Raw genomic sequence first — 121,896 nt, forward strand, 5'->3', positions numbered from 1 at the left:
TAGTCCCAAACGTCTGTTTGTAAATTACTAGGTAGGACTTAGCCCTAACTATATGGGAAACTGAGAAGTGCTGTCGTTTAGCTCTGTCCAATGTCACCCCCAGTGAAATCAGGGCTCTTTCCTACTAGGAAAGAAGGGAGAATAGGTAACAGATAGACCACTAGTAATTTCTGGTACAGGTGAGAAAATGAGGTAAAGCCTGGAGTTCATGGGGTCCACAAAACTACCTGCCACAAAGACCTTTCCAGGTGCCTGGCTACCAAATTGTCTCTGGGCATCCTAATGCCAATAGAAGAAAGGAATCCATGACTGAATACAAAGTATATTATCTTATTATCCTAGCAAAGAAGGCAAACCCACTCCTCAGGAAAAAAACAAACAAACAAACTCCTGATACAAGGGTGAAAAAGAAAGTCTATGCACCAGTCTTCGTGAGGTGGACAATATCCTTAACAATATTCCTGCACTAATGGAAAGGCTCCATTCTGGGATTTGTTTCAAAACTTGGGGGCGAGGGGGTGGGTGGGAGTATAGCTAAAACCAGATGGGCCATGAGTTGATAATTGCTGGACTAGGTGATACAGACATGAAAGTTTTCATATGTTTCCCTTTACTTTGCTGTATGTTCAAAATTTTTCCATACTAAAAAAAGAATTCAAAATCTGCAGTAAATCCTTTCCTACAATTGCTTTTTTAAATGTTCCCTTAATAAATGTGCTTTTTAAGGTTCATTGACAGACAGCTTCTATCAAAACTACATTCTCCATTTTTTGGCCTTTTTATCTCCTTTCCATATTTATGAACTGATTCTTGAACGGCTCTACCGAGATGTAATTCGCACACCATACAGTTGACCCCCCCTTAAAGTGTACAATTCACTGGTTTCTCACGGAGTTATACTACCATCACCACAATCTATTTTAGAATACCTTCATCGCCCCCAGAAGAAACACGGTAAGTATTTCTTACCGTGGTCACACCCCATTCCCATTCCCCTGTCTCCACCCCTAGCCCTAAACAGCCACTCACCTACTTTCTGACTCTATTCTGTGTATCTCATAAGTGGACTCAAACAGTATGTTTTGGATGTGTGACTAGCTTCTTACTTGTGGCACCGCATATATCTTACGGCCAAAGAATATTCCCTTTCATTGATACACCACATTTTGCTTACGCAATCATCAGTCGATGGGCATTTTGGTTGTTTCCAATTTTTGGCTATTGTGATAAGGCTGGTAAGAACCTTCACGTACAAGTTCTTGCGTGAATGCCTATTTTCGCTTCTCTTGGGTATGTCCCTAGAGCTGGAATGGCTGGGTTGAATGCTAACCCCACGTTTAACATTTTGAGGAATTGATGAACTGTTTTCCAAAGCGGCCGCATCATTTTTGCTTTCGCACCAGCAATGTACAAGGGTTCCAACCGTGCTGTGGCTTCAACACTTGTGATGGTCTATCTTTTTTGTTTTAGCCACAGCCATGAGTATGAAGTGGGATCTTGTGTCTTTGATTTGTACCTCCCTGATGGTTAATGATGTCGGCCATCCTTTAACGTGCTTATCTGTCATTTGTATATCTTCTGCGGAGAATGTCTATTCAAATCCTCTGCCCACTTGTCAACTGGCTTATTGTCTTTTTATTGTTGGAATGCAGGTGTTTTTTATACATTCTTGGATGAAAGTCCCTTATCACATGTATGATTTGCAAGTATTCTCTATCATTGTGTCTTTTCACTCTCTTGATGGTACCCTCTGAAGCACAAATGTTTTTAATTTTGATGAAGTCCAATTTATCTATTTTTTTCTTGTCATTTGTGCTTTCTTGGCATCATATCTAAGAAGACTTTGCTCAACCTAAGGTCACAACGATTTGTTCCAATGTTTTCTTCTTAGAATTTATTATTTTAGTCCTAGCCTTTACGTTTGTGGTCCATTTTGAGTTATTCTTTATGTATAGAGTGAGGAAGGGGACCAAATTCATTCTTTTGCATGTGAATATCCAGCGGTCACAGCATCTCTTATTGAAAAGATTACATTTCTCCATTGAATTGTCTTGGCATCCTTGTCAAAAAGCAACTGACTAATAACTGTAAGCATTTACTTATACTCTTTCTAATCTATTCCGTTGATCTACGCGTCTATCATACGCCAATACCACACTGTCTTGATTACCATGGCCTTGTAGTAAGTTTTGAACTCAGAAATTGTGAGTCCTCCAATTTTGTTCTTTTTTGAGGTTGTTCATTTATTCTGGATCACTTGCATTTCCACATCAATTTAGGGTCAGCCAGCTAAGTGAGAGGAAGCCAGCTGGGATTTTTATAGGAAGTGCTTTGAACCTGTAGATCAATTCAGAGAGTATTGCCACTGTAACAATATTAGGTGTTCTAATCCATGAAAATGGGATGCCTTTCCATTTGTTTAGGTCTTCCCTGGTTTCCTTCAATGTTTTACAGCTTTCAGAGTGCAAGTTTTATACTTCTTCTGTTAATTTATTACCAAGTATTTTATTCTTTTTATTGCTCATGTAAGTGGAATTTTTACTTAATTTCATTTTCAAAATTTTTTATATTTTATAGATATTTAATTATTTTTACATCAATCATATCCTGTAAACTTGCAGAACTGATTTATCAGTCCTAATTGTTTTTAAATAAATTCCTTACCATTTATATCATACAAGGTGATGTTATTTGCACGTAGCATAGTCTTGTTTCTTCCTTTCCAATCTGGATGTCTTTTATTTCATTTTATCTGATTGACCCAACTGGAATGTCCAGTACAATATTTACTAGATGTGTTGAGAGCAGACAATCTTGTCTTGTTTCTGATCCCAGGTAGAAAGCCTCCATTTCTTCATCATTAAGGAGGATGTTAGCTGTGGGATTTTTGCAGACCTCTTTTATCCCAGGTAGAAAGCCTCCATTTATTCATCATTAAGGAGGATGTTAGCTGTGGGATTTTTGCAGACCTCTTTTATTGGGTTGAGGAAGTCCCTCTGTCCATAGTTCATGTAGTGCTTTTTTTTTTTTTTTTTTTTATCATAAAAGGCTGTTGGATTTTGTCAAATGCTTTTTCTGTACCTGTGGGATGATCATGTGGTTTTTATCCTTTAGTCTGTTACTATTGTTCATTATATTAATTGATTTTTGAATATTAAGTCACGTTTGCATTCCTGGGATACATTTTTGGTGTGTAATCCTTTTCATACGTTCCTGGAATCAGTTTACCAGTCTTTTGTGGGGGATATTTACATCCGTACTCATAAGGCTATTAGCCTGGAGTTTCCTATCCTTGTGATGTCTCTGTCCATAACCTGGACCACTCAGCAGCATGTGACACAGTTGCTTACTCCCTACTTTTCCATTGTTAATTATGGCAAATTGTACATACCATAAAATGTACCACTTGCGCCATTTCTTCAACGTTTATTTATTTATTTTTTTTTATTTTTGGGACAGAGAGAGACAGAGCATGAACGGGGGAGGGGCAGAGAGAGAGGGAGACACAGAATCGGAAGCAGGCTCCAGGCTCTGAGCCATCAGCCCAGAGCCCGACTCGGGGCTCGAACTCACGGACCGCGAGATCGTGACCTGGCTGAAGTCGGACGCTTAACCGACTGCGCCACCCAGGCGCCCCACCACTTGCGCCATTTCTAAGGGTACAGCTCGGTGGCCTTCGGGACGTCTGCCGTGTCGTGTAACCATCACCACCATCCAGCTGCAGAGCTGTTTCATCTTTGCAGACGGAAACCCTACCCCCGTGAAACCCTAACCCCCCTCCCAGCCCCTCATACCCGGGAACCTACTTTCTGTCTCTGAGTCTGACCACCCCCGAGACCTCATCGAAGTGGAATCACACAGTACTTGTCCTCTTCTGAGTTGTTTCACTCAACAGGATGTCTTTCAGAGTTCATCCATGTCATAGCCTGGGTCAGAATTTCCTTCCTTTTTAAGGCTGAATAATGTTCTACTGTGTACACCTATCTATCTATCTATCCACTACATTGTGTTTATCCATTCATCTGTCATTAGACAATCAGGTTGCGTTCACCTTGTGGCCATTGTGCATCATGCTGATTTGGACATGGGTGTTCAAATGTCTGTCCGAGTCCCTGCTTCTGGTTCTTTTGGGTATATATCCAGAAGAGGAACTGCTGGGTCATATGGTAATTCTATTTTTTGAGGAACCTCCCGTATTCCTCAGCAGCTGCACTATTTTACATTCCCACCAGCAGTGCACAAGGGTTTCAATTTCTCCACATCCTCACCAGCCCTTGTCATTTCCTTCTTCTTTTTATTTTTTATTTTATTTTATATTTTTATTAATTTTTTAAGTTCACTTCTTTGAGAGAGAGAGAGAGTGAGTGAGCAGGGGAGGGGCAGAGAGAGAGAGGAAAAGAGAGAATCCTAAGCGGGCTCCGTGCTGTCAGCACAAAGCCCGACGTGGGGCTCCAGCTCACAAACTGGGAGATCATGACCTGAGCAGAAACTAAGAGCCAGACACTTCACTGACTGAGCTACCCAGGCACCCCAGAAGGAAATGTCCTTCTTTTTCTAAAACAGCTTTATCAAAATGGTGTTTACATACCATGAAATCCCCTACTTTAACTGTATGAGTCACGAAGGTTTGTGAAATTTATAGAGCGCGGCCATTAGCACAATTCGAGAACATGTCCATTACCCTAAAAAGGTCCCTCAAGCCCATTTGCCATCACTCCCGATCCCCCCACCCCAGCTGCAGGAGACTTTAATCTCCTCTCTCTGTCTCCACATTTGCCTTTCCTGGATATGGATATGAATGGAATTGTAGTCTCTAATTGGATCAGTATCTTGTTCCTTTTAGCTGCTGACGCTACTTTAGTGTATGGATATAGCACATTTTTTTAGCTATTCACTAGCCGGTGGACATTTGGATTATTTCCACATATTTTTCACTGTTCTATGGTGGTAAAATATATTTACCATAAAATTTGTCATTTTTAAGTGCACATCAGTGGCCTCAATCACAGTCATAAAGTTGTACAACCGTCAACACCATTTCCAAAGTTTTTGTCACTCCAAACAGAAACTCTGTACCCATTCAACAATCACCCCCCATTGCCTTCTACTCCCCAGCCCCCGGTGATCTCTAACCTGCTTTCTGTCTCTGCGAATTTGCATATTCTAGATATTTCATAGAAGTCGAATTGTACAACCTTTATCCTTTGGGATTTATCTTCTTTCATTGAGTGTGATGTTTTCAAGGTTTATCCACATTGTAGCAAGTATCAGTACTTCCGTCCTTTTTATGGCCAAATAATATTCCATTGTATGGCTAGGCCACATCTTGCCTATACATTCATCGGTCGATGGATGTTCGGGTTGTTTCCACTGTTTGGCTGTCACGAATCGTGCTGCTATGAGCATTCCTGTACCAGGTTCTGTGGACCTTGTTTTTAATTCTCTTAGGTATACACTTCAGAATGGAATGGCGGTGCCAAATGACAACTGGCTGTTTTCTGCTTTGGGGACTGCACTGGCTGTGGTAGGACAAGTGTTCTCAGCTTTCCAGACTTCTCAAGGCCAGTAAAAATTCCCAACAACAAAACAGATGATTGGGCCATCTATCTAAGACGATCTGTTTGTTATGCCACCAAGTAAAGACTTTAAGATCAAAGAAATAAATTCCTCATTGCTTCACAGAGAAAGAACATGTTAACTCCCACCACCAATATCCCCAACAAGGGAAAGAGATTAAAATACTAGAATAGGGGTGCCTGGGTGGCTCAGTCGGTTGAACGTCCGACTTCGGCTCAGGTCATGATCTCACGGTCTGTGGGTTCGAGCCCCGCATCAGGCTCTGTGCTGACAGCTCAGAGCCTGGAGCCTGCTTCGGATTCTGTGTCTCCCTCTCTCTCTACCCCTCCCCCAAGTCTCACTTTGTCTCACTCTGTCTCTCAAAAATAAATAAATATTAAAAAAATAAAATAAAATAAAATACTAGAATAAACAGCAGCGATTCAAATTTATGCAAACTTCACTACATTGTTGTTTTCCACAAAGTACTGTGAACGGGTTAAAAAAGAAAATAACAACACACCTCCTCAGAGTCTAGCCAGGCTGTGTGTGTGTGTGTGTGTGAGCTTGAGAGAGAGAGAGAGAGAGAGAGCGCGCGTGCCGCACGGGGATGTCAGGTACCCCAGCTCTAGGGAGTTCTGAGATGTGCAAACAGCGGTTCTTACCCCAAGGAGCTTCAGGCTCTGAGAAGAACAAAAACCGGGACAATTGCTTTAACTGAGGCACACGCATCCAGAGAACTCAGAGACAGAAATTCGTTCTGACCGTGGGAAGAGCAGGTGAGGGGTGGAGACTCGAGCAAGCCAAGGTGAATTCCACACGCCCACAAGTCCGGGAGGTCACTTTTGCCAGACCAGAGAGAGTCTGCAACTCCTGGAAGTGTCAGTACCTTTAGGAACAGAGGTTCTACGGCCAAGCAATCTCTTCCAGTTGGGACATTCACAACAGGAGTGGGTAAATTCAGTCCCCTGTCCTCCTGGGCCCCAGAGGCTCTGAGACCCATCACCTCTGATGGAAGCCAGCTGGGAAATGAACCCTCAAGTGCCTGCCACCTGTTTGGGAGGGAAGCAGCCGCCCTCAGGAGGTCAGGAGATTTATGGGGTCCTAGCACCATCATGAAGGAACGAAAGGAAGCTGTACCTGGGGCAGCAGGTACCGGAGGGCTGTGAGGCTCTGAGAACACACTTCCCTCAAGCTCCTGAATCCCCTTGGAGACTTTTGGGAGCAGCTGTAGATGAACTCATTATAAGAAACAGCTGTCAGGGCGCCTGGGTGGCTCAGTCGGTCAAGCGTCCGACTTCGGCTCAGGTCATGATCTCACGCTTTGTGAGTTCGAGCCCCGCGTCAGGCTCTGTGCAAGCCGTGCGGGGCCCGCTTGGGATTCTCACTCTCTCCTCTCCCTCTGCCCCTCCCCCACTCATGCTTTCTCTCGCTTTCGAAATCAGTAAGTAAACTGAAAAAGAAACAACTGTCCTCTTGTAAGCTCCCACTGCTGGAAGAAACGAGGAAAGGGGACGATAAAGGTCATAGATGGGGGAAGGTCATAGGGCAGAAGTATCAGTGTATTAGAATCAAACTTGGCTGACCTTCCCCTAATGAAAATACGAGGAAAAGTCCCCGTGCTTTGTGAGGTGGGCTCATGGAAAACTGTGCTGAGGGAGACTTTTCCTGATTAGCACTGAGGGATCAAATAAGCCAGTGCCAGACCCTCCCACGGGACATAGCTATCAGACTTTCTTCTGGTTTCAGGGCAGCTCATGAGAATGAGTCTAAGGCAAAATGATGAGGCCCAAACCTTTTCCCCACCTTTTCTTCGGAGAGGAGTGACGCAGGACCGGGCCGATCTGAACTTCCTGAACATTGTCGCTCTCTGGTGGCTGAGACACAAATTGCATCGAGGTTGAGCGTGGACGTAGGGTGGAGGGTCTGTCCTTTCCCTTCTGTGATGAGAAATGGTTATACCAAGAGGTTTCAGAGAGGCTGGCTTTGCTTATGAGGAATATCTACCGGAAGGTGAGGTCTTGGAGTTGGAGTTTATGACATCCTCTTTCTGAAACCAGCTTTTCCTGTGCACCGTTGGCTTGGTAAATGGCCTCACCACCTGTCTGCTTCCCCAGATAAGAAACTTGGGGGCCCTCCTGCCTAGACACCCTACTCTCCCTCATTCTCACATGCAGGCAGTCCCTGAGGCCTGTTCATTCAGCTTTCTAAATTTGTCTTGAATCTGCCTGTTTTGACCACCTTTGCTGCTATATCAGCCAGAAAACGGCAGAAGCTTCTCTGTTTCGAGTAGCTTCTCTCTTCGAGCCATTCCAGCAGGGTGATCTTTCCTTCTGTCATTCAATAACTGTTCTGGTTACCATTACCTTAGAATAAGTCGCCCCAAAACTTGGTGGCTTAAAACAACCAATAATCAGTACCTGTCTCCATTTCGTGGGTCAGGAATTCGGGAAGAGCGTGGTCTGGTAGCTCTGGCTGGAGATTTCTTTTCTTTTTTTTTTTTTCTAATGTTTTATTGATTTTCGAGAGAGTGCACGTGACCAGGGGAGGGGCGGAGAAAGAGAGAGACAGAGGATCCGAAGTGGGCTCTGTGCTGACAGCAGAGATCCCAACAGAGATCTCACGAACCGTGAGATCATGACACGAGCCGAAGCCGGACGCTCAACCAACTGAGGCACCCAGGCCGCCCCTGGCTGGAAATTTCTGATGTGATTGCAGCCCGATGCCTGCTGAAGCTGGCACAGGGGGAGCCGGAGCAGCTGGGGTGGCCTGGCATCTCCCTGTCTCCACGGGGGCCCCTCTGGGTTTCCTCAGAGTGGGGGACTCAGGACAGTGCATCTGGGTTATGTGGCAACTCGGGACTCAGGCGCTCTGTGCACCATACTTCTTTGGAGGCCACATGGGTGGGATTTCTTCACGACGATGAGTCCCAGGAGACCTGCAGGTGTTTGGGGAAGAACAGTGTGGCAGCTCTTCTCAAGGACGAGCACCACCAGCCAGCCTCTTAGTATTTACGCACCCACATAGCTCCTTAAACATCTATTCTGGCCTGATCTCCTGCCTTGATTGAACCAATAGAATGCAGTGGAAGGGGCGCTGCGCCTTTCCAAGGCTCAGCCTTAAGAAGGTCTGGTAGCTTCAGGTTCTGCACCTTGGGGAGCCCTGTGCCACCGCATAAGGGGTCTGGCTACCCTGCCAGCAGGGACCGTGTGGTGAGGTTACATAGGGATAGACTCTGAGTCTATGAAAGAGGCCAGGTGTCCCAGCTGTCCTAGCACCTCAGCTGTCCTCCCCCAAGGTGCCAGATGTGCGAGCAAACCATTCTGGGTGTCCCGGCACTGTGTGAGCCCCTGATAACTATAGCCAACACCGCACACGACAGGAGAACCACCCAGCTGATCCCAGGCGAGCACAGAATCGTGAGAAATAACAAATCGTTGTTTTAGGCCGCTAAGTTTTGGGGTAGATTGTCACACAGCAGTGGATGGCCAAAACAAGAAGTAAGACCAGTTATGTGGGTACAAGGCCCACGGAGGGTCTGTACCCCAGGGTGGCAGCAGCGGGGTCTTTCTGAGGCGGTGACACATGGACATTGCATCTGGCTACCGATCCTCAAACATGAGTCTCCGGGCCTCCCAGAGTTTCTGTGAGCTTCTTGGTATATTTCAATAAAACCCTTGGCTGCTTAAATTACCTAGAGTGAATCCTGTTGTTTGTAATTCAGAAACTTCTCTGATAAACTCACGGTCCAGGCATTAGTGTCCTATGGCTGTTCTCACAAAGTGACACAAGCCTAGTGGCCTGAAATACAAGTTTATTACCCTACAGTTCTAGAGGTCAGAGGTCTGTGATGGGTCTCACTGGGCCGAATCTAAAGTGCTGGAAGAGCTGTGTTGCCTCCTAGAGGTTCTCAAGGAGAATCTGTCTTCCTGCCTATTTCAAATTCTAGAGGCAGCCCACGTCCCATGGCTTGCGGCCCTCTTCCACCTTCAAGGTCAGCAGTAGCATCGAGTTGGCCTCTGCTTCTGTCACATCTCCCTTCTCTGCCTCTTCTGCTTCCCTCTTTCTCTTATATGGACCCTTGCGATTATGGTTAGCCTAACTAGACAATCCAGAATAAGCTTCCCCTCTCAAGATCCTTAATTTCATCCCCACTGCCATGTAGGGCCATGTAGTCACAGGTCCTGGGGATCAGGGTGTGGGTATCCCCGGGCAGCTATCATTCTGCCCACCACCGTTAGGTTCCCCCAGAAGCACATTCTGAGGTAAGGACTTGGTGTGCTTGGCAGGAACCAGCAGGCGAGTGGGGAAGTGAGACAGAGAGGGGAAGGAAGCCGCCATGGGATGTGCTCTCTGGCCAGTGAGCCCCGAGGACCTCTGGGAAATAGCAGAGCACGCTGCAGACCTCTCTGTTCATCTTTAGGTGGCTCTCCCAAGACGCGTGGCCGAGCACACGTCTGTGCCCCCGGGAGAGTACTCGAGCCAAGGGTCTGACATATATAAGGACAAAAAAGTACCCAAACGGCACGCAGCAGACACCGTCGGTGCTCCAGCCATCTGGCCCGGGCACTCACCTCTCGTGGCTGGAGGAGGCCGCTTCCGCGGGTCTCGGTCAGCCCGTGTGCAGGACACGGTGTCAGAGCTGATGCCCCGAGAAGCAGCCGTAGGCAACAATGGATGGGAACTAGATGAATTAATACCCGGGCTTTCTCATCCCTTGGCTGGCATAACTCTGACGCATATCTACGCTGGCTCCCAGGGCTCTCCAGGCCGATGGAGCCCCAGATGCCCTCGGGGGTGACCGGCTTGATGTCACACCTGTACTGGCTCCATTCTCACTCCCTGCTGCTGTGTCCTGGGGTCACCTCCTAAACACACTTGAATCCTTGTCTCAGGCTCGTCCTCTCCTCCGGGAGCCCAAACCAAGATCCAGGGGCAAACAAATAAACAACAAACCCCCACAACGGTGGTGTCTTACATATTTACACTGAACAAGTCAACATTTTTCTAGTGTAACTGGACTCATGTCCACAAACAAACAGAAAACACCCGCTACACACATAACTTCCTTTGGAGAGACTCTCACAAGTCTACCTTCGAGGCTCGCCCTAAATCTAAGGCCCCAACCAAATGGGGCTCCTCCCCAGTCCTGCTACGAGAATCAGAGAGGCTGTATTTGAGTTTTGCCTTAAAGTAAACACAGAAAATAAACATCTGTCACAGAGAACAGTGACACACAGAGGCACTGTGGGAGCAGGCTCAGACCATCCAGTGTGACGAGGGGTATAAAGAGCCTGTGTGTAGCGGGAGGAGACCAGACCGGCGGCTGGAAAGGTTGACTGCAGGCCCGGCCACAAGGGCCTTGGGTGACTGGCTCGGGCTACCAAGTTGAGACATGACTCAGGGGAAAGCGGGAGTCAGAGAAGACACTGCTGGGTGCCAATATGATTAGTTAGGACTAGGTTCTGCTGCACGAGATGGAGAACTAAAAATAAAAGGCTGCCTTGTGTAAAAGGCAACAGGTAAGCACCCCAGAGCTGGTGTGGCTCTCCAGAATGTCAGGGACACAGGTGCCTTCTCTCTCGCTGCTCTGCTGAGAAAAACTTCTATTTCAGATTGCCTCATGGGCCCAACATGGCTGCTGGCAAAGGGAGCCGGGGGTGGGGGGGTCAGTTAGATAAAATACAATGTAGCCAGTTATATTTTATTTTTATTTATTTTATTATTTATTTATTTATTAAATGTTTATTTACATTTGAGAGAGAGAGAGAGAGAGAGAGAGAGAGAGAGAGCAGGGGAGGGACACAGAGAGAGGGAGACAGAGGATCCGAAGTGAGCTCTGAGCTGTCAGCACAGAGCCTGACGTGGGGAACCCACAAACCGTGAGATCATGACCTGAGCTGAAGTTGGACGCTCAACTGACTGAGCCACTGAGGCACTCCAAAGACAAATAAATATTTAAAAACTAAATGGGGGTGACTGGGTGGCTCAGTTGGTTGAGCATCTAACTTCAGCTCAGGTCATGATCTCACGGTTGGTGGGTTCGAGGCCCACGTCAAGCTCTGTGCTGACAGTTCAGAGCCTGGAGCCTTCTTCCAATTCTGTGTCTCCCTCTCTCTCTGCCTCTACCCCACTTTTGCTCTCTCTCTCTCTCTCTCTCTCTCTCTTTCTCTCAAAAATAAATAAACATTAAAAATGTTTTAAAAATTAAAAAATATAGGGGTGCCTGGGTGGCTCAGTCGGTTAAGCATCCGACTTTGGCTCAGGTCATGATCTCACAGTCTGTGAGTTCAGGCCCCGCATCAGGCTCTGTGCTGACAGCTCGGAGCCTGGAGCCTGCTTCAGATTCTGTGTCTCCCTCTCTCTCTGCCCCTCCCCTGCTCATGCTCTGTCTCTCTCTGTCTCAAAAATAAATAAAAACATTTAAAATTTTTTTTAAATAAATAAATAAGTAAGTAAATAAATAAATAAAAATTAAAAATATATATTTATCTCTGAGAGAGAGTGCAAGCTGGGGAAGGGCAGAGAGAGGGGGACAGAGGATCTGAAGCAGGCTCTGCGGAGAGCCTGATACGGGGCTTGAACTCACAAACCGTGAGACTGTGACCTGAGCCAAAGTCAGACACTTAGCCAACTGAGTCACCCAGGCTCCCTATTTATTTTTTTACTGTAATCTCTACACCCAACATGGGGCCTAAACTCACGACCCTGAGATTGAGTCGCATGCTCTTCCAACTGAGCCAAGCAGGTACCCCTCCAGTTATAAACTTTTCCCCCTCTAGTTATATTTTAATGTCAGATAAATGGTGAATTTTTGTAATATAACAATGTCCTCATTATTGCATGGGACACACTTCTACTCAAAAAAGTATTCATCGTTTATCTGAAATTCAAACTTAACTTCTGTAACAAATGACCACAAATTTAGTGGCTTAAAGCAATACCAACTGATTCACTCACCGTTTGGGAGGTCAGAGGTGTACAAAGAAGCAGCAGAGTGGTGTTCCTTGTGGAGGCACTGAGAGGGATTCCATTTCTTCTTTTCCAGCTTCTAAAGGCTGCCTGTGTTCCTTGGCTTGTGGTCTCACATCACTGCTGGCTTCTAACATCTCCTCTCCTCCTGACTCTGGCCCTCCCGTGTCCTTCTTATAAAGACCCCCGTGATTCTATTGAGGCAGCCCGGTAATCCAGGATGATTTCCCAGTCTCAAAACCTTTAACTTAATCACACCTTCGAAGCCCCTTTTGTGGGGTGCCTGGCGGGCTCAGTCGGTAGAGCATGTGACACTTAATCTCAGGGTTGTGAGCTCCACGTTGAGCATAGAGATTCCTTTAAAAAAAAAAAAAAAAAGCTCCTTTTGCTCTCTAAGGTAATATATTCACAAGTTCAGGGGGTTGCAATGTGGATATCTTTGGGGACTGTTATTGTACCCATAGAAACACAGAAGTTGCCCCCAAAGAACTTGCTGATGAAATTATTAAATCCTGTGGGCCCAATCCAGACACCTCCATTCATTCATTCATTCATTCATTCCATAAATAGCTACAGAGCACCTCCTACATGCTCTGGGCAGAGAGCTAACAGCAAGACAGATGATGTCTCTACCTTCGTGGATGCACATTCTACCTGGGGAAGAGGAGACAATAAGCAAAGAAACTCGTGTGAAAACACACCTTTCCTTTAAAAAGCTGAAGCCTAATTTTTCTCCTCTTGAGTGTGGGCTGGACTTATTTACTTCTAAAGCAACTATATGCAAATCAAGGGAAAGCTGCCTTTTGTCTGGAACTTGACCAAATGTCATTCACCATTGCAAAGCCATAGCACCACCATTTATGTCAACCACAGTCAAGTCTCCAAAACAGCACCCTTGATCAGTCTGGATGGAAGATACCTTGAAGACAAGGTCATAAAAACTACTGCAGCTTTCTATGGCTGTTCCCTCTTTTTTTCCTTTGGATCACTCTCTGGGGAAAGTGAGGTACCATGTCACAAGCACTTTCAAGCAGCTCCATGGTGAGGTGACTACCCGAGGCCTGTAGCCAACAGCCATGTGAGTGAACATCTTGGAAGCAGCAACTCCAGCCCCAGTCAAGCCTTCGGATGACTGCAATCCCAACGGACAGCTTGACTTCAATCTCATGGGAGCCCCTGAGCCAGAACTACCCAAGCTGCTCTCAAATTCCACAGAAACTGTGAGATAATAAAGGTTTGATTTCGAGGCACTGAGTATTCACATAATTTGTTATGCAGCAATAGATAACTAATATACAGATAAATAAGCACCTCCATTGCAAATTAAGTTTAGTATAATAAAGAAAATAAATCAAGATGGTGTGAAATCCAATGGTGAAGGCAAGCATGATATGACAGGGAGGTTGGTGAAAACCTCCCTTGTGGGTGACCGTGAGCTGAGAGTGGATTGATGGGAATGTGCCTTCCAACCCCAACAGACACCACACTCCCTTTATTATAACCACAAAGCCTCTGTTAACTCTTCTGAAATGAAATTCATAGATAACAGAATCTTTCTACATGCATAATTTTTTTAATGTTTATTTATTATTGAGAGACAGAGACAGAGCATGAGCATGGGAGGGACAGAGAGAGGAAATAATACAGAATTCTAAGCAGGCTTCAGGCTCTGAGCTGTCAGCACAGACCCCGATGCGGGGCTCGAACCCACAAACCACGAGATCATGACCTGAGCCAAAGTCGGATGCTCAACCGACTGAGCCACCTAGGTGCCCCATGCATAATTTTTTTTTTTAAGGTAATAAAAAACAAAGACAAAACAAAAGGAAAGTAATGTACAATCCACAAACTTTATTTCAACATATAAGTGCTCAGGCACAATTACACTAAGAGATATAATGAAGCAGTCAGATACTGGAACCTAAAAGTAGAATCCTGTGGATCACGACAACTGCAGATTGATCAGGGGTGCTATTGTGGCAACGCAAATACCAGGGCTGGTGTAAATGGTGCTAATGTGGTTTTGAAACAGAGAACAACCAGACAGACTGCAGTTTTCTCTGGAATTACTATAATACTTACATTCCTAGAAAATTCAAATGTATATTAAGCCTATGAAAAACGCTTGTGTTTATATGTTAAGCAGATGTACGTTCTAGGTTCAGATGGCTACTGATAGGTTTTTCACCTCCAAGAATGTGTACTCCAGCCATGTGGGACTCTGCAGGATGGTCCAGCTCCCTCTAGAATGTTATCAAGCAGTCCTGCTCCCCTATCATGACAATAAAACTTCAAAATGTCCCTAGCGTTGGTACTGGCCTCAGTGAGAGGCACTGATTGGGAGGAACAGAGGTGCATAAGCCAAGCCCTTAAGGGGAACAGAAAGGAATTCAGAGTGGCTGGAGAGTCCCAAGGAGGAAGAAGGGAAGAGAGAAGTGAGGGCAGAGAAGTCGGCCACAGTGAGATACTTAGAGTCAATTCCAAGGGCGACTGGGAGTCATTGTAGGTTTTATAGCAAGGAAATGACTTGGCCTGACCTTGTTTGGGGGAGGGGGGACTCCAAACATCTGTTACTCCTTGGATCATACTGCATTTTTTGAGAGTGTCATACATCCATTCGTTCACGTATTCATTCAACACATAAGGATTGAGAGGTGTCTCAGTGATGCACTGCTGTGTAACAAGCAACCCCCAAATATAGTGGCGTAACATAACAATAATGTGTTGCTTTCTGCTCTTCTGTGGGTTGGCTGGGCTGTTCTGCTGGTCTCACAAGGGTTACTCAACCTGCTGTATTCGGCTGGCGAGTTGGCTGGGGGCTGGGCTTAGCTGGGAGTTCTGGGACGACTGGGCCTCTCCCTCCATGTGCTCTTCCTTCAGGATGGTCCTGAGCACCTGAGGCCTCCCGATGCACAGGACAGGCTCACTTCCACCACATTCTGTTAGTCAAGGCAAGGCAAATCAAGGGGTGGAGAAACAAACAGCACTGCCCGCCGAGAAGAGCTGCAAAGTTGCATTACAGTAATGGAATTTATGGCCATGGAACATTCTACTTGGCTCTGGACCAGACCCTGGGGAGAATGCTGCCCCTTTGTGGCCTACACCTACACCCTAGTCTGACAACACACAAGTCAACAAGTGCAAAAGGCCAGAAGGTGTTGTGAAAAACATCAAATAGGGAGACAAGGGGCTCCTGTGCATGAAACTGTCAGGGAGGACCTCCTGAGATGTTTGAGCATTTGAGCACGCCTGCATGAGAAGTTTCCGTGGTTTCCAAGAGAGACACCCTCCTTGCATGAGCACACAGTTGCCTTGTGGGATACAGGCGGTATGAAAGGAAGGGCTCGGGGGACATCACCAGTGGTGTTGTGATGTCACTGGCAGTAGAATACAAGGGGCCCCGGGGGCCAGAATTTGTCTTCTTACGCTCACTTGTAGGCTGTGTGACACTGGTGATCTCTGTTTCTTCCTCTGTCAGACACCCTGCCCTGTGCACAGCACTGTGAAGAACCACAGACTGATGAACGTGGACAGGCACGCTCCAAAGGGAGGTGCACAGAGGTGGCACTGGTCACACAGCTCACTGAACTGGACGGCCAGGCACGCAGTGCAGTGACGGTAAAGTTGGGTGCAAGGGGTGTGTCTCGCCAACAGGCATGGAGAAATCCTGTGTCTGGAGAGTGTCCATGAATCCCCCTTCCCTCTCTCTGCCTTCCTTTCACCTCCCGTTTCCCTCCACCCCTTCCTTTCCTCTCTCACCTGCCCTTATCTTCTCTCCTTCTCATCTCTTTTCCCCTGAACTCTCCTCTTCCTACCTCCTCTCTCCCCTCACCCCTTCACCTCCAATCGACCCCCTACCTGTCCTCCTTTTCACCTTTCTCCTTTGTCCCTCCCGGGCCCTCTGGCCTTTCACCCACTCCCATTCTCCTCCCCCACCTTTTTTTCTTCCTTCCTCCACCCTCGCCCCTCCCCTCCTCACCCGCCGGGCCCCGCCCCCAGCCGCAGGCCCCGCCCCGCCGGGGTCACGGGGTCGACGGACGCTCGGCGGCCGTAGCGGCCCCGCCAGTCACGTGGTCACGTGACGCGCTCCAACATGGCGGCGCCGTGGGGCCGCGGCGTCGCTTCCTGACGGGGCGGCGCGGACGAACGCGGCCGGTGGTGGCCGGGACGCCGGGCCCGCAGCGTCGCTCGCCCGCTTGTGCGCACCGCCCGCCCGCGGGGCTGCCAGCCCCCGCCGGGCCGGGGCCATGCAGGAGAGCCAGACCAAGAGCATGTTCGTGTCTCGGGCCCTGGAGAAGATCCTAGCCGACAAGGAGGTGAAGCGGCCCCAGCACTCCCAGCTGCGCAGGGCCTGCCAGGTGGCGCTCGGTGGGTGAGCCGCCCCGGCCCGGCCCCGCGCCGGCCTCCCCACGCCGGCCGTTACCCCGCCCGGCCTCCTGGTTTCCACCTCCCCCGACCTCGAATCCCACCCTGCCGACCCCCTTATTATAGCCCGGGGAAACTGATGTCCAGGCAGCTCGGGACTGGCCCAAGGTCACCTAGCAAGTTAGTGACAGCCAGCGCTAGCTAATCCAGCCTCCCAGCCCCGGGCTCTTGCCACGACTCCTTGCCGTCCTGTTTCCTGGTTCCTCCCCTCACCAACCTCAGGAGCGGTAGTCCTTGCCCCAAGTTTTCTCTTTACCTGCGTTCTGCTGGTTAGGGTTCCCCCATGTGAGCAGAGCAAGTGCTTTGCTCACCTGCCTTAGGGAAACCCCTGACATTTGTTTTGGAAGTCCTGGATTGGAGAATGTTTTCCCTTTCATTTGGGGATCTCCCATAACTCCGTCATGTCCTGCACCTCTTAGGTAGGTGCAAGAGATCCGCTCGTTGCGGGCAGTCCACTGAAATAGATGTTCTTTGAGGGCAAAAAGGCTCGTCTGTTTTATTCACTGCTGGATTCCCTGCGTCTGCAGCTCTGCCTGGCACATAGTAGGTGCTGATTGAATGGACCCACGGATTATGCAAAGAGGGAGAGGACTCTCACTCATAGCGAGTTAAAACCTTGGTAGTTGATTACAGCATCGACATCCTGTCTTTTAATCGTTGAAATATTTACCAAGTGGCCACTGTCTACTAGGTGCTGTGATGGGCACTACAAGACAGACAAGATACTTGCCTTTGTGGGGCTTATACTCTAAAAGGGGAAACTAAAATTACTGAGACATTTTTGAGTACTGATAAATACTTTTGTGAAAGTAAAAGAGCAAGATATGATAAAAAAAAAAAAAAGGGGGGGGGGCCTGCGGACTGGTTTTGATAGGGTGTCAAGAAAGTAATCCTTTCTGATTAGGTGACATTTGAGCTGAGTACCGAAAGGCAAGAAGTATCCACCATGTGGAGTTTCAGGAGAAGAGTTCTGGGTGTTGAGGATCAATACATTTGGCCAGCGCTAGCTTCAAGCTAATTCACGACCCCAGCGCCTTTGGTTTGACATCTGTAAAAAGACCTGGTTTTGCCCTAACAAATTGAGTAAATGGAAAATTTGATTTTCTGTTAGGGAGTTTGTAGTTGCCGTCACTTTTCTCGCTACGTTTGGTGTAAGGGACAGAGCCGAGATTCTTCTCTTGGGGCCTAGGAACGAGCTTGTGAACTTTGCACTTGTCGAGGAGAAGGTCTTTGGCTTTATCTGATTCTCGGAAGGGTCTGAGACTCCCTCGGGGGTCAGGAACTATTGATTGAGAGGTTGTAGTTGCTTAGATAATCTGGAAACAGATACTAGTCCTGTGAAATCCAGGATCAATTGGAGGAATTTACTGAGATTTAGATTTGTAAAGCTTTTCTATTCAGAAAACCAAGGCTAACTGTTGGATATTGTTTTATCAGGAATGCAGGATAAACACCTCAAAGCAGTTTGTTAGGCAAAAGCCCAATAGCTAGAACTCCATTTTGAAATCTGCCTGGAGTCTATCCTGTCAATATTACTTTAAGAGTATTGTCGCAGAAATTTAAAGATAACTATTTGGCAGAAAATTTTTCATTCCTCATTTTCACCAAGTTGTTTATCACAATTTTGCAACCTACTTCTAAAATTGTATTATGGGTCATAAAGGGTCATAACATTGAGAGCTTTTTTAGATGTTTTTGGATCATATCTTTATTCAGAAGTTGTGGAATGCACGTTCAATGTTTTAGTAGTGGATTGTAAGAAATAGCTCATATAAGAAGTAATTTGACCATAGGTTAAATGAATAGCAAACAAATGGACATGGTGGCTCATCATTGTCATCAAATTGGGTCATAGGAACTATTATAAGGGAACCTGTGCACAGTGTTGAGTCAAAGTCGCCATTTTTTTAAGAGAGTAATTGTGTCATTGCTGTTGAATAGAAATGACTGCTTTTATTTGTAAACAGTAGAAAACCTATAGCAAAGTACATGGTGATTGATACTTCACTCTGCATCTCCAGGCACAGTCTTGTGCTCAGAAACAAGCCTGTGTGTGAGCTTGTGTATAAGAAGTTTTGTAACGTGGCCAGCGTTTTGGAGATTACCACGTATAGATTATCGTTAATGTTGATAAGAGGAACTGTAAATGACCACCCAAAGTTGAAGTGCTTAGATGATGGAGCGCACTTACAGGAAGCAGCTGTGATAGGATTCGTCTGTTGTAGTGCATTGGGGGAGGGGATCAGGGCTGCAGGGCCTGCATAGTAGGGAGGTTAGGAGTGTGTTCTCTGGACTCAAGACTGCCGGGGTCCAAGTCGCTTGCCTTCCGCTTCTTATCTTTGTGATCTTGGACAGGTATTATACCTTCTTCATTGGGTTATTGTAAGGATGAAGTTAGTTGACATGTGCAAAGAACTTGGCACATAGTGGATGCTCTTGGTTTTGCTCTTGGTTGGTTTTTTTTTTTTTTTTTTAACATTTATACATCTTTGAGAGACAGAGAGCATGAGCGGGGAAGGGGCAGAGAGAGAGAGGGAGACACAGAATCCGCAGCAGGCTCCAGGCTCTGAGTTGTCAGCACAGAGCCTGACGCGGGGCTCGAACCCACAAACCGCGAGAGCATGACCTGAGCCGAAGTCGGACGCTCAACTGACTGAGCCACCCAGGCGCCCCTCTTGTTTTTTATTATTAGCTTAAGCTGTAACAGACCACAGACACTGAGGGCTCTAGCCTGATGTTCTTAACCTGCATTGGTTCCTCGTTCAGGAATGACTTATTGCTCTATTTGGTTTGTTGCTGCAGTAAATAAGAATGTAATTACACGACCAGGAGGCTGTGTCTATCGCAGTGTTAACTTGCTAAAGCTCAATGAAGACAGGGGTTGTCCCTTGTAACAGCAGTGATGATCAGGATGGAACAGGTTTGGAGTAATCTCAGTGATTTATCTGCACTAAATGCCAAATGCATGGGTAGGTATAGACTACCCAATTAGGGGATTTTGTCCCGCCAGCCTCTATCTGGAGTATCAAAATAGCCTGTAAGAGTATTCATCACCCCAAGGATTTTGTTGGTCTTTACCTTGTTAACGAAGCTCTGATGTGTATTAATAATCTTGAACCCTTCAGCCTTCTTGTTGGGGTACACACATACATTCCTAAACCTCCCTTTCATAAGTGTCTTAAGGGCCATTTTCTGTCATGATCTCTCTTTACATTACTGAGTTATAAATTATAAATTCTAGAGTTTGGAGACTTGACAGGATAATCTGGGTGTTTTTAAATTGAGTATGGAAAAATTTGCCTGGAAATCTGGAAAACGTTAACTGAGTTCTAATAGTACTCTTCTCATCTATATATGATAAGAGATGCATTATCTTACTTCGTAACTTAATCCACACAGAGTGCTAAGAGCTGAGTGCTCCGTAATTACTTGGTGTCATTCTTAGTCATTATCAAGAAAACATAAAAAGAATAACAAACATATCTGTATGGCTTTCGTATGTGATAGAGTGATTTCTTTTTTTAAATAGACTTTTTTTTAGAGCAGTTTTAGGTCCACAGCAAAGTTGCACAGAAGGTACAGAGAATTCTCATCTCCCTGCCCCCACACATGCGCTGCCTCTCCCGTTAGCGACATGCCTCACCAGAGTGGAACATTTATTACTATGATGACGCTACCCTGACGCATCATTGTCACCCAATTGAGTAACGTCTTAAAATCACATGTTATGTAATAACTATTGGTCTCTACCATGTACTAAGCATTTCTGTGTTCCAGGCACCATGCCATGTGCTCTGCGGCAGTTTACTTCTTAACTGTTATTATCCTCATTGAGGCCCAGAGAAGTTGGCCAGCATACGTCAACCAGGAAGCAGTGGAGCCAGGATGGAACACTGGCAGGCTGGCTCCAGAGCCCAGGACCTTAAGCGTTACTGTCACGCTTGCGCTGCTTCTCCGTAGGAGAGTTATTGTATGTAAAATACTCAGTGGAGTCTTTACGCGATAATTGCACTGCAGTTTCATTAAGTAAAAGCATTTGCTAAGTAGAGAGACCATATTTTCTATAGTTGAATTTTGATATATTTGAAAGCCTGTCGTCACAATGATGACAGCTTTGTTCCCCTGCAGCTTTTTGCTGCATGTATCTTCGGTTCACTTTAGTTTAGGAACTAAGGGGAAGAAAGAAATGAGGGTAAAGAGCCGATGGCCCATAAGCTTCGCTTGAGTGGTGAAGCTTTCTGATTTATGACCTCTCTCTTCATCAGCGGTAAAGTGCCTTTGATGAATTCTGGAGGTGTAACATGTAGCTGGTGTCCGTCTTTGGGTACCGCAGGCAAAGGGAAACCGAGGCCCAGAGAGAGTCTTGCCACATCTGCACAGCCAGGCGGGACACATACGGAACACGCGTGCCCTGGCCTCACATACAGAGATCTGCCACTCCGCTTGATATATGGGACTGAGAGGCGTGCGGGTCATTGGTGATCTTAGCCTGAGCTGTTCTGGTGGCACATTGAAGGAGAAAACCAGAATGGAATGGGCGAAGCATGAGTGGGAGGTGAGGAAATAGCGAGCACAGACAACTGTTTTCCAAAGTTTGGCTGTGGCGTGAAGGAGAGGCAGGAGATGTGGATCCTGGGAGGGTTTTTCTCCTTATTATTTTAAAATAGAAAAAACTCTGGGGCGCCTGGGTGGCGCAGTCGGTTAAGCGTCCGACTTCGGCCAGGTCACGATCTCGCGGTCCGTGAGTTCGAGCCCCGCGTCGGGCTCTGGGCCGACGGCTCGGAGCCTGGAGCCTGTTTCCGATTCTGTGTCTCCCTCTCTCTCTGCCCCTCCCCCGTTCATGCTCTGTCTCTCTCTGTCCCAAAAATAATTAAAAAACATTGAAAAAAAAAAAAAAAAAAAAAAAATAAAATAGAAAAAACTCGAACGGGTTTAAATGTCCTTGGGAAGAAGCCAGTTAAGGGAGTCTGCTCATAAATCTTAATTGTATATTAATGTGCAAAAAAAGAATTCAACATTTACACGTCCATATGATAAAGTGAACTGCTTTGTCCTCCATATGATGTTGTTGTTATTCTAATTTTGATGTGTTCAAAATAACTGTTCTCACCACTAGGAAGAACCTAAGTGCAAAATTTGAAAAATATGAAAACCATCTCTAAATTGTCATAGCAAATAAAGTAAGGCTTCCTGGTGAAATGCAAAATAAACCCTTTAATTTTGGCAAACTCTGGTGTTTGGATGAGACATTTTGTTTGCACGTGGTGCAGATTAATGTTTTGAGAAATACCAGGACTCAGGACCCTGACAGATTAGTTTTTGTTGAAAAGCTTTATGATGATTCTTCAGGAAGCGGTCACCTGCCTAGAAGCAGCATCTAAAAGTTGGATTTTGATTACTGAAAATTGTTTGTTTATTGGATTAGCAGAAAATTCACTGAGAGCTGAGTTGGAAACTTTGCTTCTTGATTAGTTCTGTGATGCTGGGTTGATAATTTAGCTTCTTTGAGCCTTAGTTTCCTGAAATGCTAAAGGTGATAATACCTTTGTCCCGGGGTTATTGTGAAGGTTAAGTGACCCAGTGTAGTAAAGTCTGGTGCCTAACAGATAACCTGTTAAAATTCAGAGGCTCTGGTGTTAACCATATTTAAAGGAGAAGAAACGGAATGCTTGCTCTTTTCTGCCTCCCGTGTTAGTTGGTTCGATGCCGGTGAAGCAAGCCCGTTGGATGAATTTAGAGCTCTGTCCTGTACGTGTAAATCTCAGGGGAGAGTCTGTAAGCAGTGCTGGGGAAAACAGTAAGACTATTCTTTATGGAAAAGAGCAGACTTGTGAAAATGTGTACTTAATCAGCAAGTACATGGAGTTTCCTATATAAATAGCTCAGAACTGTATTTAGTCCTCACCAATTTCACCAGGCTTAGGGGGCCTGCCAGGAAAATACTTGGCTTTCTTTCCAGCAAGGTTATCTTAGAAAACCTTGACTCATTCCTGGAGTCTTCCTAAAGGAGCTTCTTTCAGTTTACTGTCTTGGTTGTAAATAAGTCATTTGCTGCTTTTTTTTTTTTTTTTTTAATTAAAGGTATTTTGTTAAGTTTTATAGATTTGTGGGGAGAACAGCCTTCTTGTGCCATTAAATTCTTAAATTTTTCCTCAGGCCCAGGGAGCGGTTAGTGCATATTTTGCTCTTTATATGGTCCTTTTGTCTGTTGACTAAACAAGGGTGACATTCACTGAGAAGATATTTATTTGGGTGTCACATTTGGTGTCACGATGCAGGGGAAGCAAACAAGGACCCTCTTCTCATGGAGTTTGCAGTTAATGGGGAAGAAGTGCAGTATTCAAATGCTCACATCCTCTGAATCAACGTTAAAAAAAAAAAAAAAAAAAAAAGTTAACCTAAAAAGTCCTATGAAGGAGAGAAACCTGGTCCTGCAGGGGAGTGAGCAAAGTTGTGAGGGAAAATTTCCCTGAGGAAGTCTTGAGTTTGAATGATAAATAAGAATTAAGTAGGCGGGCGGGGCACCTGCCTGGCTCTTGATCTTGGGAATGTGAGTTTGAGCCCCATGTTGGGTGTGGAGATTCCTTAAAGATAAAAGCTTAAAAAAAATTAAATAGGTTAGGGTGACAGGTGTTTTGGCAGGATGTGGGAATAGTCTGTACAAAGGTCCCGTGGCAGGGAGGAGTACAACTGTTAAACTAAAAAGTCGATCGACAGTTATCTCAAAATAGAAAAAAAAAAATGTGATCGTTTAATTGAAAAAAAGAGAGAGAGAAACTGAAAGAGGCCACTGTGTGGTGGGAGCATGGTAAATGAAAGGGGAGAGTGTGTGAGAATAAGGTGGGAGGGGTGGCCAGGGCCCTACCATGCAGGACCGCAAGGTTTTCATGGTGAGGAGTCTGATTTTCCAAGCAAAAGCAGTGAGACAACACTGAAGAGTAGTAAACGGGGGAGAAGGTGCCATGATGACCAGGTTTGTGTTTTGGAAAGATCACTTGGACTTGGACTGTTGTGTTCAGAACATTTTAGAGGAGGACCAGAGGGATTGCTCAGGGACAGTGAGGAGGCAGTTCCCGTCACGCGGGTGAGAGATGTTGGTTCCTGGCCTCAGTGGTGAGGGCAGAAGCCAAGCAAAGCGAGTGTATTCCCCACTTGTCCAGAAGGTGAATGAGAACATTGGATAAGGAAGAGGCTGGCTGTTAAGTTTCTGACTCACCCGACTGAATGGATGGTGGTGCCGTTCCATAAGGTGGGAGTGTGGGGGTAGCAGGTTGATCTGAGTTGGGACTTGATGTGTTGAGGCTCACCTGCCTTCGAGCATCCAGGCAGCAGGTGGACGTATGAGCCTGTTGCTCCTGAGACAGACCGGGGCCGAAGTCATGATTTGGGAGTCAGGAGAGCCTAGGTGGGAACCGAAGGTGTCGGTGAGAGTGAGGTGGCCTAGGGAGAGAGTGTACAGAGAACGAGAGCCAGAGGTCTGCCTGGGCCTCGGGAACCCCTGCCTGGCTGGGCAGAGGAGGCAGCCTGCAAAGGCCATAGAGAGGAGTTGGGGCCGAAGCGGAGGGCAGATGAGAATGTGTGCCTAGGAAGATAGAAGCAGAGAACATTTCAAGGAGGGTGAGGTCGGTAAGGTCAAACGCTGCAGGGAGGTCGGGTTAGATGGAGAGTGTGGCAAAATGCCCATCAGATCAAGAAACATGTGGGTCATTGGTGACCTTAGTTTGGGCTGCTTTGGTGGTACGGTCGGTGAAGGTGAAAGCCAGACTGGAGTGGGCTGGGGCGTGGGTAGGAGGTGAGGAAATAGGCAGTGAGCATGGGCAGCTCTTTCCCCAAATTTGGCTCTGGTGTGAAGGGGAGGAGGGAGGTGTGGATCCCGGAAGGTTTTTTTGTCTTATCTTTTCTTTATTTAAAGGTTTAAACTTGGGAAGGGTCCAGCTGAGTGAGAGGTTAAATAATGCAGGATAGAGGAAGGACAGTTTCTTCATTCAACAAATATCGAGTGCCTCCTCTCTGCCTAGGAATTCCTAGGTGCTGGGAATTCAGCAGTGACCAGAAGAGACAAAAGTCTCAGTCATCATACTTTATATTCTCCTGGGGAAGACAGAAAACAAATGAGCTGATAAATAATACGTCAAGGGCGGGAAGTACTGTGAAGCAAGATGAGAAAAGTAAACCAGGGTGAAGTGGAAAAGTGAAGCAGGTGAGGAAATAGAGAATGACAAGGAGGGGCAGAGGTGGCAGTTTGGGTGGTGAGGGAAGGTGACATTGGAAGGGGGAACTGAAGGAAGTGAGGGAGTGAGCCCTGCGGATATCTGGGGGAGGGAGGGCATTCCAAGGCAGCAGGAATAGTGATTGCAAAGTCCCTCAAACTGGAACGAGCAGGCTGGGGGTGGGGGCAGCAGAGTGTCTAGAAGGTGAGATCAGAGGGATGGCAGGGGGCCAGATCTTACAGAGGCTTGGAGGCCAAGGTCAAGATTTTGGATTTTACTCAGGGTGAGATGCGAAGCCAGTGGAAAGTTTTGAGCAAAGGAGCAGATGTAATCTGATTTCCATCGTAAGGGTTATGGATAATCTGTTTTGAGCAAATGTGATCTCATTTACATTTTAAGGGAATCCCTCTGGCTGCTGTGGGAGGACAGGGTGGGAGCTGGAGCAGCGTGGATGGCAGTGGTGGTGGCCCAGCACCGTGAGAAGTGATCAGATTCCAGGCAGAACGGAGAGCATGCAGAGGCAGGTAGGGATGGGAGATTATAGAGGTGGAGGGATTGGACACTGTCTTCTGGCAGGAAAGAGTGAAATTCTGGGTACAGAACCAGTTAGGTTCTCTAACGGAAGCTGAGTCAGTCTCCTTGTGGCGGCTTCTAATCTCCGTATGAAATAGGAGGCCACTTCATGGGTAATGAGGAAAGAGGAGGACTGGTTGGTGGTTAGTTAGGAGGGGAGGTGGGGTGTTTGAGAAGAGCGGAGAAAGGAGCAGTAGTTTAGGGAGGGTAGAGGCGATGGGCTCACCCGGTATTATTTAGGGCTCCGTTTATGACTCTCTAGCCCTACCAACTTGCCCCACTGTCAGAGGTCTGGTTGCTAGGTCAGAAGGAGATGGTTGCCCGAAGTTAAAGACTGAGGGTCAGAGAGAGTCATGACTGTCGATCACCTACCATTCTGATAGCAGTCCTGCTAATGGGACCCATCCTGGGAACTGAAGGAAGGGGAAAGCTAATGCTGGCCTTGTCAAGATCTGACAGGCCAAAGAAGGGCCCTGCTGGTCAGCTGGAAGGAGAGAAGACTGAGGGCATGGGTCAGGAAGGAGCTGGAAGCCCACTATTCCATATAGGGACAAGATTCAGAGTGTGACCAGCCTCCCCAGGCTGGCTTGGAGTGGGGGAAGAGGGCCTTGGAGGAGAAGTTGCACGAGTCGGGGCAGCCTTGGTTTGCATAGGAGGCAGGGGTGTGTGTGGCAGGTCGGATGTGTGGGGAGAGTTGAAGATTTGCAGGGACTTTTGGGGTCTCTGGGTGAGTTGACCAGTGATGGGATCATTGAGGTTGATGTGGGTCGTCTTTGGACTCAGCCTGGGAGTGGAGTAGAGGCTTGTGCCAAAGTCACTGATGAATGGGGGGCGGGGGGGGGGGGGTGGTGGTCCTGACCCTAGGGGTTGGTAGATGGCAGCCATGCCCAGAAAGGATTTCCTAGGAAGAGTGTGGCTTTTCAGCTGAAGCTGCCCCACCCCACTCAGGTCTTCCTCCTCTCCAGCCTGTTCATTTATGGCTGCTAATTGCCCGGTTGGCTGCTGGGAACGCCTGTTAAAATGTGAAGCAATAAACCAGAGCAGGTGTGTCCTACCACATGCTCCTCTTCCTCCTCCTCTGTCTCATCATTGAGGGCTTCTGGAGTATTGGCTCTGGAGCAGACAGCCTGGGTATGATGCAGTAGCACTTGGTGGCTGTGATGGTGGACAGGTGACTTCGGCCATGTGCCCGGATTCCTCACCTGGGTAACAGTTACGGGATAAGAGTGCTCTTGGCTTCCTGGGTGTTGGGGAGGACCGAATCGGCACCTGCCCCTCATTTTCTTTTTTCCCTTGTCTCTGCTTGGTTCCACTGATAGCACTAGAGGTTTTGCGCGATTTCTGACTCCTCTTTTAAGAAAAAAGCAAGAGAACTGTCACTTGGTTGACCACCTGCTGTAGGCCGGACCCTGCCTTAGCCATTAATCTGACAATACCTCTCTCATGGGCTTGTCAAGAGAATCACCTGCACCCAAAGGCCTGGTTACAGTCTATGGGGCAGAGGGGGCTGCTTTTCATCATCCCCATTTTTTAAAGTTGGCAGTCAAGAGTCAGAAAGGCTTACTAACCCGGCTGGCCTCGTTCAGCTAATAGATGTCCATGCGAGGACTTGACCCTAGTTCTTGCTGAATCTCAAACGAATTTCCTGTCTTCCACCACACCAGGCCGTGCCAAGCTATCTGTGAGGCCCCCTGCCACACACCTTTCCCCTGTTTCTTTTTCTGCCTCTGTTTAATGGGAAGAACATACCCTATTATCCAGATATATCCAGAAGCCAACTGTTAGGGCAGGCCATATGAAACTGCTACTATTCGGCCGTTCCCAGCCTACAGAAGTGGCACGTTCCTGTGGTTCTGATGCTTCACCTTCCCCCATGGACTCCATCCTGGTCCAGGCCCCTGTTACTGCTCGCCTAGATTAGTAACAGTAGCCCCTTGATTGGAGTCCCTGCTTCTGTCCTGGCCACCCTCCTCTTTATACTCAAAACAGCCACCAGATTGATCTGTCAGAACATAGGTAGGTCAGCTCAGGCTGCCTCCCCCTGCCCCCCCCCCCCCCCGGGGCTTTCCAGCATCATCGGGACCCCAGCTGTGCCCAATGAAGAGGTTTTTTTCATAATTTTTCTTCTTTAAGAATGGTGTAGAGAGTGCAACAATTCCTCATTCTTGTGGGAATACTTAAGCATAAAGTGAGAAACTGAAGAAAATCTGCAAACATACGATTTGTGACCTTGGTGTCTTGGCCTTTGGCAATAGCTGTCGCCAGTAGTGTCCTCTGTCCTGCTCACTGTGGAGGGCTGTGCCCTTCACTCACTGCCACAGGTCACTCTGGCCCGTGTTCAGTTCTTTTGGAAAACCAGGGCGTACCGTCTTGGTGGCTCTGCCACAGCCAGGAAAGGAGATCGAGAGAGTCCAGAGCCGGGGTTCAGCCTCCCGAGGCCGGATGGGGCTCAGAGCGGTCCAAACACTGGTGCTTCGAACTATGGTCGCAGTAATCACAGTCTGCGTTAGTGATAGCAAAGCCAACATTTACATTCTGCATTTATAGCTTACCGAGAAATTCTGGGTGCTTATTTGGGAGTCACCCTTGTACCCAAGGGTTATGAACAAGGGCCTTAATTTTCTGGGTTCAAGTTCCAGCCCTACCACTTACTAGACTGTAATGTCTCTGAGTCTTGTGTTTTCATCTGTAAAATTTAGTGGAGTTGGGCCTTGAACCCTGGTCCTCAGGCTCCTTACATGCCTTTTGGCTGAGAAGCATTTTAGCTGGTGTAAAACTTGGATGTTTTGTCTTCATAGTGCTGGCCATAGTCCTTAAAAGCCACTTTTGTCCCCAGCAGTTGTTAACTTCTCTGCAGCCAGTGAAGTACATTTTTCTCGATTTTTCCTGATCGGTAAAGCAAAGGTTGCAAACTAGTTTTTTTTGAGCATAATACTTTTAAAAATAATTGAGGTTGCTTTGGATTACGGTCAAACTTTCACTTAAAATCTGGGTTTTGACCTCTGGAAAAATCAAAACAGCTGGCACCTCTGGGCTCCGCTGGGACTGAGGCCCTGTGGGATGTGGAGGGGTCCCCCCTTCCCCTGATGTCTTAAACCCACCCGTGCCTCTCCTTGATGTCCACTGCCTGGCCTCCGTAGGCCTTTGAGTGTTGCCCTTGAGTTTATTACCCTTGATGCCTCAGTGACTGAGTAGCTGGCATTCCTGGTGATTGCCTCATCCATTAGTGAGTTGGCACCGGTGACATTCCAAAACAGATGATTTTGGAGCTCAGAGGCCAGCCCAGACTCTAGTGAAGGCTTAATTGCTTCAGATATATTTAACATCTAGACGCTAACAAGGTAACCACGAACAGAAGGAGACCTTACGTTTGAGTTTGAGGAGCGGTGTGCCTCTGGCATGTCACACGGTGACACCAAGGACCAAGAAAGCCTTGACGTTATGGGCACAGATTTCTCCCAGCTGAAAGCTTGGCTACCAGTGTCCTGGGCTGGATGGGTCTCCTGAGCCACTCCCACAGCCCGGAGGCCTCCACTAGAGGAAGCCACAGCTACGTCCTTAGTGGATTCTTGTCCCAAAAGGGAATGCCACAGAGCTCTCTGTAACAGACCCTGTGTGTCACAGCCCCGATGGTCCGTGAGCAAAATGCTTGCTAACGATCATCTGGGTGTTTCTCCCCCATTGTCTGATGTGTGCAGTAAGAAGACATTGGAAGATTGCTTCAGGGTTAGAAATTGCCACCTCTAGTGAATCTGGTTGTTGAGTTTTCACTTCCTAGTTCAGTCTAGGACAATAGTTGTCCAAGAAAAGGAAATCTGTAATTTCCAGAGCTGTGTTGCTGGGATAACTAATGCTGTATCCAGACCACTGGTTCTCAACAGATTGGATAAAGAAGACTGCTCTTGGAGATTATCTGAGTACACAGCAGGCTTACTTCAGTGGCCTGGTTTGATAATATGTTGAGCCTGTGAAGTCTAATGTGCAGGAATACTTTTGACCAAGAGAATGGGGGAGAATTCTCTCCATATTTAGATGGGGCGTTCTGTTGCCTCAAGGGCACAAAACCTTGTTCTCCTGGAAATAAGACTATCCGAGATTGTGATTTGTGAACAATGACGCTTTATTTCTGAAACCCTAACTGTGAGGTTGTATAACCTCCATGGTAAAGATTTTTTATAAATTCATAAAAATTTCTATATACCTTGGCACAACAATATGAGTGTACTTAATGCACTGAACTGTGTATTTTAAAATGGTTAAGATGGTAAGTTTTATTTGTGTTTGCCACAATAAAAAAAAAAAACTTCTATGTAAAAATAACAAAGTATATATGCTTATAGAAAATGTGGAAAAAAAATAAAAAATAGTCATTCTACTAACACAGCTTTCTGTTGTATTTGTTGCCAATCTCCTATACGTATTTTTGCACAGTTGAAATGTTGATAGTATTACCATATTATTGCGGTAGCTATCCTTAACATGCATTTTGCACGACAGGGAAATAGCTAGAACGTTGCACTATGGGCCGGAATGCTTGGATTCCAACTCTAGTTCCCCAGTTCCTGATATCTGACAGGGGGCAAGTTACCTAACCTTTCTGTGCCTTGGTTTCTCATCTAAACCAGTGATTCTCACCTGGGGCAGTTTTGCCCCAGAGGACAGTTGGCAACGTCTGGAGACATTTTTGGTGTTGCAGACCGCAGAGGGCTGCTACTGATCCCACTGGTAGAAGCCAGGGATACTGGCGAACGTTCTGCAGTGCGTAGGACAGCCCCATAATGGATTAGCTGCTCCCAGATGTCAGCAGTGTCTTGGTTGAGAAGGCCTGCTGTAGATACGATGGAGATAAATACTACCTGCCTTATAGGGTTGTTTTGACGGTTAAGTAAATTAAAAGTATGTAAAGTACTTAGAGCAATGCCTAGCACAACATAGCTGCTGTGCACGTGTTAGCTATTGTTATTGTTACCGTAATCACTTTTTATTACTTCATATCAGCATTTCATTCTTAAAATTCTGATAAACATTCTTTTTAATATTTTCCAAATCTTTCAGTAAAGTTTTCTTTTACATAATTATTGCATTCTCTTAACGTGCCCTTCTTTTTTCCCCACAGATGAAATTAAAGCAGAAATAGAAAAGCAGAGGTAAGCTCTTCTCCTGGCTGAAATACAGTATTAAGGGAGTAGGTAGTGGCCACGGGAACCCCTCTCTGTGCGTGTTTTCTCATATTGTATTATGGACAGCGCATGCTCTCCTAGCACAGTGCCGGGCACAGGGCCCGACTCTGTGTGTGTTTGAACAGATGCTAGGTTAGCAGGTTACCGACTCGGTAACTGCATATTTGCAGGAAAGGGTAAGGAAGATCAGGTTAAAGCTGCTGTCCCTTTTCTTGACAGACGAGGCAAAGCCCTTGCTTGCCCTCTGCGTCCGGCTTCTTTAGGCAGGAGGACAGCTTGTCCCGAAAGTGGCTGTGCCTCGTCTTCATGGTCAAGAAGCCAGTTCGTCGCGTTTCAAAACTACAGCCCCGATGTAGCTGATGCCGGGATTCAGTCCAGGATGCTGTCGACATAGCCTACCAGTCAGAGACCTTGCTCTCTGCATGTGGCCCTATGGTCTTTTGTCCTAATGCATGTGTTTTGGTTTTCAGTTGTCTGGCCCCGCAGAGGCAGTTTGCAGGCACTTCCAGTCAAGTGATTACAAGTGGGATGGGCAGTTAGAGTGAGGTGTAGAAAAGCAGACTTTTTTCCATTTCCCCTCTCCGCCCTCTCCTGCTTCTTCCCTAGGCGTGGCGCTGCTGCACCCCCGAAGGCAAACTTCATCGAAGCTGACAAGTATTTCCTTCCGTTTGAGCTAGCTTGCCAGTCCAAGTCCCCCCGGGTGGTCAGCACATCCCTCGACTGCTTGCAGGTACCACGTTTAAACTTGCTGGTGTCAGGAGGGTTGTCTCCAAGCCACAGGGGGGTCCTTTCACAGGGGCAGTGAGGAAAGGAGCCATCCAGTGTATTCTTTATGGAGGTCTCATGAGGGAGAGCAAAGTAAGAGGTCTGATCTGACCTCAGCTAAAGAAGAATGTGTTTCCCTAGAAATGTTGTGTTGTACTGTCTTATGTGCGGTTTTCTAACTGAAACCTTTAGGATTCGTTGGAAGAGTTGCTATACGTGGGCACGTGGTATTTTTACGCCACCTCTTTCTTGATGGCATTAAAATTCATAATATCCAGTAGAGAAATATAAGCAATATTCATCATTTGTGGTAATATTCCATAAAGTCCCTGTGAATCCTGAATAAGCAAATGCTGAACCATGGTTCCCACAGGAAATACAGAGTAAGGTTCCTGTGAGCCTCTGGCCTCAACATGTTCATCAACTAATTAATACATAAATCAGTACATAAGTTTGTTCTTGGTGTGTTTCTGTTTAAAGACACCTTATTTAATATATGTTACTGATTCATTATCATCAAACTCACGGTCAAAGCACTATAACACATGCCTGAACAAAGTTTATCTCGACGTGTAATTTCTCCGTAAGGCACATCATTGCGTTCTCGCTCTTAGGAACGATAGACGGCACTTCAGCAATGTGTTTGGGCCATCTTTTTTTTTTTTTTTAATTTATTTTTTTTTTAATTTTTTAGGTTTATTTATTTCAGAGGCAGAGAGAGACAGAGCATGAGTGGGGGAGGGGCAGAGAGAAAGGGAGACACAGAATCCGAAGCAGGCTCCAGGCTCTGAGCTGTCAGCACAGAGCCTGAGGTAGGGCTCGAACTCACAAACCGTGAGATCATGACCTGAGCCGAAGTCGGTCGCTCAACTGACTGAGCCACCCAGGCACCCCTTGGGGGCCATCTTAAACGTCAAAAAAATTGGGACACCTGGGTGGCTCAGTCTGTTGGGCGTCCGACTATAGCTTAGGTCATGATCTCTCGGTCCGTGAGTTCGAGCCCTGCCTCGGGCTCTGTGCTGTCAGCTCAGAGCCTGGAGCCTGCTTTGGATTCTGTGTCTCCCTCTGTCTCTGCTCCTCCCCCACTCACGCTCTGTCTCTATCAAAAAGATGAATAAATGTTAAAAAAATTTTTTAATGTCAAAAAAAAACAACAAAATGAACCGAAATGTAAAAAACATGGCATGAAATAGGCCACAGAAAAAGACCCTGTTTATAGTGAAAGAGCTGAAACGAGAAGACAGAGTGTCTCTGTGTTTGACCTCGGTTGGGAATGTGCGCATTGGGTGGTTCAATTTTCTCCTCGCTTTGCATGTGTCCGCAGATGACTATAAAAGTACCACAAGTATTGATTTGGGGCTTACAAATAAATTTTAGTGAGTGGGTACATTTGCAAACACAGGATCTGGGAATGATGAGGATCGACTGTATTAGAGCCACAGTGACCTTGTTATAAATTACCTTTGCTTAATGAAGAAGCAGGAACAGAGAAGTTAAGGTAACTTGTCCGATAATACGTAGCGTGAAAGAAACAGGACTACAACTATGGTTTCTTAATTCTTCCTGGTCCAGCATTCTTGTATTTTTTCTTAAGATCTACTCTTGAGGTTTGTGGTTACCTCACTTTGATTCTTAACCCCAGCAAGCAACCAGCATCAATGAAAAAAGCTTGATAAATTAAAAAATGATGGTCAGAAGCCCACAGTTTACCAGGACTTTCTAGAGCAGGGATAGTGAACAGGTTCTGTAATTGCCCAGAAGCTGTGTTGAAAAGCTATCTGAAGCTTCATCTGGGTTTCTTGAGAAAGGACTGTGATCGATTGGTTCTGTCTGCCGTGGCACAGGACTGCCAAGTGGCAGTGGGCATGCCACGTTTTTGGCATTGGTGGTCTAATATTTACTCTGTCTTGCTTCTTTGATATGTCTGTGCTTGAAAGTTGGTGACAGTTTCTTCATGGAAGCAGTTCTTCCAAATGAAAAGCCATTTTTCTCGTTCATCCAGATTCTGTACAGATTGTCCTATGTGAAACATACTGTGAGCCCAGAATTCTTAAATGGCAGACCCAAGTCCTGCTTCTGTCCTGAAATATTTGTGGCCGTGAAATTTTCTGAGGAAATTTGGCATAAGTTTAACTTTAGTTGTTTCCTTCTCATGTTACGGTTTAGTTCTGAAGCTGGTGCTGAGAGTTAACATGACTGATGTGTAAAGAATGGTGTCTAACGCGTGTTGAGGTCTCAGCCAGTGCTGGGCCTTGTGCAGAGTGCTGCATCAACTCTGTCCACAGCATCGTGTCTGATCTTCCCAGCACCCCTCTGGTTATTTAACTCTCATCCTCATTTCAGAATGGAGGAAACGGAGGCTTAAAGAATAAAGTGACCACCCTACGGAGCTCCCGTGCCCAGAAAGTGGTGGGATTGAGGGGGCATCTAGGACTCTCCCCACCCTGTCTGAATTCTTAACCAGGGGTCCTTAAGCTGCAACTGTGAGCTAAATCTGGCCTGCTCCCTGCTTTTGTAAATAAAATTTTATTGGAACACGGCTGCCTGAATCCACTCAGGCTGCTCTAACAGAACACCACGGACTGGGTGGCTTAAGCTGGAGGCACTTACTTCCCTCAGTTCTGGAGGCTGGGCAGTGCAAGATCAGGGTGCCAGCTGATTCAGTTCCTGGTAAGAGCCCTCTTCCTGGTTTGTAGACAGCCGAGTTCTCACAAGACAGAGAGAGCACATTAGATCTCTGCTCTCTTCTTATAGGACACTAATCCCATGAAGGACCCCACCTTCCTGATCTTACCTAAACCTAATCACCTCCCAGAGGCTCTTCCTCCTGATACCATCTCACTGGGGGTAGGGCTTCAACATAGGAACAGGGGATCACAAACATTTAGTCCACAGCAGCAACTGTACCCATTGTTAATGTATTACCTCTGGCTGCTTGCCCACTACTACGGCTGAGTTGAGTTGTTGGAACAGATCACATGACTTGCAAAGCCTAGAAATTTGGTTCTCTACAGAAAAAGGTTGCTGACCACCCCTCTTAACTATTACCCTGTGGTTTGGCGTCTTTGATTAAAAATAGGCTGTTTATGATTTATGTTCTATATTTTCCTAGAAATAGTCTGTTTGTAGAACTCTGGAACGGAAACACTGACATCCTGCTCTACTTTAGGCCACAGTCCTGACTAGAGTTGTAGATTTAAGAGTGTCTTGAGACCTATGACATATGGTTAGCTCTTCTTCTCCACCCCCCCCCCCCAGCAGAATGAAAGTTCTCTGTGATTTAATAGGTACACTTGAATTTCTTTGGTTTGTATACAAAATGCAAAATATGTTGTCCTTTTTATGACATTAGAAAGTGACCCAGTGCCCTCTGGAATACTAAATGAAATGCATTTCCTCTTGGAGGTTGCCCTTGCAAAGCCTGTTTGACTGGCTTTTCCCAGTGTGGGAGAGGTAACTTCCGACTTGGAAATGGAAGGTCAGTGTCGTCAGTGTCCAGGGGTAAAAGTTGGTTTAGGCAGAATTGAAGACTGCTGCAGACGTATCCGCATTCTGCTCTGGGCATTTAAAGGCATCCTTCTTAGGGGTGCCTGGGTGGCTCAGTTGGTTAAGCACCCGACTTTGGCTCAGGTCATGATCTTGCAGTTCGTTGGTTCGAGCCCCATCGGTCTCTGTGCTGACAGCCTGGAGCCTGCTTCAGATTCTGTGTCTCCCTCTCTCTCTGCCCCCTCCCCCACACCTGCGCGTTCTCTCTCTCTCTCTCTCTTTCTCAAAATTAAATAAACATTAAAATTTTTTAAAATAAATAAAGGCATGGGGCACCTGGGTGGTTCAGTCGGTTAAGCGTCCGACTTCCGCCCAGGTCATGATCTCACGTCCGTGAGTTCGAGCCCCGCGTCGGGCTCTGTGCTGACAGTGCGGAGCCTAGAGCCTGTTTCAGATTCTGTGTCTCCCTATCTCTCTCTGACCCTCCCGCATTCATGCTCTGTCTCTCTCTGTCTCAAAAATAAATAAACGTTAAATAAATAAATAAATAAATAAATAAATAAATAAATAAATAAATAAATAAAGGATTCCTTCTTTGAGCTTGGAGAGGTGATGGGGTAGCAAAGATGCTTCTGGGTTTGGTTTGTCCTGAGCACAGTTAGCTTAGAGTTCCCTCTCCCCACGGGGAGAAGCCTACCGAGTTCTCCTGGTGCTCTCTTCTACCAAAGGTAAAGATCCTCTTTATTCCTTCCTTTCTGTACCTGGTCTGTCACACACTTCCCCCATGCCAGGGGAGGAGCATTAGGGTCTGTCTTGCCTAACTCAGTGATCTCCAGGGTACCCTGGACATATGTCAATAACCAAATTTTTTTGAGAATAACCTTTTAATACGTTCATATATCTTCAGTGGTAAGATTATGTACATGTACGACTCTTATTAAATTATTTATATTATAAAACAAAAATAGAACTTTTAAAAGGATAAGAAAAACATGAATAGAGTTCTTTCTATGTCCTAGTGAAGGCTGTAGGGAACCACTGGTCTCAGCTGTCTTGTTCATACCACAAACATTATCTTTTAGTTCTTATTTCTAGAAAACTTTGGATTTTTTAATGCATATCTTAAAATCCATCCGTAATTGGGGCTCCTGGGTGGCTCAGTCGTTAAGCACCCAACTTCAGCTCAGGTCATGATCCCACAGTTCGTGAGTTTGAGCCCTCCATCGGGCTCTGTGCTAACATCTCAGAGCTTGGAGCCTGCTTCAGATTCTGTGTCTCCGTCTCTGTCTCTGCCCCTTCCCCCCACGTTCGTTCTCTCTCTCTCTCAAAAATAAATAAATATAGGGGCGCCTGGGTGGCGCAGTCGGTTAAGCGTCCGACTTCAGCCAGGTCACGATCTCGCGGTCCGTGAGTTCGAGCCCCGCGTCAGGCTCTGGGCTGATGGCTCGGAGCCTGGAGCCTGTTTCCGATTCTGTGTCTCCCTCTCTCTCTGCCCCTCCCCCGTTCATGCTCTGTCTCTCTCTGTCCCAAAAATAAATAAAAAATGTTGAAAAAAAAAAAAATTTAAAAAAAAAAAAAAATAAATAAAAATAAATAAATATATTTTTTTTTTAATATTTTTTTTTTCCAACGTTTTTTATTTATTTTTTGGGACAGAGAGAGACAGAGCATGAACGGGGGAGGGGCAGAGAGAGAGGGAGACACAGAATGGGAAACAGGCTCCAGGCTCCGAGCCATCGGCCCAGAGCCCGACGCGGGGCTCGAACCCACGGACCGCGAGATCGTGACCTGGCTGAAGTCGGACGCTTAACCGACTGCGCCACCCAGGCGCCCCAAAAAATAAATAAATATTTTAAAAAATTTAAAAATAAAAGCCATTCAAGGGGCGCCTGGGTGGCGCAGTCGGTTAAGCGTCCGACTTCAGCCAGGTCACGATCTCGCGGTCCGTGAGTTCGAGCCCCGCGTCGGGCTCTGGGCCGATGGCTCGGAGCCTGGAGCCTGTTTCCCATTCTGTGTCTCCCTCTCTCTCTGCCCCTCCCCCGTTCATGCTCTGTCTCTCTCTGTCCCAAAAAATAAATAAAAAACGTTGGAAAAAAAAAATTAAAAAAAAAAAATAAAAGCCATTCATAATTATCAAAGCTTGTACATGATTACATTCTCTGTTAAATATTTTTTTTAGAACTTTAAAGATAAGACTGGGGGTGCATGGGTGGCTCAGTCAGTTAAGTGTCCAACTTCAATTCAGGTAATGATCTCACGGTTTGTGAGTTCAAGCCCCCCGTCGGGGTCCATGCTGACGGCTCAGAGCCTGGAGCCTGCTTTGGATTCTGTGTCTCCCTCTCTCTGTACCCCTCCCCCTCTCGAACTCTGTCTCTCTGAAAAATAAATAAACACTTTAAAAAAAAAAAAAAAAAAAAGGTAAGACTGAAATCCCTTAGACTGCTAACCCCAAACCCAGTTGCCTGTGTAGGTCATATACTTTTTTTCCTCTCGTCTTTTTCATTGTGTTTTTCCTTACCTGTGGGTGGTAGAATTTTATCTTATGAATTTGACAAATTTCTCTAATTTATTTGCATCTTTAAAATGTTAGTTGGATACATGGAATTTCTTTCTCATTTTAATATTTAAAAAAAAATTTTTAATGTTTATTTATTTTTGAGAGAGGGGGAGGGAGGGGCAGAGAGAGGGAGACACAGAATCCAAAGCAGGCTCCAGGCTCTGAGCTGCCAGCACTGAGCCTGATGCGAGGCTCGAACTCACAAGCCGTGAGAACATGACCTGAGGCAAAGTTGGACGCTTAACCGACTGAGCCACCCAGGTGCCCCATTTTCTCATTTTAATACTGTTTTAGGTTGAACCACATGAAGTTGTCATTCTCATGGACTGAAAAACTCAAATATCAGTAACTTCGTACGACCCCAACTTTGTATGACAACTTTTTGTCCATAAAGAAGGCAGATAAGTCAAGACTGAGAGCACAGACTTGGCTTACAGATGGCTTAGCATCTGAGACAAGTTCTTTAACCTTTCCAGGGTCCGGGATCCTCAGACACAGAATAACAGTGGTGTCATCTGCCTCCGTAGGTGATGATGGGGACCAAATATAACTACTCAGTGTTTCCCAAACACAAATCAGTCATGTTTCTCCCACACAGCCTCTTCCATGTCTTCACTCCTCTTTATCAAAAGTATTTAATACTTTTCTTTAAAATAATTTTTAAAAAATGTTATTGAAGTTGACCTGTAATATTAGTTTCAGGTGTTCTGCAGCTTTTTACATTCAGTAGTGTTTTTAAGATCTGGCTGTATTGCTACCTGCAGATACAGGGCGTTTCTTTTGACTGACATATGACATGTGATACCACCATTTTATTTATCTCTTGTTCTGTTGAGGGGCATGGATAAATAGGGTGACAGTGAACATCCCTGTGCAGGCAGCGTCCTTAGACACAGGGGTGAGCAAGCCGGCTACCCAGAGGCCTCCCTTCTCTTCCCTCCTCTCATCTCATTGCATTGACAAGGAATAAAGCAGGAATTTCTACCCTCCATCTCTGTCACCCTCCCAGAGTCCAAGCCACCAGCTTCTCCCTCCTGGACAGCTTCGGTAGCCTCCTCACTAGTCCCCTGCTTCTCCTCCTGTTGTCCTCTAGTCTGTCCTCCATGCAGGAACTGGGCAGGGGGGAGGCGGGGGGAGTCTTTAGAAATGTATCACATCATGTTAATCCTTTGCTTAAACCTGCCAGTAACTTTCCACCCCACTCACTGTGCAAAGCGCTTTCCTCAAGTGAGCTTGCCAAGCACGCTCGTGCTGCTGGACCTCTGCTATGTTTCCAGGTTTTTTTCTGTGCATTGACAAAAATTTACGCACGCGTACACACACACACACACACACACACACATACACACACAGTTTGTATTTTCCAAAAATGAGATAGTCTTATGCATGATCACTGCAACTTGCTCTTTTTGAAGTGTCTACAAATCAGACAGGGCCCTGGAGATCGCAGCCAGGACTTTTGGCTTTGGCCTGCCCCCACCCGGGAGAATATAAACCCCGTGAGAAGAAGGACCATCTTACTCCCTGTTGTACCTCCAGTGCCCAGAACAATATCTGGCACAAGGAGTGAGAAGGCAGAACAGGAAGGTCATGGGAACTCTTTCTTCTGGCCCTGTGTCACTGCACAGACAAGGGAATAATGTCGTGCCCCTGTTCAGGGGCGCCTGGGTGGCTCAGTCAGTTAAGCGGCCGACTTCGGCTCAGGTCACGATCTCACGGTCCATGGGTTCGAGCCCCGCGTCGGGCTCTGTGCTGACAGCTCGGAGCCTGGAGCCTGTTTCAGAGTCTGTGTCTTCCTCTCTCTCTGACCCTCCCTCGTTCATGCTCTGTCTCTCTCTGTCTCAAAAATAAATAAACGTTAAAAAAAAAAAATTTAAAAAAAAAACCCTGTTCAGTTTGAAGGGGAATGTGCCCTCACAGGAGTCTGTAGAGAGACTACTTCTAGTCCTTTTCGTATTTGAATTAAATATCCAGTGGTTCCTTCACCTCAATCCTGCTTTGCAGCATCAGTTCTGTGGGGCCTACTTGTTAACAGCACATTTGAGGAGTTTATAACCATCCCACTCATAACCCAGTGCTCCACATGGGCTTATGCATCCACTAGGAGTAAGGCAGAAGCCACGTCAAGAACAGGAACTCACTTACCAGGCAGCCCGTGCTGCCCTCTTCCGAAGCCTGCATGTGCATCAGCAGTGGGGGAAGGGGGGGTGAGGTAAAGGGCATCCTGACCTGTTTTTCAGAAACACATTTTAGCACGCCTCCCCTCCCCCGCAACTTCCCCACTCCCGCCCCCACCCCCTGCCCCTGTGTGGTGACCTCTGGGGTCGGACTTGATGAACAGAGGCTGTGCAGGCCTCTTCTGCTCCGTCAGTCATACGATCTGGCAGTATCATGTTCTACTCTGAGCCACTCTCTCTTGTTTTTTTCTGCTTACTGAATGGCGATGCTTCCACAGTCAGTGATGGGGGAAGCCAGTGAGAAACGGAGTCCGGCCTCTGCAGAGTGGCAGGTTTTCCTAGCACCGTAGATAATCTTAGGACCTTGTGTCATTTTGTGTGTGTGGAGGCAAGGATGTGACCAATCAGGAACCAAAAAGGGTAAAAAATAGAACAGCATTTTAAAGAGTCTTTGAGTCAGTGGAAGCAGAGAATGCCTTAGAAGTCACATATCCTAGAGGGGTTGTGTCAGATGAGTGATTCTTTTTATCTGGGCAGCCTTCAAAATAACCTGGACAGCTTGGAGAAAAACACCAATTCCCAGGCTCTACCCCAGAAGTTATGATTCTGCAGGTCCGGGTTGAGGTCCGGGAATCTGTATGTGTAATGGGCTTCCTCAGGTGATTGTGAGTCTCACGCAGGCTGGAAATCATCCTGCCCCTGACCTTTGGGTTCCTTTCCAGCTTTCAGATTCTCTGTGGTGAAATCCAGGTCATGAGTGAGGTGGCACAGGCCTTTGAAAGGCAGCCCCTCTGCAACCCAGTCTGTCGCCTGACCCAGAGGGCATGGCCCAAGTGACCCCTCACCTCTTCAGCCACAGGGTTGACACACGTCTAATTCATAGGTGCAGAATTGAGTTCCCCCTCAAGCAAGACACGTGATCAGTTGTTTCCTATGTATCTTTCCTTTTAAAAAGAAAAATCCATACATACGGATTTTTAACGGCTCGTGATACAATTTATATGCACACAAGTCACCCATTGAAAGTGTACAATTCAGTGATTTTTGTACGTTGACAGGTGTACAACGATCACCACGATCAAATTCTAGACCATCTTTATCACTTCAGAAAGAAAGTGGGCTCGTGAGTAATCACTGCCCGTTTCGCACTGATGACTTCCTGTCTCTATTCCGTACAGATTTTAGTCCCTCAGTCCTTCGCACTAGTGGTTGTGTATTGGCGATTGTCCTACACTCTGTTCCACTGGACACCGTTTCACCATCCTGAGGCTCTCCTGCCAGGGGACACAGGGTGAACACTGTGCCCAGAGGGTGGCTGTGTCCGCTGTGCGCCGTGCCCCGGGAGAACAGAGACATCTGTGGGAACCAGAGGTTAAGCACTTCCTTTGCTGCCATGGGCAGCCTCAGTCCTTGTCAGGCAGAAACTTTTCATGTCTGTTCTTTCTGTATTTAGAAACTCATCGCATATGGGCACATCACTGGCAACGCCCCCGACAGTGGAGCCCCAGGGAAGCGGCTTATCGACAGGATTGTTGAAACCATTTGCAACTGCTTTCAGGGCCCTCAGACCGATGAAGGAGTTCAGTTACAAATAATTAAGGTATTTCTGTTTGTTTGCCTGATCTGGATTTTAAATAAGAAAGCTAGTGTCTTTTGGGAATTTGGATTTCTAATTTGCCATGTGTTAGTTGTCTCAGGTGGTGCTGAGCTGGAACAGAAGAGTGTAAGCATCACTTACATCTTTTGTTAAGTGTCAGAATTTATTAGCCCAGGCTGAGACAAGAAGAGTGGAACCAGGTGTGTTTTCAGAGTAAACAGTTCCGCTAATAACAATGTAAATTGCTTGTCAATTGGATCGGCTTGAAATCTCCTGGTGTTTCTCCTTGAAATTCTGGATTCCCAATCTGCCATTTCTCAGTGGGTCCTTGTTGATAATCTTATACCAGTCTGCCCCTTGTCCTGCACCCCCGCCCCCGTTCCATTTCCCTGTTCCATTCCAACCCCTCCCCCCATCCCATTTATCCCATTTCCCTGTTCCATTCCAACCCCTCCCCCATCCCATTTATCCCATTTCCCTGTTCCATTCCAACCCCTCCCCCATCCCATTTATCCCATTTCCCTGTTCCATTCCATCTGCTTGTTGGGAAACAGGATCTGGATGGGTGTGGCCAACATTCCAGATCTTAAGTCCTAACTGTATTAGCTTTGTGTGGGACGCTTCCGTGTTGGCCACTCCCCAAGCTCTCTTGGAAACCCTCCAGGGAACTAGGACACTGACCGCCTATCAAAACCTGTATATTTTGTGATTAATATAGACGAGATAGAATGAGAGCAGTTTCCCTCCCGAGAGAATGGTCTGTATTTTTGGCTCTTAAAAAAGTAAACGGGTAGAAAGCCCTCTTCAACACAACTTAATTAGCATCAAATAATTTGGATTTTATAGAGTTACTAATTATCTTTAAACTCAGAGCAATGGGGAGTTTTCGTCAGAGCCATCTTAAAATTTATGAAACCAAAACAAAGCTAAACCCTGTATGAAAGTTTGGCTGTGGGAGGATGGGAAGCAGGTGGGTGTTTGTGAAGGTGAATGTTGTGGGTTTTCGTTTTAGGCTCTTCTGACAGCGGTGACGTCCCCACACATTGAAATCCATGAGGGTACTATTCTGCAGACAGTTAGGACATGTTACAATATCTATTTGGCCAGCAAAAATCTCATCAATCAAACCACTGCCAAGGCTACCCTTACTCAGATGCTGAACGTCATTTTCACCCGCATGGAAAACCAAGTGGTGAGTGGTAGCAGTTATCAGCTCCTAGGGATGCAACATCTTCTGATATGTGACTGTTTCACCTTAAAGTTTATCCCTTCTTCCTCTGAATTCTGTTTTTGTTCTTGTTTTAAAAGGCAGAGAAACTAGCATGAGTTTTGGAATCAACATTGAGAATTTGTTCTGAGTTTTATCAAAAGAATTTATCTCCTTTTTAAAATGTTATCCTTCTGGTTGGATTTTTTTTTTTTAAGCAACAGGCTGGCATATTTTCCGATCCTTCCCAAAATGCTGGGACTTTTTTTTTTTTTTTTTTTTAAGATTTTCTTATTTTTAAGTAATCTCTGTACCCAAGGGCGGGGGAGGGGTTGGCTCGAACTCACAACCCTGAGATCAAGAGTCGCACTCTCCACCAGCTGAGCCAGCCAGGTGCCCCAATGCTGGGACCATTTAGATCGAATCCCTTTTTTGTTGCCTTTTAGTTGCAGGAGGCCAGAGAATTGGAGAAACCAGTCCAGTCAAAACCCCAGTCCCCTGTGATCCAAGCTGCAACAGTGTCCCCAAAGTTCAGTCATTTGAAGCAGAGCCAGGCACAAAGCAAACCAACGACTCCTGAAAAGACAGATTTAACTAATGGTGAACATGCCAGGAGTGGTTCTGGAAAAGAGGGCTCAGAGAACGGAGATGCACCTGGTGAAAGAGGCCCGTCGCTGTCAGGTATGTCCTGGGCAATGTCCCTTTCCCACTGTGAGAGGGACCTATTTTGTGTCTGAGGGGCAGTTGAAGGAGCCTGGTAACATCTGCAGGAAAGCTCTGATAGCAGCTTGTCTATTTCTGGGCCTTCCCCTTCCCTGCTGCTTTTCTCTTGAACATAGCCAGCAAGGCATGATGTCCGATGTCAGCTGCGTGGTTTTCTCTAAATAGCCCCTGGAGTGCATCAGGCTACAGCTTCAGTGCAGTGGGTTCAGTTTGGGGTGTTTCTCTCCCAGTGGTTAACTGTTTGGGGAATTAGTCACTCAGTGCCTGCCTTATCTGCTCAGGGGAGGACAAGGGGACCTCATCTGTCATGTCACGTATACACGGACGGGATCTCTGCACTGTGCCCACAGCCTGGTAGTTAGTGGCTACTCGTGGACATCTGTGAAAGAAGCAGGAAGGCGGATGAGCGAGCGGGCAGATAGATGGACAGACAGATAGCTTTGTTTTCTCCTTCTGTGACCTAGTACGTTGCATGGTTTTTTGTTTGCTTTTTTTAAATGAAAGAGCTATCCCACAGCTGATTCTAGTCTCCACGTAAATGAAGCATCAGGCATGAGACGGTGGATTGGATTATCATAAGAGTATTTCTGAATGTTTGCATGTTGCCCTGGGCAGTTTTTATGAACCAGTTCTCAAATTCATATTTTTTTTCAGGAAGGTACCTTCCCGATGATACTTGTCCAGTATTTCTTCACTCTGGCTGCTTGGTCTGCATGAAATATCTGACCCATCTTTATACTTTATCTCATCTCTTCCTCTGTCCCATTATTGATGGCAGTTTCTGTTGGTCGTGTGTTCTGTGAAAGCATGCATATTTGAGAGCTTTTGTTCCTCTATTATTTATCGGAATGCTTGGCATACACAGGAGCGGACCAAGTGCTGTTGCTGGAAGGTTTTTCTGTGTCTTTACTCAAGGAAAGGACAAAAGAAACAGTTGCCACTAAGAAAGGCATGTGCCTGAGCACGAGCACAGAGTTGCTGTCTCCTCGGTCCTGCTGCCCTGTGTCTCGGGGAACGCGCTCAGAAACTACTGGCCCACCCTCTGTGTCTGTTACCGTCTTTGCCTTCTTAAGCTTTCAGGGCAAGGACCAGGTTTTTACTGTAACCCTTATCAGGCTGTGGTCAGTCCATAAGTATTAATATTTAAACACATGCGAGGTAGTAAGCGTAGCTGTGCAGATACAAATGTCAGTCTCTTTAGCTGCAGGAAGGTGCTTCCACTATAGCCCATTTTCTACATGGCATCCAAAGTGATGTCTTAAAAGCATGAATTAGATCCAGCACCCCCTCCCCCCCCGCCCCCCCCCCCCCCCCCCCCCGCCAACCCTCTCTGGTAATTTCCCATCGTATCCTATTCAGAATGAAATCTGTGCCCTCACTGCCCCGTGGCTTCCGAGGCCCAGTGTGACCAGCTCCTGCCCACCTGTCTATCCCCGTCTCACACCTCTTTCCCCCTTGTTTGCCACCCAGTGTGCAGGCGGTGTTTCTGTCTTGAAAGTGCCATGCGTACTCTTGTTGCTTTGCACTTCCTGTCCCTTCCCTGCCCCGCCCGCCCCCATCTTCAGGTATCCCTGTTTGAACTGATCACCCTCTCTGAAGCTGCCACTCCTTCTGCCCCATCAGCCTCTCTTCTTTCCTTCAAAGCACTTATTGTTACCTGAGATCACTGAAGGATTTATGTTCACTTATCCCTGGGCTGAGATCTAGACCGCTGTGTTCACCACTGTGTGCCCGACACCGGAATGGTACCCAACACTCACGGCAGACTGTCAGTAAATGCATTTTTTTGAATGAATGGGGGGGAAAAACTTGATTTCTAAAATGCGGTTTTGCAGAAACACCGTAACTTAAACTTCTGCAGTAACAAAGAATGATTTGTAATTCGTGTATTGCTGTGGGTTTTGTTGCCAGTACTTGGTGTCCTCTGCAAGGCTTCTCCCGAGAATATGGGAACCGGATTGCCGGTAAGAATCCAGTAGCAAACCCGCAAAATAGTGGGTCAGAATGGAAGTGGGTCTGTTCCCCTTAAAAAGAGTGAGTGGCTTCTGGTTCTCAAGATGTAGCTCTAAAGAAAGAACCTCTCCTTCAGAAGAAGGGGTTGAGCAGCCATAGAAACCAAAGAGGAAGGACAGCATGAGAGGCAGGTGGTGGAGGGGACGGTGCTGGGAGACGGCACCCTGGGCTGGAGTCCAGGCTGTCGAGGCCCACTGAGAGGCCCGGGCTCTGGTGTCTCTGCAATGGAGATGACACAGCCTGCCCTTCTGTGGGGTCCGTCCTGTAGTCCTCACCATCCTGGAGCCACCCCTCACCAGCTGGTCACTGTGTCAGGCACCCAGTTCGCCATCTGAGCACTCCACGTACATTTTCCTTTTTAATTCACCGAGAACCCTGCCCACGGCCTTCCTGGGATCACTTGCCTCCCACGGTGAAATTTGCATACATGGAGACAGTTCACCAGCAGACTTGAGTATCTCTGTCCACTGAGAAGTTTTTCATTCTAAGTTGATAAGTCAGTAATCATTTGGTAAATCTTTATCAGCTTGTCCAAGACATGCATTAGATTGCTCTTTGTAAACTTACAAAATGAGATCTTTGAACCTAAGATATGCTAGCTTCTGTGAATTTGGGGGCACAGCCAGCAGTCTCCCTAGGGGACTCACCCCATTTGTCCATTTACACTCCTCCTCATTGCCTGGCTAGTCTTGTCGATTTTTTAAAAAACAGCTTTATTGAGATACAGTTCACGTACCAGAAATTCACCTGTTTAAAATGTACACTTCAGTTATTTTTAGTATATTCGCAGAGCTTGCAGTCATCACCGCAGTCAATTTTAGAACATTTTCATTATACCCAAAAGAAATCCTGTACCCAGTAGCAGTCACTTTTTGTTTTCTTTCTTTTTTTTTTCAATGTTTATTTTTGAGCTAGAGCATGAGCGGGGGAGGTGCAGAGAGGGAGACACGGAACCCGAAACAGGCTCCAGGCTCTTAGCTGTTAGCACAGAGGCTGACAGGGGTCTCGAACTCATGGAGATCATGACCTGAGCTGAAGTTGGCCGCTTATCTGAGTGACCCACCCAGGCCCCCCACTTCTTCTTTTCTTTTAAGATCATTTTTAAGATCCTGACTTTTTGACTCCCACCATGCATGAGACATTAGCGTTTTTACATTTATACAGCTAATGAGTATTGTGGGTACATAAATACCTATGGGTTTAAACATTTCTTAGCTCATTTTTTCTTCTTGCATCTCATTCTTTAAGAGAAAAACAACCCAGTCCCTAAGTACTATACACTAGAGAAAAGCTATCCTCTTTTCAACCAATATGGAGATTCTGATCAGACAGCCTGGTTTCAGACCATGACTCTACCCTGTAGTAGCTCTGTGACCTTGGGAGAATCTTTAACCTCTCTGGGCTCAGGCTCCTCATCTGTAAAATGAGTCTACAGCTGGTACCTGCCCTGCGGGTCTGTGAGAGTCCAATGAGGCCAGTGACTGGCCCTGGGACCTGTGTAAGTGTTTGCTATAATTAGCTTTCAAGTAAATTTCAGCTTCAAAAGGGAATTAGGGAACAGTGGCAAAGAGTTAAGATGGTAACCAGAGGTGAAGGTGGTAGGCACGGTCCTGTAGAATAACATGAGCCTATTTTCCATGTTAGCACCCGATCTTCTGCTTTAGGAATTTTATTTCATTTTTATTTTTATTTTTATTTTTATTTATTTATTTATTTATTTATTTATTTATTTATTTATTTATTTTTTGTGGAGAAGACAAAAATTGTCTCAGAACAACACTTCATGAAAATAACAAAATGTACCCACAGGTCCCCCTCCTTTCTGACCTGTTCTTGACACAGGCTGTCTGGCAGGGAGGCTTCAGCTCATGGGGTTACAACATTTGTATAAGGGACATTTGTTGTGCAACAGGAGGTTGCCTAATGTATTTCTTCCTGTCGAGGAACCATACTGGTGTGTGGCTGGAATGTGATAGCAAACAGCTATGTTCCCTGATTTTTTCCCTCTAGTATTCTTACATGTTACCAAATGCTTGGACATTGGGCACAACCAAACCCCAGTTTCTAGGAAACAGGCATGTCACGTTTTCTTGTCACCATGGGTTCACATTTGTCCCTTCCGATCCCACATCTGCCTCTTCCCACTCTACTTTTCCCCTAGCGCTGTAGGACACAGCATGTATAGTTATTTACTATCCCAGCTAGAATGTAAGCACCATGAGGATCAGGATCTTCGTTTTAAACAGTGATAGAGTCCAAACGCCTGGAACGGTGCCAAACTTGTAGGCACTCAATATGTTAACAATATGTTAACTGCACGAATGAGTGAGTGCATCTTCCCACCCCACCTCCCCCCGTCCCCTATGGCCCCTGCTTTGCTGGACAGAAAGCAGGGATGTGGGTGGGTCTGTTTCAGATTCCTTCCATTTTTTCCCCAGTTATTCTTAGTTTGTGACTTTCATCCTCCAGGTTACCTCATGGTTCCAGATGCTGTCATTTTGCTCTAGGCAGAAAGGAGGAAGAGGGTGGGACTAAAGGACTCCCGGCTGAGTCATGCCCCTTTCTAAGGAGACTTTCTGGAACCCGATGCAATCCCCAGTAATTTGCGCTTACCCCTCATTGGCCGCAACTTGGTCAGATGGCTACCGTCTCTGCTAGGATGGCCAGGAATCTAGGGACAGCCCCTTCCAAAACAAAATTAGAGCTCTGTTAGAGGACTAAGGGTATGAGTCAGGACCTGGTGTACCCACCATGGAGGTTATTCTCCTGCTGGCTAGGGAGGGAATGGCAGCAAGGCTTTCTTTCATCTGAACGTATTCAAGGTGACCCTCTTAGGGACAGAGTCTATGAAACAGGTAGGATCTGGTGCCTAATCAGTAATGGCCAAATGGTGACTGTTGGACATCCCAGAGAACCAGCAAAACTGGAGTGTTTTAAGTATACTCTGAACCTTCCAAGGATTTGATTTGATTTGGTTTGGTTTCCTAACATTTGACAGCATGCTTGAAAGTTAAACACAGCAGACTTCTCAGTGGTTATTATGTCATCCAGAAAGGCCTCTCCTGAGACCTATCCCAGGCTGACATGAAGCAGTCCAGGGGTACTGTGGGAAGTCCTGCTACTTCTGGGCCTCTCTGGGGACTCTTCAGCAGCAGCTCCCTGTGCAGGAACCTTCTGTTGGAATTAGGGCTTCCTGTATCTCCCACCCCTTCCTAGCCCGAGAATATTTTGATTTTGCACAGGTTGCCATTATGGATCCAGCCTATTGAGGAAAATGAGTTAAACACTGTTATCCCTCCAAATAATGGTGGGCCTGATGCTGTTTAAGTGGAAAACTGCAGTGAGGGAAGAGGAAGATCCCTGTAGAAATGGACATTCTTCAGAATGAAAGATAGTGATGGCTTGAAGTAACTGAAACTGCTTTCCGCATGGTTAGTTGGGAAAGTTCAGTATGGACTTAGTCTCCAGGGCCAGGCAGATGACAGAGATGAGACGTCCTCTGTCCTGAGGGCACCTTATGAGCATCTTACCACAGTCACACTCTGCAGGCCTAAGAAAAATGAACCTTGCGCTCCTCACTCTCTGGGCGCCATTTGAAACGCTTTCTGGGTATTATTTTTATTGAATTCTCACGAGGCCCCAGAGGTAAGTGCTGTGGAAATCGTCCTTGTTCACTCCTGAGGGAACTGAGGTTCGAGCAGGTCAAGTGACCTAAGTCCCCACATTGGGAAGTGGCAGAGTGGGGACCTGAACCAGACACACTGGCTCCAGAGCCTTCACTCCTCCTTACCGTGTTGAAGTCACTTCCACAAGGGAACATTGTCTCTCTGATGTCTTTCAAATACCCAGCCCCGTCAGTCTCCCTTTTTCCGCACTCTTGACAGACATGTGTCACATTCCTGCTGACTGTGATAGCACCTGTCCTCAGTGGATGAAAGACCGTTGACCTTGGCAAGGACCGAGGCACCAGGACATCTGCAGAGTTCACACCCTGGCTACAGGGGGCAGTTACTCCTGGGTCCAGCCACTGTGGCCTGATGTTGCCAGATAATTTTTCTGAAGCCACATCTGGATTTTTATGACATGTCTCCCAGTTCTTAAATGTTCACAGCTAACCAGTGGAGTTTGACTGCATCCTGTGGAATGGGAGAACCTATTTGCAAACCATATATCTGATCAGGAGTTAATATCTAAAATATACAAGGAACTTATGCCACTCAGCAAAAAAAACAAAAACAAAAACAAACCCGAACAACCCACTGAGAAATGGACAAAGAACCTGAATAGATATTTCTCAAAAGAAGACATACAAATAGCCAACAGATACTTAAAAAGGTGCTCAGCTTCACTAATCATCAGGGAAATACAAATCAACACCACAACGAGATATCGCCTCACACCTGTTAGAATGGCTGTTATCAGAAAGGTGAAAGACAAGGGCTAGGTGAGCATGTGGAGAGAAGGGAGTCCTTGTGCCCCGTTGGCGGGAATGTAAATCAGTACGGCCCATATGGAAAACAGTATGGAGGTTTCTCAGAAAATTAAAAATAGAACTACTTTATGACCCAGAAGTTTTATGTCTAGGTATATCTCCAAAGGAAATGAAATCAGGATCTTGAAGAGATCATCTGCACTCCTGTGTTCATTTCAGCATTATTCATAATAGCTAAGATACAGAAATAATCTAAATGTCAAAAGATGAATGGATAAAGTGCAGACATACATACACGCTCACACACGCATGCACGCGCACACTGGAATACCATTCCACCTTAAAAAAGAAGAAAATCCTGATGTTTGTAACAACATGGATGGATCTACAGGGCATTGTGCTAAGTGAAATAAGCCAGTCACAAAAGGACAGATACTGCTGGGGGCACCTTGGTGGCTTAGTCAGTTGAGTGTCTGACTTGGGCTCGGGTCACGATCTCCCATTTCATGACTTAGGCCCCCACATTGGGATCGCTGCTTTCAGCGCAGAGCCTGCTTCAGATCCTCTGTCCCCCTCTCTCTGCTCCTTCCCTGCTTGCGCTCTCTCAAAACCAAAACATTAAAAAAAAAAAAAAAAAGGAAAAATACCATGTGATTCCACATAGATGAGGTGCCTAGAGCAGTCAGAGTCATTGACACAGAATGTAGAATGGTGGTTGAAGAAATGGGGAGGTACTAGTCAGGGGTACAGAGTTTCAGTTATGTAAGGGGCAGAGTTCTGGAGGTGCAAAATGCCAACAGTATAAACATAGTTAACAGTACTGTGTTGTACACTTGAAATTTGCTGAGTGTAGGTCTACGTGTTTTCACCACACACAGAAAAGGAAGAAAATGGTAACTGTGAGGTGATAGATGCGTTAATTAGCTTGACTGTAGTGATTATTTCACAGTGTATATGTATATCAAATCATCAAGTTGTGTACCTTAAGTATATACAAAGTTTGGGTTTTTTTTTTTAATGTTTATTTTTGAGAAGGAAAGAGACTGAGCGTGAGCAGGGGAGGGGCAGAGAGACAGGGAGACACAGAATCCGAAGCAGGCTCCAGGCTCTGAGCTGTCAGCACAGAGCCCGACACAGGGCTCGAACCCACAGACCGTGAGATCACGACCTGAGCCGAAGTTGAATGCTTAACCAACTGAGCCACCCAGGTGCCCCAAGTATATACAAGTCTTAATTGTCGCTTATACCTCAGTGAAGCTTGGTTGTGGTGGGGGTGGCGGGGAGCAGCACATATAGCATCAGAGAATGTTGGAACTGGGAAGGAAGTCGGAAACATCTTGTCACATGTAGATGAGGTGATTTTAGGTGGCTCATGCGTAAACAGTTTTTATTTTAATAGTTACATGTTTATTTTAACGTGCATTCAGAGAATATAATTAGTGCATAAAACCTGCGGTTTTGTGAATATTCTTGTTTAAGGTGAGTTAATGTAAAGAGCACTGTTAAATGTACACGTGTAATATACTGATACGAGTGATGCGTGAAAATGGCAAACGTAGTACGAGGATGCCCGAAGTCACACGCGGAGCTAGGCTAACTCCTGTTGTTTAGGTGAAGACGTGGGTACCGGAGATTGTCACTGCGGCTGTGGACTTTCTTTCATTCAAGCTCTTTTTTGCCCTCTAAGAAAAGGGCACACAACATCAACGTTTTCCAGAGATTTACTTAGCCATTTACATACTTACTATGTAGTTTCATTTGTCAGTCGTACCTCCATAAAGCTTGGGGCATGTGTGTGTGGTCGGGGAGGGGGAGCAAATAAATAGTTTGGGTGGGTCAAGTGCTCAGTGGAAATGAAAATACATTGTGCTGCTCTCTAGGACCTTTTGGGCCAAGCACAGAACTCATAAAAATAAGGGCTTGCTTGCAAGTCCTCATTGAGGAAGAATTTAAAGGGGTATTTTAGCTCTGTTAAGTTTTGGTCAGTGTGATGTTTGAAAAGGCAGTAATGTTTATTCCTAAAAGTCAAGTCCAGAACTGTTTACTAGTTCTCCCAAAACTAGTTTTAGAACAATCGGTGCTGAAGCTCTTTGCTTAAGTATTAACGGTGTACAGAATAATTTTACTTAAAATTTACTAAATCCTCACCACATTAGAAGTCTCATGCTGAGTTCTGGGGTCAGATTGTGGAGGAGTAGAGGCAGCAGGGGGCATGTCACTTCCCAAGGCCCTGGGGTACTGGATATGAAGGCACAAGAGAAAGCCCTGTCTTTTGTTCTGCTGAGCAGCGTAGCTGGATGAGATCCAGCTCCTGCCTCAAACTCTGGGGTGGTGGAGAGGGCCCTTGACCGCGTAGCTGTGACTTAAGAAGGAAGAGAGATCCACAAAAGGAAACTCAAAGTCATGGCAGACACTGCCTGAGAGTTTCCAGATTGCACAGGACTTGTTTTTCGTTGGCATAATCCGATTTGGCTTTGGAGAGGACTCGTTTGACCCCTTTGCCTTTTGAGATGTGACCTTCTGCCCCTTCCTTTGCTTTCCCTGGAAATACCCATATGTATTTGTTTATGTCTCTGGGTGTGTGTAGGGACTGATGACGGAGCCCAGGAGGTGGTCAAGGAGATCTTAGAAGATGTGGTCACATCTGCTGTTAAAGGTAAGAACCAAGAGCCCAGCCTTTCTTCCTACACACTCCTCCAAAAAAGTCCTTGGGCAGATGATTTTAGTGGTGGAGTGCCCACCCTTGGTGAAGTCATGGAAACTGAGTCTGCCTGTCTCTGCCCATCTTTCATGTGGAACTCAGAAATTACTTCTTTTTAGTGATTAATTTTATTCTCACTAGGGCCAGGTTCAGAGTTCAGAAAGCACAGTCTGACGGTGCTAGAATTGGGTGCTCCACACGAAAGACAGAAAGCCATTCCCATATATATCCAGCTTTTCCCAGGAGTGGCTGGGAGTCCTGAGGTGCTGCTGAATGTGCATGGCCAACCATTGATGTATCATGTCAGTGGGTATCCGATGCACAGGGAACCTTTGTTTTGTTAGTCTTCACTCATAGCTGCCTCAGTTTTATGGTGTGGTTTTGGTGGAATTAAACTTGTATAGCTCAGAATGACTGTTGGATGAGTTTTTTCTTTGTTTTTGCCCCAAATCTTACGTCAGTGCCTTTGTGTTGAACACTTGGTTCCAGGGGCAGTAAACCATTAGTGGATTGAGAAATCATTAACTTAGCAGGGGTTACAATCAGCCTTTCTTAAAGGAGAGAGAATAAAATGAAAATAGAACAGAAACTGAATACATCACGATGGTAATGTTAAGCACTGTTTCATGAAACGTGCTTCAGTTATTATATGCACATGTGTACTGGGTCTTTTTTTTTTTTTTTTTACCTTGAGAGAGAGAGCCCACATGCACACACACACGCACACACATACGTGTTGGAGGGAGGAACAGAGAGAGGGAGAAAGAGAATCCGAAGAAAGCTCTGCACTGCCAGCATGGAGCCAGACGCAGGGCTTGGGCCCAAGAACCTTGAGCTCATGACCCAAGCTGAAGTCAGACACTTGACCAACTGAGCCACCCAGGCAAGCCATTAAAATGCATTTCTTGCTGAGGGTCATGGTCAGAGAAGTTTGATACACTGCTCTAAGCCCTGTCCTTTTGTTAATTTAGGTAACCACCAATTTGTATTCATAGATTTCATTATTTATGTAATATAGAATTAAATTAATAGAACATAAAAATGTACACTCTGGTAGAAATGTCTTTAAAATAGAATAGTTTTGGGGTGCCTGGTTAGCTCAGTTGGTTGAGCATCCAACTTCAGCTCAGGTCATGATCTCATGGTTTGTGGGTTTGAGCCCCACATCTGGCTCTGTGCTGATAATTCAGGGCCTGGAGCCTGCTTCGGATTCTGTGTCTCTGTCTCTCTCTCTGCCCCTCCCCCACTCATGCTCTGTCTCTATTTCAATAAATGAATAAACATTTAAAAATTAAAAAAAGTAAAATAGAATAGTTTTAATTCTTTATCTTTCCCTTTTCACATGGCTGTCAGGAAGCTCAGATCTTTTTTTTTGGGGGGGGGGTCCCCCTCTCCCTCCGCTCCATGACTAAGGTCTTCTGTCATAACTATCAAATTCTTTTCATTTACATGGCTCTTCTTTAACACCTATATTAGTAGCCCCTTTAAAAACGAAAATCTGTGCTTTGCAGGTTTAGCTGCTTCTAACCTTTTCCAGAAGTGGACAGGGGTGGGTAGGCCGCTGTATTGCTGAATTCTAGAGACACCACTGACGTGGACTGTGGTATGAATGAAACCTCCAGGGAATGGGACTGTGGATAATGGACACATGTAAAGTCTAAGCACCGCTTTGGCCAAGCCTTTTTCTTTATTGTGTCAGTTCTTAAGGTAGTGCGAAGGGAAAAGGGAAAAAGCAGGAGCTGGCAAATCATGTGAATAACTTCTTCCTGGGGTCAGGCCACCTTTTAGACCAAGTACTAATTTGGTGATGACTTCTGCACCTGTGTTTTAAGAAGCAGCACAAAAGCACGGTCTGACAGAACCTGAGAGGGTCCCAGGTGAAATGGAGTCCCAGGAGTGTGCTGTGCCCCCAGCAGCTGATGAAGATTCACAGACCAACGGGATAGCGGACGACAGGCAGTCCTTGTCATCAGCGGATAATCTGGTATGCTGGTGATCCTCCCATACAGATGCCTCTCGAAGTTTCCTTTTTTAGAAGATGCAGATTTAAATCTCTAGCAGAAGAAGCGAGTGAAAACCAGCAACCCCTGTTCAGCTAGTCACACAGTCCTGGCCTGATACGCTTTGTATTAGTAGGTTCCATTCTCGGAATGTGTTACTGTTGGTTGTATAGGACATTGTTGTTAACGCTTGTTGTTCAGACTTGTAAAAACTTAGATTTCCTGCCCTTTTTCTTCTCCTTTAATATACATTCGTTACAGAAGAATAAGAAAATACAAAGCAGGAAAAATAGGGAAGTAAAAGTCATCTATAATCCCCTAACCTAGAGATAACACTTGGCCAACATTTTACTTACATCCTTCTAGATTTTTCTCCCCTTCTCATATTTTTTTTTCAGTTAGATGTAATCACACGAGATACATGCTGTTTTGTAACCTACTTTTTAAACTTGATGTGTGTTACGAACATCTTTCAGACTCCTAGATCAGTCTGCCATATTATTTTTCTTTAATAGCTTTGTTGTTCTCTCGAAAATGCTGTATATAAGCATTCAAACCAGGGAGAGATATGACGTTAACATCCCACCTGAACCCACTGCCTGCACCTTTTTACTAGTGTTTCTCAACCTTTTGCGTAATTATTAGCACCCCCCAAGCCTTTTTATATATTCCTTTTTCTGACTTACCACCCCCTTTCATGAATTTTAAAGCCACTGATAAACTGGATATCTGTTTATGTATTATATGTGTGTCTGTGCTTTATACATAAAAAGAATAAGATTTTTTTCAACCAGGCCCCATCCTTCCACCAAGTACCGATACCTGTCCCAGTCTTAGTCTGTTTGGACTGCTATAACAGAATAGCATAGATTGGGTGGCTTATAAGCAATAAAAATTTACCTCTCACAGTTTTGGAGGCTAGGAAGTCCAAGATAAAGGTACCAGCAGTTTTGGTGTCTGGTGAGAAACCATTTCCTGATTTACTAATGGCTGTCTTCTCACTGTGGCCCAGAGCTTTCTGGGCCTCTTTAATAAGGACACTAATCCCATTCATGAGGACTCCACCCTCTCGATATAATCACCTTCCAAAGTCCCCACCCTCCAAATACCATCATTTTGGTGATTAGATATCAGTTTATGAATGGGGGTGGGAGGCATAAGCATTCAGTCTATTGCAGTCCCCATGGGGTTATGTCATTTCCATTAAGAAAGGATGCACTAACAGGGATGTACTTAAATCTATATGAGGACACATGCCTTGTATACCAGGCCGTGACTTACTTTGTTCACTCAGCACTATTTTATGGACATCTTTCCACATGAGTACGTATAGACCTAACAAATTTTTTAAGTGGTCATGTAAAACTCTGTCATATAGATTACCATAATCTATTTTACCAATTCCCCATTAGGTTTTTATGTCATTTCAGTTTTATCGCAGGAAATGGTTCTATAATGAACATCCTTATAGATAAATCTTGTGCACGTCCTTAATTCTTTCTTTAGGATAAATTCCTACAAGTGATATTGCTGGGTCACGAGTTGGAAGCTTTAAGGCTTTTGTTCCTTAACATCACATTAGCCTGCTGGGAAGGTAATGCTCAAATTTCTGCCCACCTGTAGGCTATCAGTGCTCATTTCCCCATTCCCTCATTAAAACCGGGCAATAGAATTCATTCAGAATTTTGCTAGTCTGTTGGGAGAAAGATCCTGCCTTAATAATCAGTAGTAAGATTATTTAGGTGAATCTGTCATTTGCATTTCTTGGTAAATTGCTTGTTCATGTTTTTTTTGCCTGCTTTTCATTTCGGTGGAAGGTTTCTGTATTTCCTTAATGAATTATAACAACTTTTCATATGTTGAGCGTATTAATCTTTGTTGTATGTTACAAATACTTTTTTAATTTTTAAATATAGTCTTTTTAGTTAAAGAAGTATATTTTAAAATGCCTGTCATTTTCCCCTATCTACCCTGCAATAGCGTTCTTAGAAATACTGCTATCCAAGCTAATAGAATTACTTATACACATGACCCTTAAATAATGCCGGGGCTAGGGGCAGGCAGCCGAGAATCTGCATATGACTTTTCACTCCCCCAAAACTTAACTACTACTAACCTGTTGACTGGAAGTCTTACCCATAGCATAAACAGTTGATTAACACATATTTCATATATATGTATTATATACTATATTCCTAACAATAGACTAAACAAAATCATAAGGAAGAAAAATACATTCACAGTACTGTGTTTATCGAAAAAAATCTGCAGATAAGTGGATCTGTGCAGTTCAAACCCGTGTTGTTCAAGGGTCAACTGTATTTGTCTTAGATTTTTTAATGGTTTTATGTTTGCTCATTTATCATTAAGTCATCCATACCCACTTTTTAAAGGACAAGGAACAAGGTTTTAGAATTGCTATAATGACTCCCCTATCGCTCCTATTTTGACATATTGTCCCCTTCCCCACATTCCTCAGTTCCCCCATTGAATAAATAAAAAAATTTTAATTTCCATGGATAATTATATTTCTTATTTTTGAGAAGAGTTCTTATTTGGTTTTGACGGTTTGATTTTTCTCTTATTTGTTTCTAATCTCAGGAATCAGATGCACAGGGACATCAGGTGGCCGCTAGGTTCTCTCACATTCTCCAGAAGGACGCCTTCCTGGTGTTTCGCTCCCTTTGCAAGCTGTCCATGAAGCCCCTTGGTGAAGGCCCCCCAGATCCAAAGTAAGCGGACAGCAGTTCTTGACTGTGTATAACATAACCCAGATAACCCAGGAGGATCTTGGGGGTTCCAAAAAACCTCAGTGCCTTCTCCTATGGTTGCTGCAAATGCAGGAATTTACAGCTTTCCACATTCCTGGTGTCCCGACAGCCCTTTCATAATGTGTTGTCTCTGTGCCCACACCAACCAAGATTTTGCCCGGTGTTGCTTTCCTTGGTTTGTGTGTGAAAAATAGTCATTATATTGAATGTGCCCCCTCTGTTTCCTAACTAATGAATTTAATCCAGTGCAGGGTGGGCAGAGGCAGGACGTGTACAAACCTCACTTCCCTGCACTCATTGGAAACCTCTGCTTCCCTGAGTACAGATTTACGACTCAGATTGAACCCAGAGAAGCCAAAACATTCTTTGTAGTGAACAAGTTACTGCAAGGATGATAGCCCTTTGGAGCTGGAAAGCTGCATTCCCTCCTAGCTCGCTTGAGACCAACTCCACAGCCATATGAATTACTGTACCTCTTCTGAAAAAATGGGAATGTGGAAAATTGCCTTGCAGGATCAATTACATGAGATGATGTAATCACATCCTGAGTGCAAGGGCCCTGTACTTTATGAGTTTTATAGTCACTGTTATTATTAGTTGCTAATAATAATCTTCAGCTTTTCTGTTGAGACACAATGACCATTAAGGAGATGATTCAGGAAAATTTCCCTTTCTTTGCAGCCCTGCGGGTGGTGGTGGGGAGCAGGAGACAGGTGGATAAAGAGCACTGTTTGCATTGTCCATAAACATGGAGCAGGACACACGTTTAGTTTCACATGTATAATGTAAAGTAATTGATTCTATTAGGTTAGTTGTAGAACCAGCTTTCTGGAGTCAGTTTACACTCATTTTGCTCCTGCTGTATTCCCTATTTTTGGCACGGAGAGAAAAAAAGCAGGAGTTGGCAGTTCCGGTTCTCACAGTCCTCCGGGAGGGCCCACCTCATGCCATCTGCCCTCACTCTCTTGGCATTTAGGTGCAGGTGACAATCCTTACCTCACTGGCTCTCAGAAAACGCTACCCACTGGTAGAGAAGCAAAGCCTTGTCAAGAAACATGCTCCTTGAAATGGAATCTTGCAGGGCCGTCACCGTTTCTCCCTTTCTGTCCCAGATCCCACGAGCTGCGCTCCAAGGTGGTCTCCCTGCAGCTGCTTCTGTCCGTGCTGCAGAACGCGGGCCCCGTCTTCAGGACTCACGAGATGTTCATCAACGCGATCAAGCAGTATCTCTGTGTGGCGTTGTCCAAAAACGGCGTCTCTTCAGTGCCTGATGTCTTTGAGCTCTCTCTTGCCATTTTTCTTACTCTTCTCTCAAACTTTAAAATGCACTTGAAAATGCAGATAGAGGTATGGGCTCTGAAATGACTTTTTTTTTTTTAATGATGATGACGCTTATACTCAGTTAACCCCTGGTGACACAGTCTCCAGGAACTAGAGTTACACAGTCTACTTGCTGGCACCCCAAAGAAGGACTTTTTGAATGAGCAAGAGAGTACTTTTTCCTAAAAGTCCTTGCCCCAGAATCTTGCATGTGTTTCATTTTAACCAGAAGTTTAAATCAAATGGTCTGTATGCTGGACTCAGTCCCCTCAACATGTTTAGCCTATAAATTGTTTGAAATAACCTAAATAGTTGGCAAATCGAGAAGTCAGATTTTACGTGAAAATCCAGATTTCTGGTTTCTCTCAAAATCGTAACTTAGTGCACCTAACTGTGCCTGGCAGCTCCTCTTACTCGTTGCTCAGGAGCAGCTGGTCCTGTTTCCCGTGGGGCCCATGTTCTCCAGGTCACCGTGGGCCCACCCCACCCCACTAGCCGTTCCCACGGGAGGCCGGGGCTCCAGGGCGCCTCAGCAGTGCGTGTGTGCCTTGCTCTTTGACTTGTACCCAGGCTGCTTCGCTGTGCCCATCCCCTAAAGCCTTTGGGGTTTTTGAGCCCTAATTTAAACTGGATTAATTGGTGTCCTCCTTTGTCTCCATGCCATGTAGGTCTTTTTCAAAGAGATTTTCCTGAACATTTTAGAAACATCAACAAGTTCTTTTGAGCACAGGTGGATGGTCATTCAGACTCTGACAAGGATCTGTGCAGGTATTTTCACCCTGAGGGTGTGCTCAACCATTGACTTGCCCAGAAATGCTTCTGAAGCTTTGATTTTCCAGAATCCAGATTGAGCCCTTTACTTTATGCTATTAGAGTTTTAATGCAGTGCTGGGAAATCCTTACCTTAAAGGCTACTGTCTAGTCCTGCCCCACTTCTCGCTTAGAGGATGACCAGCTCAATCCGGTTTGCCTGGCACTTTGTGGTCTTAGCACAGAAAGTCCCACATCGTGGGAAACCCCATCATCCTGCCAAACTAGGAGACTTGGTCACTCTACCTACAAACTGAACAGTTTGTTAGTCACAGGACCCAAGGTGTTGGTGCTGCTAAGCCCTGGTTGGATGCTAAGGTAAATTTGGATTTACCTTATGAATGCACAGTTGTGGGGCTATCAATCAAGCCCCCTCTTGTCTGTCATCAAGCATGATTTCATTAGTTACATAACTTTAAGAGGTGGATCAGGCAATCATTACTTCTTTTGAGGAGAGTGAGCCTTGGAGAGGTGGAATGAAATGCCTGAGATTTCAGTCGGTGCTGAGGCAGGCCTGGAAAGCGGGCCTCCCGACTTCTAGAACGTGTGACACACTTTTCCTGAGGGAGGTGTGTCCACCCGAGTCCGTAGTTTACAGGGAAGCATTTTTATAAAAGGAATCTCATGTGATAAGAAAATGTAACTGCTCTGTGTGTTTGATCAGAATTTCTAATATCTGTGTGTTATTTTCCAAGATGCCCAGTGTGTTGTAGATATTTACGTCAACTACGACTGTGATTTAAATGCTGCTAACATTTTTGAGCGCCTCGTAAACGATTTATCCAAAATCGCTCAGGGAAGAAGTGGACATGAGCTGGGAATGACACCTCTGCAGGTAAGGACACTGAGAACACCCATTTCTACTTAATGTGTGTTTGTTTCAGTAAACATTTATGGAGCATGACCTTGTGCCAGGCAGGCGCTGTCCGTGGTGCTGGAATACAGTGGTGAAAGGACACTCCCATGAGCATGCACAGTTGCTGTGGTCATGACACTTACTAGCAGACAATGAAGAAATAAGCTGTAGAGAAAAATAAAGTGGGGATAAAGGAGTCCTAGAAGTGAGGGTATTGCCGCTTTTAATGGGGTCATGAGGGTAGTCCCTCCAGGGTGACATTTGAGCCTAGAACTGTAGGAAGTGAGTTCACACTTAATCACCACCATTCCAAAGATTGAGTGAAAACAGGATCCCAGGCTCCAGTAAGGCAAAGGACGTTGCCTCTTATCAGATTGCCTTGTTAGTGTGCCTACACAGAGAACAGGATCTTAACCTAAGGTCTCTGAGGGAACTGGTCAGAAGGTCTGTGCGCTGCCTGGAATTATGGGTACAATTCTGGTGTATGGGCATTTTCCGTAGAAAGTCCATAGCTGTCATTAGACTTGCAGAGAGAGCTGTGCCACCTTAGATGCTGTTTTGAGTCTTAAACTATTTGTATTTCTTTAGGTTATCTGTGATTCACATTCGATTTTTTAAGGAATGCTACTTAAAAACAAACAGTATTTTTATTTACTTGTAGAGTAAACCTTAAAATGGAATGCATTTGTGAGTGTCTGAGGAGTAAGAATATGTCCAGAATCACTCATTTGCTGGATGATGTAAAATTCTTTTCTTTTTTTCAGGAGGGAGGGCAGTCACTCGTTAAGACCCTGTTAGTTTTTTAAAAAGGAAAAGTGTTAAGTGTTTTTTTAAATTATATAAACAGTGAATAGCTTCCTTTTAAAAATTCAGATCACACTTGGTGTACCTGGCTGCCTCAGTAGGTAGAGTGTGCAACTGTTTTGTTTTTTAAGATTCATTTTCTTTTAAGAGCTCACACACACAAGCAGGAGAGAGGGGTAGAGAGAGAAAGAGAAAAAAATCTTGAGCAGACTCCACGCTCAGTGTGAAGCCGAACTTGGTGCTCGATCCCATGACCCTGGGACCATGACCTGAGTAGAAATCAAGAGTCAGATGCCCAACCAGCTAAGCCACCCAGGCACCCTTGAGCGTATGACTCTTGATCTGGGGGTTGTGAGTCCAAACCCCTAATTGGGTGTAGAGTTTACTTTAAAAAAAAAAAAAAAAAAAAAAAAGGCAGATAACACTGCTCATTTTTGGAAAGCACACATCTCACATTTTTGCTGCTAGGGTGTTTGTGATGAACAGCGGTAGAGAGTTTCAGGGGTTTTGCAATGAGCCCTTAATACTTACGTCACCTGTTAATTTTTCCTTGGGTTCTGTGGTTAATAGCACCGAATGTCGGTGATTATCTTGTATCCTCGCAGGATTCCCTAAGAGCCCTGTAGATGTCTGCACTCAATTTGTCTGTTAAGCCTCTGTGCTATGTCCCTTCTGTCCTTTAGGAGCTCAGTCTGAGGAAGAAAGGTTTGGAGTGCCTCGTGTCCATTCTCAAGTGCATGGTGGAATGGAGCAAAGACCTGTATGTCAATCCCAACCACCAGACCAGCCTCGGTGAGAGAGCACTTTGCACCGCCACCTCCATTCACGATAGGCTGCTTCCGACTGTTGGGGAAAGCTGTGTTTGTGTCGCTGTCTCAGAATTAGCAAAACGCTGTAGTTTTCAGACTACCTGAAAGCTTCTGCTTTTTAATGCAACTGGAATTTGGGGGGAATAGTGTGAGTTGTGCTCTAATGTCATTTTCCCAAATGGAGAGACAGTTGTTCTGACATATTTTTAGTAGTCTCTCCTTCCCTCACCACCTTGAAGCACCACCTTTATGATACACACATTTCCCTGCAGAAGGAAGCCTGTTCCTGAATTTTCTATTCTGTTGCATGGATTTGTCTGTTCTTGTGCCAATACCAGCCTTTTCAGATGCCTTGAGTTCTTAGTGAGTTTGTACCTGTTAGGGCAGGTCTTCCTAGCCACTGCTCTTCAAGTGTCTTGACAGTTTCTGTACTTTTTAGAATTAGCTTATCAAGTTCAACAAAAAAGTAAGTTTTTAAGTATCTGAGTGATATCAAGTTTTCAGGCTTGTGATTCTTCCAGTACAAGCTTTATTGTTACAGGTCTGGGAAAGGAAACCACAGAGCCCCATCTGAGCTCAGGTGTGTCTGTATCCCATCTGCTTATTTGGTTTCCTTTGCTTTTATGTCAGGTCAGGAGAGGCCCACAGATCAGGAAATGGGGGACGGGAAAGGCCTTGACATGGCCAGACGGAGCAGTGTGACATCCATGGAGTCCACAGTGTCCTCAGGGACCCAGATGGCTGTCCAAGATGATCCGGAGCAGTTTGAGGTCATCAAGCAACAAAAGGAGATTATTGAACACGGCATCGAGCTGTGAGTATGGCTGCTACTCCAGCCGAATCTCTTGGGGCCTCTGACAAAGCCCCATCCCCCCTGGGACTGAGTCCACGAGGGGAATGCCCATCACAAAAGGGCAGTGCTGGCACTTGCAGCTGAGCCCGACTGCGCCAGGCAGAGGGAGGGAGAGGGAGAGGGACATCGAGACTGAAATTGAACAGCTTCGTGCAACTGATGCCTGGTCTTTTTTATTTTTCCTAATGAAAGAAGTTCAACCAATTCAGAAAATAGAAGTACAACACAGGAATGTTTAATCATTCATGAAATTACCATGTAGAGGAAATCACTGTTGATAACTATTTTCCAACTAGATCTTATGAAAAATTTCAACACACAGAAGAATTAATGTTACCCTATTAGGGTTATCTATGTATCTTTTTTTCTGAGCCATTTGAAAGTAATTTGCACCCATCATAATACCTCAGCCCTACATCTGTGAAAAAGAAGGACATTCTCCCATATAAGCACATCATTATCACAATCATCGGTAAATTTTAATGTATTTCTTTCCAGTCTTTTCACACACAAAAATATATAAGCACAGTTTTACATCCTGTCCAAATTTTGAATGATTGGTTAACTTAGTAAATTCAGTTTGTTTTAAAAGTTGATGTGAGGGGTGCCTGGATGGCTCAGTCAGTTGAGTGTCCAACTTCGGCTCAGGTCGTGATCTCACGGTTTGTGAGTTCGAGCCCTGCATCAGGCCCTCTGCTGTCAGCACAGAGCCCACTTCAGATCCTTGTCCCCCTCTGTCTTTGCCCCTCCCTTGCTCATGCTCACTTGTTCTCTCTCTGTCTCAAAAATAAAACATTAAGAAAAAAAATAGTTGAGCACCTGGGTGGGTCAGTCAGTTAAGCATCTGACTTCAGCTCAGGTCACGATCTCACCGTTCATGAGTTCGAGCCCCATATTGGGCTCTGTGCTGTCAGTTCAATGCCTGGAGCCTGCTTCGGATTCTGTGTCCCCCTCCCTCTCTGCCCCTTATCCACTCACACTCTGTCTCTCTTTCTCTCTCAAAAGTAAATAAATTAAAAAAAAAAAAAAAAAAAAAGTTGATGTTAGAATACTCACTTATTAATTGAAGTGTTGGTCTTATTTCTGCTCTCCCCAGACTGGCATCTCCCCAGTCTGTTCTCCCAGAGCTAATCTTTTAAAAACTTAAATCAGGTCATACCATTCCCCTGCCTACAATCATTCCAGGTGTCTCTCTCCTCATCACAGCCTGATCCCACCTCTGGGTCCCCCTCACTGACCTCATCCTCCTGCCGGTATCCACGTCGTAAGATACACTTCAGTCCCTTGAATACCTCAAGCTCTTTTCACCATCGTGCCCTCTGCTTGGAATACTCGTGGGTCTTTTTCCTCCTTAAGACTTGGCAAAACCTCTCTTCCTCAAGGAGGCCTTCTGTAGCCACCTGTCTGCACAGGTCCCAAGCTGCTCTTGCTTGCACACTATCCATGTCCTTCCCTTGTAGCCTTTGCCCCAGTCCATGCTGACACGTGAATAGCCTTCTCCAGTGCAGGGCCTGGTAAATAGTGAGTTGAATTTATACATAGTTAAGTATGCCTACCTTTAACAGGAAATACAAACAGTACTTAAGCACTGGTAAAGGAAATCCCAACATGGACGGTCTAGGGCTCTTATATTGGCTCTTACGGACATCAGAGATCCAGGCTCTTTTACTTTTTCTGCTTCACCATCCTTAACACAATTTTCACCTTCCGTGTTACCTCATGGCTTAAGGTGACTGCTGGAGCACCAGCCGTCCCATATATCCTAGGGAATAAAGAAGAAAGGGCAAAAAGAATATACCTCCCAGCCAAGCCAGCTTTGTTTAAGGCTCCTTCCTGAAAGTACCCACACCACTTCTGCTCGTATGTCACAGGCCAGAACTTTATCACATGGCCATACTTTGTTTGAGGGAGGCAGGAAAATGTAGTTTTTATTTCAGGTAGTCGTGTGCCCGGCTAAACATCCTTGAGTTCTGTTCATGTGGGAGAAGAGGAGAACTGATGTTGGGTGACAGCCATCAGACTCTGCTACAGCTAGGTCAGAAATTAAAGGCGGAATTTGGAGAAGCTGCCAGGACACACACGACCTTCCTAAGCTGATAAACGTGACTTGTTCATGGCTCAGATGCCGGCTTTTTCTGTTCTCCAGACGTTGAAATAAGTAACCCATGTCCTGTCTCTTCTCGAAACAGTTTCAACAAGAAACCCAAGAGAGGGATCCAGTTCCTTCAGGAGCAGGGCATGCTGGGAACATCCGTCGAAGATATTGCCCAATTCCTGCACCAGGAGGAGCGCCTCGATTCTGTAAGCCTCGGGGTGGGGCACTTGCGTGTAGGTTTTATCAGGTGATTCTGAGACCCTTCCGGCTTTAACCTACAGTGTGACTGACCCTGAGTGCAGTGGCTTTTGTCCACACCCCTGCTGACAGCAGTCCTACTTGCTCCAGCGTTGCAAAAAGCTCCCAAGAGGTAGTTGTGTTCTTGGTGGAACAGCGTCAGAACTAGAAGTGCCCTTTGACTGCTGGAGACTTCTGGCTGCCCATCTGCAGCTAACCCCCCTCCTGAGTGTGTCTCATCGTGTCGCCATCTTTAAGTCTCTCGTGCTGCCGCCTCCTGCTTCGTCCACGGCAGGATAGCCTGAGCCCGGACCGGTTGGGCGGGTGGGCAGGCTCGGAGTCGCCCAGCTTTTCTAGTGGGCCAGCCTGTTTTGGGTGTTGAGAGCAGGGTGTTCTGCCTTCTCCGCTCTGCCTGAAGTGTGCCTTACTGCGGGTTCACGTATGACAGTTTCTAGATGTGAGTGGGTGCATATGTTTCAGACCCAGGTAGGTGATTTTCTGGGAGAGAGCACGAGGTTCAACAAGGAAGTGATGTATGCCTACGTGGACCAACTTGACTTCTGTGAAAAGGAGTTTGTCTCAGCCCTGCGGACATTTCTGGAAGGTTTCCGCCTACCTGGGGAAGCCCAGAAGATTGATCGATTGATGGAGAAGTTTGCAGCGAGATACATAGAGTGCAACCAGGGGTGAGCACTGTGTCTAAGTCCCTTCCACATCACCTTTTTGCCTGCCTCAGAGCACTAGTCTTCGATTGGTTAGCAGTTGAGTTTAATCTTTCTAAATCTGTGCTGGGCAACTGAAGTTTCTGTTACCATGTGCCAGGCATTGTGCTGAGGGATTATTTTATGTAGGACCTCACAGCTTCTGTCTGTGTCCCCTTTCTACAGACAAGGAGAGGACTGGAGATGCTTAAGTAACTTGCCCACGTTCACACAGCTGAAGCCCATACTGGTTTTTTTAATTTTTTTTAATTTTTTTTTATTTATTTATTTTTTTTAACGTTTATTTATTTTTGAGACAGCGAGAGACAGAGCATGAACGGGGGAGGGGCAGAGAGAGAGGGAGACACAGAATCGGAAGCCGTCAGCCCAGAGCCCGACGCAGGGCTCGAACTCATGGACTGCGAGATCTTGACCTGAGCTGAAGTCGGACGTTTAACCGACTGAGCCACCCAGGCGCCCCTATTTTTTTATTTTTATGTTTATTTATTTGGGGGGGGACAGAGAGAGAATCCCAGGTGGGCTCTGCACTGTCAAGCGTGGCACTTGGATGTAGGGAATCAAACCCCAAAACCGTGAGATCATGAGCTGAGCCGAAATCAAGAGCCGGACGCTTAACTGCCTGAGCCACCCAGGTGCTCCTAGAATCCGTGCTATTGTGATAAGAGTAATTTTATGAGTTGGAGGGAGGTCCTTGGGCATCTCTTCCCTAATTAACAACGGCTCCTTGGGGTGCTGGGTGGCTCAGTGAAACATTTGACTTGATTTTGACTTGGCTCATGATCGCAGGATCATGGGATCAAGCCCCACATGGGGCTCCATGCTGAGCATGGAACCTGCTTGGGATTCATTCTCTGTCTCTCTCTCTCAGTCCCTCTCCCCCTATCCCCCGCTTGCTTTCTCTCTTTCTCTCTAAAATAAAAAACAAAAAAGTACTGTTTAAAAAAAAAAACAAAAAACAGCTCCCCGATTTAACATACAGAGTAGATCTCAAGGATTTTGGTTTTTCTTTGGTTACGTAACTAATGAGCAGGTTACAAAAATGGCTATATAACTAATAAAACCTGCCTTAAATACATGGTTTCATCTTAGGGCCTCTTTTGGTGGGTAGTTCATGTTTTTTTTGTAGAAGTGGAAATTAAAAAGAGGGCTAACCTTTATTAAATATTTCTTATATGTCTGTCATGCCATGGGTTTTTCATAATTAATGGTAATCCTGTGAGTAGGTCTCCGTTTTATAGACGAGAAACCTGAGGCTCTGGGAGATTGAGCAACCTGACCAAAAGCTAATCGGCCAGCAAGTAGCGGAATAGGATTGAATATGAATTGTCTAACTCAAAAGCTCATGCTGCTCCCAGTGGGCACGAAGTGCAGAATTTCTGAATGTACTTGAACATGATATGGAGATTGTTCAGTGGAGACATTTCGAGAACAGTTTTGCCTCAGGTCAACTTGGTTTTCATATTAATTGGTCCTGATGCTCCAGGTGCACAGCCGGCTGTTCCCTCTGAGACACATGGACAATAAAGGCAGAAGCTGGTCATTTTAACCCAGTGGACATTAGAATTTGCTACAAAGGCGTAGGAGATTTTGTTTCCTTTGAACGTAGTCTCCTGTGCGAGCCTCGTGCCTTGATCTGTTTCTCTTCATCGGTAAACATGCGACCCAATTGAATTTTATTTTGGAATCGGTCTTTTCGTTATGTTCTTCAGAGTGTCTCCCTTTCCTTTTGGGGGCGATGTGGACACAGACCAGTTTTGTAGCTTCAGCCTCACATGTTTTTGAGGCTATGCATCCACCAGTTTTTGCCTTTCTTCTCTTGCCTTGGGCAAAAAAACAGTCAGACTTCAGCTTATTATTTAGAACAATGTATTTTTCTTCAAATGTCTGCTGTTCAGTATTACAGTGGGGAATGTAAGCTATAAACAATAACTGAACAGCTGTTTTTTTAAGATTTTATTTAAGTAATCTCTACACCCAACTTGGGGCTTATTTTTTTATTTGTATTTGTATTTATTTACTTTTTTTTAAATGTTTATTTACTTTGACAGAGAGAGAGAGAGAGGGAGAATATGAGTGGGGGAGGGACAGAGAGGAGGGGGTGCGGCAGACTCCGAAGCAGGCTCCAGGCTCTGAGCTGTCAGCACAGAGCCCGACGCGGGGCTTGAACCCATGAGCTGTGAGATCATGACCTGAACTGAAGTCAGATGCTCCACCGACTGAGGCACCCAGGTGCCCCCAACATGGGGCTTATTAAACTTAGGACCCCGAGATCAAGAGTCGCACGCTCCCCTGACTGAGCCGGCCAGGTGTCCCTGAACAGCAGTTCTTGTCCTCTTTACACCCAGTGCCCGGCACAAAGTAGATGCTCTCAGGAACAGGACCAGGGTGAGGCAAGTGAGGCACAAAGGTGCAGACTAGAAGGGGGCCTCACGCTCATGGTTGGAGTGAGGGTCTCCTCGCATTTTGTGCTCTGGGTGCCTTGCTTGCCACACCCTGATCCCTAGGCCTTTAAAACTTCACTTAAAACTGTGTTATGCAAAGACATCTAAAGCTTGACACGGTTTCTTGATTAGCTTTTTCTACACTCAGGGTCATTAGTAATTGTTATTCAGTGATGATGAAAGGATGAATGCTTTTGACTAGTTTGCCATCACGTGGAACGGTCAGCCTGCTTTCAGTGCAGTATGTCTCCATTCGCCTCCTCTCTGTGCATGTTCTTACATCTGGAACCTTCTCTTCCAGGCAAACCCTGTTTGCTAGTGCTGACACTGCATATGTCCTAGCATACTCCATTATCATGCTAACTACAGACTTACACAGCCCTCAGGTAAAATATTTTAGTGATTTATATATTGCAGCAGCTAAATAAGGAGCTTTATTTGGACCACTGGATGTTTTCTAAATTGTTTTTTTTTTTTTTTTTAATTTCAGGTAAAAAATAAAATGACAAAAGAACAGTATATTAAAATGAATCGGGGTATCAACGATAGTAAAGACCTACCGGAAGAATACCTCTCAAGCATATATGAAGAAATAGAAGGCAAGAAAATTGCAATGAAAGAAACAAAAGAGCATACGATCGCAACCAAATCCACTAAGCAGAGTAAGGTCTAATGGCAAATTATTTTTATTCTAAATTTCGAGTGTATTAGAGTGCATGATTAAGTCCCTTGATAATAAATCTAATTTGTGTATCTAGACATCTGAATAGCAAATGTGTTTAAATTAGTTATTGTGATTATGTTGAGTCTTTTCATAATTATAACCATCTTCTTGCTAAATTTGTGATTAGCTACAAGAAAGAATTTCAATGAGTGATCTGAGAGCCAAATTACCCCCACAAAATGTTCCCTGAAACTGCTTTAATGCCACTGGTGATCGTGCCAACGTTGGTGAGGATTCTGTTAGGTAAGGCCCACGGCACGATCAGTTTCAGCCCAGTGTAGGGGTTTAGAGCACCGGCTGTAGAGCCACGCTGGCTGGGCTCAGGTCCCACCTCTACTGCTTACTGGCCGAGGTACTAGGCCTCTCCTTGCCTCATTTCCTCCTTCAGTAAAATGGTAATATTCAGAACATGCTCATGGAGGTGGTCAGGGGGACTTGTGTGCCTAGCACATAGCAAGCTGTCCGTGGGTGTCACACTCCCCTATTTCTTTGTAGGCGTAGCTAGTGAAAAACAGCGACGGCTGCTGTACAATCTGGAGATGGAGCAAATGGCTAGAACAGCCAAGGCCCTGATGGAGGCCGTGAGCCATGCCAAAGCCCCGTTCACAAGTGCCACACACTTGGACCACGTCCGGCCAATGTTCAAGGTGAGTATACTGAGAAGTGAGGACCTGGCTCAGCCTGATTCTGGAGGTGACCAGCTAGAAGCTAACCAGCCACCCTGTGACGGTGAAGAGGTTGAGGAGAGGAAAGGCCAAGTCTGGGTGCTTCTGTCTAAACGGTAACTAAAGTGAGTCCTTCCCAGAAGCCCTTATGATGCCAGGGATGCACCAGCACTGGCCACAGGCACGGGCTCTGTGTCGGAATGGCTGGTTTGCCACTTCATAGCTCTGTGACCTGGTTCGGGTTACTCAGCGTCTCATCATCTGTAAAATGGGGACAAATACAGGGTTGTTGTTAGAGCTGCGGGGGTATTGAATGAATGAATAATTATTCAGGCAAAAGAGATCATTTTAACATCTCACCTCAGTGGCCTCAGGGTTAGTTTACCAGATGAAATTAGCTGGAAGTAAAGAATAATGTCCTGAAGTCCTATTTTTAAGATGTCTAGAAAAGATACATGTTTTATATACATAGCACATAATTTTTCTCTAAGATATTTTTATAGCACCTATCAATATCCTCTTAGATTTTTGTGCAGCTTTATTTCCAGGGAATTCACAACAAAATTGGAGGAAAAATAAAGTCTAAATAATTTGAACTAGGAAACTTTCAATAAACTAAGTTTATAGAATATAAGTTACTTATAGGTTTTATTTTGCATGCCAGCCTCTGATTGGCAATGGCTGCCTGCTGAGCTGTGAATGAAGGATTCTCATGCCCTGAATAGACTCAGGAGGGAGTGGGCCCTCCAGTTGATTAATGATGTCGGTCACGAGCGCAGGTACTTCAGACACGTATTTATCTTCCTTCCTTTTGAACCACACGTCTAGTAAAGAGCGTATCTGTAGTGCTGTTGTGATACCTTTGACCACAGATTAGGAGGAACTATTTTATATTGTGAATGGAATAGGCTGAAAGCAAAATAGTGATGACTCTGGCATCCTGCCTGTGCTCATAAGTAACAGTGTGGTCTCTAATGGCTGTTGCCATGCTACAGTTGTAGCATTTGAAACTTTGCTCCCTTTTAGCTGGTGTGGACACCACTGCTGGCCGCCTATAGCATCGGACTGCAGAACTGTGACGACACAGAAGTGGCCTCCCTGTGCTTGGAGGGCATCCGGTGTGCAGTCCGGATTGCCTGCATCTTTGGAATGCAGGTGAGTTTAACAAAGCTCCAGCGATCCTGGTGGGCTGTGTGCCTTTGGATTTGGCAAAACTTAGAAGCTACCAGATATTTCCACCGAGCCAGAAATTCTCAGCAAGCTCCTTACTCATGCCTGCTGAGAGGGAGCCCACAGATTTGTGCTGACAACAGTCTCCTCTGCGGGAAGAATTGGAGATTTGGATTATAACCTTCTTTAGGGGTGGGTGGGTTTCAAGCTACTTGACAGGGTTTGACAAAACAGACTTCCTATCCGTCTGACTAATTTGTGTGCCCTAGTGCTTAAAATATTACTTTTCCTTTTAAGATCCGTTTTTATTATAATTTCCTTCATATCTAGGTCTTCTCTGGGAGAGACGAATAATTTACTGCAAAATGAATGTGTCTGTAAACCTTTGAATCTTGAAAAACGCAAGCAACTGAACAGAATACGATTCTCAAACTGCTAGGAAATTAGGAAATCGTCAGTTCCATGCATTACTTCTTAAATAAGAATTTGCACCCATTTATTTTGAAAAACTCAAATCTATTCCCGCTTACTTTACAGTTAGACATTTTCTGCTGTACCAAGACCACAGGCTTTGACCTCAGTCTGGGTTTCAGAACCCCACTGTGCTACTTCTCTAACCATGTGACCTTGGCCCAGCTAACTTCTCTGTAAGACACTCTTGATTTCCTCATTTGCAGAGTTGAGAAAATAGGCCTACCTTGCTAGATTGTTGCAGATACTACTGCAGATGTTACAGTGTAAACATTTCAACACTTTTAAACATTTTTTTTAATGTCTATTTAAAAAACTTATTTTTGAGAGAGAGAGCAGGGGGAGGGGCAGGGAGAGAGGGGGCACAGAGGATGCAAAGCGGGCTGTGTGTTGACAGCAGAGAGCCTGACGGAACCGTGAGATTATGACCTGAGCCGAGGTTGGATGCTTAATCAGCTGAGCCACCCAGGCGCCCTGAGTGTATGTGACGATCTTAACATTCAACAGATTCCTCTCCCACTCCCTCCAGAGGGAATAGAACCTGGAATTTAAGTCTGAGGTCAGCTGCAAGGGAGAGAGCTGGCTCTCAGCCATGAGGTGTGCAGGGATGTTCCGGGAGCAGGAGGACGCCAGCACCGAATAACTGGCCTGATAATGTGCGTGAAGTCTGTTAGGCGATATGTATACAGAAGGTGTCAGAAGCCCAGTACACAGTCCAGTCGATGTGAAAACAGTCACGCTAAGGGTGGAATCTGAGCGTTGTCTCTTGTTTGGGCTTCCGTTACAGCTGGAGCGAGACGCCTATGTTCAGGCTCTTGCTCGCTTCTCCCTGCTGACGGCCAGCTCCAGCATCACAGAAATGAAGCAGAAAAACATCGACACCATAAAGACGCTTATTACGGTGGCACACACCGATGGCAACTACCTTGGGAATTCCTGGCATGAGGTGTGTTTCCTTTGAAAGCTTGGTAAATGCCTTTTCTTAGGGTGACTCCCAGCATTCCTTTCATTCATTGTCTATCTGTCTTTGGTCAATTGCATTTTTGGAACTACAGTGAAGCCTGACTTGAACTCTGGGTTTTCCCTTATCTTTCAAATATGTCACATATCTGAGAGTCAGCCTGTGTGGCTGCAGACGGCAGGTGGGTTCACATGCACCCCCTCATGGGGTTCCCGTGCCCCCGCAGTTCATGTTGCACAAGCACAGCTGTGTTGCAGTGGCTTTCCTCCCACCCGAGTCCTGCTTCCCCAGCCCTTATGCGCCTCCTGGAAGCTCCTAATGCCAGTGTATAGATTTAGAAAAAGCTGGGAGCCTGATCTGAAAAGAAAGGTCAACACTTACAGTAAGCCACTAAGGAGATTGCCGGTGGGTTTACGTTTTTCCTTCAATAACATTCTAAGGTGCTCACCTAAAGATAATTATTTGTGGGTACAGACATGTGTTTGAAAGGTCATTCATTGAAATTTTAGTTATCATAGGAAAAAGATTGTATGAGAAACAGCCTGGATGTCCCAGCAATGAGACATTGCTCTTTAAAAGAAAATAGAACAAAAGTGTGGTACGCCATTCCTTAGAGTGTTATGAAGCCATTTGAAATAATGTTGCTGAAGGGAGGGACAGCCAGACATACGTGCTCCTTGATGGAAGCACACAGTACCACCCACGAAATGCTTCTGCCCCCACCTGCAAACCAAGTCAGTCCAAGCCTCTACTGCCAGTTTGCGGGAAATCTAGGGGCCAGAGGCATGTGTAAATGAGATCGTGTCCATCAACTATAGGAGATGAAAACCCCCCCGACTGAATGACCAGGCTCTTCAACAAATAAGTGACAAGGAAAATAATGAATGGAGTCTTAAAAAAGACTTTAGGGGCGCCTGGGTGGCTCAGTCGGTTAAGCGTCCGACTTCAGCTCAGGTCATGATCTCGCAGTTCGTGGGTTCGAGCCCCACGTCGGGCTCTGTGCTGTCAGCTCAGGACCCTGTTTCGGATTCTGTGTCTCCCTCCTCTCTGCCCCTCTCCCGCTCATGCTGTCTCTAAAAAGACTTTAGAGAAAAAAATAAAAATGATTTTGTGTCATGGAAAGGTGGTCACAGTATATGAAGTAAAAATTCATTTTAAACGTACATAGAGAATGAGGTTTGAACAGATAAAGAAAAACGTTAACATCCTGAGTGATAGAATTAGGTAGGCAATTTATTTTCTGCTTTTTTTCCCTTAAGTTACATTACCTGATTTCTCTACCATTTGTGTATATTGCTTCTTGCTTTAAAGAGAAAATTGTCAAAAAGCGGAGGTGAGAGAGTGCAGAGTTGCGGGGACTGTGGGCACGTAGAGGGAAGATTGCTGCCTCCTGCCCCACAGAGTCCTTAAGGGGGAAGGGCCCCCAGTCCCCTACCTCCGCCCCCCCCCCCTCCGAGCTGCACTGCGGGGGGCCGGGCTGGGGCTGGGTGTGCACCTCTGCCTGCCTGTGTGTGGCCTGCAAGTCTTTCAGTCCCCAGGCCGTACCTCTGTGGGGTGCCATGAGGAGAAGGGAGGTCATGACGCGCGAAAGGGATCAGAACTGCGTTTGGCAGGTGGTAAGGGCTCAGTAGGTATTAGCTGTCCTCCTCCCCCTTATCATGGCACACACCTTCGTCCTCTTCCACCCAGCCTTTCCTTTCTCTGTCACAATCCTGGAGTTTTCTGTATTAGAAAAGATGAAGTTGCATGGGGTGGGGGTGGAGAGGGCTGGGTTGGTTTGGGTTTGGTTTTGTTTTATTTTATCTCTATGCCCAGTGTGGGGTTTGAACTCATGACCCCAAGATCGGGGACATGCTCTGGTGACTGAGCCAGCCAGGAGCCCTGGTTTTTTTGTTTGTGTGTATTTTTTTTTTAAAGTTCATTTATTTTTGAGAGAGACAGAGACAGAGCATGAACGGGGGAGGGTCAGAGAGAGAGGGAGACACAGAATCCGAAGCAGGCTCCAGGCTCCGAGCTGTCAACACAGAGCCTGACATGGGGTTTGAACTCACAAGCCGTGAGATTATGACCTGAGCCGAAGTCGGACGCTCAACCGACTGAGCCACCCAGGCGCCCCTATTTTTTAAGAAATAATTTCCTGTCTTCTGAGGAGTCATAACGTCTGATGAGTCAATAAGTAGCCACTTTGTTTCGTAGAACTTTTTTTAACCTGGGAGGCATGATCTATGTGGGGTTCCCGCTGGTTGCCAAGTCTGTAGCAACACCTGGAAATGTGAAAATGAATTACCACCTATGTGATGGTCAGAAACCTTGAGAAATCAGACTTGGAACCAAGAAGCCCTCAGCCACAGGTTGTTGACATACTCAAGACTCTGGCCATCCTCAGCTTCTGGAAAAGGGAGGGAATTCATAGTTTACTGGTAATAATTTAATAGTATTGTATATGGAGCAATCAGAGGATAGCTCTTTCTGGTAGAGGTAAGTACCTCTCTCAGTCACCTGGAAGGCAGTCTATAATAACAGAAGCGCTCCATGGTATAAAGGGCTCCCATACTCTGACATCGGATGCTAAAGTCAACACGAAAGGCAATACTCAGCTTTAGTCACAAATTCCCGTGAAAATCCCTTGGGAAGGGTTTACCCGGGGATCTCCACGCTGTCCCACAATCAGTTTCTTGGAACCAGTTTTTCCTCTGGTGGAAGTTGGGACCAATCTCTGTTTCTTCAGATAAGTTTCAGTTGAGAGAGGGCTTGTGTGCAGGTATGACTTCTCAGCCCCAGAACCACCCCATAGGGCTGGAAAGGTGCAGCCTTTCTTCCCGCCGCACCCCCATTCTGGGGCATGTTCTCAGTCAGCCAGCCAGCCAAACAATAATCAGCTATTTTAAGTGCTGGGGATTCAGCAGTGAACAAAACAGTCAGTGCCCTGTTGGGACTTAAGGCAGAGAACAAGCAAATAGATGGCAAAACGCCAAAACGTGGTAAGCGCTGAGGGAAAAAAAAAAAAAGTGTTACCAGAGGATGGTGGTGGAGAGGGTGTGTGGTCTCAGGGCAGTTAAAGGAGGTCTCTGAGGGACACACGTGTCTGAGGTGGAAGTGAGCCATAGGGAAGAGCGTAAGGAACGTATTCTAGGAATAAGGAACAGCAGGTACAAAGGCTCACGACGAGCCACGTCAAGTTAATGGAGCAGCAGGGAGACTAGTGTTTTATGTGTCTGAGGAGTTCATTAAACATCCATATGGCATAACTCCATTGTACCAGCTTTTCTTCTGGTCATTTTCTCTTTTCCTTTTTAATAGTTTGAAAAAAAAATAGCGAAGTCTGTCTTCCAGGCCCACACTCAACGGGTCGCCTAACCATGACTAGGGAAACCACCCTAAGACCCTCAGATTTTATTCTCACCTGAAAAGCTGTGTGTTTCAAAGAACTCTTTAATGACTAAGATTGCTAGAAATGGGAACTGGTTTCTTTTTGTATTTTAAAGATGTGAAGTTTTTTTCTTTTTCTTCAGCCTTAGCGGATACTGTTGGTTTTTTTTTTAACGTTTATTTAGTTTTGATAGAGACAGAGCACAAGTAGGGGAGGGGCAGAAAGAGAGGGAGACATAGAGTCCGAAGCAGGCTTCAGGCTCCGAGCTGTCAGCACAGAGCCCGACACGGGGCTCAGACTCACAAACCATGAGATCGTGACCTGAGCCGCAGTCAGACACTTAACCGACTGAGCCACCCAGGTGCCCCGATAACTGTTTTTTATTTTTATTTTTTTTAATTCTAGTACAGTTAACATATAGTGTTATATTAGTTTCAGGTGTACAATACAGTGATTCAACATTTCTATACATTACTCAGTGCTCATCAAGATAAGTATACTCTTTTCTTGGGGGGTGGGGTGGGGGGAGAAGCAGAGGGAGAGAAAGAGAGAGAATCTTAAGCAGGCTCCATGACCAGCACAGAGTCCTACTTAGGGCTCAGTCTCACAATTGTGAGATCATGACCTGAGCCAAAATCAGGAGTCAGATGCTTAACTGACTGAGCCACCTCGGTGCCCCAGGAACTCATTTCTTCATGCCTTCTCTTCATTAGATCTTGAAATGCATCAGCCAGCTGGAGCTTGCTCAGCTCATAGGAACCGGTGTGAAAACCCGCTACTTGTCTGGATCTGGACGTGAAAGAGAAGGGAGCCTGAAGAGCCACACGTTGGCAGGAGAAGAGTTCATGGGCCTTGGCCTTGGTAAGACACCAGGCCCCACGGCTGGCCATCCTGGAGTCACAAGTTAACCGGAATGAAACGCTTCTTGTCTCAGCAGGACTGTTGTGTAAACCTCTTCCTTGTGTGCCAGCTGACAGCATGTTTATTCGTGGAAATGCAAGTGCTGCTCTGGCTCTCATGTCTGTGCTCGAACTGTTGAGTAAATGCCTATTTTGTCAAAATCAGGGTGCATTACTTTTCTTTCTGTGCATAGAACTATTGGGTGGAGGGCCATTTGCTTTAGAAAGGCTGCAGCGTTAGTACCTAGTGGATATCTGCCTCTCTTCGATTTTTAGAAGGATTCTTCACCGTCTCTTCCATGTTCATTTGGGGACCTTTTAACTAAATGGTATTCTCATGAAAGTAGAATTCTTTCTCACTGAATCGAGAGACTCCGTCAGTGATAGAACAGTAACAGTAAGTAGGGCAGACAGATGTGTGGGACCACATTCGAAACCCTCCGTTTACACATTTGAACGCATTCATTCCTCTGAACAACGCATTGAGATTGGCACAATTGTCATCCCCATCTTGTAAGTGAGGAAGGTGAGGCTGGGGTGAAGTGACCCGAACAAGACCACACTGCAAGGGGTAGCAGAGGCGGGTGTCAAACCCAGGCTGTCTCGGGGCAGAGGGCAGGCTCCTAGGTCCCACTGCACTGGTTGGAATAGTGCCGGGTAATGCTAAAAGCACAGACGGTGTGAGAGGGGAGGGGTTGTCATAGCATCGCCTCCTTAGGGTGCACACAGGGATGGCTGGGCTGAAGTCCTGGAAAGCATGCCGGACATTCAGCAGGTGGAAGCCATCACATCTTCCAGGAGCTCTAAGTTAGGGTTGTTTATTCAATACTATGAAAATGTAAAAGACTGTAGGGGCGCCTGGGTGGCTCAGTCGGTTGAGCGTCCGACTTCGGCTCAGGTCATGATCTCACAGTCTGTGAGTTCGAGCCCCGCATCAGGCTCTGTGCTGACGGCTCAGAGCCTGGAGCCTGCTTCGGATTCTGTGTCTCCCTCTCTCTCTGCCCCTCCCCCGCTCATGCTCTGTCTCTCTCTGTCTCAAAAATAAATAAAAACATTAAGAAAAAAATTTTTTTTTAAAAATGTAAAAGACTGTAAAGGAAAGGAGGTGGTTGGTACAAGCAAAGGAGTTTGTATTTACAGAATAAGAATGTATTTTATTCTGTCATCAGTTGAGGGGGCTTAGGGCTTTTTTTTTCTTTCCCCACAAACCCTTCACATTTATGTCTCTTGTTGCTGCAGATTGATGCCACAGAATACTTTGTTCTAAATATTTGACTGTTTTTGAAGCACTGTTGACTTTTGCGCGTTGCCTTCCAGGTAATTTGGTGAGTGGTGGCGTGGATAAAAGACAGATGGCCAGCTTCCAGGAGTCGGTTGGTGAGACCAGCTCGCAGAGTGTGGTTGTAGCTGTGGACAGGTAATGATTTTGTTCTCCAGCAAAGCTGGACTGTCCAGTAGCTTGGCACATCGTCTGTGTCGTTATTGGACTCTCCGCTCATTTGCCTCTTGTGAGTGTGGTGAGCTCCAGATCACTCAGGCTAGGAAGTGGCATCCACAGCCACTCATAACCTTCACGTTCATCTGAATTGGGACCTGAATTGCCTCCTGACCTTTTGAAGAAAAATTATAACTTTAACCTTGTGACCAAATCATGTCAGAAACAAGATTTTTTGCTTGTGCTCATGTTTTAGGTTACCTTGTTTCCTTAATAGAAATTACTTTCATAAAAATGTCAAGAAGGGTTTAAGATTTAAAGCCTACATCCATGAGTGAGACTTGGCCAAGTTGATAGTTTCCATTTGTTTTTCCTCCGAACCTTTCCATTCTGTTTACTTGAAACTTGACCTAAACATCTGAGAGAAACACAGGTACTCTCATTTGAACACATTCATTAGGTACCAGTGCTTGAAATGTGAATTTTCTAAAATGAACACGCTCCTGAAACTTACCACCGAATAATCATGTACGCTGCTGTTCATTTGGTTATTGACCCAGCCCGGTGCGTTAAATATAGACCATTTTGCGATGACAGCCGTACAGAATTTTTGTCATAATTTGTATTGTTCTCAGGACAATCCTTAGTATTTTGAATTCTTTGTCAGTGTATTTAATTACCTTGTTCCTGTTGCTTCTCTGCTTCTAAGAGAGACACTCTCTGTAACATACTTTTGACTGGTTTCCCCCACATTTTTCAGTTAGGTTTAGGCTAATAGTACAAAATTTTCTTCCACTAACCACACTTACTTCTTTTCTGTTTCTCTGCCTCAGCCACATCACAGACCACAGGCAGTCTTGCCTAGCACCACTCTTGTGCTGTTAACATTTCTAAAAACCGAGATATAATTCGCATACCATAAGATCTGTTCTTTTAAAACGTACAATTCCGTGGGTTTTAGTATATTTGGAGTTGTGTGGTCATCACCACTGTGGAATTTCAGGGCATTTTCATCTCCCTGTGCTTATTAGCAGTCATTCCCCATTTCCTCTGCCAGTGGTCCCTGAGCCCATAATCTTCATTCCGTCTATATGGATTTGTGGATTCTGGGTATGGTTCAATTGTCCATTTCTGCTTTCCAGTTCTATCTGTTTGCGTCGTGACTTTGGGGTTTGTTGTTAGATGCATATGTTTGTAATTATATGTTTTCTTGACAGATTTAACCTTTTATGTTATAAAACAGTCTTTGTCTCTACTAATGATTTTTATTTATTTATTTATTTAATTTTTTTTAACGTTTATTTATTATTGAGAGACGGAGACAGAGCATGAGCATGGGAGGGACAGAGAGAGAGGAGGAGACACAGAACCTGAAGCAGGCTCCAGGCTCTAAGCTGTCAGCACAGAGCCCGACACGGGGCTTGAACTCAAACCATGAGATCATGACCTGAGCCGAAGTCTGACACTTAACCGACTGAGCCACACAGGCACCCCTCTAGTAATGATTTTTAAATCTCTTGTCTTACATTGGTGCAGCCACCCAGCTCTCTCTTGTTTACTTTTTGATATGCTGTGTCTTTTCTATTGTTTTACTTTCAACCTATTTGTGTCTTTGAATTTAAAGCGAAACTCTTTGGGGGCACCTGTCTGGCTCAGTCAGTAGAGCATGTGACTCTTGACCTCAGAGTCATGAGTTTAAACCCCACGTTGGGCATGGAGCCTACTTTAGCAAAATAATAATAAATCAAGTCTCTTTGGACAGCAAATGGTTGGACCATTTTTTAAGTTTTTATTTAATTTATTTTGAGAGAACACGAGATGGGGGGAGAGAGAGAATCCCGAGAAGTGTCTATTACTTTTAATTATATCTATTAAAGTATCTATTTACATTTAATTATAATTTAATTGCTGATATATAGGATTTATATCCGCTCTTTTGCTCTTTTTAAAAATGTGTCATTTTTGTTCTCCCGTTCCTTCATTATCACTGCCTTCTTATATGGTAAGATATTTTCTAGTGTATCATTTTACTTTCCTCGTCCGTTTTACTATATTTTTTGAGTGTTTTTCTTACTGATTGCTTTGGGGATCATGGTTAGTAACATTGTAACTTTGAACATTTGACTTTGAATTAACGTCCACTTAATTTGAATAGTCTGAAACATGTCTTCTGTATAGCTCCATTCTCTCCCCTCTCCTTTGTGCTGTCATATGACTTACATGTTTATACACACCTGCCCATCAACACGGTTTACAATGATTACCTTCGCTGTCCTCGAATCCGGTAAATAAAATGAGTTACAAACAAGAAATATCTATTTCCCCACGCACTTACCTTTACCAGTGCTCTTTATTTCTTCAGATTCTTTTGAGTTATTCTCTGTCATCCTTTCATTAGAACCTGAAGAACTTCCTTTAATATTTCCTATAGGGTAGGTTGGTTAGCAATGAATCATCTCCAATTTTGTGTATCTTGGGATATTTTAGTTACTCCTTCATTTTCGAAGGTAAGTTTTGCTGCATTTAGAATTCTTGGCTTATAGTCTTTTTGTTTTGGCACCTTAAATATGATATCCCACTGCCTTTTAGCCTCCGTGGTTTGTGATGGGAAATCAGCTTTTCATTTTCCATAGGATCCATTATGCAGTCACAAATCTCTGCTCTCTTTCTACTTCCAAGATTCTCTCACGGTCTGTGCCTTTCATCATTTTGATTATTATATGTCTGAATGTGGATCTCTTGAGTTTATCTTACTGGAGTTTGTTGAGATTCTAGAATGTGTAGATTGTTTTTCATCAAATTTGGGGTATTTGTAGCCATTATTTCTTCAAAAGTTCTTCCAACCGCTTTCTTTCCTCTCTTGTTCAGACATCCCTTATGTATGTCTATATATTTGATAGTGCCCTACAGGTCTCTGAGGCTCTGTTCACTTTCTTTTTAATTCTTTTTATGTCTGTTTATCACACTGCATAATCTCATCTGACCTATCTTCAAGTTCACGAACGCTTTGGTCAGCTGAAAACTGCTGTTGAGCCCCTCCAGTGAATTTTTCATTTCCGTTTTATGATTTTCAACTCCAGAATTTCTGTTGGGTTATTATTACTTTTTTAATATATTTATTAATATTCTCTATTAATGAGACATTGTTCTTATCCTTTCCTTAAGTTCTTTGAACATATTTGAAATAATCATCTTTAGGTGTTACCTGCGTGGCTCAGTTGGTTAAGCATCCAACTTCGGCTCAGGTCATGATCTCACAGCTCGTGAGTTCGAGCCTTGCATCCGGCTCTGTGCTGACAGCTCAGAGCCTAGAGCCTACTTCGGATCCTCTGTCTCCCTCTCTCTCTGCCCCTCCCCTGTTCTCTCTCTCTCTCACACACACACACACTCTCTCTCTCTCTCAAAAATAAACATTAAAAGTTTTTAATAAAAATAAAATAATCAACTTTAAAACTTTAGTAAATTCAATATCTAGGTTTCCTCAGGGACTGGATCTGTTGTTGTTTACCTGTAAATAGGCCATCGTTTCTTGTTTCTTTACATGTCTTAACAATTTTTTGTTGAAAATTGATACTTTAAAAAATACATTGAGACAGCTTTGGGTATCAGGTTGCCCACCACACACCCAGGGTTTATTGTTGTCATTGCTATTAGTTTGTTGAATGACTTTCCTGAACTAACTATATAAAGCCTGTATTCTTTTCGCATATAGCCACTGTCTGCTCATTTGGTCTTTGTGATCAGCTAAGAATTGGACAAAGATCCCATATGCCTGGGACCGTTAAGCATGCCAGCCTTTGCTGCGGAGTTTTGAGTGTGTTTTGGGGTGCCCCTCTGATGCTCTGGCATGTTGTGTTGTGCCTTAAGGCCTGCCAAAGATGAGCGCTTAGGGCCCTGTCCTGTCTTCCGTGGGTGTGTACAAAGCCTTACCCATGTGATGGCTATCTAGATCACCAGGAATATGGTAGAGCTTTTTATTACCTTTTTTTTAATATTTTTTTTTAATTTTTATTTGAAAGAGGGAGAGAACGTGCATGTGTGCACATGCGAGCAGGGAAGAGGGGCAGAGGGAGAGAGAGAATCTCAAACAGGCTTGACACCCAGTGCGGAGCCAAATGCGGGGCTCAGTCCCATGCCCCCGGGATCACAGCCTGAGCCAAAGTCAAGAGTCAGACGCTCAACTGACTGAGCCACTCAGGCGCCCCTGGTGTACCTTTTTAAAGCCTCCCGTGGACACCTTATTCCCAACTTTTCCTTTTAAATTTTCGCCCAGGTCCTTGTTTGACCTGGTCGTACTCAGGTAGCTGCATTGTTCATTGGTTACACAGATTGCTTGTGACAAAAGCCCCAGAGAAAAGGCTGTTTGAACTGAACGAGGTCTGTGTCAAATATGGACAAATCCTAGAAATGAGGGTTCCCAGGGTACTGTGCCAGGCAGGTCACACGTCAGTTCCCTGAGAATGGTATTTTGGGGGAGATTCCAGGACTGTTCTGTTCTCTCCTGTGGAGCTAGGTTGCTGGTCTCACAGTTACTTTGACTTCAGAGCGGTTGGTTTTCAACACTCCCATGGAGCTGGGGAGACAGTAATGGAAATAGGCCAAGTTAAAACACCGTCGTGTCCTCTATTCATACCAAGATTTAGCCATTTTTCTTGAATGAGCATTTTATCAGCCTTTGGTAATTTCCAGAGTCAGTCCTAGAAGAGTTGGTTTTGGTAAGTTTTTTTGCCAAAAAAAAATTGTTTTGTGTGTTTGTGTTCATCTTATGGAGGAGCACCTTTTTAGTATATTTGTTAATATTCTCTATTAGAGAGACATTGTTCTTATCCTTTCCTTAAGTTCTTGGAACACATTTGAAATAATCAACTTTAGTTGATTTAGTTGACAGTGTCCCACTGTCGTGACATCACGTGCTGTTATACTTTACTCCCCCTTCCTCCTTTTGATGTGTCGCTTTTTCTTTCTACCGTTGTAGGCATTTCTGCTTTCAACTCAGTTCATTTACCAGTTCTGTGCCTCTGATGCCTCCTCATTTATTTTAGTAGAGGTGCCAGACCCAAAATGTTTCCTTTTTTGCCTTTTCTTCAGTGTTTGAAATTGAAACTCAGCTTCCAAATCTAACTTTGATCTTACTGTGTCTGAAATTATCTTCCTAGAATTTTTACTGGATCTACCAGACTGGATGGAAATGCCATAGGTATGTATTTGTCACTCACATGTGACAGCTACAGAATCCTCATGTTGTGACTCTCTGGCCGTTACTAATGAAGCCTCGCATGTGTTGTTGGGTCCGGCCTGCAGTTGACTTTGTCCGCTGGTTGTGTGCCGTGTCCATGGACGAGCTGGCCTCCCCCCACCACCCCCGCATGTTCAGCTTGCAGAAGATCGTGGAGATCTCATACTACAACATGAATCGGATTCGGCTGCAATGGTCCCGAATATGGCATGTGATTGGAGATCACTTCAATAAGGTAACTCTTCACATTCAAAAACTACTCCATCGATGTCCAGAAAAAGGCAGGCAACCGTATTCAAAAAAGAAGTGATTGAGAGTGTAGGTGCCTGTACACATTTCCGTGCTATCCGAGAGTAGAGCATTCCTCTGAAACCTTTTGTAAGCTGAAATGATGTAAAGCAAAGAGGTAGTTACCGTTAATTTGTATGAAAAGTTTTTTGAGCGTCCCCAGACCCCCCGAATAACCTCTCTCAGGCATTTCTGATACTTCAGGACACATCTTGCTAACGAAGCACGGAATCGAGATAAAGCCCAGGTGCTCAGTGAGAGTTCAAAGCTCTGGCAGCTTGATGCCAGAGGACGCCAAGTGGAGTTCCCGGGGCGGGGGCTTGGTGACACCAGTCCGGCCTCTGGACTGTTTTCTCTTAGAAGTGATCATCCAAAAGTGGGGTTTTTTTGGTAAACATTTCCCAACTCTTTCGAGTCTAGATTTTATGTTCGGTGGGACTTGAGAGAGAACATCAGTTTATATAGGTTACTGTTCCCACCTGTGATTCTATTGTCAAGAGTGTTTTTTTTTTCTTTTATTTACTTTGAGAGAGAGAGAGAGAGTGCACCCCAGAGAGGGGCAGAGAGAGAGGGAGAGAGACCGAGAATCCCAAGCACAGAACCGGATGTGGGGCTCGATCCCACGAACCGTGAGATCATGACCTGACCTGAAATCAAGAGTCAGATGCTCAACTGACTGAAGGCACCCCTTTTGTCAAGAGTCTTTACGTGCCGGTTCTCAGTTATCTTTGGGCCGCTTATGGGCAGGCCTGGGACATGGGCTGGCAGGTAGTAATTAGACTTTTCGTGGTTGTCAGCTTCATTACAAATGTCTGTTCCATCTCATCAGAACCATTAAGCACAAAGTTGTGGAAAATTCAGTCCCTCCGTCTGCAGCTTGTCATTCTTTCTACCACTTCAGGAAGATGTTGTGCCTCCCCTTGGGAACCGGGGCACGTAAGGGTCTCAAGGTTTGAAGAGATGGTTGGCTGAGTACAGCTGTAACTTAGCTCTTGGAATTCTAGCAGAGTCTTTGGCACAGTCCCATGTTCCTCTTTTAAACTAGGGCGCATGCGTGTCCTGGGGTGTGTGCAAAGCTGCTCAATCAGCATGGAGTGTGCTCTGCAGCAGGAATTCCTGAATCCCCCTGATTTTTACGAGAGGAATATTCTCTTTATTAGTCTTTAATTAAACGAACGTTACATGAGGGGCGCCTGGGTGGCTCGGTCAGTTGGGCGTCCCACTTCAGCTCACGTCGTGATCTCGCGGTTTGTGGGTTCAAGTCCCATGTCGGACTCTGTGCTGACGGCTCAGAGCCTGGAGCCTGCTTGGGATTCTGTGTCTCCCTCTCTCTCTGCCCCTCCCCTGCTTGCACTCTGTGTTTCTCTCTCTCAAAAAATAAATAAACATTAAAAAAAGATTTTTTTTTTTTTTAAATAAATGAACACTCCATGAACACCTTAAAAAAAATTACAGCTAAAACCACTTTCGACCATCACCACTCCCCAGTTGAGCCCTGCCCCAAACTAATTGTTACCAGTTTGGTATATATTTTCCCAAACATTTTTGTAGAAATATAATAGAAATATAGATATATAGAAATATATCATAGAAATACAGATAATCTTGTCTTGGTTTGTTTTGTTTTTCTAAAAAACGTGATTAGTATTACATACCAGTTTGTAACTTTCGTCTTCCACTTAGCAAGGAATCTTAAAGATTTGACTGCTATTAGAGTGTATGAATTTATTTTTTTTCAACGTTTTTTTTTTTGTTTTTTTGTTTTTTTTTTTATTTTTGGGACAGAGAGAGACAGAGCATGAACGGGGGAGGGGCAGAGAGAGAGGGAGACACAGAATCGGAAACAGGCTCCAGGCTCCGAGCCATCAGCCCAGAGCCTGACGCGGGGCTCGAACTCACGGACCGCGAGATCGTGACCTGGCTGAAGTCGGACGCTTAACCGACTGCGCCACCCAGGCGCCCCGAATTTATTTTTATAATTGTAAAATACGCATAACATTTTTCATTGTAACTGTTGGTAAACGTATAATTTATTAGTGTTAAGTACACTCACATCATGTGCAACAGATCTGCAGAGCTCTTCTTTTCCTCCCGTAAAACTGAAACTCCAAATTCATCAAACACCAGCTTCCCATTCTTCGCCACCCCTCCCCCAGTTCCTGGCAACCACCATTCTGCTTCTTGTCTCTGTGAATTCAACTGTTCTAGGGACTTCGTATAAGTGGAATCATGCAGTATTTATCTTTTGGTGACTGGCTTATTTCACTTGGCATAATGTCCTCGAGGTTTATCTGTACTGTAGCCTGTGATAGAATTTTCTTCTTTTTTCTTCTTCTTCTTTTTTTTTTTTTTTTTTTTAAGGCTTGGACGTATTTGTTTTTAACTGCCAAATTTTATTGCATGTATGTGAATATACCATTATGTAACCATTTTCCTATTGATGTTTCCAATTTTTCTTTTTTTTTTTAAGTTTATTTCTTTTGAGAGAGAGACAGCAAGCGAGCATGCTTGTGCTGGAGAGGCAGAGAGAGAGAATCGCAAGGAGGCCCCATACTGTCAGCTCAGAGCCCAGCATGGGGCTTGATTCCATGAACCATGAGATCCATGACCTGAGTTGAAGAGTTGGACCCTTAACCGACTGAGCCACCCAGGCGCACCTCCAATTTTTCTTTATTGCAAATGTTATTGCCATGTTACTTTTGTTAAAAGTAACGCATTTTCAGGTCAGACCACATGCTAGCGAAGTTCCTTGCTTGGAGCAGGCTCCTGCAACATGCCCCAGGTCCCTTCGCATGGGTTCTGGTGGGAAACATCCCCTTGCTCTGCTTTTAGGATTCTTTTTGAGGCAAGAGCCTGAGCAACCAAATATATAGCCACAGCTCCAGTCCCTAAAAGTAGGTGGACTATAGACAAGTACAGTTTTAAGGAAATAAAAAGCCTCAATGTTTGTGCTGAATTCTTTGAGGCTGGCGATAGACATTTATAATTTGCTTTAGGTGACAGGCAAGTATGAAAAGGCTTTAGAGAGTTTAAAGTCTTTTGACTTCTCCTTTTGTTTAGATAAAATTAATTAGTACATGAGGAATTATTTAATGAGTATAGAGTTTCAGTTTTGCTACATAAAGAGTTCCAGAGATCTGTTGCACAACAACGTGAATGTACTTAACACTGCTGAACTGTGTGTACTTCAGATGGTCACTTTCATGTTTTACATGTATTTGGCCACAATCTTAAAAAAAAAATTTAAATAGCGGGGTGCCTGGGTGGCTCAGGCAGTTAAGCATCTGAGTTCGGCTCAGGTCATGATCTCATGGTTCATGAGTTCGAGCCCTGCATCAGGCTCTATGCTGCCAGCTCAGAACCTGTAGCCTGTTAGGATTCTGGGTGTGTCTCTCTCTCTGCCCCTCCCCCACTTGCTGGTGCTCTGTCTCTCTCCCAAAAATAAATAAACATTAAAAAAATTTTTTTAGCATATTTTGAAAGCACTTTAAATGTGCAGTACTGATCTTTCATCATTAAACTTAAAAATTGTACAGGTCATAGCCAAGAAATGCCATTTTCTTTTTTCCTTTGGCGTGCTTTTCCAGAGCATTTGTTTTGAAGGCAGCCTATCCGTTTTTGATGTTCAGAACCCCACATCCACAGTTGCACTGTGCCTGTGTCACCTCACCTCCCTTTCCTGCTCAGGTTGGCTGTAACCCCAATGAAGATGTGGCCATCTTTGCTGTTGACTCCTTAAGGCAGCTCTCTATGAAGTTTCTCGAGAAAGGAGAATTAGCCAACTTCCGTTTCCAGAAAGATTTTCTGAGGCCCTTTGAGCATATCATGAAGAAAAACAGGTATGTACATTGTTCTAGAAGACCTTTGGTCAAACTCCCCAGGGGAGGCCCAAAAAGACCTAACACTAATCACATGATATTTTCTTCCCTTGTTGATGGAAGCAAATAAAATGAACAGCCTATAATTCATCTGTATCTTTTTTTTTTTTTTTTTTTATGTTTACCTATTTTTGAAAGAGAGCATGAGCGGGTGAGAGACAAGATTGGGGGACAGAGGGTCCAACACGGGCTCTGCACTGACAGCAGAGAGCCCAATGTGGGGCCTGAACCCACGCACCACGAGACCATTACGCCTAGCCGACTGAGCCACCCAGGCGCCCCCACACGTGTCATTTCTAAGTAAATCACTGAGATCTGTGTGTGGCCTTCACCAGAAGAACAGGTTACACCACCACAACTAGTAGAAACATACCGTGCATCATTACTGGGGTGGGTGCTGAAGTCCAGAGAAAGAGCCACTGCTGAGGCATCCCAAAACAAGGTCAAGAATTACATGACCCTTCATTTCTGCCCCAGAAGGCGATAGAAGAGATCAGGACAGCTATCCCCCTGAAGCACTCTCCCTGTTCATCCTTTGTTCCCTTCGCCTGTATTTATTGCAGCCTGCCATCGCTAGGTACTGTTCTAAGTGCCACGCATACAGCACAGAAGCAAACAGTCAAAAATTCCTGTTTTCATCCGGCCCTGATTTAATCATCATCGCAACTGGGTACAGGGGTGTTCGTTACCATATTCTCTTTACTTTTGTACGTGTTTGAAATTTTCCATAATGAAATTCAAAAGTAAACCCTTGTTTAGATTCCAGTGAGATAGATAAATAAATGTTTAAATCAAGGTAAGGGGCTCAGAGTAGAAGCACTCTTTTATACAGGCCGGTAAGCAGGCGTTTGGTAGGTTGACCCTTATGCAAAGGGAGGAACATGCCAGGAGTGGCTGTATGTGGTCTTGGGAGAAGCAAGAGCGAAAGCCCTGTGACAGAGTATGCTGGGCATAGATAAGGAGGAGCAAGGAGGCTGGTGTAGCTGGACAGAGTAAAGGCAGAAGGTCCTGGAGGATGAAGCCCTGGGTCGCAGAGTGCCTAGGTCATAGAGGAGCCGTCAGCTTTTGTCAGCACTTTGGTTTGTTCTCTGTGAAAGACAGAAGCCATTGGAGGCTTTTGAGCCGAGAAGTGAAATGGTCTGAAGTGTTAAGGGATTGTCCTGCATTTATCTGTGGAAAATGGAAAGCAGTGGGATGGGTTAAGCAGCTACTGTAATAGTTCAGATTTGGACCCGGGGGTGAGACACCGTGGGATTTGATTCTGCATATGTTTTGAAAGGACAGCCTACTGTGTGCGCTGAGGAGTTAGCTGTGGGGCATAAAACAAAATGTCAAGGATGACTCTTAGCTGTAACCCTTTGTGTCTGTCCCCATCCCTAAAATGTGTCCATGAGATCTGCTTGGATTGTTTTTAATGAGAGGGGTGCCTGGGTGGCTTGGTCGGTTTAGCGTCCTACTTCAACTCAGATCATGATTTCCCAGTCCATGAGTTCAAGCCCCGCGTCGGGCTCCATGCTGACAGCTCAGAGCCTGGAGCCTGCTTCCGATTCTGTGTCTCCCTCTCTCTATCCCTCTGCCACCCACGCTTGGTCTCTGTCTCTCAAAAATAAACATTAAAAAAAGAGCTTACAAGTTCAAAGGCTATAAGCCAGCGTGGGTCACTTAGGATAATAAAAAGGGCAGCAGCAAAGTCTGCTTGATGTGTCTTTCTCTTGGTGTCTTTCTTCTTCACCTTACTGCTTATTTTAATAGAAAATAAAGCTCATCCCAGAATCTGGCCTCACCCCTGAGTTTAATGTGCACACAGAAATACCCTCCCACCTCTGGGGACACTGTTGATAGTGCCAAGGAGACCGAGGCCTCGTGTAGCAGAGCAGTGTGCTCATGCCTGCCTGGCTGACTGGTGGCACTGATGGCCCCAGGATCCCAGGCCTCCCTGCCCGTCCCGTGGCTGCCCAGCCAGCGTTTGAGTAAGGGGCAGAGTAAGTTTAGAATCACACATCGCCAGCCACTCTTAGACACTGTTGATGGAACCGTAACTTGCTGTAACATTTTCAAAATCATTGGGGCAGTGTCCATCCAGAACCTTACTATTTTTGTGCCTTTTGACTCACTAGTTCTACACTTTTGCAACTCTTGTAAGGAATTAATTTGAAATACAACGAAATGTTGAAATAACACAAAATAATTTTTTAAAAGCCAGATACCACCTAAATATACAAGAGTGTTAAAGTAATTCTTGGTACAGCCACAACATGGAATGTTGTGCAGCTGTGAAAGATGTTCACAAAGTTTGGGGCGCCTGGGTGGCTCAGTCGGTTAAGCGCCCAACTCTTGGTTTTGGCTCAGGTCATGATCTCATGGTTTGTGAGTTCGAGCCCCACATCAGGCTCCATGCTGATGGTGCAGAGCCTGCCTGGGATTCTCTTCTCTGTCCCTCTCCCTCTGCCCTGCCCCTTCTCGTGCTCTCTCTCTCAAAATAAACTTAAAAAAAGAAAAAAGATGTTCACAAAGTTTATGACATAGGAAATGCTTAACAGTTTAGTCAAAAGGCCAGGTTATAGAATTGGACAGTGTAATAATAGTGCTATCGGGGTGCCTGGGTGGCTCAGTCGGTTGAGCATCTGACTCTTGATTTTGGCTCAGGTCATGAGCTCACTGTTGTGAGATTGAGCCTCATGTTGGGCTCTGTGCTGAGCACGGAGCCTGCTTGGGATTCTCTTCCCTCTCTCTGTCTCTCTCTGTCTCTCTCTCTCTGTCTCTCTCTGTCTCTGCCTTCCCCCTGCACACACACATGCACACTCTCACTCAAAAATAAATAAACTTTTTTTAATGTTTATTTATTTTTGAGAGACAGCACAAGTGAGGGAGGGGCAGAGAGAGACGGAAACACGGAATCCGAAGCAGGCTCCAGGCTCTATGGTATCAGCACAGAGCTCGACGTGGGGCTCAAACCCATGAGCTGCGCGACCGATCATGACCTGAGCCAAAGTTGGACGCTTAACTGATGGAGCCACCCAGGCACCCCCTAAAATAAATACACTTAAAAAAAAAAAAAAAAAAAAAGACAGTAGGGGTACCTGGGTGGTTCAGTCGGTTAAGTATCCAACTTCACCTCAGGTCATGATCTCACATTTTGTGAGCTCGAGCCCTGCAATGGGCTGCTGCTGTCTGCACAGAGCCCACATCGGATGCTCTGTCCGCCTCCCCCACCCCGCCCCTGCTTGCACTCTCTCTCAAAAACGAGTAAACGTTTATAAACAAATAAATGAAAATTTCAAAAAGACAGCAAGATCAATCTCTGCATGTGAATACTGTACTATCACAGGAATTTTTTTCATCATGTTTTTTCTACATTTTCCAGAATGTTAACTGTCATCACGTATTACGGTGTGACACATATTAACAATCAGGCAAAAAACATTTTATTTTATTTTATTCATTGTTTTTTTTGTATTTTTAAAACTGTTTATTGATCTTCAGAGACAGATAGTGGGGAAGGGGCAGAGAGAATCCCAAGCAGGCTCCGCACTGTCAGCACACAGCCTGATGTGGGGCTCAATCCTATGAACTGTGAGATCATGACCTAAGCCAAAACTAAGAGCTAGACATTCCACCGACCGAGCCACCTAGGCGCCCCAAGCATTAATCAGTACGTGTAGTTCATCTCAACAAGCTGCTTTTTTTCCCCATGAGGAGGCAACCCTAAATTCAGTTATATTACATATTAAAGTCACCTAAGTATGTAGTCAGTCTTTTGTCATCTGTGGGCAGCATATTTACTTTGTGGACTTTTAGATAATTTTCGACTCTGTTTGGACTTTTTGTTTGCCTTCTCTAAATGACCTGTTATCTGTTAGCATGAGTCCTGTAGACTAACATGAATGTTATCTAAGACAGATGAAATTTGCAAGCCAAGTTTGCAGTCCTAAAGCCACTCTAATGTGACTTTCAAAGCTAGTGGTATAAGAGCTTGCTTCTTGTTTTATTTGTAAAATAATAGAACTTACTTCATGACTGTATATGTCTTAATAGGTTCCAAGGCATATACGCTAATCTGTCACAGATACCCAGATAATACCATGGTGAACCATGCAGCTGCTTCAGAAAATGGGCCATTTTTCCTACCTTCACGTTTTGTTTTGTAATAATTTAAAAGGTTGCATCTTAAGTTATATATGTCTACTCCCATCCATGCATATGTGTTTACCATACACGTCTATCCCTGCCCAAAAATCTAAGACACTATGCACTAAGAATTGAGGAATGGTCATGTCTGGGTGGCAGAATTATATTAGTGTAAAGGTTTTCAGCCAGAAAAACTGGCCGACGATGGCTTAAACCACAAGGTTGTGTGTTGTTTACTTAAGTCAGAGGCAGGCAGTCCCAACTTTGATTCCTTAGCCCAAATTGTCATCGAGGACCCAGGTTCTTTCTGTCCCTTTGGCCACCCACAGGATCATTTTTTATCCTGGAGCCTACTATTTCATGCTGCTGAACGGAGGCTCTATCTCCAGGCATCGTGCTATGTTCACAATGGGGATGCCAGGGAAGGGGGCAGAACCTACCATGTGTATTCCTTGTAAGACAAAGAATTGTTTTCCTTGTAAAACCAAAGCCATAGTAGAAACCTCTCCCCATGCCATTCCCATGACTGTCTCTTATATGTAATTAGAACGAGTCATATAGCTCCCCAGGCTCCAAAGAAGTCTGGGCAATTGAGAACCTGACAGATGAGACAAGATTGTCATGTTGTCTTGTCCCGTTTATGGTTGGTTCCCTGAGGTCAGGCATGTTGCTTCCTGGATAAAACTAGAGTCCTGTTGTCAAGGAGGTGAGGGAGAGGTGGCTGCTGGGAAAGCAGCTAACTGTCTGCCACAGTGATCATCTTAATGTTTTTTTCTTTTTGTTGTTTCTAATTTAATTTATTTTTAATGAACGGGGATTACTATGTGCTTTTAAAAATGTGGGTTGTTTTTTTTTTTTTTAACATGCTGCTTCTAAGGTGATGCCGTGTCACTTTCATCCCACCACGCAAAGTACAGCTGACATGGCTGCCCCATTCTTTCCTCAGATCTCCGACCATCCGGGACATGGTGATCCGCTGCATCGCCCAGATGGTGAACTCCCAAGCGGCCAACATCCGCTCAGGCTGGAAGAACATCTTTGCCGTGTTCCACCAGGCAGCCTCGGATCACGACGGGAACATTGTGGAGCTGGCCTTCCAGACCACGGGCCACATTGTCAGTAAGTGGCTCTCCTGTCCCACCTGCAAGTCTCAAAGGGTGACCACTTATTTCCTGTCTCTTTTACTCCCCAAAGGGGCTTCCTTGTTTGAGATCTGCCGTCATATAATAACGTGGCAGGTGGTATTCTGAGCACTTGAGGCATGTGCGCAAGAACCCCGTGAGGGGGATACGGTCGAGTCTCATGGTTCGCAACCACAGAACTAGTGCTGCCAGCACTTCTGCGGACACATGCGTGCATCCAGCAGGGAGACACTTGAGTCGCCCGAGGCACGTGTTCCCAGCTGAGGTGAAGCGAGGCGATGCTCTGCCTTTTTGTTTCAGCTCTCCCGCTGTAAATAAATAAAGGTCCTTTCCATGGTCTACCTACTACCACATATTGTTTCCATTTTTGATTTTTTTGTTGGTGAGTTCACCATTTAAGATGGCCCTGAAGTATAGTGCCGGAGTGCTGTCCAGTGTCCCTGGAGAGAATACACGTTCTCGATAAGCTTTGTTCAAGCTTGAGTTAAAGTGCAGTTGGCAAAAAGTTCTGTGTTGTGAACCAACACTATTTGTTAAATCCTGAAACACACATAAAACAAGGTTATATATTGATCGGGTTTTTTGTAACGTTTATTCATTTTTGAGAGAGACTGAGTGTGAGTGGGGGAGGGGCAGAGAGAGAGGGAGACACAGGATCCGAAGCAGGCTCCAGGCTCCGAGCTGTCAGCACTGAGCCCGACGTGGGGCTCGACCTCACAGACTGCAAGATCATGACCTGAGGTGAAGTCGGACGCTCAACCGACTGAGCCGCCCAGGCGCCCTGGTCTTCATAAAAAGTATAAAGCAGATTATCTTTGATCTTTTTTGAGGTCTTTTAACTCTTTGTAAGCTTCTTGCTATTCATATTTTTGTCTTAGGTGATATTTGTAGGTTTTCAGAAACCTTAGATTTCTAAATTACCTTTCACCTTTAGCTCATTGACCTTCTTTATCTCCCTTTGTCTTCACAGCCAGGTAAGGGGTGGTCGTGGGACAGAAACGGCCAGGGCAGTAAAGGACGCACTCGGGATCACCCAACCAGGGCCTAGCTCAGTGCTCACCTTCTGTTGGCGAAGGCAGCTAGGGGGCCATTTCACACACACATCAGTGTTTATTCTGTATCATTCCTTAAACTCCATCCTAAAGTAGCTTAAATTGAAATGGACACCTTGGCATCCTGATGAAGCTTGGTTTTTTTATGGCTTGTCCTCTCTCACTTCTTTGGGGACACTTGTCAGGTAGGACTTCTTCAGAGAGTCCTTCTCTGACCCCCAGCCTAAGCAGCCTCTCCTGCCTTCTGTCCCCTCACCCAACACTCACCCGACCTGAGATGATATTTTATAAATGTACTGACACAGGTGATTCTTGTCTGTCTTGCCCATTGGAGCAAGAGCATTGTGAGGACAGGGAATTCGATTGGTCACCTCTGTCCCCAGGGCCCACAACCATGCTTTGCACATAGTTGGCACTCTAAACGTTTGTCGAATGAATGAATATTTGGACCTTTGCAACGTTGCTTGGCACTCTAAACGTTTGTCGAATGAATGAATATTTGGACCTTTGCATCGTTGCTTGAGCTCAGGAACCAGTTTAGCCCAAGTAGTGCTCAGTGGATTTATCCCTGAATAACTTAATAAAAAGTTGTCTTCCGGAGATGGTGACATGTTTCTCCTAGATTTTCACAAAAGTAATTGTCTTGGGGTGGGAGGGGGTGTTTGATCCCCATTTCTAAGTCCTGGTCTTATAAACAGTGTGGCTTTGTTTCCACAGCAACTATTTTCCAGCACCATTTCCCTGCAGCCATCGACTCCTTTCAGGATGCTGTCAAGTGCTTATCAGAGTTTGCCTGCAATGCCGCCTTCCCGGACACCAGCATGGAGGCCATCCGGCTCATCCGCTTCTGTGGGAAATATGTCTCTGAGAGGCCTCGGGTACATTTTTCCTCTCCTCCCCCTCGGGCACTGAGGGAAAAGGAATCATGGGGCAAAAAAACCTTACTCCTGGCAAAGAACTTTCCAGCTGTGCTTTTAGAAGTGCGTGTTTGCCCTCAGCTAGGCGTTCAGTTCAGAATGCCGCTGTTGCTGTTTTGTGTGTATGAGGTGACTTGTTTTACCCCTACCGAACTTCTTTGTAGTATTCTACTAATTGTTTTTGTGGAAAATAATAGTATTTAGCTTTGAATTTTGGCAAAGCTGAAGAAGCTAGACCTTTCTATCTGTAAGAGAACAAACCTGGGGCCCCCGAGTGGCTCAGTCGGGTGAGCGTCCAAGTCTTGATTTTGGTTCAGGTTGTGATCTCCCAGTGGTGGGAGCAAGGCCTGAGTCAGGTGTGGGGCTTGCTTGAGATTCTCTCTCTCCCTCTCCCTTTCACCTTCCCCTCTCTCGCACACGTGCTTGCTCTCTCAAAAAATAAAGCAAGAGAAAGAACAAACCTACCTCTTAGGAAAGACATTTTACCCGCCCCCCCCCCCAAAAAAAACACGACATTTTACCATTTTGACATGACTGAGAAATCACACTTTAAAAAATCATCTTTTGGGGCGCCTGGGTGGCTCGGTCGGTTAAGCGTCCGACTTCGGCTCAGGTCATGATCTCACGGGCCGTGAGTTCGAGCCCTGCGTCGGGCTCTGTGCTGACGGCTCAGAGCCTGGAGCCTGTTTCGGATTCCGTGTCTCCCTCTCTCTCTGCTCCTCCCCCGTTCATGCTCTGTCTCTCTCTGTCTCAAAAATAAATAAACGTTAAAAAAAAAAAAAAATTTTTTTTTTTTTTTTTTTAAAAATCATCTTTTGTTTTCTCCCAGAAATGTCCAAGTTTATTCTGTTATGTCTCACCTTTCCAAAGAAGCCTGCTTGGTTTAAACGACCATCTCAAACAGTGACATTAAGTAGAATCAGCACATCTAAACTATGATGGCTCATACAGATCTCTTCTTCAGATCTTTTCTGCGTATTGACTTATTTAGTCTCCACATCAGACCTATGAGACTGGGAATTATGTCCCCATTGTACTGGAGAGTTCACTGAAACAGAGAGAGAAATTGCCTAATGTTGGATAAGCTGAGCTGATAAAGAAATCCCATTACAGCAGAGACAGCACTGCTTCAAGAGTGGTTCCAGAGCAAAAGGCTCAAAATCCCAGAGGTGGGGCAGGGAGTAGGGCTTCCCACCCAGACTGGGAAAAACTGCCAGCTTCTAGCTGCATGACCTCAGGCAGCTTACTTATAATCCCGGTGCCTCAGTTAACTCATCTGTAAAGTAGGACATTTATTTGTATCTGGCTCATGGTGTTACCGTGAGGGTTGTTAATCCACATAAAGCACTGTCACAGTTCCTGACGCAAAGCAAGCCCTCAATAAAGAGCTGCTGGTGGTATTGTTTTAAGGAGTGTGTATTACAGTTATATTCCAGAAAGACCTAAGGTACGGAATCATCTTGAATACCTTTTGACCTTTAATGCTCTTTTTTTTTTTTAATGTCAATTTTTGAGAAAGAGAGAGACAGAGTGTGCGCCCAAGCAGGGGAGGGGCAGAGAGAAGTGGGGGACAGAGGATCTGAGGCAGGCTCTGTGCTGACAGCAGAGAGCCCAACATGGGGCTCAAATTCATGAACCATGAGGGAGACGTTTCATCGACTGAGCCACCCAGGTGCCCCGACCTTTGGTGCTTTTCTTAATGGAACACCTCCCACCCGCAGGACCCTTGTGATCTGCCCACTCGGCTTATTCTAAAACCCACAGAGGTCCAGAGGTTCATACGTGGAAGCTGCTCGTGTGCTCTTGGGAGAAGAGGCTTGTGTCTGCCTCCTCTGGATTCCGGGTCCCACCCTTGCTGAGTGGATGTTTTTAGGAGGGGAAGATGTGTGGGGCCTGGAGCTTCATGTAGTTCTCTTTGACTCTCTTCCTTTGCTTGCTTGGCCTGCATCTGAGAGACGACCCTCCTTGTAGGTGCTACAAGAATACACAAGTGACGACATGAATGTGGCTCCTGGCGACCGGGTCTGGGTCCGAGGCTGGTTCCCCATCCTGTTCGAGCTCTCCTGCATCATTAATAGATGCAAGCTGGATGTTCGGACAAGGTAACCATGTCCCGGACGGTGCCCCTTGTGTCATAGAATGAGCCTCGGTCACCGGCTTAGTTGACCCGTGCTCTCCCACCGTCTTCTCTGCTCTTTTCCCCCTCACCCATTCCCTCTCTGTGCCTGGCTTTGTTCCTCCAGAGGACTCACAGTCATGTTCGAGATCATGAAGAGCTATGGCCACACCTTCGAGAAGCACTGGTGGCAGGACTTGTTCAGAATCGTGTTCAGGATTTTTGACAATATGAAACTCCCTGAGCAGCAGTCAGAGGTAGGTGATGACTAACACGGTGCCCTAGATATGGCTAGGTGGCGTGGGGGTGGGGGAGTCTCTGCCTTTGTCTGCTGTGGGATTGTGTCATCATCTCCACGAGGTGTGTTTCAAAATGAAAACCCCCTCCTTGGAACTCTTATACCAGAAGCAACTAATGCTAAGAAACTGTCCCCATCTGAGGAAGGGTAAGGGGAGAGAAGTCACCATGGCCGGCCTGCTTGGCCCTTGGGCATTACACCTGCCAGTTCAACAGGACACTGCTCCTGTCTGTTCTTTGGTCCGTATCAGCTTCTCAGCAGTCAGTAAACAATGGGATGTCTCTGGTCCCTAAAAGAACCCATTTATTTATTTTTTTTATTTTTATTTTTTTTTATTTTTTTTTTTTTAAATTTATTTATTTATTTTTGGGACAGAGAGAGACAGAGCATGAACGGGGGAGGGGCAGAGAGAGAGGGAGACACAGACTCGGAAACAGGCTCCAGGCTCCGAGCCGTCAGCCCAGAGCCTGACGCGGGGCTCGAACTCACGGACCGCGAGATCGTGACCTGGCTGAAGTCGGACGCTTAACCGACTGCGCCACCCAGGCGCCCCTAAAAGAACCCATTTAAAACACTTTTACGAGTGCCTGGCTGGTTCAGTCAGAAGAATGTGGATTCTTGATCTTGGAGTTGTGAGTTCAAGCCCCACATTTGGCATAGAGATTACTTAAAAATAAAATTTTAAAAAGAAAAGTTTTTAATGAAGTTACAGTTGGAGATGATGTTGGCAAATTATTAGGCTTTTTTTTTTTTTTTTTTAAAGGATATCTGATGCCTCTAGTTGTCATTGTTATTTATCCCCCAGGGATAGAGGGAGGAGGAGAGGATATTCTAAGACTTTTAGAAGGGAAAGAGTCACTTTCTTAACCACTTTTAGGAATACCGTTCTCTCCCTCCCCCTGGTATAAAAGCAACATAGGTTTAGTATGGAATATTGAGAATATATAGAAAACTCAGGGGCGCCTGGGTGCCTCAGTCAGTTAAGCATCCAACTTCGGCTCAGGTCATGATCTCACGGTTCATAAGATCGAGCCCCACATCAGCCTCTCTGTTGACAGTGTGGAGCCTGCTTGGGATTCTCTCTCTGCCCCTCCCCCACTCACACTCTCTCTTCTCTCTCTCTCAAGATAAATAAGCTTAAAAAAAAGAAAAGAATACGCAGAAGACTCACAATTTTACCATTCAGAAATAAGTTAATGTTTTGGCAAAGTTCTGTCTTCTACATGGTTAAAGTATGGTTGAGGTCACAGTATAAGAGTTCAGCTTTCTAATCTTATTTTAAAGTAACTTAAAATTTTCTTCGTTGTAAAACCAATCAGAAGACAGAAAAACAAAGAAAACATTTGAACAGCCACTGTTCCAGCTTCCACAGGCAACCACTGTTAACCCCTTCACATTCTTCGTGTGTTTTCTTTTTTACGAAAATGGGATCCCAGCCCACACACCATAAATTGCTTTATCAGTTTAATACCTGAGTGTTTTTCCCAACCCCAAGTCTTCTTCCGTACTGTTTTTTTTTTTTTAATTTTTTTTTTCTAACGTTTATTTATTTTTGTGACAGAGAGAGACAGAGCATGAACGGGGGAGGGGCAGAGAGAGAGGGAGACACAGAATCGGAAGCAGGCTCCAGGCTCTGAGCCATCGGCCCAGAGCCCGACTCGGGGCTCGAACTCATGGACCGTGAGATCCCATACTGTTTTTAAAAGCTGCAAACTGTTGGGGCACCTGGGTGGCTCAGTCAGTTAAGCACCTGACTCTTGATTTCAGCTCAGGTCCTGGTCTCATGCGTTTGTGGGATTGATCTCCATGTCAGCTATAGTGCAGAGCCTGCTTGGGATTCCCTCTCTCCCTTTCTCTCCACCCCTCCCCGCATACCCGCTCTCTTTCTCTCTCTCTTTCAAAAGTAAATAAATAAACATTAGAAAGAAGGCAGCACTGAAATGAACATTCTTTGCTGCTACCTTTGTTCTTGGTTTTTTTTTTCTCTTGGGACAAGTGGTATGTCAGGTTTGGGGCTTATACATTACTGAGGCTTTTGATACGTACTTTCAAATTACTTCTAAATAAATTCGCAACCTTTATAAATTTACAGCCTTTTACATTTGAACAGTGCACAAGAGTTCCCGTTTCTCTATACCCACTCCAACTCTTCATACCTTAATGAATTTTTTTAATGTTTATTTTTGAGAGAGAGAGCACGTGTGGGGGGAAGGGCAGAGAGAGAGAGGGAGAAAAGGAATCCCAAGTAGGCTCCATGCTGTCAGCGCAGTGCCCAACTCGGGGCCCAATCTCACGAACTGTGAGATTATGACCTAAGCTGAAATCAAGAGCTGAATGTTCAACTGACTGAGCCCCCCAGGTGCCCCCATACTTTTTTTAATCCTTGTTCATTTGATGGGCCATAAGTATCACAGTGACAAAGTTTTGTAATTGCTGGTGAGGTTGGAAACTTTTTTTCACATTGCTGATTCACAGTTTTTTTTCTTTTATGAGTTGCTTTTTCACATCCTTAGCCAATCTATTGGGTTAGTTATCTTTCTTCTATTGATTTAGGAGCTTTTTAGTGTATAAGTAACATAGCATATCCTTCCATAAATTGCAAATGCTTTTGCCCACTTTAGTAGTCTCGTTTTGTTTTCATTTTAGAAAATTGTAGCTTTTAAGGAACCAAATTCATCAGTCTTTTTCCCTTATGGCTTCCACTTCTGGAATCTTGTTTTGCAATTAGCAACCCTTCCCTTTTCGATGATTTTCTAAATCTCTGTATACATTAAATACTTAAAATAGTGCCATGAAATTACCAGCGGTAAATTTTGGGTGTAAGGTATAACTTAGCACAATCTCCTACTCACTTTTTCCAAATCATTAAAGCCTTTGGTCAGTATCCCTTTGAATGACTATTAATGTCCTGACATATGTATAAATTTAATGTAGTTGCCACCTTCTTGGGCATTTGTTCCTATGTGTTTTCAGTGTGTAAGTGCCAGTGTGGCGTAAACATCTTTATTCACAAGACCTCACCCACAGATGTTTACTGCTTTCCTTAGGATCCACTCCTTTGGGCAGCGTGACTGCGTCTGTGGGTGTGAGCGTTGTAAAGACTGACTGTAGACACGTACTTCCAGGTTGCACAGCAGAGCGGTTTTTCCCCTGAGGTAGGAGTGGGCCCATCTCACCACAAGGAGAGTAGCTTTTAAACATTACCTTCTTGTTTTTCAGAAATCCGAGTGGATGACGACAACGTGCAATCACGCGCTCTATGCTATTTGTGACGTGTTCACCCAGTTTTATGAAGCTCTGAATGAAGTTCTTCTTTCTGATGTGTTTGCACAGTTGCAGTGGTGTGTAAAACAAGGTACTCTCTCCGTCTCCAGGCGTCTTCCTTCTTGACGTAGTTTTTAATGAGAGGTTCGTTATTTCAGTATATGAAAGCAAGAATGTAATGCCAAGGAGTACAATATATAATCAGTGAAAATGTGTATTTTTTTATTTAATAAGAACATAGAAACAATCTGAAGTCAGTTATAAAGCATTTTTTATTTTTTTTTAATTTTTTTTTTTAATGTTTATTTTTGAGAGAGAGAGAGAGAGAGAGAGAGGGAGGGAGAGAGTGCCCGTGAGTGAAGGAAGGGCAAAGAGAGAGAGGGAGACACAGAATCCGAAGCAGGCTCCAAGCTCTGAGCTGTCAGCACAGAGCCCAGTGCGGGGCTTGAACTCATGAACCGTGAGATCATGACCCGAGTTGAAGTCAGATGCTTAGCTGCCTGAGCCACCCAGGTGCCCCTTGTTTGTTTGTTTAATTATTTTAATACTTATTTATTTATTTTGAGAGAGCTAGAGCACGCGCAGAGGAGGGGCAGAGAGAGAGGGAGACACAGAATCCAAAGCAGGCTCCGGGCTCTGAGCTGTCAGCACAGAGCCTGACACGGGGCTTGAACTCACGAACCGTGAGATCATGACCTGAACCCAAGTTGGATGCTTAACCAACTGAGCCACCCAGGTGCTCCTAGAGCATTTTTTAAAGATGGATGTAGTTATTATTATATTTAAAAAGAAGTGCCTTTAGGGGTGCCTGGGTAGCTCAGTGGGTTAATCGTCCCAACTTTGGCTCAGGTCATGATCTTGTAGTTTGCAAGTTCGAGCCCCATGTCAGGCTGTGTGCTGGCAGCTCAGAGCCCCGGAGCCTGCTTCGGATTCTGTGTTTCCCTCTCTCTCTGCCCCAACCCCGCTCACAATCTGTGTCTGTCTCTCTCAAAAATAAAGCATTAAAAAAACATTAAACATTTAAAAAAAATTTTTAAAAAAAGATGTGCCTTTCTATATTATACTATGGTTTCTGCTTTTGTCGTAGTTGAAATTTTCTGTAATGTTCTTAAAATGTCCTGTGGGAGGGGCACCTGGATGGCTCAGTTGATTAAGTGTCCGACTCTTGATTTTGGCTCAGGTCATTATCTCAGAGTGCTTGAGTTCAAGGCCTCGTTGGGCTCTGCACTGATAGTGTGAGCCTACTTGGGATTCTCTCTCTCTCCCTCTCTCTCTGCCCCTCCCCTGCTTGCTCTCTCAAAAATAAACATTTTTTTTTAATATATTGTGGGAGTCAGTATAAACAACAGCTTCATCAGTGGACATTTTTCGTTTGAGTACTTATGTGTTGATTTTAGTACATCCTAGGAAGAATACCTACATAGCACATTAGACCTAGATTCCGTAGATAGTTTTGGCTTAGGACAAAGCTTAATTTCGCAAAGTTTTTCAAAAAGTGACTGACTCAGTTTTAAAATAAGTGAAAAAACAATCAATACCAGTATGGCAGAAACTGGAAGTGCAATGTTTGAGTGACTAAATTTTGAGAGACACTGATCTAATATTTCCGTCTTCTATCATTGATCACATAAGAAGCCAGTTAATTAACAAACTGACCTTTTTCCATCCCAGCAGTAAAGCTGTGATAAGTAATTTTAACTCTTGATAGCCTGTTTAACAACAAAAGTTATTTTTTTTATTTAAAAAAATTTTTTTTTAATTTTTATTTATTTTTGACAGAGAGAAAGACAGAGCATGAGCGGGGGAGGGGCAGAGAGAGAGGGAGACAGAATCCGAAGCAGGCTCCAGGCTCTGCGCTGTCAGCACAGAGCTCAGACCCACAGACCGTGAGATCATGACCTGAGCTGAAGTCGGACGCTCAACCGACTAAGCCACCCAGGCACCCCAACAACAAAAGTTTTAACACTGTATCATTGCTTCATTAAGTAAGAGCCTGCAAACCCTCTGTCGTGTCCCCACCTTGCAAGACGAAGCATCAGTGCCCTGGTGGGAATCAAACCAGCAGCGGAAGTTTGATGATAGATGTTGCTTTATTTTGCAGATAATGAGCAGTTGGCTCGCTCAGGTACAAATTGCTTAGAAAACTTAGTGATATCCAATGGGGAGAAATTCAGTCCCGACGTCTGGGATGAAACGTGCAGTTGTATGCTGGATATCTTCAAGACAACCATTCCACACGTGTGAGTGCAGATGTGATTGTTGCTGATTCTTGCTGAGCTCAGTAGATGTCTTAAGGCTCCACATTGCCTTTCACACTGATCATTTTCCTTCTCTTGCATTCCCTTCAGTTTGCTGACTTGGAGACCTGTAGGGATGGAGGAAGATCCACCGGAGAAACACTTGGTAGGGTTTTTTGTTGTCATCTTTTCTCTGATCTCATATTAGGTAAAAAAAATTAAGTAGCCCAAGGAGTTTGTGCTTTTCTGATGGGAAGTGAGCAAAAAAGGCTATAAGCTTTAGGAGTGCCTGGCTGGCTCAGTGGAGCGTGCAGCTCTTGATCTTGGGGTCGTGAGTTGGAGCCTCACTTGGGGCATGGAGATTACTTTAAAAAAAAAAAAAAGAGTTAAAAACTATGTTCATTAACACTTTTTTTAGAAAGTACAGAAGATAAGTCACCTCACCCAATAAAAGCCACAGTTCACATTTCTAGTTTTTACTTTGTGCGACGGCACACGTATAAACCACGCGTGTTTGAAATTCGGGCGTGCTTGGCACAGAATGTTTTACCTAACAACGTGTAAGCAGTCTTCCATGTTTTTAAATATTGTTTGAGAGCAGCCTTTTCAGTGGCTATACATTATTATATTTAGTGAATTCTCCCTTGTTGGACTCTCAGGTCTGGTGTTTGCCGGTTAGAAGTAATACTTTGGTGTAATTATCCTCATTTATTCCTCTCCTAAATAAAGAGTGCTTTCTTCCACCACCAGTGAAATAGTGATTGTTATTTTTTGTGTGAGGCCACATCAAGAAGTTCTAATTCAAGTCTCACTTTACAATATTTTGCTTTATACGGGGTTTGTATTATTAACGTCTATTCCCAAATAACTGTAAAGCCATTAGATTTTAAAAGCCATTTGGAGGGCATCTGGCTGACTCAGTGGAGCATGTGACACTTAATATCAGAGTCATGAGTTCGAGCCCCACATTGGGCCGGGAGCCTACTTTACAAAAGGGGTGGCATTTAGGATATAGCAACTTAAAAAATGAAGCACCCTATTTAAACATTTTTTGTTTAGGGGCGCCTGGGTGGCGCAGTCGGTTAAGCGTCCGACTTCAGCCAGGTCACGATCTCGCGGTCTGTGAGTTCGAGCCCCGCGTCGGGCTCTGGGCCGATGGCTCGGAGCCTGGAGCCTGTTTCCGATTCTGTATCTCCCTCTCTCTCTGCCCCTCCCCCGTTCATGCTCTGTCTCTCTCTGTCCCAAAAATAAATAAAAAAAAAAAAAAAAAGCATTTAAACATTTTTTGTTTGTCTTCTGTCAACTTTTTGAAAAGCTAGCTCTTGGCACTAGTGTATTTTTGAGCTTGTCCTCATTAATCGGTCATATGTATTGTTAAATCATAATATGTAGAGAAATACCTTCGAAGTCAGAATAAGAAAATACGAGATTTAAAAAAAAAATTTTTTTTTAATGTTTGTTTATTTTTGAGAAAGAGACAGAACGTGAGCAGGGGAGGGGAGGAGAGGAGGAGACACAGAATCCGAAGCAGGTTCCAGGCTCTGAGCTGTCAGCACAGAGCCCGATGCGGGGCTCAGACTCACGAACCGTGAGATCGTGACCTGAGGCAAAGTCAGACGCTTAACCGACTGAGCCACCCCGGCACCCCAAGAAAACGTGAAATTTTAGAGGGAGGGAGAAATAAGTGAAATTTATAATGTCTCCTGTGCAGTCCAGCATGGAATGTCATTTTACTGAAGTCTAAGCAAGGCACTTACCGTCAAGTTGGGCCAGCCCCAGTGTTAAGCCGGGCACATCTCTGCCCAGCTACTCAATTGTGGATAAAGTGAACATTGTATTTCTCTCTGGCTTACTTTTAGGATGCGGATCTGGACCGCCAGTCTCTGAGCAGCATAGATAGAAATGCCTCTGAGAGAGGCCAGAGTCAACTCTCTAACCCGACCGATGACAGCTGGAAAGGTAGACCATATGCAAGTAAGGCTACTTTTTCTAGTTGTTTTCGTTGATTTATTTTAAATAGGTAACACACTTACGCAATTTAAATATTTGCAAAGTACGAGAGGATAAACACGATAAGCCTTCCTTCCACCCTGTGCCTCAGTCTGCCAGTCCCTTCCGGTGGCAGCCAGTGTCACCAGCTTCTGTACGTTTCCAAAGACATTTTATCCATATATAAGAAATGCATATCCGTAAACACATATGTACGTGTACACACATACACATGAATTCTCCTGTCCTTTTTATACAAATTAGGGAATACTATACATTGTTTTTTCAGTTAGTATATCTTTAAGATCATTCAAAATCAGTACCTTAAAAGCTTTCACATTCTTTTATACTATTTTATGTTATCCAAGGATGTGGATATACTATTGTTTGCTTAATTGGGTTTCCTACTAATGGACATTTATATTATTCCCAATCTTTGTGACGAACAGTACAACATTGAATCACTTAATGTGTGTGTCATTTGTGAGTTTATCTGTGCAATAAATTCCTAAAAATGGGATTGCTGGGTGAAGTGCACTTGCCATTTTGACGGACGATTAGATTCTTGCCCCATTAATGTTGTTTCTGTTGACGTGATCTTCAGGAACACACAGGTGATATTTCATACCTTTGGAGTATTTTTAATTCGCAGTTTCCTAATTATGAGTGAAATGAGCAGTTTTTCATGTGTCTAAGATCTTTTCATGATCTGTTCAAATCTTCATTTTATATTGGCTGTTAGTCTTTATTGGTTTGGAGAAGCTTTTTATGTGTTAGAGATCCCTTTTCTGGATATGAGTTTCAGATGACTTTTATCAGTTTGTCCCACAGTGTTCTTGTGATCTGTTTTACGGCCTGTCATTTTAAAGAACAGGTCTGACGGTTGCTATGCACCAGGCACAGCACTGTGTGTTTCAAATCTGTGATCTCACATCGTTGGTACTCTACCGTTTGAGGAGGTACTGCTGACATTTGGATCCTTGGGACCTAGCGCACTTGTGGCTGACTGAGAAACTGGGACCGTCCTGTTTCCTGGTCTGGTTGTCTTCAAGCTGTGGCCATATTGTTTTCCTTCATAGCAGCCCCGCCCTCTTCCCCACACGCCAGGCTGTAGGTGTTAACGCCGCCGCCGCCGCCGCCGTTAACTTCTCAACCAGTGCCTTAGACAAAGCCACGCGTGCTCGCCGCTATTGTTTGAAGGCATAAAACAGAAGCGCCCTTGGGATCCGTTGAAAAGCTACCATATGTTCCTCCATATCTGCAGCTCGTGCCAGTCTCTCTGTAGTAGCCAGTGAGAGAACGAACTGTGCTGCCTCACTGGCTCCAGATAAAGGATTGGCCCGTGTGGAGGAGGCACGTTTTAACTAGAACTGCCCTTGGTGCAGCAGGATGTTTATACTCTGAGAGGTGCCTGGGCCTTGAGACCCCTGTCCTTCCTCCTGGGAACGTGCCTCCAGTCTCCCATGTCAGCCTGCCCTGCGGGCAGCAGGTACAGGCTCACAGCACTTGCGTTGTTTCTCTTCTTTTTAATTTTTAATTTTTGGTTCTTTTAGATTTTAATTTGAATTTTTAACTTTAATTTTTGATGTTACTGAATTGGCATGAGTCAAATGTACGTGTTTTGCAGCTCCACCACATTCCTCTCTAATTAAACTGATTCTGCATAGAAACTTGACAGACAGACAGACAGAAAGACAGTTGTAGTCACTTTCCAAAACTTGGGAATGACCTAACCTCATTTGACATCACTAAATGCTTTATTTAATGTTTTCAGCTTCCTGATTCTATAACAATAAGTTGAATGGGGAAGCTCTACGTTTATTATAGTCAGATCAACCCACACCTCCGAAGTGCCTGACATGGACCACCACTGAGCCCAGGGAGTGAGAAGACAAAGATGGAGGGAGGAGATGTTAGCTAGAGTCTAGTCAGTAGCTGCAGGTGGCAGAGAAGCTTGTCGGAAGACGTGGGCCCTGCGGAGCTGACTCCCCCCCTTCAGGTCTTTGCTCAAGTATCACATTCTCGGAGCTTTCCCGACCAGCTGGTTTAAACTTGAAGCCCCATCCTGATGACATCCCTACCTTGTCCCCATCCCTACCTTTGTCATCGTCGTTTGACATAGGTAGACATGTGCCTTAGACTTAAACATCTTGTTTATTTTCTGTCTCTGCCATGGAAGCAGGGATTTTTGTCCAGCTTATTCATTGTTATGCCCCAGCATCGAGGACTGTGCCTGGCATGTAGAAGGAGCTCGGTTAATACTTACTCAACACTGGCTGAATCATTATTAGGGTTAATCTTTATCATCTAATATAGATCAGAAACTGTTTGCCAGCCTCCTCATCAAGTGTGTGGTCCAGCTGGAATTGATACAGACCATTGACAACATCGTGTTCTACCCTGCAACAAGCAAAAAAGAAGATGCAGAACACATGGTTGCTGCCCAGGTAATAGGACGAGCCTCGAGGAGGACGAACGTGCCCCTGGAGAGGTTGCTCAGATGCAGTGGTGTGCCGGAGCCAGCTCGTAGATCGTGCTCATCTCTCCCCAGCCCTGTGATCAGTCACGGCATATTGGTAGCTTGAAATTGGCCATGATGAGAATATTTATACCACAGAAATCAGCAAACCCTAAAAATCAGAACTTTCTTTTTCTTTTTTTTATCATCTTTTTTTTATATTCCCAGAGAGCCGGTCTACCAGCATGCCACTGCTCAGATCCCACCCTCCCTGGTGCTTCGAAAAAGAGTGTTGTTAATCACAGGCCTGTTTCACATAATTGTTGTAGGGTTTAACCATAAGCGACCGAGAGAGAAAAATATATGGGTGAAGATACCACTTTTTCCTTTAGAAAGTTTACTTTTTTGTCTTGTATGTACAACCTATTGTTCTTGGCGACAGAGGGTTGGGTGTCCAAAAGCTGAACCATAACATTACACCATAGGTTGTAAACTTACGTGGTTCTAGGACTAACATCCTGTGAATCCCTACTCAGCCTAGGTGGGACCGGGGGCAGAGAGACCAGGCACCTCCAGCCCCGCCAGAGCCGCAGCCGCCTCCCAGCCCAGCGATGTGTTGCTAACAGATGGGTCAAGTCACGACAGGCTCCCAGTTTTTCAACAGGAGCCAGATCGAGATTTTTTTTCATATAGGAAATCTCCTGTTTATTAAGTAATATAATTACTGATGAACAGAATATATCTGTGGGCTAGATCCAGCCCAAAGGCTATCCTCCTTTTTGTTTGTTTGAGAGAGAGAGAGAGAGAGACAGAGACAGAGAGACAGAGAGACAGAGACAGAGAGAGCAAGTGGCACAGGGACACAGACAGAGGGAGAGAGAGAATCCCAAGCAGGCTCCACGCTGTCAGTGCAGAGCCTGATGTGGGGCTCAAACTCACAAAGCATGAGATCATGACCTGAGCCAAAGTCAAGAGTCAGACTCTTTCCCGACCGAGCCACCCTGGCACCCCTGGTTTTTATTTTTTAAATGTACAGTTCAGTGTTTTGGAATATTCACAAAGTTGTACAAACATCACCCCTATCTAATTCCAGAATATTTTTGTCACCGCAAAAGGGAATGCCCTAACCATTAGCAGTCAGTCCCCCTTCTCTCTTCGTCCCAGCCCTTGATAGCCACTAATCTACCGTCTGGCTCTATGGGTTTACCTAATCTGCATATTTCATATTAATAGAATCCTATAATACATAAGCTTTTGTGTCCAGCTTCCTCCACTTAGCATAACGTTTCCCGAGTTCATCCGTGTTGTAGCATGTGACATCCACGTTGTTATATATATACGGATGTGTGTGTACACGCATATATATGTGTATATATATGTCTATAATATTCCATTGTACAGCTGTTCCACATTTTATTTATCCTTTCATCAGTCGATGGACATTTGGATTGTTTCCACTGCCTGGCTATTGTGAATAACAGTGCTGTGAACATTTGTATATGAGTTTTTATGTGGACATGTTTTTAATTCTCTTGAGCTTGTACCTAGGAGTGGAATTTCCAGGTGACACCATAACTCTATGCCTACCTTTCTGAGGACGTGCCAGACCGTTTTCTAAAACAGCTGGACTATTTTACCCTACCATCAGCAATTGATGAAGGCTCTAATTTTCCACATCCTCATCAATGGTTGTTATTGTTCTTTTTTCTTTCTTCTTTTTTTTTTTTTTTTTAATCACAGCCATCCCAGTGAGTGTGAAGTGGTATCTCATTGTGATTTGGATTCCCATTCCCCTAGTGACTAATGACCTTGAACAGCTATCTTCTGTGTCGATTGGCTCATTTGTATTTTTGGGGAGATGTCTTTTCAAATCACGTACCCACTTTTAAGTTGGAGTATTTATCTTTCGGCCATTGAATTATATGAGTTTTTATATATTCTGGATACTAGCCACTTATCAGATACAACTATTTTCTCCCATTCTGTGCATTGTCTTTTCAGTTTCTTGATGGTGGCCTTTGAAGCACCAAAACTTAATTTTAATGAAGTTCTGAATTACTATTTTTACTTGAGTCCTTGTACTTTTAGTGTTATATCTGAGAAAGCATGGCCTGATTCAAGGTCACAAAGATTAGGCCCACGGTTTCTTTTAAGAGTTTTATAATTTTAGCTTTTACATGTAGGTGTTTGATCCATATTTTAGTTCATTTTTGTGTATAATGGGAAATAGGAGATCATCTTTTTTTTTTTTTCAACTTTTTTTTTTTTTTTTAATTTATTTTTGGGACAGAGAGAGACAGAGCATGAACGGGGGAGGGGCAGAGAGAGAGGGAGACACAGAATCGGAAACAGGCTCCAGGCTCCGAGCCATCAGCCCAGAGCCTGATGCGGGGCTCGAACTCACGGACCGCGAGATCGTGACCTGGCTGAAGTCGGACGCTTAACCGACTGCGCCACCCAGGCGCCCCTTTTTTTTTTTTTTTTTTTTTTTTTTTTTTTAACACATGGACATCCCCAGTTGTCCCAGTACCATTTATTGTAAAGACTGTTTTCTCCCCAGTGAATTGTTCTGGCATGCATGTTGGAAATCACTTAATCCTAAATATAAGGATTTATTTCTGGGTTCTCAGTTCTGTTCCACTGACCTGTATGTCCATCTTTATACCAATACCACCATACTGTCTTGAATGAAATCAGAGTGTGAGTCTTCTAACTTTGCATTTCTTTTTTCAACATAGTTTTGGCTGTTCTGTGTCAGTTGTGTTTCCACATGAATTTAGGATCAGCTTGTCAATTTCTAAAAGGTAGTAATCTGGGGCACCTGGGTGGCTCAGTCAGTTGAGCAACCGACTCCAGCTCAGGTCATGATCTCACGGTTTGTGAGTTCGAGCCCCACGTCGGGCTCTGTGCTGACAGCTCAGAGCCTGGAGCCTGCTTCGGATTCTGTGTCTCCCTCTCTCTCTGCCCCTCCCCCACTCATGCTCTGTCTCTCTCTGTCTCAGAAATAAACAAACGTTAAAAAAAATTAATAAATAAAAGGTAGTAATCTGGGATTTTGATAAGGATTGCATTGAATTCATAGATCAATTTAGGAAACATGGCCAACTCCATTTTTCATTAACCTCCGGCTTATAAGAAGGATAGATCCATTGTATTCTTAGAATGCTCAACAAATATAAAATCCCTAATTACGTCTCACATTTTAGGCAACATGTTTGATAAAAATGTCTAGCATTTTGTACCTATTTTTATGTTTTTTTCCCTTCACATTTGTAAACAAAGTTGAAGCTAAAGATGCCACTCAGGCTTCACTTAGCAGTTTCTTTGTTGTTGCTGTTAAGTTTATTTTATTTTGAGAGACAGCACGTGAGTGGGGCAGGGGGGGAGGGGCGGAGAGAATCCCAAGCAGGCTCTGTACCATCAGTGGACAGCCCAACCTGGGGCTCGAACCCCTGAACCATGAGATCAAGATCTGGGTCAAAACCAAGGGTTGGATGCTCAACTGATTGAGCCAGCCAGGCACCCCAGTTTCGGTCTTTCAATAAGTATGGTTTGAGACTCACACCTTCTATGACATACAGTACAGTTTGACTTTCTTGTGTTCCAATCTCGTTATAAAATACAAATAAAATAGGGGCACCTGGGTGGCTCAGTCAGTTGAGCGTCCAGCTTCTGTTCAGGTCATGATCTCACAGCTCGTGAGTTCGAGCCCCACGTCAGGCTCTGTGCTGACAGCTCGGAGCCTGGAGCCTGCTTCTGCTTCTGTGTCTCCCTCTCTCTCTGCCCCTAACCCACTCGCATTCTGTTTCTGTCTCTCTCAAAAATAAATAAACATTAAAAAAAAATTAAAAATAAAATAAATAAAAGAGGAGGAGCGCCTGGCTGGTTCAGTCCGAGGGGCGTGCGACTCTTGATCTCGGGCTTGTGAGTTTGATCCCCACGTTGGGTGTAGATATTACTTAAAAATAAAGTCTTTAAAAAATTGTTTCCTTGAGAAGTAGAGGACCGTGCAGTCCTATTGTGAAATAACTGGAGAAGTACTTGTGTTCGTGCAATGAAGGCAGTACCGACAGAACGGACACTCGGGCCAGCAAAGCCTGACGTCACGCAAGAGCTCGGCGTAATTCTCCCCCCTGCCCCTGCCGGTGAACAGAGTATAAAGGGGAGACATTCAGGGTGGTGAGGAACGAAGTGTGCGTATGACTTGTGGCGAGTAATGAGTGCCTTGATGTGATGGCTCCAAAACCACCCTCACTTAGCTCTCCCACCCTCCCCTCTCTAGCAAGACACGCTGGATGCAGACATCCACATAGAGACAGAGGACCAGGGCATGTACAAGTGCATGTCTTCCCAGCACCTCTTCAAGCTTCTGGACTGCTTGCAGGAGTCCCATTCGTTCTCAAAGGCCTTCAACTCCAATTACGAGCAACGGACTGTCCTGTGGCGAGCAGGTAAGGCCACACAGCAGATGGGACAGGTGGCCACAGCGGTCACCACCCTAAAACATGGAAGCCCTTGGGAAACTCCTGATACTTGTACACTTAGCTGAAATAACTTGGCAGATAATTTTCATGCTTGAGGGAAAAAGAAGGAATGCTGGGTACATTCCATCCCGGTACCAGGAATTCCAGGAATACTGCCTGGCACACGGGGGATTTTCAGTAAGTATCTGGTGGAAAAGTGAATTCATAGAGACCGGAACTGATCTAGCAAATCAAGGTAAAATTATGTAGTTAAATATTTTTGTGTCAAAAATTGTGGTGGTCTAGGAGAAACAGAAAAGCATTCAGACATTTTCTGAGGCTTTTAGGGGTTCTCCTTCCCACCTCCAAAAATAAATACATAAACTCTGGAGGTGATATAGAGATACATATAGATACATACACAGATTTATATAGATATATTTATATATAGATAGGTGTGCATGCATGGTGCCAGTGAGGGTCTCATTTTGTGAACTTTGCACAAAAGTGAGACTTTATATAATTTTTGTATTGTTACTGTTACTGGGTAACCATTCATTTTCTTCCCAAATGCTTATTTTAATCCACAGTTTTATAATACTGTTTTCCTTTATGACTTTAACAGATCTAGGTATTTTATGCCTTTGCCTGTAATAAGGCTTTGCTTGTGAGAGTTGTTTACGTATCTCTGTGGCTGACTGGTACTGCTTTGTTTAAGAAAAGGTGTTTAAGAGTAATGTTATATGTCAGCTAGACTTCAGTTAAAAAGAAGGTGAGATGTTTCAGTGTTCTTTCCCTAAGGTAACTAGATTAGGTTCCCGCATGACTTCTCAGTCTTATCCTAGAAGTGTGCACTGTTTATCTGACTGTCTAATCTCTAGGTTTTAAAGGCAAATCTAAACCCAATCTTCTAAAGCAAGAAACCAGCAGCCTGGCCTGTTGTTTGAGGATCCTGTTTCGGATGTATGTTGACGAGAACCGCAGGGATTCCTGGGATGAAATCCAGCAGCGACTTTTAACGTAAGAAGATTGGTTCCTGATTAAATGTCTTATCTGTAAAACACAAACTGCATCACAATAATACTCTGAATTGAAAAGAATAAGAAAAAACATATACATGCTGACACCCTCACAAACTGCTTTTCTTTTTTTGCGTTTTCTATTTGCTGATGCTTTTTTTTTTTTTTAACGTTTTATTTGAGAGAGCGCAGGCAGGGAAGGGGCAGAGAGGGGAGGACAGAGGATCTGAAGCAGGCTCTGTGCTGACAGCAGCGAGCCTGTTGTGGAGCTTGAACTCATGAACCTTAAGATCATGACCTGAGCTGAAGTCGGATGCTCAACCGACTGAGCCACCCAGGTGCCCCTTTGCTGACACTTCTACTTCACTTTTCTTAATGCCCTGAGGAGGGTGGGGCCTCATTTCTTTCATTTATAGGTTGAGAGGGGGCGAGAGAGAGAGAGAGAGAGAGTGAGAGAGAGAGTGAGAATCTTAAGCAGGCTCCCCATTCAGCGTGGGGCTCAATCCCACAACCCTGGGATCATTACCTGAGCTGAAATCAAGAGTCATACGCTCAACCGACTAAGCTACCAGGCATCCCTCATTCATAAATTTCTTAAGGCACAAAAACATGGGCAGTACAAAGTACTCCAAGTCAGCAGGTCCGGAGTGAAGTCCTGACTAAGTCCTCTTTAGGGCAATGTCCACTTAAACCTCCCACCCTTCCTTCTTCCCAAGAAGCATGTGTTGGAATCCTGTGGATACCACGGTGTCCTGACTTAGATTATGCAGAAACGCAGCCTTGAGGAGATGGGGGGTGGCATTGAGAGTCCCAGACAGAAAAGTAGACGTTTGAGGGGCGCCTGGGCGGCTCAGTCGGTTGAGCGACCGACTTCGGCTCAGGTCATGATCTCACGGTTCGTAACTTCGAGCCCCGCATCAGGCTCTGTGCTGACGGCTCAGGGCCTGGAGCCTGCGTCAGATTCTGTGTCCCTCTCTCTCTCTGCCCCTCCCCTGCTCATGTTCTGTCTCTGTCTCAAAAATAAGTAAAACATTAAAATAATTAGAAAAGTAGACGTTCGCCACCCAGCATCTTGTGAGCAAGACACCATGTCTGCGCCCCCTTTTCACTCCTTTATGATTTCAGATCATTAGCTTGTGGTGTTGGCAACCACGATAGGATGTGTATTCTCCTGCACTGCTAGGAGGAGTGTACAGTGAGGGGATTTTTCTAGAAAGCAGGTGGCATTAAAGTCAGGAACGTGAAAATGTTCAGTGCCTTTCTTTGGCACAGTAATTCCACTGTCATGGAATCTAAAATGTCTTAGAGGGGTGCCTGACTGGCTCAGTCTATAGAGCGTGCGACTCATGATCTCAGGGTTGTGAGTTCGAGCCCCACTTTGGGCATGGAGATTACTTACAAAACAATTTTTTTTAAAAAAAGAAATTTTGTTAGAAATAGGAACCAGGATTCCCACAAAGAACTCTTCACTGCAGACTTACTTATAAAGAGAAGAAATATCGGGTGCCTGGCTGGCTCAGTTGGTAAAGCATGAGACATTTTTTTTTTTTTTCTTTTAAGATTTTAAAGTAATCTCTCATGAGTTCACTCTCATGAGTCCCCATGTTAGGCATAGATTACTTTTTAAAAATTAAAAATATGAAAATAAGAGAAGAAATTTAAAACAGCTCAGCTGTAGAATGGATAACTAAATTACAGTCTATCCTGTGGTAGAATATTATGCAGGCATTGAAAATGAAGTTTTACAAAATAATTTTCCAGAATGTGGGAATGTGCTCATGATACAGGTTTCACCACCAAACAGGATGTAAAACCATATAGATCTGATTTTTCAGCAATGTTTTTTAAATATCACAGACAAAAAGACTAGAAGGAAATAGGACAATATTTTGATATATGTCCCTTAGGATGATGGAATTACGGGTATTTTTTTCTCCTTTATAATTTTTTGCACTTTTCATTCATCATAATTAGTTATAGAGACACCAATAGCTCATATTAACTTAAATCAAGCTCAAAGGATAATTATCTACATAGTCTCATAAAGTTTCTGTAAGGGAGATAAATTTGCAATTTCTAGCATAACATTTTTTTTTAAGTAGGCTCTACCTCTAGTGTGGGGCTTGAACTCACAATTTTGAGTCACATGCTCTACCAACTGAGCCAGCCAGGCACCCCAGCATAACATGTGTTTTGAAAGTAGCAGTTGTAGGGCACCTGACTGGATCAGTTGGTTAAGCCTCTGGCTCTTGATTTCAGCTCAGGTCATGATCTCACAGTTCATGGGATTGAGCTCCATGTTGGGTTCTGCACTGACAGTGCAGAGCCTGCTTGGGATTCTCTCTCTGCCCCACCCCCTCAAAAATAAACTGAAAGAAATAATAACCAAAAAGTTAAATAAAAGTAGCATTTGTGGGGCACCTAGCTGGCTCAGTTGGTAGAGCATACTACTTTTGGTCTCGTGGTTGCAAGTTCAAGCCACATGTTGGGGGTAGAGATTACCTTAAAAAAAAAAAAAGTAGTGGGGTGCCTGGGGGGCTCAGTCAGTTAAGCGTCCAACTTTAGCTCAGGTCATGATCTCATGGTTCATGGGTTCGAGCCCGGTGTTGGGCTCTATGCTGACCGCTCAGAGCCTGAAGCCTGCTTCAGATTCTGTGTCTCCCTCTCTCTTTGCCCCTCCCCTGCTTGTGCTCCCTCTCTCTCAAAAATAAACAAACATTAAAAAAAAAAAAAAAAAAAAAGCAATTGTATGTGACAGGAGAAGAGAAAGGCAGTGTGTAGCCAGCTGTGGATGATAGGCTCTATGTTCATTGTGCACAAATGCTGATTGGGCCCTCTTGTCTGAGCAGGCAATGAGCTATGCTAACATTCAACACACCAGTCTCATTTAATCTTTACCACAGTCCCTTGAGTTGGGTACAGTTATTTATCCCTGTTTTATAGCTTTGCCCAAGATGGCATAGCCAGAAGCCAGAGCAAGTGCCCAGCAAATAAATACTCATTGCCAGAATGAAGAGTTTTCCACTACATGGGGCACCTGGGTGGCTCAGTCGGTTGGGCGTCTGACTCTTGATTTCTGCTCAGGTCATGATCCCAGGGTCGTTGGATGGAGCCTGGCATCAGGCTCTGTGCTCAGCATGGAATCTGTTTAAGATACTCACTCATTCATTCATTTTCTCTCTCTCTCTGTCTCTCTCTCTCTCTCTCTCTCCCCCTCCCTCTCCCCCTCTCTCTCCCCCCACCCCCGCTTCCTCTCTCCCTCCCTCTGCCCCTCTTCCCCACTCACATGCTGTCTCTAAAATTTAAAAAAAAAAAAAATTCTCTAGTAAAATGTGAGAGGTTAATCTTGTGGGTTTTTAAAAAAATTTTTTTTTTAATTTTTTTTTAACGTTTATTTATTTTTGAGACAGAGAGAGACAGAGCATGAACGGGGGAGGGTCAGAGAGAGGGAGACACAGAATCCAAAACAGGCTCCAGGCTCTGAGCTGTCAGCACAGAGCCCGACGCGGGGCTCGAACTCATGGACCGCGAGATCGTGACCTGAGCCGAAGTCGGCCGCTCAACCGACTGAGCCACCCAGGCACCCCTTAAAAAATTTTTTTAAATGTTTATTTAGTTTTGAGAGAGAAAGAGAGTGTGAGTAGAGGAGGGGCGGAGAGAGAGGGAGACACAGAATCTGAAGCAGGCTCCAGGCTCTGAGCTGCACAGAGCCCAACATGGGGCTCAAACCCACCATGACCTGGGCTTAAGCCGGATGCTTAACCGACTGAGCCACCCAGGCGCCCTGAGGTTAATCTGGGGTTTGATGTGCCTCCCTGTTTCCGACTCTTCTAGCGTGTGCAGTGAGGCCCTTGCCTATTTCATCACCGTGAATTCGGAAAGCCATCGGGAGGCCTGGACAAGTCTTCTGTTGTTACTTCTAACAAAAACCCTCAAAATAAACGATGACAAGGTATAAACAAGGAAACTCTAATGTCTCCACTAGGACATAGGTTTGGGTTGGCATTTTACTCAATTTCAAGACTGTTTTTCTCAATTCTTCTAAGGATGGTTACATAACTAGCACCATTCTAGATGCATTGGAGAAAAGTTAATTCATGACAGACAGTGATGCTGTGGCCCACTGGGGCTCTTTCTCTCAAAGAAGCCCAGTTGAGAAAGGCTGATGTTGAGACCGTCCATGCGGCTGTTAAACAGCGGCAGTGATTTTCAGTGCGGCTGTGTTGGAAGAGAGGGTGGCGATTGTGAAGCAGTGGTTCAGAGCTGGGAATCTGCTTTGCTAAAATGAAAGTTGACTTCGGTAGCAAAGCTGTCCCCCAAATAATTTGTGTTTGGAGTTAAACGTAATTAAGAGACAGTCTAATTTGCAAATTTCTCACATCAACTTTTTAATAGCAAGAAAAACCACCAGAATCTTGCAAGAAGTTCCGGGGTGAGATGAATACTCTTGGCAAAGTAGTGCCAGAAAAAATAGCTCCCTGTCTAATTCTCTCTCTCCTTCTCTCCCACCTCAAGTTTAAAGCACACGCTTCTATGTACTACCCCTACTTGTGTGAAATCATGCAGTTTGACCTCATCCCTGAGCTCCGAGCGGTCCTGCGCAAGTTCTTCCTGCGGATAGGCGTTGTGTATAAGATCTGGATTCCAGAAGAGCCGTCACAGCTACCGGGGACACTGTCACCAGTGTGGTAGCCCCGGCCCCGGCGGGCCACTGCTGCAGCTCTGCAGAACGCTCACCATGCCGCCTCTGCCTGGCACATCTCGTGAAGGGTCAGATCTCAGAAACGAGGAGTCGGCCTCTGGGAGCTCAGAACGGCCTGGAGGAAGCCGGCCGCTGCGCTGGCCCCATCGGTCCCTGACTAAGACGTTGTGCCGTTTCATTCAAGTGTTGCATACCCAGTTAACACAGTAGGTGGGGAGTCTGTTTCCTCTCCGTCATTCCATTTTACTGATTAAACTGTCAAACCTGTCATTGCACATGTGGTCATTTCCTAGCAGAGTCCCACGATTGGCTGTCCGTGTTTTGTCCGAGGAAGTTGCTCTCCTTGAAAACACTGAACATAGCTGTATAGGTTTGTGATTATTAGAGAGTATGTTAATAAAATTTCTTGTTGTAACGGCTAAGTGCCACCTAAAATATGCTGGATTTTTTGTTGTTGTTTGAGCGTGTTGGAGAATTTTGAGTGTTTTTGTCAGTTGTGAGTCAGCTGTAGTTAAATTAGTTTGGAGAAAGTTAGTGGGGAAAAGGGTTGTTGCTTTTTTTTTTTTTTCTGTTTTGTTAATGTCTGAGTGATTTTTAAATTACTTTATGAAAAGATATTATTGAAAATTTCATTGACAGCAGAGTTTAGTAATTAAGTTAGAAGTAAGAGCTTGCAAGGTTAAAAAACAAAAACAGGTAGTGCCTCCTGGCTCTCCCTTTTTGAGTAACTTGGGGAGAAAACGTCTGTAGGAAAAAGTACAAAATGTAATGAAGATGATTAGCCTTCCTTTGAAATAAGTATTTGTGGATGGGTATTAAAATTTCCAGAATGCATTGTCCATCTCACACATTGAAACCTAATCTATGAAGTAGTAACAAAAATGAAGTAGTAATTTAACAGAGTTAATTTATATTTGAGTAAACCTTTTATTTTTACCTCAGAACAGCGCGTGTACCAATTGTTAGCGTCCCTGCTGTGCACAGTCCCCGTTAAAGGGCCCTCGAGAGGGACGGTGGCTGTGCGTGACAGGGGTCGTCTGTGAACCTTGAGTCGTTGACCCAGAGTAGGCCTGTGCTGTTGTGGGGCCAGCACAGCTGAACTGTGACCGCGGCAGGAGATGGCCCGTGCCCAAGTGCTTCCGTCAACTTGAGCTCAGGGGCTGTGTTCTTTGGGAAGGGTGGACTCTGGGGGTCCTCCCTGGGTTGGTGAAGTCGCAGTACCCCTCACCGCAGTTAGAACGGAGTCCTGACGCGGCAGCTTCTGTAAAGGTTTGCAGTACACAGGCAGGGCCTGACGCCTGCAAGCAGTCTGTTTGGAAGCTGAATTTATTCTGAGTCAGCGAGAAAGAGGACACACGCTTCACTCTGCCCCCTCATCCAGTGCTCACCACAAGCCGCACTCAGCATTAGAAAAAGCGTTACACAGAGTCATTAAAACATTCAGACTTCTACCTATGCCCTCTCGTCCTGTAAATTGGGTTGTATTGATGTCAACTCTGGTGCCTTAGAAGTTAGCAAGTTGGGAAACTATCTAAGATCAGCTATGTTTTCTTTATAGAGAAGGATTTCTGGTGCTTTTGTTTACTAAGAGACCGGTTTCTTCAACGTTTTTTGTTTGTAACAGCCTTGAGAAATGTCTGGTTTGGGCCAGCAGTACTTTTTTTTTTTCCTTTCCCCCAAAGTATTTTAATTTCTCTACCAAAGAAAAAAAGAGCAGGTTTAGGTTTTTATGTTATTCACATACATTAGAGAAGAGGAGCTGTATAATTTAGGAGGAAGGGACCGTGGGAGAGTATCTTACGGTGAATGGAAAATATTAGCACCTTTGACTTGCCTATCCTGAAATCCATGACATCTTTACGCCGCAGCACGGAACCTGTGTTGTAGACCCATCCCTGGTACTGTAGCCCGTCACAGCCTCCCCAAGTCCGTGCCGCCCATCCGCCTTTGTACTAAAAGTACACACAGGAACGCGCGTGTCCCTTCGTACTTCTGTTTTCTGTACCATATCGCCGCGTTCCCGACTGGAGACTTTTCCTTTCCTTCTGGGGTTCCCGTGTGACATTGTCTTCATCATCTCTGACTGCATCACCAGTGTCTTCCTGCCTCTCTTTCATTTTTGCCTCCTTTTGCAGAGCAGGAAATGTTTGAGCGCATTTTGTTACATGCTGAAACACTCAGCCTTGGAGTTTTTTTAAACTTTGTCTTTTAAAAGATTGGATTCTCTGAATGAGGCATTTGAATTGTACCAGCACGGACCTTTTGAAAACAGGGATGTAAAACCATTTGGGGTAGCTTTTCTTGTAGGGGGCCCGTGACATACAGAGGAATTCCTTACCTCTACTAATAAGCCATTCAGCCTAAATTCTATTTTGTGAATCAGTCTGTTCTATCTCATGGTAAATGTGGCTTGTGCCACTCAAACACTAGTGAAAAGAGTGCGTATAACTCTACAGCACCGGGCCAGGACGCCGTTCACAAAGTTAGAGAAGATGGAGCATTTCCAAGGCCTTATTTCTTTCTCAGAATGCTTTAAGTATTGATTATATGTGCTGGGTCTCTAGAGAAGTTTTGTTTGTTATAATACTGCTACTTTGAGCAATTTTGTTTTCTCTTCATTGTCCTTTAGGGCAATCACCAGCTCTGGCATCGTAACAACAAACGGTGGATGGGAAATTTGATTCCTAATCTGCATCTTGAGAGTCAAATACACCTTTTCCCTGTTACTCGTCACGTACAACCAAAGAACTACATTATGGAAATTGTATGATAATATCTGGAAACACAACCTTTTCCTCTGACAGATGACTTTTGTACAACATGCAAAAAAAAAACAAACAAAAAAAAAAAAAACCCTAAACCTTTTTGTTGTTCTTCTGTCATTATGGCTATACATTTCGTAGCCGTCACAGTTCTTGAAGGAACCTGCTGACAGATACAAGTATGAGCACCCCATTCAGATGTCTGCTGTTACGATGCAAACGGATATTGGCTGAGACAGAAGCTAGATCCTTAGTACCACGTTTTCTGAGTTCTGTTTTACCATTTCTGTTAAAGTAGAAATAGCATGAACTCCTGTGAAATCCTGGAGTTTTGCTATCAGCAGCTTTGTAGTTTGAGAAACAAAGAAACCAAAGCTGAATATTTAAAAGAATGATTATATCTGGAAATCCTTGCTCTCAAAGACACTCATCAAAGGTGTAGTTTTTCTCAGTGTTCTAATTTTTAAAAAATTTTATCTTCATATTTGCATCAAATATTTCTTTATGTGCAAAAATGTGTTTTACCTCCTTAAATTGCCTAAAAAGTTAGTTAATAGCTACTTTTGTTTAATCTATACATGATGATTAAGTGCATTTAATATTGGTAATTTAATGAAAAGCATTCCTTGCCCAATGGATGTATACATTTTTGAAAGAATAAGCCGAATTATATAATATGAAATGCTATGTAAAGTTTTCTATGTAAAAATATTATGTATAATACTGTTAAAATCCCATGCTTTAATCAGGTGATAAATCAATAAAGTTTTAAAAAATAGAGCTGTTTTTATTATAGTAATTTATATAAATATATCAATTTATATAAATATATATATTTATATATATCAAGCTATAGTTTTGGGGTCATTTGTAATTATGGCAGCTGTAAGCATGTAGTTCTCAATTGGTGGTAAAATTTGGCCTCAGTAACTAACAAAAATAATTTTTAATGGAGAATATTAACAGTGGGTTTTAATTATTCTAAGTAAGGTTCTCTTCTTACTCCTTCCCTCCCCATGAAAGAGGGGAAAATCCAGTCATGAGAAGATTCTTATTTATCTCTTGAATTCGCTTTAACTCATTAGTTTGAACAGTGGGTTCCCAAGAGAAGACAGAAGTCTCCTCTTGCTGCCGTTGAGGGGCAGGATTACAAAGGAAGACTCACAGGGTAACCAACTTGGGCACTGAGTGGGATACAATTCTAAGGTTCACAGAGGTTGCCAACATAGGAGGACATGGCTTGGCTTTAGTGCTTCTGAATTCAGAATATTCTTTCTAAAATATTCCAAAACTGTAAATGACTATTGTACTTAACATATTCCCCTGAAATCGACTGATGCTTCTGCATCTTTATTAATTGATTGGAGTAAAACTGCGACTCTCTGTGGTCCTACATTTCAGGTGCTTCCAGTAAAGAACAAAAGGAAAAGGTTTCCAAAGCGTCATTATCTCTCCACAGCAGAGGGTGCCTGGGTTTTATCTAGAGCAGTCGTTTTCTTTTTTTTTTTTTTTTTTTTTTTTTAATTTTTTTTTTCAACGTTTTTTATTTATTTTGGGGACAGAGAGAGACAGAGCATGAACGGGGGAGGGGCAGAGAGAGAGGGAGACACAGAATCGGAAACAGGCTCCAGGCTCTGAGCCGTCAGCCCAGAGCCCGACGCGGGGCTCGAACTCACGGACCGCGAGATCGTGACCTGGCTGAAGTCGGACGCTTAACCGACTGCGCCACCCAGGCGCCCCAAGAGCAGTCGTTTTCAACCTGCTGCCAATCACTAGTTTTCAGTTCTGTCCCCAAGAGGCACTCGAGACACTTGGCAATGGCTGGAGACATTTTGGGTTGTCGCAGCAGGAGAGAGGTGGGTAGGATGCTGCTAACCAACCCCCACCGCAAGGAATTACCATCCCCAAGGGCTCTCTCTCTCTCAAATAAACTTTAAATAAATACCAGCCTCAAGGTCTA

At 44.8% G+C, this 121,896-nt stretch overlaps 1 protein-coding gene across 2 annotated transcripts; it reads left to right on the forward strand.

The window, feature by feature from the left end:
- Positions 1–16,596: 16,596 nt before the first annotated feature.
- On the forward strand, positions 16,597–120,714 carry ARFGEF2 (ADP ribosylation factor guanine nucleotide exchange factor 2). Of its 2 annotated transcripts, none has more exons than XM_058685888.1 (39): positions 16,597–16,896; positions 30,853–30,883; positions 31,523–31,646; positions 41,355–41,501; positions 42,511–42,690; positions 43,152–43,386; positions 52,461–52,529; positions 54,407–54,558; positions 57,176–57,306; positions 58,458–58,692; positions 59,334–59,433; positions 60,171–60,310; positions 61,819–61,927; positions 62,575–62,758; positions 64,987–65,098; positions 65,610–65,815; positions 68,594–68,678; positions 68,783–68,954; positions 69,512–69,663; positions 70,708–70,836; positions 72,110–72,268; positions 76,367–76,514; positions 77,870–77,969; positions 83,144–83,184; positions 83,289–83,458; positions 87,199–87,350; positions 92,464–92,636; positions 94,429–94,589; positions 96,600–96,730; positions 96,872–97,001; positions 100,262–100,397; positions 102,408–102,546; positions 102,655–102,709; positions 104,403–104,517; positions 106,849–106,979; positions 111,273–111,441; positions 112,335–112,473; positions 116,307–116,424; positions 116,988–120,714. In XM_058685888.1, the coding sequence occupies exons 1-39, from the start codon at positions 16,776–16,778 to the stop codon at positions 117,162–117,164; spliced, it is 5,358 nt and encodes a 1,785-aa protein (XP_058541871.1). In that variant the 5' UTR covers positions 16,597–16,775; the 3' UTR covers positions 117,165–120,714. The 2 variants fall into 2 exon arrangements, with proteins under 2 accessions (XP_058541871.1, XP_058541872.1); XM_058685889.1 differs by having other exon boundaries at positions 54,410–54,558.
- The last annotated feature ends 1,182 nt before the right edge of the window (positions 120,715–121,896 follow it).

The sequence above is a fragment of the Neofelis nebulosa genome, chromosome 9 (genome assembly GCF_028018385.1).
Source record: "Neofelis nebulosa isolate mNeoNeb1 chromosome 9, mNeoNeb1.pri, whole genome shotgun sequence".
NCBI classification, from domain to species: Eukaryota; Metazoa; Chordata; class Mammalia; order Carnivora; family Felidae; genus Neofelis; species Neofelis nebulosa.

Bases quoted from the DNA above. Each gene is read 5' to 3' on its own strand.
- ARFGEF2 (XM_058685888.1), top strand. From the start codon at position 16,776: ATGCAGGAGAGCCAGACCAAGAGCATGTTCGTGTCTCGGGCCCTGGAG. The intron at 58,693-59,333 runs GTATGGGCTCTG...CATGCCATGTAG, and splicing joins ACTTGAAAATGCAGATAGAG to GTCTTTTTCAAAGAGATTTT. The intron at 77,970-83,143 runs GTAATGATTTTG...TTATCTTCCTAG, and splicing joins GTGGTTGTAGCTGTGGACAG to AATTTTTACTGGATCTACCA.